The sequence below is a fragment of the Nerophis ophidion genome, linkage group LG03 (genome assembly GCF_033978795.1).
Source record: "Nerophis ophidion isolate RoL-2023_Sa linkage group LG03, RoL_Noph_v1.0, whole genome shotgun sequence".
NCBI classification, from domain to species: Eukaryota; Metazoa; Chordata; class Actinopteri; order Syngnathiformes; family Syngnathidae; genus Nerophis; species Nerophis ophidion.
Window position 1 is genome coordinate 65,551,283 of NC_084613.1, and position 117,500 is coordinate 65,668,782.

The 117,500-nt window shown below is 39.3% G+C and overlaps 3 protein-coding genes across 5 annotated transcripts in view; 1 reads left to right on the top strand and 2 right to left on the bottom strand.

Moving 5' to 3' along the window:
• Nucleotides 1-13,975: 13,975 nt before the first annotated feature.
• Nucleotides 13,976-94,750, bottom strand: rnf144aa (ring finger protein 144aa). Of its 2 annotated transcripts, XM_061895884.1 has the most exons (9): nucleotides 94,381-94,750; nucleotides 94,185-94,241; nucleotides 52,705-52,855; nucleotides 50,545-50,649; nucleotides 46,471-46,531; nucleotides 43,753-43,969; nucleotides 37,318-37,465; nucleotides 36,937-37,026; nucleotides 13,976-19,587 (listed from the first exon to the last, which is right to left on the bottom strand). In XM_061895884.1, exons 3-9 carry the CDS (start codon nucleotides 52,837-52,839, stop codon nucleotides 19,456-19,458), a joined length of 888 nt encoding a protein of 295 aa, XP_061751868.1. In that variant the 5' UTR covers nucleotides 52,840-52,855; nucleotides 94,185-94,241; nucleotides 94,381-94,750; the 3' UTR covers nucleotides 13,976-19,455. The 2 variants fall into 2 exon arrangements, with proteins under 2 accessions (XP_061751868.1, XP_061751867.1); XM_061895883.1 differs by having other exon boundaries at nucleotides 94,185-94,724.
• A 6,823-nt stretch (nucleotides 94,751-101,573) lies between these two features.
• The window catches only part of rsad2 (radical S-adenosyl methionine domain containing 2), a 35,614-nt gene continuing 19,687 nt past the window's right edge, over nucleotides 101,574-117,500 (bottom strand). Inside the window, exons 2-7 of one of the 2 annotated variants that reach the window (XM_061895887.1) lie at nucleotides 110,480-110,700; nucleotides 110,257-110,418; nucleotides 106,540-106,769; nucleotides 106,320-106,469; nucleotides 105,939-105,971; nucleotides 101,574-103,458 (exon numbers count right to left, since the gene is read on the bottom strand). In XM_061895887.1, coding sequence (XP_061751871.1) covers nucleotides 103,294-103,458; nucleotides 105,939-105,971; nucleotides 106,320-106,469; nucleotides 106,540-106,769; nucleotides 110,257-110,418; nucleotides 110,480-110,700 — 961 coding nt within the window. In that variant the 3' untranslated portion in view covers nucleotides 101,574-103,293. Of the gene's footprint in view, nucleotides 103,459-105,938; nucleotides 105,972-106,319; nucleotides 106,470-106,539; nucleotides 106,770-110,256; nucleotides 110,419-110,479; nucleotides 110,853-117,500 lie in introns of those variants that run through there. The other variant, XM_061895886.1, reaches the window with a different exon arrangement.
• cmpk2 (cytidine monophosphate (UMP-CMP) kinase 2, mitochondrial) overlaps nucleotides 112,356-117,500 on the top strand; it is a 15,556-nt gene continuing 10,411 nt past the window's right edge. Inside the window, exon 1 of the mRNA XM_061895885.1 lies at nucleotides 112,356-112,994. Coding sequence (XP_061751869.1) covers nucleotides 112,413-112,994 — 582 coding nt within the window. The 5' untranslated portion in view covers nucleotides 112,356-112,412. The remainder of the gene's footprint in view (nucleotides 112,995-117,500) is intronic.

Here is a 117,500-nt window from a genome sequence, read left to right on the forward strand (position 1 = left end):
TGTAGATCTCTTGCTATATGTTAATGCTAGCGAGTAAACACACCAGATGTTTCGTCCAATCTTGGCAAGGTTCACTTTGACATTCGCTGCGCCAACTAGTGGTCGGGAGGATTGTAACTTGAATTTTTACTCATAACTTAAGAGCCTACTGAAATGAGATTTTCTTATTTAAACGGGGATAGCAGGTCCATTCTATGTGTCATACTTGATCATTTCGCGATATTGCCATATTTTTGCCGAAAGGATTTAGTAGAGAACATCGACGATAAAGTTTGCAACTTTTGGTCGCTAATAGAAAAGCCTTGAAGTCGCAGACGATGACATCACCCGTTGATGGCTTCTCACATCCTCACATAGTTTTTAATGGGAGTCTCCAACAAAAAGTGCTATTCGGACCGAGAAAACGACAATTTCCCCATTAATTTGAGCGAGGATGAAAGATTCGTGTTTGAGGATATTGATAGTGACGGACTAGAAAAAAAAAAAAAAACGCGATTGTATTGGGACAAATTCAGATGTTTTTAGACACATTTACCAGGATAATTCTGGGAAATCCCTTATCTTTCTATTGTGTTGCTAGTGTTTTAGTGAGTTTAATAGTACCTGATAGTCTGAAGGCTGTGTCCACGGGTGTCTTGAGGCCAGTGTCTGATGGAAGTCGACGGCAACTGTATGGACGGCACAAACTCAGCTGATCTCCGGTAAGTGGCGACTTTTTACCACAATTTTATCACCGAAAACTGCTGTTTGACAAGTGGTCGGGATCAATGTTCCCTTGACCGCTCTGATCGTTCATGAACTCTGAACTATAACTATGAACTATAACTATGAACATAGGATAGCTTCACCTCCGGGATTTTTAAACAAGGAATCACCGTGTGTTTGTGTGGCTAAAGGCTCAAGCTTCCCAACTCCATCTTTCTACTTTGACTTCTCCATTATTAATTGAACAAAATGCAAAAGATTCAGCAACACAGATGTTCAAAAAACTGTGTAATTATGCGGTTAAAGCAGACGACTTTTAGCTCTGTGTGTGCGCAGCGCTAATATTTCCTTACAGTCCGTGACGTCATCATTCCGCGACGTTTTCAACAAGAAACTCTCGGGAAGTTTAAAATTGCAATTTAGTAAACCAAAAAGGCCGTATTGGCATGCGTTGCAATGTTAATATTTCATCATTGATATATAAACCACAGCACAACATTTATCCAAGAGACATTGTTTCTCGACTTGTAAGTAAAAAACTTTTTTCTTTAATACATATGTCTTCTTTCTCAAAAAAAGTCAGAATAAATTAAATTGTTAATTAAATGTATTCTTGAAAATATAAATAAACCGTTCAGTTTTTTTTATAAATATACTTAAATTATATTTATTTTTATCAGTGTATGACTATAATTGTGGTGTACTTTTTTTTATAAACTAATTTATTTCTCAACATTTACAGGCCCTTAGATTATTTTTTTTAATAGTTTTATAATCATGATATACATACAGTGCAATATGTTTCCCAGCCCTTGGCTATCAGTGTTATCACATGCTAACTGCAATACAGATCCCGAGGCCTTCCTCAAGTGTGTCATCACCATTATTGGGGAACATAGCGCCCTCCCTCATTTCTCCCCTGTGGCCCTGAGGACATCTCACTTGGCAGCCTGACAGGTGAGTCAGAGGCCAGGTGAGAAGGCTCAGGTAAATTATCACAGGCCAATTGCTCCCACTTAAGAGGTGAGGGAAAGGAAGGAGGTGATAAGGGATGGTTCAAGACTTCTGTTTGGCACAAGTCTGCCAACAAGGTGTACTATATCAAGTAAAAGTGAAGTTGTAGGTCTCCACAAGTTCAAACTTTTACAATTATATTATCAGTAAGTGTTGTTCGTACTTAAGGGTTTCACTCCATGACAGGAACCAGCACAGGGTCCACTTACTTCAATCTCGACTGTTCAAAAAAGTAACTCAAGTGAAAAAAAATAAGTCTTACTATTGTTTATTGTTTGGGTTAAATTTTTGCCCCCCTGTTAAATGAAATAACATACATTTTTTTATATTACAGTAAACCCTATTGTTATGCTCTCACTATACAGGACTGTCTCAGAAAATTAGAATATTGTGATAAAGTCCTTTATTTTCTGTAATGCAACTAAAAACCTGAAAATGTCAAACATTCTGGATTCATTACACATCAACTGAAATATTGCAAGCCTTTTATTATTTAAATATTGCTGATTATGGCATGCAGCTTAAGAAAACTCAAAAATCCTATCTCAAAAAATGTGAATCTTTCCTTAGACTAAGTAAAAAAAATAAAGATCTATAACAGCAAAACAAAATCAAACATTTGAAAATGTCAATTAACGCACTCAGTACTTGGTTGCGGCGTGGCATTGAAGCAATCAGCCTGTGGCATTGCTGAGGTGTTATGGATGCCCAGGTTAGAGTCTGAATATGAGTTGAAAAGGATTTGCTAATCATTGTATTCTGTTTATATTTACATCCAACAAAATTTCCCAACTCATATGGAAACGGGGTTTGTACATGAAAATAAAGAATGTGGGATTTACCATATTAACTATGAACGATGAAACACTGAATATTGACAGCTTACGAACGTCACCTACCCTCTCGATCGACATATTTTACAATCAAGCGAAACGCAACAAAAATGCAGCAAACACAGCAAAATATGAACGCTAGGGGTAAAAATAAACCCCACCTACTAGAGATGCGCGGATAGGCAATAATATCATCCGCCTCCGTATCACCAAAATCGTCATCCACCCGCCGTCCACCCGAACCAACATTTTATCAGGACCGTACCCGCCCGCTGAAGCACATCAGAGGTTGACCACCTTAATCATTCACAGAGCTATTAAAACCTGTTTCACAGATTAATGACATCATTGGGGCCACTAATGTTTTCGCATCTATTCAAAAGCGCTCGTCCTGATAACAAGAATATGGGTATGCTGTGAAACCATTGCCTTTAACACCTTCAACAACATGTACGTACTAATTGTTGGTCCAGCAACATGTTGCGTGCAGCTTCCACAATCACACGTATGAGATTGAAAGGCATACTGGGTGATACAGAGTACACTGATGGTTGTGATATAAACAACTTTAACACTTACTAATATGCGCTACGCTGTGAAGCCACACAATACAAGATTGACAAACACATTTCGGGAGAACATCCTCACAGTAACACAACAACTAATACCCATAATCCTTTGTATTCATGACACTTCCCGAATATATTTTACACCCCCGCGGCCCAACCCCGCCCACCTTACCGACGCACGGGGGGAGGTGGCGGGGTTTGGGGGTATATAAGATAGTCAGGAAGTGTCATGAATACAAAGGATTATGGGTAATTGTTGTGTTGCGTTTATGTTGTGTTACTGTGAGGATGTTCTCCCGAAATGTGTTTGTCGTTCTTAATTGGTGTGGCTTCACAGCGTGGCGCATATTACTAAGAGTGTTAAAATTGTTTATATCACAACCATTAGCGTACTCTGTGTCACCCAGTATGCCTTGCAGTCGTGTGCGTGTTGCCGCGGAAGTCACACACAACATGATGTTGGACTGCCAAGCAGATCGTACACATAGAAGGCGACAAAGCCAATGGCCTCGTAGCACGCCCTAATACTTAATATCTGGGTGATTGCTCACAGTCATTCAAGAGAATGATAGCATCTCCTATGGACTTCTTCGCTTTAAGACACTGGTCTTAAATGGCTCTTTGAAAGGCAAAGGATACCAATCCCAGAACCATGTATATCAAATATTGCCGGATGGTTTAACCGCCACCCGCCCGAATCTAATTAAAATCTATTTTTTCGTCATGTCAACCGCCCGACCAGCGGTTTACCCGCGGATGAGACCGCAAACCGCGCATCTCTACCACCTACTATCTGATACATCTGATACATCACTAAGCTTTTGAACTTTGTTGTAAAAATCTCCTTCCGCGTCTGTCCCTGACACCTGCATTTCAGGCTGACACTCTGTGGAAACGCTCCCCACCCACACTGCTTGGTGCCTTGTCTGAGATGCTGTATCTTAGATGACCATAGTAACTAATTAGATTACCATGGTAACTAGTACATCATGCAAAAGTGCATGTTCCAACCAATGAAATACTTTGTATAGTTCAAGACTTAAGTTCATTTGAAAACATCACTGCACATCATAACGGCAGCTACTGTTTCCATCTTAAAGATCTAAAATACGGGAATGTCCGACTGGCCAGATTGAAAAGCTTAACGGACCGAATGTGGCCCCCGGGCCTTAATTTGCCCAGGTCTGCTCCAGACCTTCGTCCTCACTGGCTGCAAGAGTACCAGACCCCTAATTGGAAATGGCCAACCCACGGTCGTCGTCCTTGTCGGCTTTCCTCTTCGTCACCTGTGGCAATGACGTGTAAACCTCAGGTGACCTCCATCTACAAGCCACCTTCCGCTTTTCATGGCTGGCTAGGGGCACACCGGCAGCCATTTCTCCAGTTCTTAACTGAGGGCACACATTTACTCCTCTGTTTCTCACTTCACCCACCGTAAGGGGTATGGAACCAAGCTGTGGCACACCTGAAATTTTCTTTTAGGGAGGATACTGTCAAGTTCTCACTTGGACTGCTTTGTGCTTGCACTTTTGCTTTGCGTCTTCCATGTTGAGTTTTGTTGTTAGTCTTAGCTAAGCCACCTAGTTTTATTTTTCTACATTTTATTTGTTGTGTCAGACCATTACTATTGAGTTCATTTTTGTTTTGTTTAGTGAAACACTTCATAGTTTAGACCAGCGATCCTGTCCTTGCTTCTCGGGTAATGCTAAACGACATCATAGCAAAACATATAGCAGTACCCTATTAATTGTTTTAAAATGTAATATATTAAGTTGGGGCTTCACGATGGAAGAGGGGTTAGTGCGTCTGCCTCACAATACAAAGGTCCTGAGTAGTCGGGATCATTCTGTGTGGAGTTTGCATGTCCTCCCCGTGAATGCGTGGGTTCCCTCCGGGTACTCCGGCTTCCTCCCACTTCCAAAGACATGCACCTGGGGATAGGTTGATTGGCAACACTAAATTGGCCCGAGTGTGTGAATGTGAGTGTGAATTTTGTCTGTCTATCTGTGTTGGCCCTGCGATGAGGTGGCAACTTGTCCAGGGTGTACACCACCTTCCGCCCGATTGTAGCTGAGATAGGCACCAGCGCCACCCGCGACCCCCAAAGGGAATAAGCGGTAGAAAATGGATGGATGGATATATTAAGTTGCTTTTACAAAAACCTATTTTTGGGTTTCTATCTTTGTCATGCAAGCATATCACTTAGGTTAGATCAGGGCTGTCAAACATACGGCCCTATCTGACCCGCCAACAGGTTTCATGAGTTTGCCAACTATAAAAATTTTGGAATGAAAGAAACAGCGGTTCTGAATTGTGTCCACTGGATGTCGCAAAAGCAATTATTTGTATCTTTGTAGATGATGCCGCATATGTACAAAATAAACCACATGATTTTAGTACATCAGTCAAGGAAAATTATCAAACTACATAAATTGCAATTTAGTAAACTAAAAAGGCCGTATTGGCATGTGTTGCAATGTTAATATTTCATCATTGATATACAAACTATCAGACTGCCTGGTCGGCATTAGTGGGTTTCAGTAGGCCTTTAAGCAGTTTCAAGTCAACTCATCATGCTTAGGGGACGGCGTGGCGCAGTGGGAGAGTGGCCGTGCGCAACCCTAGGGTCACTGGTTCAAATCCCACCGAGAACCAACCTCGTCACGTCCGTTGTGTCCTGAGCAAGACACTTCACCCTTGCTCCTGATGGGTGCTGGTTGGCGCCTTGCATGGCAGCTCCCTCCATCAGTGTGTGAATGTGTGTGTGAATGGGTAAATGTGGAAGTAGTGTCAAAGCGCTTTGAGTACCTTGAAGGTAGAAAAGCGCTATACAAGTACAACCCATTTATCATTTATTTATAAATAACATACTTTTTTATCTTGAGATACACCAATGAGTTGACGGATGAACATTATCACATAACTTATTCAGAAAATATAAACAACGACAAAAATGATTAACCCCAAAATGTAAGTGTAAATAGAAAACCTAACAACATTATGATTTTTACATGTGTGGTTGTTGTAGTTTTTAACAAAGAAAACAATCTGAGTCGTCTTTATTTGTAAGTTATCGTGCCGTGATTGTACCAGACCAGCCAACTTTGTAGTAGATTTTTTTCCATGTGGCCCCCCATTTACAGTGAGTTTGACACCCCTGTGTTAGATCATCTGTGGGGGGGTTTTGCCTATGTGTTAGGCGGGGTAGTAAGTGTGCATTATGTGATTGTTACATGTTGGTCCAGAACATAGTTTTAACTAGGTCTATGTTTTCTAAGTGCATTGTTGAAGAGCGCCACTCGCTCTGAATGCTCTTGTGCATGTCACACAAGGCGCCTCTTCTAATGTGAGAGTGTCAACAAATTACAAAGTACACCCTTTGTTGTTTTGACAGGCCACAGCATTTTTTTTTCTCGGCTTGAGCCACAGGAAGCTAATAAGCTCTAATAGTTGTCACAGGCTTTAGGGACAATGAACGGGGGCTGCAGCACGCTGGGCGTAAAATAGGTCCGAGGTATGTGCTGTCATCTTGTGTCAGTTGGAGGTTGATGTACAATGGCCTCAGGTCACAATTAGCGTCCCGTGTGTCGTATTCATACGTGCACATGCCAATTAAGAACCCTGGCAAAGAGCTTTTAATGGCAATGTGTTGGTTTTCACTGCATCGGTGATCATTCACTTACTCATGTATTAGCTCTCATATTTAAACACAATTTACTGCCATTTTTAATTCAAAAGAGCAGGGAAAAAACAATGATCAAAACTTTAAAGTTTCAACATAGGCTCACTCTTTTGTGTGAAGTTGTATAAAAGAAACAAAAAAGGAAATATAACATCCATCCATCCATTTTCTACCGCTTGTCTCTTTAGGGTCACCGGGGGTGCTGGAGACTATCTCAGCTGCATTGGGGCGGAAGGCGGAGTACACCCTGGACAAGTCGCCACCTAATCGCAGGGCCAACACAGATAGACAGACAACATTCACACACTAGGGCCAATTTTAGTGTTGCCAATCAACCTATCCCCAGGTGCATGTCTTTGGAAGCGTGAGGAAGCCGGAGTACCCGACATGCAAACTCCACACAAAAAGATCCTGAGCTCAGGATCGAACCCAGGACTTTCGCATTGTGAGGCGCACGCACTAACCCCTGACACACCGTGATAAAATAACATAATAAAACAAATATAGCTGAGATAGGCTCCAGCGCACCCCCGCGACACCAAAGGGATAAAGCGGTAGGAAATGGATGGATAGATGGATAATTACAAATGATCAAACATTTCTAGTCAACTAGCTGTATTCAATTGCATTGTAGTACGAAAATATCAATAGTTTTATATTAATATTTGGTAACACTTTAGTATGGGGAACATATTCTAAGTAACAAAGACTTCATTTAGAGTAATTTCAATCCAATCCAATCCACTTTATTTATATAGCACATTTAAACAACAATAACGTTTCCAAAGTGCTGCACAGCCGTGTTAAAAACAGTTGTAAAAAAAATAAATGTAAAACCAATAAAAACAATATAAAAACAGATATGATTAAAAACTATTTTAAAGGGTAAAATCAATTAAAACAGTAAAATAGAAATCAAAGTGTATAAAAAACACAGAGGACAACAGAGAACAGTCATTTGGACACTAAGGGAACATATATAGGGTTAGGGGTACTAATAAGCAAGATTTCTAAGGTTATTGAGGGAAGACTCTTAGTTAATGGCTCACTGGTTGTATAATAAGGCCATGCAGGTTAAGGCATTAATAAGTACTTAATAATGACTAATTAAGAGCAATATGTTACTATTTTGCATGTTATTAAGCAACTAATTAAGGGTGAATATGTCCCCCATACTAAAGTGTTACCTAATATTAATAAAGACCACACAATGTGAGTCGACCTTCACTTTGGTGGTGGTGTTGTTGCAGATGAGGACAAACTGGAACTATTCATATTCTATAAAGTACCAATGTTTTTACGGCGCTCTGGCTCCCTCTTGTGGCGAGCATGAACACCCGCAATAAATAACAGGAGCACTTTTTTTGTTTATGACTCCATATTGTGTGGCTTTTTTTAAGGCATTTCAAACTGTGCTGTTTTAAATAAAAAAAATAAGGTATCAAAATATTGTATTATTCACCTTTGTAGACAATTTCGTCTCCATCTGCCCTCTTCCTCCCTCATGTGTAACCGGTGGTCTTTTCCTCTGCGTTGTGTAGTGTGAAGTGAATTATATTATATAGCGCTCTTCTCTATTGACTCAAAGCGCTTTTACATAGTGAAACCCATTATCTAAGTTACATTCAAACCAGTGTGGGTAGCACTTGGAGCAGGTGGGTAAAGGGTCTTGCCCATGGACACAACGGCAGTGACTTGGATGGCAGAAGCGGGGATCGAAACTGAAACCCTCAAGTTGCTGGCACTACCACTCTACCAACCGAACTATACTACCCTGCAGAATTGAATGAACACACAAGTGTTTTTCGACCACTGTACCCTTATGCAACTTCACCTAATTGGTCCAAAATGTTTTATTTGCAAATCAATAAATATAATCTACAAATAATGTGCCGTTGTCTACTGTCTGTGCTATTTAGAGCTTTATGTAGAGCTCCATATCAGTAGGTGGCAGCAGGTAGTTCCTTGCTTTACAGAAGCCGGAACTCGTCGAGGATGGTTCGTCGTGATCCCAATACGCAGAGCACAGCGGGAGACGGTGTGCAGGTAAAAAGGTATGTAACGCTTTAAAGGGGAACATTATCACAATTAATGAAGGGTTAAAACCAATAAAAATCAGTTCCCAGTGGCTTATTTTTTTTTCAGAGTTTTTTCTCAAAATTTTACCTATCACGCAATATCCCGAAAAACGGCTTCAAAGTCTCTGATTTAACCGTCGTTATATCCACCCGTCCATTATCCTGTGATGTCACTGTGTGACCAGACAGAAACAAACATGGCGGATAGCACAGAAAGTTATAGCGATATTAGCTCGGATTCAGACTCGGATTTCAGCGCCATAAGCGATTCAACAGATTACGCATGTATTGAAACGGATGCTTGGAGTGTGGAAGCAGGTACCGAAAACAAAATTAAAGAAGAAACAGAAGCTTTTGAGCCATGTACGACAGACAGCGGCACAGGAGGAAGCGCGGACGAATTTGGCGATCGCCTTCTAACCAAGGATTGGTATGTGTTTGTTTGGCATTAAATGTGGGTGGAGGGAAAGGCTGGATGCAAATATAGCTACAAATGAGGCATAATGATGCAATATGTACATAAAGCTAGCCTAAATAGCATATTAGCATCGATTAGCTTGCAGTCATGCCGTGACCAAATATGTCATATTAGCACAGGTGTCAATACTCCACATAAGTCAATAACATCAACAAAACTCACCTTTGTGATTTCGTTGACTTTATCGTTGAAAATGCATCTGCTTTGAGTGTTGCAGGATATCCACACATTCTTGCCATCTCTGTCGTAGCATAGCTGTCGTCGGTAAAGTGAAAGGTCATTGCTCCGACAGGCGAACAATTGAAAGGCGTTTAAATCGCCAAATTCACTCTTTTAGAGTTCGGAAATCGGTTAAAAAAACACATGGTCTTTTTCTGCAACATCAAGGTATATATTGACGCTTACATAGGTCTGGTGATAATGTTCCCCTTTAACCAAAAAAATGAACAAAACGGAAAGGGAAACGCGATGAAGCATAGGGATGGCAATGCAGAGAGAAAGTAAAACTGAACTGGCTACAAAGTAAACAAAATCCGAATACTGGACGACAGCAAAGACTTACACTGTGTGGAACAGAGACGGCGTACGTAAAGTACATCCGTACACGACATGACAATCAACACTGTCCCCACAAAGAAGGAAAGCGTCCGCACAACTGAAATAGTCTTGTTTGCCAATAGAAAGCAGGTCAGGCAATAGCCTAGTGTACCTAAATCAATACCATGAATTGATTAACGTGGACCCCCGACTTAAACAAGTTGAAAAACTTATTCGGGTGTTACCATTTAGTGGTCAATTGTACAGAATATGTACTGTACCGTGCAATATACTAATAAAAGTTTAAATCAATCGAAAGCACTAAAAGGAAGGTGTGAAGCTACTACAGGAAAACACCAACAAAACAGGAAAAGCCACCAAAATAACAGCGCAAGACAGGAACTAAAACACTACACAAAGGAAAACATCAACAAACTCAAAATAAAGCACGACAACCTGGTGGATTTTCATTTTTATCATGTTCTGCTTGTGGTGTGCCTGCGGATTTTCTTTGTTAAAAAAACTGTGCTTTGGCTCAAAAAAAAGTAGAAAACACTGTCCTACACAAACATAATAGTACAAAACAAGAAATAGTGAACTTGAAGTTCTTAATGAGACACTTTTCGGTCGTCGCATAGATGCCTATCTTTCCCGTTATGGGGAAAAAAGGGAAGTAGGAAGGCGTGTCCAGTGCATACAACGAGACATGTGTCACAGCAATTATTGCAGTAGGAAGGACAACGAGACAATGGTTCCACGTTGACAAAAACGTCGAACAAGCTTCAGGTATAGACATGTAACTTACACATTTTGTGTAATTATAACAATAATAAAACATTATACATTATTTACATGACATCATTGACCGTCCTTTCTTCCTCAAAAGTCCGTCGCCATGGAGCCCGCAGATGGCAACTTCCTGTGGCCCCAGCCCAGTGATTGGAGGACAGACTTCTCAACAGAAGAACAGCTGGTGAGGGGATGATATATCAGCAGCACGCATTTAGGCCTGTCTTGTTAACGCTGCCGATGAATGCAGCATCTGTCAGGAAGTAAGACACCAAAAAAAAAAGGCGAAAGAGGAGAGAGGCAGAGAACAACCTGTCCTTTGGCACGCCTCGAGAGAAAGGCTGCGGCGCACGCTCAAATGGGAAAAGGGACGCTGTCATAATAATTGTATCGAAGTTATCACAAAACTTTGTGTTGCCATGAGTTCCCCGGCGAGAAGACAAAATCTGTCTTTGATCCTACCAAGCAAAAAAGGCTTGTAAAACTCCACTGTGTAGGATGGGAAGCAACATGAAGGTGTTCTGTTTCATTGATGTGTTGTAATCAACAGAAAGATATTGTCTTGACCCAAGCTCCACAAAGAAAAGAGGAAGCAGAACCTGACTCCCCTCCAGGGACCTTTTCTTTGAACTGTTTGTAATCAAAGGCGATGGCTGTTTACGGCCCGCGTCCCTTAGAAACAGCTGTAAATATGTAAACAGGGAAAGTCCAAATAAAATCTTTTGTCAGGAGCGTGGTGAGACTGTACAAGAGTACAGTCCAGACCAGGGGTCGGGAACCTTTTTGGCTGAGAGAGCCATGAAAGCCAAATATTTCAAAATGTATTTCCCTGAGAGCCATATAATAATTTTTTAACACTTACAACGTGCATTTTTAAGACCAACATTTTTAGAGTATAATAAGTTTCTTATTCTTTTTAATAATATTGTTATTCTAAAGCTAGCCAATAATAAATATAATACTTCTTGAACAGGTGCGATAGAAAATAGATGGTTGAATAAAATGAATGAGAATGTTTTATAATTTGAAGGTTATTTTTAACACTGCGATTACCAGCGGAATTATTCATTACTTATCGTGTTTAGCGATATCAGCTAAGATTTATCCGAGAGTCAGATGCAGTCATTAAAAGAGCCACATCTGGCTCTAGAACCATAAGTTTCCTACCCCTGGCCCAGACGTCGCTCCTCAATTGAGCCAAATTGAATTCTGTCTCTGTTTAATTCCTTCTTCTTGTCTTGTTTAATACATGTCATCAGTGTTTGAACCTGACAGACGCTATCATGTTCTAACAAAGGGCTGATGTGCTAACCCTATTAAAAATGCATTATATAACTCAAGTGATGGAGCTTAGTCACTTTTAAATAGTTAAAATTAGGATATACTTTACATGCATTTAACAGCTATTAACACAATTACATTCAGGTCTGCATTATTATATTTCAGATGGTTTTCCACATCAAGTTAGCACTTAAATTACCTGTCAAGAAGCTTTATTTGTCATCTTTGTAGAAGTTTGCACATATACGGTACGTTAATGTTTATATCTTTATTATTTGGTGGACTGCTCAGGTGGGTTTCAAAGGCAAAGCCCGACAGCAGATAGAATGACAGTTTAATCATGTAAGAATTTATTATGTACTATTATGCAATCTGCTGAAAATAATGGAAAGTGCCACTCTACATAGCAACATATGAAACCCCTTCCTACTGTAGGTCTCAGGAAAGGAGAAAATATTCAAAACAGTCCCATCAATCAATCAATCAAAGTTTATTTATATAGCCCTAAATCACGAGTGTCTCAAAGGCCTGCACAAGACACGACATTCTCGGCTCAGATCCCGCATTAGGGCAAGAAAAAACTCAACCCAGTTGGATACAATGAGAAACCTTGGAGAGGAACGCAGATGTACGTAGGTACGTAGGTAGGTAGGTAGATGACCGGTGCAATGGACGTCATGTGGACCTAGGTAATAATGTGAGAGTCCAGTCCATAGTGGGACAGCAAGGGATCATCTTAAACTGGAGACAAGTCATCAGCGCAGTGACGTCACCGACTCATGCACAGATGAGTGGTCCAACCCGGGGTCATCTGATATCCTTTCCACACAGGAGAGGGGGGCAGAGCAGAAAAGAAACAGCGGATCAACTGTTCTAAAAGGGGGGGGGGGGGGTCTATTTAAAGGCTATACAAATGAGTTTTAAGATGGGACTTAAATACTTCTACTGAGGTAGCATCTCTAACTGTTACCGGGAGGGCATTCCAGAGTACTGGAGCCCAAATAGAAAATATTCTATAGCCCGCAGACTTTTTTTGGGGCCTCTGGGAATCACTAATAAGCCAAAGGTTTTGAACGCAGATTTCTTGCCAGGACTTAGTGTACAATACAATCAGCAAGATAGGATGAAGCTAGACCGTGTAGTATTTTATACGTCAGTAGTAAAACCTTAAAAGTTGCATCTTAAGTGCACAGGAAGCCAGTGTAGGTTTGATAGTAGTTGTAGCGCAGGGGTAGGGAACCTATGGCTCTAGAGCCAGATGTGGCTCTTTTGATGACCGCATCTGGCTCTCAGATAAATCTTAGCTGACATTGCTTAACACAATAAGTAATGAATAATTCCACTGGTAATCGCAGTGTTAAAAATAACGTTCAAAATATGAAACATTCTCATGCATTTTAATCCATCCATCCGTTTCCTACTGCACCTGTTCAAGAAGTCGCATTAATGGTAAGAAGTACTTTAGTTATTATTGGTTAGCTTCAGAATAACAATGTTACTAAAATGAATCAGAGATTTATCATATTGTAAAAATGTTGGTCTTACGTAAATTAATTAACGTGGACCCCGACTTAAACAAGTAGAAAAACTTTTTGGGGTGTTACCATTTAGTGGTCAATTGTACAGAATATGTACTGTACTGTGCAATATAATAATTAAAGTTTCAATCAATCAACCAATCATAAATGCATGCATTCAGTTGTATTCAGTGTTAAAAAATATATATCATATGGCTCTCAAGGATTTTTTTTTTTTTTAATATTTGGCTCTCCGCCAAAAAGGTTCCCGACCCGTTGTACCGCATCAATGACTTGTTGAATTACACTTTTGACCGCCAGAGGCCGCCAAACGTCACTATGGAGACCCTACCTCTTGCAGCGGCTTGAGTTTATTTAGACTGGTTACAATTACGCAGTTGGCCACTAGAGGACGCCAAACCTCGTTTTTGCGACGTCTCATGGTGGCGTCGGTTTATTAGGCTGACTTATATGAAAAAAAGGGAAGCGACGAACACAAAAGACAACATTTAATACCTGGTATCACAGTGTTAGTGGAACTGTAGATATACTGTATATATAGAGAGAGAGATCCCAAGTTGTACAGAACTTATACAAATATGTCATTTTACAACGTCTTTTGTTTGGCTGGAAAAAGAAAGAACAAAACAAATTATTAGTAAAAACAAATGTATGAAATGAAACAAATGTTGTGGCAGGCAGGTTGGTGGAGGTAAGGGCCAACAAAATTGCACAACATAAGGCTGAAAATATTCTTTAAAAAGAAGCACATATATGAGAGAATTTCTCATATAAATCATGCTGCTGAATCTCTTGAGGGGTTATATCATGCACATTTCGAGGGCAAAAGAAAAATCACTTATTTTATGTTTGTTTTGAGAATCAAGCCCTTACTTATCAAACACCTGTGCGGATTTCTGCAAAGTCCTAACCAGCATCTATCTCTCTATGTAGTTTGACTGAAATTCGGCCTTTTTGACTTGTGTTGCATATTAAATAATCTTGTTAAAACCTGTATATGTGGCATTAAAATAACTTGCAACAGGGGGAAAAAAAGGGTTTTATTTGGTGCCTCTTCAAGATATAAATGAGACATTCTTGTTTGTTTGTTTTTTGTTATTCTTCTAAACCCTGATATGTAAAGTTAAAGCAAAACAAAACATGTACAAGTGTATCTTTTGAAATCGCCATGAAACACCAGGCACTACACAAATGACAGCTCAATATTAACAACATAACCAATGAAAACCCAAATACAGTGCAGAGCTCACAATAAAGAAGCATTAGGACATATTCCCCACCCTGTAAAAACTGCTATTACATTACAAATACATGGTCAAAATGCACATACAGTAGACAACACCCGCCCTCTTTCTATAGGAAATTTGCTTGGCACAATTGTCATTAAAAAAATTAAATATAAGGAACTTACTTACCTTTAGGGGAATACAAACACAATTTTAGGGTTGAAAAAATGCGGCAAATTTAGTTTAATCATGCTTATTCATGGGCGAGTAAAAAGAACTATAAGATACTCCAAACTTAAGGCTACTAACATGAAGAAAGAACCGTTTAGTGAGGACAAAAAAGCATCTGCAGATGTTGGAGCTACTTTTAAGCTTAGATATCTACTTTTCGTCATGCTCTTTTTGGTAAATGTATCACTTTAAAAATGCTACAGAAACTCAACCAGAATAGAAATGAACAAGGTAAATAGTGCAATAATGTAACTTGAGTTATGTGTCTGGTCATAAAAGCTGCTGTATCAGCGATGGATCGAATATACAGTCATGGTAAAAAGTTTAAATATACTTGTAAAGAACATAATGTAATTCTGGAGGAAAGTTCGGTGGTCGGATGAAACAAAAATTGAGCTGTTTGGAGGAGAAAAGGTGAGGCCTTTAATCCCAGAAACACCATCCTACCGTAAAGCATGGTGGTGTTATTATACCCTGGGCCTGTTTTACTGCCAATGGAACTGGTGCTTTACAGAGAGTAAATGAGACAATGAAAAAGAAGGATTACCTCCAAATTCCTCAGGACAACCTAAAATTATCAGCCCGGAGGTTGGGTCTTGGCACAGTTGGGTGTTCCAACAGGACAATGACGCCAAGCACACGGCAAAAGTAGTAAAGGAATGGCTAAATCAGGCTAGAATTAAGGTTTTAGAATGGCCTTCCCAAAGTCCTGACTTAAACGTGTGGACAATGCTGAAGAAACAAGTCCATGTCAGAAAACCAATACATTTAGCTGAACTGCACCAATTTTGTCAAGAGGAGTGGTCAAAAATTCAACCAGAAGCTTGTGGATGGCTACCAAAAGCGCCTTATTGCAGTGAAACTTGCCAAGGGACGTGTAAGCAAATATTCACATTGCTGTATGTATACTTTTGACCCCGCAGATTTGGTCACGTTTTCAGTAGACCCATAATAAATGTATAATAGAACCAAACTTCATGAATGTTTTTTGTGACCAACAAGTATGTGCTCCAATCACTCTATCACAAAGAGTCGTAGAAATGATTGGAAACCCAAGACAGCCATGACATTATGTTCTTTACAAGTGTCTGTAATCTTTTGACCACAACTGTAAATAGTCCATCCTGAAACTATATTTTACACAGAATTTGTGAACAGTGTTTAGTCCCAGCAAAGTATTGATTGCTATTTAAAAAAATGTGAGTCATAGTCTGCTCGACATCCATTGCTTTTGGTCCCCTGGGGGGGGTGTTGCCCACATATGCGGTCGTCTCCAAGGTTTCCCATAGTCATCATTGTCACTGTCACCGACGTCCCATTGAGTGTGAGTTTTTCTTTGCACTTATGTGTGCTCTACCGAGGATGTCATGGGGGTTTGTGCAGCCCTTTGAGACACATGTGATTTAGGGCTATATAAATAAACATTGATTGATTGATTGATTGATACTCCAAATCAGGAAAAATAAGTTGAACATTTTTCAGTACGGTTTTAAAGATTTTAAAAACACAAGTGCAGCCACGCACAAAAGTGTTACACTAAAGTTATATTTGAATGTTTTTTAAAAAAAAATGTAAAATGAAAGATTTTGAAAATGTTTATTTACATACCGTGATTGTTTCCAAACGGTGGTTGAAAAATGGCAGTAAAACGGATAATCAAACAAAACAGACGTCAAAGTCATGGACCGACTATAAGCTGAAGCTAGCTCTCCAATCAGCTAAACAAACTCAATAACTCGACGTTGACGTTTTGGTGAATTGAAAGAGGAAATTGTGAAACTTAAACAATACAAAAAGAATGCCGTTGTTAGTTAATAATACTAACACAGACACGTGTACAAGTGTTAGCATATTAGCAAATACTACACTTCTATGGACATCACACATTGGACAGTTTAGTAAATATGAATAGTTTTAGTTTTATTGTAAAACTTACAAACGTTGCTTGGAGTGATGAATGAAGAAGCCATACGAGTAAAAACGCTACGGATGGCTAAAAGACAGAATGGTAAATTTGCTTCTGGTTGAAAGCGGTAATAAAAAAGGGCACTGCAGCACCTGCCGTGAGCGGACTCGTCCGAAAGATTCCTCCATAGCACAAAAAAATAATACACCTTTTCAGTGCTGTTGCTTGTTTTGTTTTTTTTGGGCACTAACTGCAGTTTGGTTGTCTGCAAATAATCTATAAATTAGCTGCACCTTTTTATAAGCCACAGGGCTCAAAGCGTAGGAAAAAATAGTGGCTTGTAGTACAGAATTTAAGGTAGACTCCTTACTTTGGTACTAAAATTACCTTTGTCCTGTACTTAACCAAACATCTCATTGGATTTTATTCAAATTGAATACACTTTTTGATTTGTCCTCCGGTTAAGATGATTTTACATTCAATACAGGTCTTGCTTTAGGTTGGTTGGATCACTTTGCTGGGACTACAACTGCTTATTTCTGGAGACAATGAAAAAAATCTGAGAAAAAACAATATTATAAATTAGGTATTTCCTCATTTAGTGGCCGGGGGAGCTTTCTTTTTTAATCAAATTTAAATACGTGGCATCTTATAGTTAAGGAATCTATTTGTAAAATAAATAAATGAGGTGTACATTTCAACATTGGACTAGATCTGACTAATCTAAGTCTATGAGCACAAACTGATAAAGCCTACTCGGATGAGCGGCGAAACGTCTTCAAAGACAAATCAAACAGTCCAGTTGCGATCTATTGAATGCCCTGAGATGACAATGACCTGGATGAACGACAACATTCATAGACATTAAAAATAAAAAAACACACCCTTTTCTCAATACTTTGTTGATGCACCTTAGGCAGCAATTACAGCCTCAATTCTTTTTGAATACGATGCCACAAGCTTGGCACACTTATCGTTGGGCAGTTTCGCCCATTCCTCTTTGCAGCTCAAGCTCTATCAGGTTGGATGGGAAATGTTGCTTTTCAGGATGTACATCCTACATAGAGACTGTAATTGCTCCCAAAGGTGCATCAGCAAATTATTAAGCAAAGGCTGTGAATACTTATCTATTTTTGATTTTTATTTATTTATTTGTAATCAATTAAAAAAAAAAGCCATTTTGGAATAAGACTGTAAAGTACTTTCCGGATGCAATATTTTATCTTAGCCGCAAGAAAGCACATTTCGGTAGATTTAGATTGCTTTTAAAAAGGCTTTTATGGGTTGAGTTCCAATTGGCATCTTCATTTTATACATTTTTTCCCCTCACATATAATTTCACGTGAAACGTTTAGCAAAACCCCAACGGTAAATGCCATTTTTACAGATGCCACGTCTAATCTGCAGTCATAGGAAAATAAATTTCGACAACCCCTCTCAGGAGGCCACTATTTGAAGAAATACATACATTTGGTTAAATCCCCATGATATGCAATTGTACGATTGACATTCTGCAGCTTTTTTTAGTTGTTATAAGCCAGTTGTTGGCGCACATTGTTTTTTTACACGAGGAGAATGTACAAACTTGCATAGATAAAGTGATATACATATATACTGTATATATATCAGAGCAGCTTTATAGCAACGTGCCCCAAAAACATTCGTTAATATCAACATCTATACAGGCTCTTTTCTGTTGCTCCCGCATTAAGGGAGTAGCTGCTTGTTGCTGGAGGTTGGGTAACGACCAACAAAAAACTAAACACGGACACAACTTTGGACCACTGACATATGCAAGTTTGCAATTTGTTACGTCTTCGAGAGCGATGACGTTAATGTGAGCTAACATCGTTTTCGTTTGGCTATTAGCCGAGTGAAATATGGATGACATCATAGAATCATCAGGGCTTTTTTGTACGTATTTTCCCTGGGATGATTTATTTGGACACTCAGGAGGGAAACGCCTGCTTTTGGCTATTCTCAATTTTTAAGGCTATTTGTTTCTATTTTGGCTACTTTGGAGTAGGCGGTGTATTAAAGGATCTCATTGAGAGACACAACAACAAGAAAGGTCCTCTGATTGGCTTTGCTGTATTTTAAAGGGCAACGCCCTCAAAGCGGGCGTCCTCCCTTTAAATAAATGAAGGTTTCCGAAAAAAGTACAAGACAGACAGTACTTCCATTTAAAAGCGCGAGGTTATAAAACCGTGACATCATCAAGAGAGGGTAGTGTCTATCTCAGTCTGTAGTGTGCACATATCGAGTCACCACCAAACGCGTTGCAGCTGTGATGCTAAAGGACTGATCCTGTAGCGCTACATGGCGGCGGTCGGCGGGAGAGAAAGTATCTCGCAAAAGCAACAGGACGCTCAAAGCAGCGCCGACTTCCTCCCTAAAAACAACGGTCTTTTCGGGCCACACTGCTTATCTACCATGCAGAGCAATGGATCCCAAAGCAGCCGTCGTGCAGGATTGACCCGGAAAAAAAAGCGCTCAAAGCGGGAGGGGTGTAAAAAAAGAGAGAGGAAGGGAACAACAATGTGATGACCACCATCCTTTTCTGAGTGGCTTTCCGTATCGACGGCCTTTTAAGTGGGCAAGGGGTCGTCGTCGCCTTTACTGCACTTGCACTTGCAGCACAGGACGATGGGCGTGGCCAGGAGGAGGAAGGGGGAGGCGACCAGCAGGAGCAGGCCGAACCCTGCAAAGATACCCACAACCTGCGAGAAGATAACAAACAGAAAATATATACTGTTATTTGACAACATCAGTTTTTTCCATCCATTCAGTATTTGGGGCAGAACGGCCACAGATACCGTATTCTTCGGAGTATAAGTCGCTCTGGAGTATAAGTCGCACCGGCCGAAAATGCATAATAAAGAAGGGAAAAAACATATATAAGTCGCACTGGAGTATAAGTTGCATTTTTTGGGGATATTTATTTGATAAAACCCAACACCAAGAATAGACATTTGAAAGGCAATTTAAAATAAAGAATAGTGAACAACAGGCTGAATAAGTGTACGTTATATGACGCATAAATAACCAACTGAGAAGGTGCCTGGTATGTTAACGTAACATATTATGGTAAGACTCATTCAAATAACAATAACATATAGAACGTGCTACACGTTTATCAAACAATCTGTCACTCCTAATCGCTAAATCCCATGAAATCTTAAACGTCTAGTCTCTTACGTGAATGAGCTAAATAATATTATTTGATATTTTACGTTAATGTGTTAATAATTTCACACATAAGTCGCTCCTGAGTATAAGTCGCACCCCCGGCCAAACTATGAAAACAACTTATAGTCCGAAAAATACGGTACGTACATTTGGAGCTACATCGGGTTCCGTGATATAGACTAGGGCTGTAACGATCCGATATTTGGATCAGATCGGCCGCCGATATTTGCCAAAAAATGCGTATCGGCAAGGCATGGGAAAATGCCGTTCCAGATCCAGTTTTTTTTAAAAACAGTCCGTGTTTTCCAACACACGTCTTTAAATAATACAGTCCACTCTTCTGCTGCTCCCTACGCTCCGTTTCGCATTTTCCAGCACACCTTCAGCACATTCACAGGTCTGTGTTCTAACCATTAAGATGGCCATGTGAATTAAAAGTTACAGTAAAAATGTCAGCTGTGTGGGGTTATTTTACCTTACAAAACGAAAAAGATGAAGAGGTGGAGTGTAAAACATGCCACAATAAAGTCAAGAGTGGTGGTAAAGTGGTAAGACATTTTATTGACTCTTGAGAGTGCGAGGCTTTTTAGCACTCATCATTGATGAAAACAGGAGCAGGCTGACACCTGACCATCTTCAAGTGCTCGTCTTTGTTCGAAATAATCTCCCCATTATGCTTGGACTTCAATTGTTTGCCCTCTATGACTGGGGCAAACAATTGAAGAGGGGGCAAACAATTGAAAGGAGTGTGTAGATATTTTTTTTTTTAAGTTTACACTTGTTCAAGAGCAAGTATTGATGTTGAGTTATAGACATTTTATCCCACTCAGGTTATTTGTGTGTTTTGCTTTTTTTAGAATAATGTTTACAGCATTATTTGCAGTTTATACTGTTCACTTTTTTACTGTTTAATGATGCCATTTCTGTTTGTCATGTATAATTTTTTCTATTTTGTGTTTATCCTTGAATACCAACCATTGTGTATTATTCAGACTCACCTAATTCAGCGGGCTAGTTGTTATCAAGAGTACTAAAACCATTTTCAACATGAATCTGACAACTAAGTAGGCTAAATAACTTTAATACATGCTCGGATAGGCCAGTATTGGCATCGGATCGGAAGTGCAAAAACCTGGATCGGGACATCCCTAATATAGACGGTATACATTTGGCCGACGACAGAGCTTTAAATATTATCGTCACATTGTGATAATGCGTGTTCATGACACAGTCTCGATGTGTACCTCAAATTTAACAGCGACAAGCTGACAGACGCATCAACCCAATGTAGCATCTTCACTACTAATAAACTAAGTTCCTTATAAGCAACATTATCACTGGAGGACGAGGACTTGCTAAAAATGCTAGACTACACGCCAAAGCCATGCTAGAAACTAACCTAGACCTCCTGAATGTAAACAAAAGTGGGCGAATCAATAGGTAACGATACCAAGTATAGTATTACTATAGGGTCGTCTACAGTGATCAGACTGATATTTTTTATCATAGCTAAATCTTCTATTTGTTATTTTTTACAATCAGTAAATATTACCAGGACATTCATTTTTGTCTGACTGCTTTTGGATTGTGTTGTGTCATGTTTATGCGTCCTCTCAATTGCTCTGTTTATTGCTATTCTGAATGTTGCTGGGTCGGGTTTGGTTTTGGAATTGGAATTGCACTACTATGGTATTGTTGTGTATTGTATTGTTGGATTGATTAAAAAAAAAATACAAATAAATAAAAAAAGCTAGACCTCCTGAATGTAAACAAAAGTGGGCGAATCAATAGGATATTGACAGTAACAATACCAAGTATAGTATAGAGTAGGGTTGACTCTACAGTGATTAGATAGATTTTTTTTCTTTTAGCTAAATCGTCTATTTGTTATTGATAACAATTTTCAAGAGGAAACGGATTTAAATCAGACCACAATAGTTTTTGCTTATGTCTACTTATTTTGCACTATTCACTTTATTTCTTAATAAAAGTAAATAATTAAAATATGTATATTTTTATTGTTTTTGTCTGATTAAAATGTTGATTTAAAAAATGTTGTCATACAATTATGTTTAAAATTTTAAGTATCAATATATGGACAAACTGCCTATACAGTATGTTGAAATCGAATTGATGGGAGAGATAGTTTGTTATTAAGATTTTTTAGAGGGTTAACCATAACATTTGAGCTAAACGCCAAAATATGTGTAATATACAGTATATAACACATAAAATCAAATTTTAAACTTTTTTAGACGGTTAGTGAGTCAGTGAAGCCCAATATTTTGAGGGTGTGGCAATTGAAACACACAGATTAAACAGCATTTTAGCTTTGTTAGCTGGTTAAAAGCATGTCTTTGGAAGTGGGAGGAAGCCGGAGTACCCTGAAATAATGGATTTATCAGTATCCATTCATCCATTTTCTACCGCTTATTCCTTTTGAAGTCACGGGGGGCGCTGGTGCCTAGCTCAGCTACAATCGGGCAGGAGGCGGTATACACCCGGGACAAGTCGCCACCTCATCGCAGGGCCAACACAGATAGACAGACAACATTCACACTCTCATTCACACACTAGGGCCAATTTAGTGTTACCAATCAACCTATCCGCAGGTGCAGGTCTTTGGAAGTGGGAGGAAGCCGGAGTGCCCGGAGGGAACCCACGCATTCACGAAGAGGACATGCAAACTCCACACAGAAAGATTCCGAGCCCGGGATTGAAGCCTGACTTCTCAGGAACTTCGTATTGTGAGGCAGACACACTAACCCCTCTTCCACCGTGAAGCCCTTTTTATCAGTAGTATTGTGCCAAATTTGCAATTATTTCTTGACAGATTAATTTGAACCCTGATTGTGGAGAAAACTATGGGGGTTCATTTGTGTATTTTACCATGAAACCTTTTTTTAACACTAAACGTTTGTAAGTAAATGTTTTGCATTTGAATTTTGTGAACTGAATTTTCAATCAAACTATGGTGACAATTCAAGTAAAAAAATAACTCGGAAACAAAAGACATGTGTTTTGAAAGTCAGAGCAGAAAAAATTGCTGCTTGGCAAGACCTACTTTTGGTAAATTAAGACTGGAGCAATCGATCCTGTCTCAGAACCAGCGGCTGAGGTCAAGTTTGTAGTCAAGTGACAAGGGTCTTAATAAATGAGGCAGGTTATGCAGAACTACATGTCACAAGGCCAGGTGCTTGGATCACTTTTTTAAGAACACTTCATAAACAGTGGAGGCTGCTTTGCATTAATGAACAAATCCCAAGATTCCGCAACAAAGGAGAAAGCTGATCACATAATGATACATTCACACAATAATGACTGATACTATAAACTTTATACAACAGACCATCTCAAAAAAGGAATGACATTTTAGTTTTTTACTGAATAAGACACTCAGAAAATATAGAATGTGTATTTTACAATAACTGTGGACAACAAAACACTGAATATTGAGAATATATGAACGTTGCTCCTCGACTGCAGACCACCTCGTTGGTCAACATCTTTTATAATCGCGCAAGAATGACTAAGCTGTAACAAACTCAGCAAAACAAATGAAAAGGGTAAAAAAGCCATCCACATATTCAATATATCACTTTTCTGCAGAACTTTGTTGTAAAACTCTGCCTCAGTCTGACACTCAGGTCTAGGCTTGTTGCTGTGTAAACAAGCCCTGCCCACTCTGCTTCATGCCTGGTATGCATGAGAGCTGCTGTGACATAACCTATGGTTACTGTAATAATCTGTTTGTCACTAAAAAGTGCAGATTATAATCATTGGAATCATTTTCTATAGTTTGGACACATCCAGCAGGCTGCATTGAAATGTTTATTATGTTGTATTACACCCAGGTAGCATATGCAGGTAACTGTTTTTTGTATGCTTTTTTTGCAAGACCCGTGTCATATGACTTCAAACTTGACACCTCATTGGCTGGTTCTGAGACAGGATCAGTCTCAATTTACCGATAGTGGATGTTGTGTTTTAAAGCAGAACATTTTTCAGCACTGAAATTTTTAAACACATTTTGCCACTATTTTTTTTTTTTTACTGAAATTGTCAGCATACTTTGATGTAAAAAAAAAAAATCAGTTCATGAAATTCAAAAGCAAAACATTCAGTTACCTAAAATCAGTGTTACAAAATTAGCTTTCATAGCAAAGACACAAATTAACCTGCATAAAAAACAGTTATCTACTAAAAAAATTGTTCTTTAATAATATTTTCTGATATTTGCGAACAAGTAGCCATACTGTTTTTTAGGCTCGTCTTTACAATGTTAAACACATTTCTTCCCCAACACATTTCAAACGCAGACAGATGGTATTAAAGCTGGGGTATTTAAGTTATATTCTTTAACGAAAACAAAAAAAATCATACAGTATATTGCAACCGTAATAATTTCTGTAAAAATCGTACGTCTGCGTGCTGTTTGTTTATTTAATGGATCCCCATTAGCTGATGCCGTGGCGACAGCTAGTCTTCTTGGGGTCCATATAGGAGCATACAAAATTAAAATACAAAGAATACATGCATTACCAAACATTATACAATGGAAAAATACAACATAAGATAAAAAAGCTAGTTAAAACCAGTATCAAAAATAGGTGTCTCTTCATGAATGACAATTTACTTTGTGAGAGATTCATGTGTGATGGCAATATATTCCAGAATGATATAAATCTATACAGGACTGTATGTTTGAGGAGGTTGGTCCTGGGAGGAGGAAGTGCCAAATAATTAGGAATTTTAGTAAATAAAACCCCGGAAGACAAATTATATTGTCAACACCTCTGATCCAACCAAAAGATTTGGACAAAGGAGGGGTGAGTAGATCCCACAAAGTAGCCTAGTCATTGGCTGATGCGATATTTAGTGAAGAGCGTGCACGGTGCAAACTTGTTTGCAGTAAAGCATTGCTGCCGAACATCCACCTGTAAAGATCGCAATACCTGCGCTTGCATTCACAGCATATAACGCTAAAAACCTAAAAAGAGGAATTTAGAGGAAAAAAATAAAGACGCTGTATGCCTAAAAAAAAAACAAAAAAGAGCTAAAACCAAAATAAATATTGGTCCGGAGTATTCAAGATGGAGGGCATTGTGGTCCAGTCTTGAACTAACATTGACTGTGCAAGTAGATGTGTAACTTCTAGACAGGTCATGTAATGTTCCATTTTCCCATATTTTGTGTGTATCCTTTTACGACGTGTGTTACCGATAGTCTGCAACAAAATACAAAAGAGGGGATCGTTCAATGCAACTTCAGACTGTCAACAACCTATACGTGTGCACGTACAGCTCTCGTGCTCGATTTGTGCACTTTCAGAGAGGTGGAGACTGGGAGGGACCGTCAGCGCAGAGTGGGGGGTGGGATTTTTGCAGTTTGAATTGTGTCTGGTAATACAAGATTCAAGCACCCCAGCTTTAACACTAGAACTACCAAGGTGATGCCAAATGGCGGGAGTGAAAAGCCCAGTTTGTCAGCATTGTTATGTAAGTGAGGCCATTACTCTCTACTCAGCTGTGGGATTGGGAGAGGGACACAAAGACCTCAGGCCCCTTCTACACTTTTATACTCAGGGTATCTGCAGGTTTCAGCAAGTCAAATTTAAGACTTTTTAAGACCTTTTTAATGCCGCCTTGAATGAAATTTAAGACCGAAAAAAATAATACAACAAACTCAATGACAATCAGTCAAGTTTACTTTTTGTATGTTTATTAATAAAAAAATCTGGTAAGCACCACTCTGCCAAACAGCTTATCAAAAATCTTGAGATCCAAAAAGTTTGACATCCAAAACAAACAAACAAACCAACACCAACGTCAGTAAAAACATAATAACCGAGGTGAGGGTAAAAATACCGATACCGAGACCCGTTGCCTTGGTCGAAGAGCAGGTTTTGGATGTGAGGTGCTAACCCGTGTCTCGTAATATATGCTGTTTTATCCTTTCCGCAGGAAAATGTATTAGCAACCTGAGAATCAGGAAACATCACACGAAAAAGATAGCCAATCCCGTCATTTGAGGTGTAGGATTGATGTTTCACCACAGTGTGCAAGATCCATAACACCTCGGATTTTAATGTTGCTGTCCCGCCCAAGATTAGTGTCAGGTGAGTGCTGCTAGCGGCAGTTGTTGCTAGCTGGGGGGGCGCTGGACCCACGCAGAACTGAGAGATGCCCGGTGTTTGTTTTTGGCTCTCTCCCGCGATTTTATGCGTACTGCACTGCATGTGCGATTCGACCGCTCTAATTCCCATGGTGCCAAGTTTGAAATCCCTCTTACAAAGTATGCACCTAGCCTCCTCGGGATTGGCAACAGGCTTAAACCAGCTTTTAAACCGGCTGTCCTCCAGCCAACGCTCGCAAAACTTGCATTTCCCCATGCTGACTGAAAGGCGGGACGCGAGGAAGAAAGGAAGGAGTCTGCGCGCGACCCGACTATGTGCACGACTGACACTGAAATCACTCACTTTTACTCAAAGACGCGCCGTAACTTTTACTCAAAGACGTGCCCGCCCCCCAAAAAAAAAAACTGGCCTGACAATTTAAGACCATTGAGTACTGAATTTAAGACCATCTTAGGAATTTTTAACAAATGTAATACTTTTTAAGGCCTTATTTTTAGATACATGAATTTAAGACTTTTTAAGGATACCCTGATACTTATCCAGGATATATCCCACCATCCTCATCCTTGTCCACACACACACACACACACACAATGCCACCATTTAAGACCCCCCCTCCCTCCCCCATTCTTACCCTGTGTTCCAAGGTAGGCTATTGCCACATTTCTTTTAAGAGTAAACTTTGCTTGCCTCACCATCAGCAGCTGTTAGACTATTTTACTAGTGAATCACACCTGAGCCATCATACATGAATCATATATTTAATGGACGTGCGAAAGTAAACAATGTGATGAATATAATTTTACAAGAATCAATCTAGGGATCTAGATATCTGGTCAGTCTCCTGAGGTAGTACAACCTGCTTCGTGTCTTCCCATACAGGAGCTACACAAATAAGTGTATTGGAATGTAACAAGAGTGAGGTTGCTCATGTTGCAATAAACCATATGTATATTTTTTTCTCATGTATATAATGTAAAAAAATATATATTTTTTCACCTCATGCATAAAATGATCACTTCATTATGTGTTTAAAAATTAATAATGGTATTTTTACTTCTGTGATCACTACAAAAAGTAGTAGTTTTTTTTTCTACTATGCTTTTATGTTTATTTTTATTTGTTATAATTTATTTTCCATTTTCTATACATCTTTTTATCATGTTTTTACTTAATTATGTCTGTTCCTGCCGTGAAGCACATTGAGCTGCGATTCTGTATCAAAGGTGCTATATATAAATACAGTTTTGTATTATTATTATTTTATTTTTTTATTATTATTATCATTATAGTAGTTGTATTTAGAGGTTAACACAGTTTATGTTTGCACCTTGGTGCAACTTATTGCTTAGAGATTGTCAGGACATACTTGGCACTGCCACAGCATCTCCGATCTGGTGGCCATGGATGACGTACTGTCTGTCCAGAGTCGGGACCCAGGATGGTCCGCTTGTCCAGAGTCGGGACCCAGGATGGACCACTTGCCTGTGTATCGGCTTGGGACATCCCTGCACTGCTGATCCGCCTCCGCTTGGGATGGTTTCCTGCTGGCTCTGCTGTGAACGGGACTCTCGCTGCTGTGTTGGATCCGCTTTGGACTGGACTCTCGCGGCTGTGTTGGATCCATTATGGATTGAACTTTCACAGTATCATGTTAGACCCGCTCGACATCCATTGCTTTCGTCCTCTCCAAGGTTCTCATAGTCATCATTGTCACCGACATCCCACTGGGTGTGAGTTTTCCTTGCCCTTATGTGGGCCTACCGAGGATGTCATAGTGGTTTGTGTTGTGGTTTTTGCAGCCCTTTGAGACACTAGTGATTTAGGGCTATATAAGTAAACATTGATTGATAGATTGATCTCCTTTCCAGCATCTCCTTTCTGCATTTGCGACATGTAAACTTGTTACAATAAACACAGCGCAGAGCGGCATGTTTTTTTTTTGCAGCAACACGACACCTGGCACAATGCCCTTTTCCCTGTGTCAGGTGTGAGAGTGGTTGTTGCTGAAGGTTTTCCTTATTCTCCTCTTTGGCTGCTATATGAGACTGTGCAAGCTCACTTGCAAGCGCCACCAAGAATTCCACTTATCTCGCTCCTTGAACCCAGTACATGCCTGATTAAGCTCATGTGCATTCAGCGCTGCAATGACAATCATCTTTTCTCTCTGGCACTCATGGAGGGTGGATGCTCCCCTTTCCTCTCCCTTATCGCTCCTGCTTGCTTCTTTGTCTTGTCTTAACTTTCTTGTTGCCTCTTTTTGCACTGCTCTCCAAATCTAAACATTGGAACTATTTAACTGGCCTCAACAAAATTGACAAGATCTTGGGTTTGGGGGAACCTGCTGTCAGGACGAAGCGGTTGTTGCTGGACACACGACGGACTTTTGGTAGAAGAAGGAGGGTCGCGTGCCTGGCGACCCTTTCCTGTCGAAAACGTGAAGATATCCAGCTAATCGGACTTATGACAACAGGACATCTGCTAATGGGAGTAAGCGTTGCTCTGGTTTGTTGACAAATTGGAAGTTGCTGGCAGTCTTCAAAGTACCCCAAAGCAGCCACAAATGATTGGAGGATGCGGGAAGAACAGTGGATTACATCGGACTGTCTACCCCGCAATTTTGAGGACCAGTCATAGACAATTTAGGGTGAAAAGCAAATTTTATTTTCACCCGCATACAAAATCATTTAAACTTGGATTGTTTCCCTGGCTTCGAGACTCTCCCGAAGGACAGCGCAGCGAAGACACAACAAACTCCCTTCTTGTCTCTCATGGACACACACCTGTTGTTGTTGACTTTGGACTAGCGACTGCACAATTCATCAAGGCCACGGAACTGAGACACACTATGGGCTTACACACACACACATCCACAAAAATATACGCCACACATACACCCCCCCCCAAACCAACGACCTCGACGCAAATCCAATAGGGGTGATGAATGGACGGTCAGCCCCTGAGAGCTGCGGCCTACCACCATGACCTTGAACTACCTTCCCTCTGTTGCTAGATATCTCGAGATGTATGTCGTAATATGTATATGTGCTTTGCTATGGAGGTTTTTTTCCTTGGACTCAGTCTGGAACCCTCCTAAATGTCTAGCCTTAGAGAGATTTTTTTTTTTTTACTTCCCCCCCTCTCCCAATGTCACCCTTTCCTCACCTTTTTAAGGAGCGCCGCAAGTGGCTGATCAGTTGGCGGTCTTGTCCTGTGCCCCCCTGTAACGTATGTCTGCTCTTAGCGGGACTTTGCCGAAAATGAAATTCCTTTGTACTTGTGCAATGACAATAAAGATCTGTCTATCTATCCATATTGTACAACACAGCGACTGGCCAACGCCGTGTTCCTGAACACACACGCAAGGTACTTTTGCACAACTTGGTCCAAGACCTCCCTCCTGTATTTCATGCTGTTATGGTCATTGTGGTAGGCTTTTTTTTTCTGGGTATCACCAGTCTCCCGTCCAAAGGCAAAACCCAGTAACTAAATTTTGGTCAAAACTGAGCTGATAATAATTTTGGAGTTCCTAGGTGATATGCTTTACATTAGTGTATGCGATCTTGTAATTTGTTCCGTAAGTAAGTTGTTACGCGCATGGCAGGACCTAGCAACTACCACATAACCGCGTAGATACAACAGAAAAACCTAGTATCTCAAGGGACCAATCGGAGCTTCTTTGTCAGTCGCCTTATAGTCTTTAATGAGACATTTGCACGAATGGGAGCCGACGGTCAACCTGATTATGTGATATTATGGCACGAAGGGATATTTGGAAGATTGGCCCAGGACGTTGCAAGCACTTTCATTAAATGTATTGTTCTTGATTCTTCCCCTTGCATACTCTTTTGGGCAGATAACTGTGGAGGTCAAAATAAAAACTGGACGCTGTACACAGCTCTTGCCCAATGTGCAAACGCAGAATGGGGCCCACCCGAGATGGTGATAAAATATCTGGAGAAAGGGCACACGTTCATGAGAGCAGATTCAATCCATGGCTCAATCGGCAAGAAAATGAAAGCTCAAGAGAACATCTATACGTTTGATGACTTTGTAGATCTTTGTAAGACAGCATCAAGATAGATTGGTTTTCCTTTGTTTTCTCAAAATCAGCTAGAAGTGAGTTCCTAGGTTTTGCCTTTGGACAGGAGCAGTGTCCACCACACTGTGCATGATGCTGAGGATGCAGACTGACTTCCTCCGTTTGGTCGCATAAACAGTCAGTGTGGCACCAGAGGATGAAAACACCTGTGTGCTGAATTCCCCGTGGTCCGAAGTCTTTTTGCAGAATCTGGAAGCTCCCAGCAAATCTAATTGACTGAGAGGGGGGTCTCTAGTCTGAGCAGTTGTTGCGCGAGTGACAATGAAGTAAAACAAACATTCTTCCTTTGTCCATGAACAGGTCGATAAGCTTCATCAGCACATCTTCACATAGTCTTTGCCAAGATAAGGGTTGATGTCGCACACATACTGTACGTGGATTTCAGGTCACCTGCCACCCAGAACTTGATGCCAAACTTGTCAGGTTACGTTGTAATGAAACAGCAGTGAGTCTTAGTCGAAAAAAGTTGCTCATCCATGATGATGTGCCTGCTTGGGTTGTACGAAGTGATTCGGGTGGCAACAAAAGACCCCCAAACGCCAGAGACTGCAGCAAGCAGGTCAGCCGCAAATCGTCATCAAAGCGCGGATGTCGCATGATGAGCAGTTTCGAGTCATAATCTTGTTGATCAAGGCACTTCCTGTTGACCATGTGTTTTTGTTTCTCATGGTCTGAGAGTCTTTCATGAGCATTGTGGAAAACGTTTTATCAAAAAATGGCTTCCATCTGGCCACTACACCATACAGGCCTGATTAGTGGTTTGCTGCAGGTTGTCCTTCTTGAAGGGTCTCCTTTCTCCACAGAGGAATGCTGTAGCTCTGAGTGGCCATCAGGTTTTTGGTCACCACCCTGACTAGACTAAGATGAATGCAGCAACGTACAGAGACATTCTGGATGAAAACCAATGCTTCCCATCCAACCTGATGGAACTTGAGAGGAATGAGAAAAACTGTCCAAAACTGCTGTCTTGGATCCGCTTTGGACTGAACTCTCGGGGCTGTGTTGGAGCCACTATGGATTGAACTTTCGCAGCATCATGTTAGACCCGCTCGACATCCATTGCTTTTGGTCCCCTAGAGGGGGGGGGGGGGGGTTGCCCACATCTGAGGTCCTCTCCAAGGTTTCTCATAGCCAGCCTTCTCACTGGCGTCCCACTGGATGTGAATTCTCCCTCCCCACTGGGTGTGAGTTTTCCTTGCCCTTTTGTGGGTTCTTCCGAGGATGTTGTAGTCGTAATGATTTGTGCAGTCCTTTGAGACATTTGTGATTTGGGGCTATATAAATAAACATTGATTGATTGATTGATAGGTGTGCCAAGCTAGTGGCATCTTTTTCAAAAAGACTTGACGCTGTAACTGCTGCCTAAGGTGCATCAACAAATTATCTGATCTGGTGCACGTGATTTTCGATTTTTTTATTTGCATAAATTTGAAAAAAAATCTACATTTCCATTTATTTTTCTGTGAAGATGGGGTGTGAGGTGTACATTAGCACCTACTCAGTGGCATAACGGTTGGAGTGTCCGCCCTGAAATCGGTAGGTTGTGAGTTCATCCATCCATCCATTTCCTACCGCTCATTCCCTTCGAATCGAAGGGGGCGCTGGAGCCTATCTCAGCTACATTCGGGCGGAGGGTGGGGTACACCCTGGACGGTTGTGAGTTCAAACCGAGTCATACCATAGACTAAAAAAATGGGACCTATTACCTCCCATTACTCAGCATCAAGGGTTGGAATTATTTCCGAGCGCGGCCACCGCTGCTGCCCGCTGCCTTCCCTCACCTCTCAAGGGGTGATCAAGGGTGATGGGTCAAATGCAGAGAATAGTTTCACCACAACTAGTGTGTGCGTGACAATCATTGGCACTTTAACATTAAAGAGAAATAAAATGAACTTTTTGGATTTTAGCAAATGGCTGCAATGAAACAAAGAGTGAAACATTTTAAGGGGTGTAAATACGTTCTGTACCCACTGTATATATTTTTTCTATTTATCTATTTTCTTATTTTGTGGGTTCCCTCCGGGTACTCCGGCTTCCTCCCACCTTCAAAGACATGCCCGTGGGGATAGGTTGATTGGCAACACTAAATTGGCCCAAGTGTGTGACTGTTGTCTGTCTATCTGCGTTGGCCCTGCAATGAGGTGGCAATTTGTCCAGGGTGTACCCCGCCTTCTGCTTGAATGCAGCTGAGATAGGCTCCAGCACCCCCTGCGACCCTGAAAGGTACAAGGGCTAGAAAATGGATGGATGGAGGGATTGTTTTAACCAGGATTTCCTGTGTTTGTTAGCAGTGAAGGTCAAAAATGTGTAGATAAAGGTAGACCCGTGTCAACACTTAAACATTTAAACTTTTAGAGGCTTAAACATTGCAATATAAAAAAACACTGGATTTTTGTCACGTCATTGTTTACGGCCACCCGCAGAGTTTGTCACACAGGTACTCTAGCAGCACATTTTGCTCTAATGGCTGCATTACCCCAGCGGTGCCATTTGGCGTCCCCACGGGCAGGATAGTAAGTCTAAGAAAACGCTGTGTTTTCTGAGGTTGTTTTGACATGATCAGTTCAGATGCATGACCACCAGGGGGAGCCAGACACCAGGGAGTTCAGAACCACAAACCAGCAAAATGCAGTCACGTGTATCAACACACTTAAAATGCAACAATGCCATTGCTCCTCTTTTGAGGTCAGACACATTTCTTTCTTTTCTCAATTTCACCCGCAACCAAATAAGTCATGTTTTCTTAATAAAAACACTAACTCGATTACTATTTTGTAAGTCACACACATAGCTGTTAACACTATCACACCTGAATGCCTTGTGTAAAAGAAGATCCAAATGAATTGAAGTTATCAAATGAAGGCTGTCAGCTTGGCAAGGTTGTTCTGGTGCATCTCTTGAATATATGAGTAAGGGGTGAAATGAGGAGAGCTAACCAAAGACACACACACACGCACAGCATCGCACACCAGTGATGCTGTAGCTCGTTCGCCACCAGCTGAAGTGTAATTGTGTGACTCAGCCTGCCCCACTGGGCAACAGATGCCACTGTGTATGCTAATGTTGACAAAATAAGGCAACAACACTATGCAGACATCTTGCCTAAATAGGAAGGATTGAAATCTTTTTTTTTCCACAACAGAAAAGGTAGTCATAATTCTAGCAATATCTTGGTAACAACTAAATCATCAAGGCCAGAAAGCTTTTCAAGTTAAGTAAAAAATACACAACATTTTGGAGGGATTGGCAAAAAAAAAAAAAAAAACATTTCTACCAAGCTGATTAGTTAGTAGGTAAGTATAAACAAGTCAACTAAATATTTTGGAGGAAGTAGGTAAAACAAAGTATAAAAATGTTAAAAGACAACATACAGTAGCATTTATTTCTCTGCTGGGTTTATTACACAATCAGTCGGTACTTTTTGAGTTAAATGAAAACTGCACTTTTTTGGGGGGTCACAATCCTTATGAGAGACAAGAACACCCCTGTCTCTTTTTTGTGGTGGTTTTGGGGGGGGATTTTAAAGATGATAGACGGTTGGAAGATGCGGCTGATGGGAGTCACCGTTGTAACCTTCAAAGCAGTGTTAATTTTGGCAGCAGTTTTTAATGTAGTTTTATTAAGTCTTTTGACGAAAATGTGTTTTAGTTCGAGTCATATTTTAGTCATCTAAGTTGATTTAGTTTTAGTGTCCCGCCCTCCACCGTTTGACCAAATACAAATTGTGTGAGTGTATCACATCCAGGTTGCCACTTACACACTGCCATCTTTGTCTGGCTACTGCCACTGGTAAAGTTACTAAACATGTCAGACCTTGGTAAATCTAGAAGGCGTCATTACGATTCTCAAATTATTCATGGCAAAGCCAGGAACAAAACAAGGATTTGTATCGGGGATGCGTTTGAAAGATGGAGATGATTGAAGGCGGAGAAGATTTTTTCATCTGAGGCCAAACTTGCTAATTTTATCCTTGATAGGTAAGCAAGGCATTTACATTTTGTTATTACTTGTAATACCGTATTTCCTTGAATAGCCGCCGGGGCGCTAATTCATTTAAAACCTCTTCTCCCTCCTTTGCTTATTCAAAGCATGCGGTAAAAGTAAGCAGGCGCTAATAATTTTGAAATCTCTTCTCACCCCTGCGCATACCAATTGCATGCAGTAAAAAATTGAGTGTGCTAAAAAAAATAAAAAAAATTAAAATATTCTGCGTCCGCAGCCCGTTGGTTGGGGATCACTGCTCTACAGCATTTAATCGCGCCCACTTTTACACCGTGCTGTCTGCGTAACGGCCGGACAAATGCATTTCGCTGCTCCTTGTACGAGATTGCAATGCAACAGCCATACCTTTTACACTGATGGTTGTGATATAAACAACTTTGAAACTCTTAATAATATGCGCCACACTCTGTGAACCCACACCAAGCACATTTCTGGAGAGCATTGGCTCTGTGGCACATTATAAACGCAGCATAGGGATTACCCATAATGCCGTGCATCCGTGACTCTTGGCTGTATTATACACGTGCACCCAACCCCGCCCACCTCAACCAACGCACGGAGAAGGGGGGGTTTAGTGTCGTGGATGCATTGCATTCTGGGTAAGTGTTATGTTGTGTTTATAATGTGTTACAGAGCCAATGTTCTCCAGAAATGTGTTTGGTGTGGGTTCACAGAGTGTGGCGCATATCATTAAGAGTGTTAAAGTTGTTTATATCACAACCATTAGTGTGATCTGTATGGCTGTGGAACAAGACCCCTGGTTTACACACAGTAAAAGCAATAAGAAAACTTGTCAGCCATTTTGAAAATAACGGCCGGGGAAGCGTCACTCGTGACATCATAAATTTGACCCGGCGGTAAAAGTAAGCATGCGCTTATTAATTTGGGGAGCCAATTTTACCCGGCAGTAATTCGAGGCAGGCGCATATTACATGCCCGGCGGCTATTCAAGGAAATACGGTAAATGGAAATTAACATTCCACATGTAAACTATATTGTCCAATACAGTGTATGACCTTGTTTAACAGCTAGTATGTTTGTGCAACGAATGTTTAGCATGCTAGCCTCTTCAATGACACATCGACATAGAGGCTAACGAGGGAATATATGCCCTGCTTCAAAGTCTTTTAAAACTACTTCAAAGGCCTCCATAAACTTTTTTTATACACACTGCAAATCTATATGTAATGTAGTTACAGACATGTTCATAACAATATATAATTATGTTCAATATTTACCCTATTTTAGTCATTTTAATCAATGCCGGAACTAATTCTTATGGCACTTTTATTTTTGTTTCCATAGCAGCGCATTTCCAACTTCTGCCAATAACTGAGTACAACTTCCGGAAAAGAGAGGCGTTTGTCTTCTAATCATGGCAGATTTGAAGATGATGATGAAGATGACTATTTTTGGACAAATGAGGAATTACAACCTTATTTTTTTTATTTCAATATATGGAGGATGAACTAAGAATGAGACGTTGGAGCAGAAGGAAGCAGAGAGAGTGAGGTGAAAGTGACTTGAAACTGCAAAATTTGGAATGTAAAGCCATGCTATTTCGACATAAACTGAGTGCTTACCCAAATAAACCGGAAAACAAGTCCCTGGCCAGCTGGGCCAAAGAGACAAATGTCCAGGGAGTGAGTCACACATTATATTGATCATGATACACACAGCACTGTTTGTCTAGCTGTGTACAAATAAAACATGAAATGTGGGCTAATACTTTACAGATACTGTAATATGATTGTTCATGTACAAATTGGTGTCCTATCGCATTGTTGTGCATTAAGAACTCAAACGCGTTTTGTGTGGACGCAGTTGCTAGCTTATCTCTTTCCGTAGCTAGCTTTTGCGGCTAATACCGTAGCACGCCAATAAGTGACTATGCAAGAAAAATAGTTCCTCAGTGTTTGCTTGCACAATAACAATGTCGCTACAGTTTGGTTACAGGTTACATAACGTAAATTGAGAATTGACGTTTTTTTAATGCATTTTTAAAGTGATTTAGAGGTAGGTTGATTGTTCCCATTAGCTCCATTGCGAGCCACCAAGAACGAGCCAATTTTTACATGTTAGAATGCAAAAAAAAACAAAAAACTTGAGTCTTCTTTTCTCTCATGATGATTGTGAACGACAGGTAAAATTTCCCAAAAAGTGCAGTTCCCCTGTAATGAGGGGGCAGGCAGTGGAAGGACGTAATATATTGGTGAAGAGCCAACACTTGCTATTCAAGTCCTGGAACAGTCCACCCTAAAATCGAAACGTCACTGTCCACTCATTAAAAGGTATTAAATCGTCCTGTGTGAACGAGCAAGTAGGAAGTTAGTAGTGGTCTGGGTTATACTAAAATCAAACTTTATTTTCGCAGATGATGGGTGGCATTCCTTGATTTAGCAAAATGTTTTTGCGATTTCTGCAGTCTTGATGTTGAGAGAGCACAACTTTGATTACGTAAACCTTGCTTATGATGGGGTTGGGGGACAGAGAGCAAGCTGTCCTTTTAGCTATTGTACTGTCAAGATAACAGTGAGTGAATGTGTGTGTGTGCGTGTGTGTGTGTGTTAGGCAGTGCACGTGCTCATCCACGCTGTGGTCTGAAGTATAAGTGCGTGCCAAGGGAGGAGAGTTTCTCACCTGTGTTCTGTGCCAGATAACGGATGCCCTGGAATGGCCCAGTTTGTTCCGACAAGGGCCTTTGTCATAGTGGATAAGGAGGAAATCGTCCTGCCACACACACAATACCGATTACAGTCTAAAAAGGCGTGGGCAGCTGTTGTGCAATACAATTAAAATGGCTACTTTGAAAAAGGACCCAGGCGACCCAGATGGCTGTGCTTGTACAACTGAGATTACATAAGAAGCAGCAGCATCTGTATGAGTCCCGTGATGGATTTAAAAGCGGGGAAAAAAACATGCAATTACATAATTTCTCTCCCTTATTAAGCTATAGCTTCCTAAATAAACAATGCTTGAATATACGGATTATCACAGCATACAAAAGTAGGAGTGACTCACATCCAGGGATTCCAGACAGTACCAGCAGAAGGCGTGCTTGCAATTCTTGCACATCATTTGTGCACAGCCCTCGTCCCTCTCGATGTAAACTTTGCATTTAGGACAGCGCTTGATGGGCGCGTCATCCTCTTCGTTCTTGTAGAAAGGACTGCGACAAACAAGGAGACAAGGTAGGAGGTTATTTTGGGTGATCTAAACTCATTGACAAATTAGCTCTCTACACACAGGGTTCGTACGGTCATGAAAAAACTTGAAAAGTCATGGAAAATATATTTTCTTTCAAAATGTTCGCAAAACTAAAATATATCCTGAGTTTTACCTTACAAATAAAACTGATGTGTTATAAAACATGTACATTGATACAGACCGTCATGATATTTTGGTGGCGTGAAAAATGTATTCACTCTAGTCCAGGCCTATTCAACTGGCAGCCCACCAGGGAATGACACAATTCAAAACATGAGAGACAAACATTTTTTGTGCTAATCTATTTGGACCACTGTAAACTAGAGATGCGCGGTTTGCGGTCTCATCCGCGGAGTCCGCGGATAAACCGCGGGTCGGGCGGTTGACATGACGAAAAAATAGATTTGAATTAGATTCGGACGGGTGGTGGTTGAACCAACCGGAAACATTTGATATGCATGGTTCTGTGATTGGTATCCTTTGCCATTCGAAGTGCCATTTAAGACCAGTGTCATAAAGCGCAGAAGACAATAAAAGACGCTATTATTCTCCTGAATGACTGCCGGTAGTCACCCAGATAATAAGTGTTAGGGCGTGCTATGAAGTCATTGACTTTGTCGCCTACTACAACATATACGATCTGCTTGTCAGTCCAGTACCATGTTGTGTGTGGCTTGCGCAGCAACACGCACACGACTGCAAGACATACTGGGTGACACAGAGTACACTAATGGTTGTGATATAAACAATTTTAACACTCTTAGTAATATGCGCCACCCTGTGAAGCCACACCAATTAAGAACGACAAACACATTTCGGGAGAACATCCTCACAGTAACACAACATAAACGCAACACGAAAAATACCCATAATCCTTTGTATTCGTGACACAACCTGACTATTTTATACACCCCGCTAGCAGCAAACCCCCCCCCCCCCCCCGCGCTTGCGTGCGTCGGTAAGGTGGGCGGGGTTGGGGGCGCGGGGGTGTAAAATATATCCAGGCGATGTCATGAATACAAAGGATTATGGGTATTTGTTGTGTTGCGTTTATATTGTGTTACTGTGAGGATGTTCTCCCGAAAAGTGTTTGTCAATCTTGTTGGGTGTGGCTTCACAGCGTGGCGCATATTAGTAAGTGTTAAAGTTGTTTATATCACAACCATCAGTGTACTCTGTATCACCCAGTATGCCTTTCAATCTTGAACGTGTAATTGCTGAAGCTGCACACAACATGTTGCTGGACCAATAATCGGTTCGTACATGTTGTTGAAGGCGTCTAAGGCAATGGCTTCACAGCACGCCCACATTCTTGTAATCAGGATAAATGATATTGGATGGTTGAGGGAACATTGGCGGCTCAAATTGTAATCGTTATTCTGTGAAACAGGTTTAAATAACTCTGTGAGTGGTATAGGCGGACAACCTCTGATGTATTTCAGCGGGCGATTGGCGGGCGGGTACAGTCCTGATAAAATGTTGGTTCGGATGGACGGCGGGTGGATGACGACTTTGGAGATGCGGATGTGGATGATATAATTTCCTATCCGCGCATCTCTACTGTAAACACATTGGCAGATCCTCAAATTGTTACTTTAACCTTGCTAGCAAACAGAACACTGGGGTCCAAACTTGGGATTACGAATTCCTCAAGGCACCCCTTTAAGTCGTCTCCTTTTTTTTTCATAACATTAAGGCAGTTGTGTTTACTTCAGATGGTGTCAGTAGTTATTTTTTCAACTGTTCCTGATTGGCAAAACTAAATTGGCCCTAGTGTGTGAATGTGAGTGTGAATGTTGTCTGTCTATCTGTGTTGGCCCTGTGATGAGGTGTAATTGTAGCTGAGATAGGCTCCAGCACCCTCCCTGACTCTGGAAGGGATAAGTGGTAGAAAATGGATGGATAAATGGAGGGTTCCTCAAGGTTATATTGTAGGTCCTCTCGTTTTCATCATTTCATCATTTGGGTTGTTCAACTTGTGACCTGCGAAATCAGTTAAGCAAAACTCACAAAGACTCACAGTTTTCCATCCATTTCTACCGCTTATTCCCTTCGGGGTTGCGGGGGCCGCTGGTGCCTATCTCAGCTACAACTGAGCGGAAGGCGGTGTACACCCTGGACAAGTAGACTCATAGTTTTGATTCCCAAAAACAATAGAGTGCTGTCATAGAGATCTTTAGCTAGCCAGCAACAAAACGCCAGTTTCCACAGCAACAAGGCAGACAACTTTGGACATTTCTGCAAAAACAATGTCTTTACAACCGAGAATTTTTGGGCACTAAAGTGCGTGAATTCATACTAACTCATTCAAGTCAACCAAGGACACGAGCCGCTTTTCTCCACATGTTCCCTGGACAGCCAGATTCCAGTGTAATGTAACTGTGGTGAGAACAAGAGTGGGCTTTTGGGGTTTGTTCTGCACTTCAGAAAACTCTTACTGTCATTGGGACGGCGTGGCGCAGTACCCCACCTAGTAACAACCTCGTCAGGTCCGTTGTGTCCTGAGCAAGACACTTCACCCTTGCTCCTGATGGGTGCTGGTTAGCGCCTTGCATGGCAGCTCCCTCCATCAGTGTGTGAATGGGTGTGTGAATGGGTAAATGTGGAAGTAGTGTCAAAGCGCTTTGAGTACGTTGAAGGTAGAAAAGCGCTATACAAGTACAACCCATTTATCATTTATTTATTTGTCATTAGTGTCCCAAAGATGTTGCGCTGTTTAACAAAAGTCTAAACCACCATTTAGATTTGTACGTGAGACCGTGGGATGGACCCGAAGTAAAAACTAAAATTGTTGGATCTAAAATATGAGAAGTGTGTCTGTCCAACGGAGAGCATTTTTTATTTGGCTCATGGAAATTTAGGAAAGGGTTTTATAGAAGTCATGGAAAATCAATTATTAAAAAGCGTACAAACCCTGGACACAACACTTGAACTCTTGTCAGTTATGGAATTATTAGGGATGTTCCAATCAGAGTTTTATGCTACTGATTCTAATCATCCATGAGTTCAGATTGGACCATATTAATACTGACACGGATCACATGTCATTTGTTATTTATGGGGAGTCCTAGTTTAACAATACAGTAGCAACACATTACTTAAAATAGTATCTCATTTTCTTGTATTACATACAAGTTTGATCAAAAAAGTCAATAAACAAAATCAAAAACTACTGTCTGCTATACTCAAGTAAATCCTTTGGTTTTTTGCCTTCATAGTCCTCCTCTGTCTAGGGAATTATTCCCGGAGTTTGTAAACAGTGACAACCCCCAGCAGTAAAAACTAAGAATTGCAGTTTATTTGCCGTAAAATACGAGATTACTATTATTATTAGTGGCTCAACACAATACTAAATGCTAGCTTGTAAGTCGGGAGACTAAAAATAAATCATTTCAGCCATCGGCAATTGTGATCAGCATTAAAAAGGCATTACTCAGCAATGGTGTTGACATACTTTTTCACGGAATCATCCGATATCAATCAATCGGCACGTCCCTAGTAATTAACTGCTAAAATCACAGGCCACTATATTAGGAACCCTTGCATAATCCAATTACATCTGAATTATAATAAAAGCTGTACACAAATACATATTTCCTAACAAAGTGGCCAAGCATGTTTGTTTACTTTACTGCAGAGGAAGATGCATCTATCTGTGATCAACATCCACCATCATCACTGAACAGTAAAACTATGTATGTCTGATTTTTGCTGCGAGTTATTGACGTCTTCTACATTTCTGTGCATGTGACTATTAATGGCGTTTGAATATGTGCATGTGTGTGCGCCTCTTTTTGTGGTTTCTGGAGCAGCGTCTACAAACGTCAGCCAAATAAGTCTACTTTGGCACATCTGATTGACAGCTTTTAACATTCTTTGGTCAACAGGTGTGTGTATGTTTGTGTATGTGTGTGTGTGCGTGTGTGAGTATGATTTCCCCTAAATAAAGCTACATAACAGCCCTCAAGAATTTAAATGATTTAAAGCATGCTTCATGTGGGTTTGTCCTCAGAGTGCACTTGAAGTTAGAGTAAAAGGTCATGTGCAAATCATGAGCATGCAGTCAACAAGTGTGAAGTCTAAGAGTAGAGTTGTTAATCCTCTCTGTGTAGCTTCTGATGGAGGAAGCCTTACGGGCCTAATGACTTTTTCCTCAGTAAGAGGATAGCGCAGAGAAAATAGGTCAGCCTCATGCTGTGTGTCTCGGGGCAGCCCCTTTCCTGAACCCCCCCATGCTCAAAGTGGGCACCGTGCCCGGGTTATACTCACAGCATATTGTTTTATGTATTTTTATTTATTGAAGCTGGGGAGTCAGCCAGTCTACTTACCAGATTAAATCACTCCATGAATACAGAACTTTATTGACATGTGGCACTAAACAGTAGAAAGGTGGGCACAGCACAACATATTGATCACTACTTGTCAACATGTCAAGAGCAAGTAATAGTCCTATTTGAAATGCGATTACTTACATAGTGGATTTTATTGTTCTCATTGCAAGGTAGGAACTCGGGTCATGTTTGTTACTTATAGTGACAAGTGACAACAAAGTGTTTAGTAATCTTTAAAAGGATTTTTTTAGAAACTTCTAGAAATATTACAAATAATTTTGGGAATACAGTTGGACAGTTTCCATGGGAATTACCTGCAAACGTGGTTAAAAAAAAAAAGTGTGAATACAGTATTGTCTTAATAATACAAATTTGTTTGTCATAAGCAAACTTTTCTGCCAATTTTTGTTAGTCATTATTGTTTTTTCCCACCCCCATGATAACATTTAAATCAGGAACATTTGACTAAATTGCTTTAGGGGCCACATTTATAGAAAGCTAAGGATCGGTCTTCTACAGCAGACATCTTGTTAAAGTTATAAATAAGAGCAATCTTCTGTACATGTTTTTAGGAGTCCACTGCAAAAATATGAGTCCAAGTTTTTTGAACATAACTTGCTGGCCACCAGAGGAGAGAACTAAGAACCCATCATTCATTTACTGCACATTCACATATAATGGTGGTAAGCGTGGCTACCAATGTGCACCTACGGCCACTCCATCCACCAAACATTCATTCACATTTATACACCAGTATGAGCGGCACCTGGAGAAAGGTGAGTGAAGTGTTTTGCCCAAGGACACAAACGGACGTAAATAGGAGGGCGGAAGCTGGATTTTAAACCGCTCAACCATCTGAGCCACTTCGCCCATGTAAATCACCCCAGTGTTCTGTCGGCTAGCAAGGTAAAATGCTAACGCAAGGATTTGCCAATGTGTTTAGTGGTCCAAGTTCCTCTGTACAACAGGAGCCCTTTAGTGTTTTAGGATCTTTTTAGCAAAATAGTTTGTCTCCCAAGTTTTGAACTGAACTCAGGGGCCGATATGATGTCATTCCCAGGCCGGATTTGGCCCCCGGGCCGCCAGGTGAATAGCCGAGATTTCGCAGTAAGTATCGAATCATTGTGTTTTGTTTTAATTTTTAAAGTGTTTTCAATGTGAAGTATTTGTTCTATAGCTACATTGTAATGGTGACTATTTTTATTGTATTATTTTATTTATTTTGTTTTTAAACATGTCCAAAATACGCAACTTCTGTGATTAATCAAAATTAAAATGAGCAGTTAAAAAGATTAAAAAATGTTATGGTTTGACAGCAACTAAAATGAATTTTCAATAGTTAACTCCCAATATTAGACACACATTTTGTAAATTTGTAGTTTATTGTTCTCAAATTCCTTTATATTTCTATTTCTTCCCTTGGAACATTTCGAACTCCAAAAACAAAATACTGGAATTGTGCTGTTTATGATACGGTACCAATTTTTTTTTTTTTTTTAGCTAAATATACATTACATATTTCTAAAGAAAACGTATACTATGTTTTTATCTCAATAGTTAATCATTATCGTTGACACATGGAGCTGATGACTGTTTTTATATGTGGTTATTATCCAGGTTGTCAAAGCTATTGTGTTAACTCATGCAATTAATCACAATCAAATTAGCGCATGTAGAAGTAATTAACCACAATCAGATTAATCAAGCACTTTTTTTGGACCACACATGGGTTACCTGAAAGAAGGCGCGGGTTGTTATGCGGTCAGTGATCAGGTCAACGCATGTGTCTCAACATTTACAAAATATGCATCATTTGAAAGCAGGAGTTTTACACTATGTTGTTTAACCTAATCCAACATATGTAAAACCTTCATCACTATCAAATGTGACTTCAGATCACGCAGCTGAGAAAAAGTACCTGTTCTCTCCTGGGAGGAAAGAAGTGATGGGCAGGCTATTCTCCGGGCAGGCCTGACCCGGATGCCAGTTGGCCTTGCAGGCTGAGCAGAACTCCAGAGCGCAAACAGCGCACTGTACCAGCTGGGGCCGCACCGGAGAGTCGGCCTCCTTCAGCTGGCACACAGCCTGGCAGGTCGACGAGGGGCACCACGTCCGGCAAGGATCCAAAAGCACCTCTAAAGATGCAAAATAAACAGGAAGCCATCATTGACACATCCTGTAAAAATAGGGCAAACTGAGCATTAAACTTTTGTGTGCCAAAATGTTGTTAATTGTCAGGTATGGTCAATCAGTAATAGCAACTTCAAATGACAGACGACCACTTATGTGGATAATCAAATACCATATTTTCCAGACTATAAGCTGCTACTTTTTTTCCTACGTTTTGATTCATGCTGCTTATAAAACAGTGCAACTAATTTATGATTTTTTCTTTGCTAACGGCCATTATGTTTATGTTTTTATTAAATCAACATAAACAATACAAGATACACTTACAGTTAGTGCACCAACCCAAAAACCCTTCCTCCCCCATTTACACTCATTGTTTAGATTTTTTTGTTCAAGAAAATATATATATTTTTTATTTTATTTTATTTTTAAATAAAAGCATTATCTTCACTAGACCAGGTTGTCAATAAAATTAGATTGTTTGAAGATTTCTTAAAACCAGGTCCAGTCCAGGTTATGTCCAGGTCGGGCTCAGCAACACACACCTTCATTTATGTACACTCAAATTAGGGAACACAACAAGAGATTTCATATAATCTTTAAATAAAACTACATTTTCAAAATAAGCGTTTATGTACAGTCCAGATTACGTCCAGGTCGGGCTCAGCAACACACACCTTTGTTTATGTACACTTAAATCAGGGAACACAACAACACATTCCAAATAATAATATTATATGTTCAACAAATTATTTTCATAAAACACCAACAGATACATAAAAGGTGTTATTGTTTGAGCTATAGTGCCATCTTTGGATGGGTTTGCTCACTGCAGGTGACGCTGGTTGAAAATGTACTTCCTGTTTCGCGCTTTGAACCGGAAGTAAATCACATTTCGTCGACTATTCATCTATGGCATTTCTGCTCGAAAGAATTGTAATTTAGTTCAGTTTATTTTGAACATGCTAATAATAATACAATTGTTGTTCCAGTTGTTTCATTACAGCATGTCCAAAAAGGAGCAGGAAGAAGCAGAGCTTATTTAATCCTACACCTTTTAATATCATATCAGTTTTATCCCATTTATTTGTTGTTTGAAACAGAACAGTGAATAAATAAAAAAATACACCATAAGTAAACAAAAATTAAAAGCATAAATAATCTTTATCTATTTTTTATAAGGTTCAATATATTTAAGATAATTGTTCTTCTTTGTACCTTGTGAACACTTCAGTCTCTTAAACTTAATCACAAGTCAAGGTTTAAGGAACGTTTGTAAGTTTTACAATATAATTAAAACAACTCATACTTACTAAACCGTCCAATGTGTGAAATTTGTAGGAGTGTTTTCATGCATATTTTTACGAGCTATCGTAATGCGATCAAACTAATGTCGTTAGCACTAACAAATATGCTAGCATGTTTACAAGTGTCTGTGATAGTATTATTAACTTACAACGGCATTATTTTTGTATTGTTCCAGTATCGTAAATTCACCAAAACCTCACCGTGGAGTTCTGTTTAGCTGATTGGAGAGCTAGCTCCCACAGTTTGTGGGTTCATGACGATGACTTCTGTTTTGTTTGAACAGCTGATTTACTGCCGTGTTACAGGCATCATTTGGTGTGTAAATTAAAATTTACAAAATCTTTCGTACCGGTATATATGGCTTATGGTCCCGTGCGGCTAATATACCTGTATGTAAAAATATTAATTTCTTCAAATATTTGGTGGTTCCGGCTTGAATAACTGTGTGCTTTATAGCCCGGAAAATATATTAATAGCTGAAATGCCACTTTACCCTCAGCTCTTCTACAAAAAAAAAAATACTCATTCTCGTGGCATGCCTACTTCAATGTACACTCTGTTCCGGCACGTAGGCGGACATCCTGCAGGGTGAGGGCCATTAAAGCATGATTTCGTCGCTTGGTTACTGTTCTCCACAGCAGCAAAAGTGCTGATTAGCATGAACGCAAGTAAGTCAGTCCCTGGTAGTCTGTGCCTTTCATACACAGGAATCCCGAGTCCTTTGTCAGGTAGGCGTGAGGAGATTTGAAAATAATAGAGGCAGTATTAGTGTGAACATCTTGCATTGTATAAGTCGTATGAAAAAAAGGGTATGTGTTATGTCTGTGCATTTAAACACATGCTTAGATACATAAATGCTGTTTAGATGGATTCTATAGTTTCTGGATTGCATTAGATGTCGCTGCAAGTATAGAGGACGTAAGATAAAGGATGTTGTTGAGATCCTCTGCTGAAGCCCTGACACGTGTGTGACCTTCACCAGAAAACACATCCAAAGTGTGTAAATGATTGACTCAGTGCCGTTACACGTGCCGGAAGCCTCCATTGTTATCATCCTTTTGTGTGTCGCCGTGCAATACACTAGCGGGGACCGCAGGGGTCCACGTGATCGTCTGATTGGCCGTCGCTGAGCACACCATAGTCCTGCTGAAGTCGATACGGACATTACTGCCAGATTTCTTTGTTTGTACTGACTCACCTCTTTCAAACTGGAGCTTCTTGTATCGCTGCATCATCTCTGTGGCCACCATGCACTCAATCTAGAAGAAGCAGAGGAGAGGAGGTTATAAGGTTTTGAGTGATTGAATGATTGAAACTTTTATTAGTAGATTGCACAGTTCAGTACATATTCCGTACAATTGACCACTAAATGGTAAATGGGTTGTACTTGTATAGCGCTTTTCTACCCCTTTTTAAGGAGCCCAAAACGCTTTGACAGTATTTTCCACATTCGCCCATTCACACACACATTCACACACTGACGGTGGGAGCTGCCATGCAAGGCGCTCACCAGGACCCATCAGGAGCAAGGGTGAAGTGTCTTGCCCAAGGACACATGGACGTGACTAGAATGGTAGAAGGTGGGGATTGAACCAGTAACCCTCAGATTGCTGGCACAGCCACTCTACCAACTTCGCCACGCCGTAAATGGTAACACCCGAATAAGTTTTTCAACTTGTTAATCCATTCATTGTCACCCGATATTTACACAGACACATGCTGCAAAAAGCAAAAAAAGACACAAAATGTAAATTTGTTACAGCAAGATCGCAGTAAAAAAACAACATTTTGGATGAATGGATAAGGCATAACATAATATATAACATGAAAAATACAGGGCAGGGAAATTGGACAAGAAGGCGATCTTAAACCATCTTAACAAAAGCCGGGGGCTGTGTCGATCAATTGGCCACCGATCAGTATCGATCGGTTGATTTTCGTGGAGAAAGTAAAACGTGATCCCCTTTGCCGATTATTGCTTATCAAAAGCACCTAACCCGTCTGGCTAATGTTGCATTTATTTGTAGTCCCCCAGCTGACAAGCTGCATGCAGCTAATTGTTTATCTCCATACACAACACATAAACACAACACATCACCTCCATTACAGAGATACTGAATTTCTTTAGTACCATTATCATTTGAGGACAAGGCTAAACATGTTAAACACTAAAACCACCCTTGAGCAGGCATGATAAAAGCTAAGCTAACCGCTAATATAGCTCAAAACAAGAGCAAGAAATTACTGCTTAGTAAAGTTTAAGAAATGTAGATAGAAGCGCATTACAGCAAAACAATTTGGATATTATCTTCGACCAAACACTTTCGTTTGAGTCACACAGGAACTCTCCTGAAGGAATCAATAAAGTACTATCTACATTAAGAGTGTTACTAAAACAGCCTTCTTTAAGCTCCGTAATATCGCTATTGATTGATTGATTGAAACTTTTATTAGTAGAATGCACAGTACAGTACATATTCCGTACAATTGACCACTAAATGGTAACACCTGAATATGTTTTTCAACTTGTTTAAGTCAGGTCCACGTAAATCAATTCATGGAACAAATCCGTTCCATCTTGTCCACCACCGATGCTGAGATAATTATCCATGCGTTTGTTACGTCTCGTCTCGATTACTGTAATGTATTATTTTCGTGTCTCCCCTACAGTATGTCTAGCATTAAAAGATTACAGTTGGTACAAAATGTGGCTGCTAGACTTTTGATAAGAACAAGAAAGTTTGATATTACAACTACACTGGCTCACCTGCACTGGCTTCCTGATTTAAAGTTTTTTTAACCTTCGTGTAAAATACTAAACGGTCTAGCTCCATCCTATCTTATGTCCCTGCCAGAAATCTGTCTTCTAAGAACTCTGGCCTCTTAGTGATTCCCAGGAGCCCAAAAAAAGTCTGCGGGCTAAAGAGCGTTTCCTATTCGGGCTCCAGTACTCTGGAATGCCCTACCGGTCACATTTAGCGATGCTACATCAGTATAAGCTTTTAAGTCCCATCTGAAAACTAATTAATACTTTAAATGGACTCTTTTTAGACAAGTAGATCTGCCATCTTTCTTTTCTGCTCTGCCCTCTCTTCTGCGTAGAGAGGTTGTCAGGTGGTCGCGGATCAGTTTGCACGAAAGACGCGCTAGCTGTTCCAAGTCGGGACCCGGGATGGGTCACTCCTTATGCATCGATATACGCGATATATCGCGGGTTTGTCTCTGTGCGATATAGAAAATGACTATATCCTGATATTCTAATATACGTTCTCACGCAGTTGCTTTTGGCTGCGGGCATTACACTACAGGCTCTTCCCACTTCTCGTTGTATCTCCTTCTCACAGAGTTTAAGCGCACCTTCTTACACACGTCACATATTGTCACGTCATACGTCACATACAACGTCATACGTAACGTTAGCTGTGATGCTAGCGGCAATACGAGAGAGAGAAGGTGCGAATCTGGTAACAAATGAAAGAAGAATTAATTCCCAAGAAAAACAGCAGGGGGTCCATCATCTGGCAGTGATTCGGCTTCAAGCAAGAAAATGTCGAATAGACAATGTTAATTTGTCAAGTGTGGGTCACCAGCGTTGCTACCAACAGTAGCATTACTGCTAATATGTAGCATCATGTGAAAAGTAACCTGCTAATAACTGTTTAATAAATACAGTTTTTGTCAATTGACTTAGTTGTGATTTCCTTCTCTGCATGAAAGTTTAAAATGAGCATATATTAATGCAGTATGAAGAAGAATGTTTTAATGTAGACACATAGAATCATCACACTGCTGGGATTATTTGTATCAAGTTTTAATTCAAGGTTAGGCAAAATATTGAGATATATATCGTGTATCGCGATATGGCCTAAAAATATCGAGATATTAAAAAAAAGGCCATATCGCCCAGCCCTAGTCTCAGCGCTCCGACTTGTCTACATACAAGAGGATCCCCTACTGGCCTCACTATGGATTAGACTCTCACATTATTAACCGTATTCACTCGGCATCCATTTCACTGGGCACCCGGGGGGTGTTGGGGGTCACAACATCTGCGGTCCCTTCCAGGGATGCTCTTGTCCCCTTTGGGTTAAGTTTTTTCTTGCCCTGATCTGTGATCAAAGCCGAGGGTGTTGTTGTGCAGCCATTTGAGACATCTGTGATTCAGGGCTGGATATGTACACTTCGATTGACTGATTGAAAGTAAGCAGATATTAACGAGAAAATAATAGATTAAAAAGAGTCGAGGGAGCGGATAGTATGACATCTGCTATGTCAGTCAATACACGAGGATGGCGGATTGATCCATAAATTGGTGGTGTTGATACCAAAGGGAGTATCCGGTAAGTATATGATCAATAATGTAGTGATTAGGTCAATATCTTTTTTTTCTCAAATTATTATTTTTTTAAATATTTTATAAACTCAGTGAATAATTTCATGGACACAGGAGGACTTTGAGGGCAAACATCAAATGATTTAAACTTGTAGTGGATAATGGTTTTTATATCAAACAATTGTATGCAATAAAAGAGAATAAGGAACTAATTTAAATGTTGTGTTGATATTGTTGAACTATTAACAGAACTCACCATAAATAAATTGGACAACTTACAGTTATTCATGTGATCGGTATCAGGCGATCTCACTTATGAATGATCGGTATTATAATAGACGGCATAAAACCCTAACTGAGACCAATCCTGTGTAAGTCAAACTATTAACAAATAATAAACTTTATTTTTGAATACATCAAAAGCCAATAAAAAAACAAGCCGAAGGCCAAAATCGCCCTCCCCCCATCCGGACTGCACTTTGGACAATCCTGGTTTTGCAGATGTTGCTTTCAAGGTCGACAAGCACGATAAGGTAAAGTTTTAGAAGTTAATAGTCAGGCTGTGATAATTAATTAAAACAGGAGTGAGCCAAACGTCCAGAAGGATAAAGAGAACAAAGTTATCCCGACTAACCTCGGTACAGGAAGGCTCGTTAAAAATGGAATGAAAAAGGACGAAGGGTTTTTTTTTTTATCCACAAGAAAAGCACTAAGTGACGCATGGGAAACAGATAAGAAGCCACTAATTTGCTTAAGTCAGGGAAATTCTATGCGAGTTCATCAGCAAATCTGACGCAGGCTTATTGCTCATTGTTTAAGCCAATGACGTGATTATTTGTTTATGGGAAACACAGCTGGCAAAAAGTAGGGGACATCCTAGATGTACATTTCAGAAGCCTAAAAGCCACCGCATAAGGTTGAATGACGCAGTCCCAGTACCTCATTTTCCTGCAAGTGTCCTCTTTTAGTACAGGCAGAGTCAGGACAGCTAATTGCAGTTTCAAGGCCTTCTTTAATCAGGAGTTCCACATACTGCTTCAGGCACTGCGGGAAACAAACAACAGCATGATGCATAGGGACGATAAAAAAGACATACAGCTCAGTGAATAACAATATTTTTGAAAATCTAGTTTATTTTCATAGTTCAATTCAAAGCATGAGACCCTTGAGTGAAATAATTCTGCTTTTAATTTCGTAATAGTTTTTCATGATTAAAGCTTACAGCTAATACAATACCCTAGTTCAGGGGTAGTGAACCTACGGCTCTAGAGCCAGATGTGGCACTTTTGATGACTGCATCTGGCTCTCAGATACATCTTAGCTGACATTGCTTAATACAGTAAGTAATTAATAATTCCACTGGTAATCACAGTTTTTAAAATAACGTTCAAATTACAAAACATTCTCATGCATTTTAATCCAACCATCCATTTTCTATCGCACCTGTCCAAGATGTCGCATTAATGGTAAGAAGTATTATATTTATTATTGGTTAACTTTAGAATAACAATGTTGTTAAAAACAATTAGAGACTTATTATACTCTCAAAATGTTGGTCTTAAAAATGCACGCATTTAGTCGTATTCAGTGTTAAAAAATGTTTTATGGCTCTCACGGAAATATTTTTGGAAATATTTGGCTTTCATGGCTCCCTCAGCCAAAAAGGTTCCAGACCCCTGCCGTAGTTCATCAATTTGTCTATGTCTTTTACTCGGGTTCGCGGGGGGGCTGGAGCCTATCCCAGCAGCACTCGGGTAAAAGGAAGGGCACACCTGGACAAGTAACCAACACAGATAGAGTAAATTAAATGTGAAAAAATTTGAAAATGTTATATATCGGAATTCTTAAGCCTTTAATTAGTCTCTTATATCTAATTAAAACCATGAAATGAGACTTTTGAACTTGTAACTCATGTTAAATTAAAAACTATCAGTGTTAGGCAAATTACTTTAAAAAAAAGTTATTTGTAACGTTCCCAAAAATGTAATTACTGTAGTAATCAATTACTAGGGAAAGTAAGTAATGCATTAATTAATTTATTGTTATTATTTACCTTCAAAACATCTGGCGTATGCAGAGATATTTTATGAGTGCATGGGTGTGTGCCTTTAGAAAGCGGTGCCTGTTGCCAAGCGATTAAACATGTTTTGGCGGCTATGTCACTCCTTGTCCACAAATGGGATATGGTCGCTTCATTGATTTGTTCATTATTCCCCTGTTGTAACAGTGGTTGTGTATTGTGTGTACTTACATGTGAAGTTTGCTATGCGGTGTTACCTCTTTCGGTATCAAATTCATTTGGAGAGTGGAGGTGGCTGTAGCTTGCACGAGTAAAGAGCTACTTCCTGAAGTAAATTATGACACTGTCCTGTTGACATACAACCACCTCAAAGGTAGCATTCAATGTTACAGCAAACGTATTGGTAATAAAACATTTTTGTAAGTAAAACTCATTAATTAGATTACTCATGACTAGAAAATACAACAGCCTTAACCCTAAAACTCGAAAATAGCAGTGGGAATCTTTGAGCACCCCGATCCAATATTGATGGCTGTTTAAAGATTATTTAAATTATTATGTACAAGGCTCCCATTTTAGCTACTGACATATAGTATCATGATCGAATGTGGACTTAACACACAGACACAGCATAGATAGATATTCAGTAAACCCCCTGTTTATCGCTGTTAATAAGCTGCAGGCCTGACCGTGGTAAATTAGTTTCTGCAAAGTAAGAATGATTATAATATAAATGTAATAGAGTCATAGCTAGAACATTAAAACACTGTTTATGACCTTTTGAATACTTTTTTTTTATATTATGAAAGCCCTCTAGATATGAAATAACACCCACATGGTCACCTTTACACTGGTTAAATCAAACCCTAATGCTGCGTTAGGCTGCATATATTTATTTAACTGTGCACTCCAATTGTTTTGTCTAAATACTGTAATATATATATATTTGTAGTTAATTATTATAATAATATTATTCTATTCTATTATATTAATATTTCTATTTGAAACAATTACTATTTGAGCTTTTGAATTGTTAGTATCTATTATCTCTGGTCCCAAAAAGTTAGTAACTTGCTCACCAGTGTACAGAAGACACATTGGCACTGTGTAATGGTGGTCATCTGCTCCAGCGGGAACTCGCCAAGGCACAGCTTACATGAGACCAGGGGGTCCACGGCCAGCTCCCAAGTGGGACGGTACCGTGCCGTGGTCATTTTCGACGCCACAGAGCTAAGACACAAAGGAAAGACGCAAAGACGTGAGTGTTAGCAAAAAAAACTTTTGCCAGCAAGTGTTTCGTTTTAGTCAAATATGTACTTAATATTTACACCAAGATATAGTCCCATGTTTACACTTTTCCTGCCTTTTTAGCCCCACTCTGTGGTGCAGAGATGCTAGAGAAAACAAAGTGAGAATGACTGGCACATGACAATTTGCGTACAAAGCTTGGGGCACAAAATCCGCCTAGCAACAAGTGGGGAAAAAACTGGCAAATAAACAGGAATAAAATATCTAAGCAATTATGTTGATTTCCAGTGCTGTGTTTTCTAGCATGTTATTTCTTACACATATACACATTATGTATATACATGAATATATGTATGCAGTGGGGCAAAAAAGTATTTAGTCAGCCAGCGACTGTGCAAGTTCTCCCACTTAAAATGATGACAGAGGTCTGTAATTTTCATCATATGTAAACTTCAACTGTGAGAGACAGAATGTGAAAAAAAATCCAGGAATTCACATTGTAGGAATTTTCAAGAATTTATTTGTAAATTATGGTGGAAAATAAGTATTTGGTCAACCATTCAAAGCTCTCATTGATGGAAGTAGGTTTTGGCTCAAAATCTCACAATACATGGCCCCATTCATTCTTTCCTTAACATGGATCAATCGTCCTGTCCCCTTAGCAGAAAAACAGCCCCAAAACATGATGTTTCCACCCCCATGCTTCACAGTAGGTATGGTGTTCTTGATATGCAACTCATTCTTCTTCTTCTTCCAAACACAATAAGTTGAGTTTTTACCAAAAAGTTATATTTTGGTTTCATCTGACCACATGACATTCTCTCAATCCTCTGCTGTATCATCCATCTATCCATTTTGGTATTAACTCAACTCGTCGTGTTTGGAGGAAGAAGAAAACTGAGATGTTGTGCCAAAACCTCCTTCCATCAATGAGAGCTTTGAATGGTTGACCAAATAATTTACCATAATTTACAAATAAATTCTTTAAAATTCCTACAATGTGAATATCTGGATTTTTTCCCCACATTCCGTCTCTCACAGTTGAAGTGTACCTATGATGAAAATTACAGACCTCTGTCATCATTTTAAGTGGGAGAACTTGCACAATCGGTGGCTGACTAAATTATTTTTTGCCCTACTGTATGTATATGTATATATTTAAATTTTCCTCAGGAAACTCTCCTGAAGGAATCAATAAAGTACTATCTATCTATATATGTAAATGTATATATTTGTACATGTATATATATGTACGAATTAGGTTTGTACGTTATACTGGTATTAGTATAGTACTGCAATACTAGTGAATCATATTCGGTACTATACCGCCTCTATAAAGTACCGGTCCCCCACCCGTCGTTGTCACGTCCTGTCATGCTGAGCGCCCTTAGGAAAAGGTGCTTTAAGAATATAGATGGATAGATAGATGGATAGTACTTTATTGATTCCTTCAGGAGAGTTCTTTCAGGAAAATTAAAATTCCAGCAGCAGTGTACAGAGTTGAGATCAATTTAAAAAAAAAAGTAAATAATGGGGGTTTAAATGGAAACAAAATAGAGAAACATTACAATAACAATAAAAAATAAAAAGCAACAATGGGAATAAAAATATAACAGTAAAATAAGAATATAATAAGACAAAGTAGGCAGTAGTGACCATGTTGTGAAAACGTATTGCACTGTTATTGTTTTGCATCCCCTGTCATCCTAGTACCCCCCGCCCCCCGCCCCAGAGAGGAGTTGTACAGTCTAATGGCGTGTGGGACAAAGGAGTTTTTGAGTCTATTAGTCTATTAGGGATGAAGCAGTCTAGCACTGAACAGGCTCCTCTGGCTACTGATAACGCTATGCAGAGGGTGACTGGCATCATCCAGGATGCTCACTAGTTTGTCAACAGTCCTCTTCTCTGCCACCGTCACCAGTGAGTCCAGTTTCATTCCGATTGTAGAACCGGCCCGCCTGATCAGTTTCTCAAGTCTGGAGCTGTCCTTCTTAGATGAAGGCCATGGCTTGCTAGCTAGCGGCTAATGTCTGTCCACAGTCAACAGTGTTGTAACTTCTTCAAAATCACCAATCCTTGTCTCCATTGAGACAAATCAAGTACGATTACTTCAGGTATCAACCCTGTAATACAAGTGATAGCTAGGCATGGTTCACTATACACACCGAAGCCATTATGATGGATGACTAAAATCCTGTCAATAGTTGACAAAGTCAAGACAAGATTCCAATATGTCCGGTAATTAACCATTAAGACAATCATCTTAACTTTGAACAAATTATTTACATGTGAATGAATGCATACTTAGTCAACAGCTATACATGTCACACTAAGGGTGGCCGTATAAACAACGCCAACACTGTCATAAACATATGCCATATAGTGAAACCACAATAAACAACGACACACATTTTGGGAGAATATTTGCACCACAACACAACATAAACACTACATAACAAACTCTCAGAATTCCCTGCAGCACCAACTCTTCTGGGACGCTACAAAATAAACAACGCCATTGGTGGATCTACACCTAACATCCACTGTAATCATACCAAGTACAGGAGTGTATCTAGTCGATACTACTATGATTACATTATATTTTTTAGCATCATAAAATCTTCTTTTGTTTTTAAAAAAATATGTTTATAAACTCAGGAATTATGTCCCTGGTCACATGAGGACTTTGAATATGACCAATCTACGATCCTGTAAGTATTTGGTACCGGATTGATACCCAAATTGGTGGTATCATCCAAAACTAATGTAAAGTATTTAACAATTCTAACAGAAGTGTAGATAGAACATGTTGAAACAAAAAATAACCAGATATTAACAGTAAATGACCAAGTAGATTAATCATACATTGTCTACCACGTGCCCTTCATATTGTTGACAAAATTATAGAATGATAAATAACACAATATGTTACTGGATATGCCAGCAGCTTAATTAGGAGCCTTTGTTTGTTTACTCACTACTAAAAGCAAGTTGTCTTGTATGGTCACTATTTTATTTAAGGACAAACTTGCAATAAGAAACATATGTTTAATCTTTTTTGTTAAAATACAGCAAATAATGTAATTTTTGTGGTCCCCTTTATTTAGAAAAGTACCAAAAAGTATTGGTATCGGGACAACACTAGTACATATGGCATATACTACCCACATGTGTATATATATATATATATATATATATATATATATATATATATATATATATATATATATATTTACTATATGTATATATATATATATATTTACTATATGTATATATATATATACTATACTATAAAGATATACATATTGCTGACTTGTCTCCACCCAAAACGATCTCCAGGTAGCCCCACTATGGACTGGACTCTCACACTATGATCTAGAGCCACTCGACGTCCATTGCACCGGTCACCCAAGAGACGGAGGGGTGTGCGGTCCACTCCAAGATTTCTCATTGTAATCCCATTGAGTTTTTTCTTGCCCTGATGTGGGATCTGAGCTGAGGACGTCTTTGTGGCTTGTGCAGCCCTTTGAGACAATCGTGATTTATCCATCCATCCATCCATCCATTTTCTACCGCTTATTCCCTTTTGGAGTCGCGGGGGGCGCTGGCGCCTATCTCAGCTACAATCGTGATTTAGGGCTATATAAATAATGTAATGTAACATATATAAAAGACGGCACATGATGCCCATAAGACATAAGTGCACTTTTTGTCCATATAAATAAAAAGTGTTTTCATCATATATGAGCTCTAGTCTTACACATAGGGCTGCACAATCAAGGCCAAATTAATAATTAAGATTTTTTTATTATCAATAGTGAAATCACGATTTTTAATCAAGATTATTCATTATGTTAGGTAAAACAATGAGATTTGTGTCAACAGTCTCCAGCTAATTTAATGCTTATGTTTTGGCTTTGTGCAGCCCCGTGCAGCTATTGGACTGATTTTTTTTATACTTTGTCTTTGATAATTGGCAAAAAGATTGATCCAATCCTCTAAACCAGTGGTCCCCAACCACCGGGCCGCGGACCGGTACCAATCGTGGTAGAATTTTTTTTAATTCATTTTTATTAAAAAATAAATAAATAAATAAAAATGTTTAGTTTTTTTTTGTTAAATCAACATAAAAAACACAATATACACTTACAATTAGTGCACCAACCACAAAAACCTCCCTTTTTTCATGACAAAAACATCCCTTTTTCATGACAAAGAAAAAAATTAAAAATAAAAATAAATAAAAAAGGACCCCCCGGGCCTCGGGACAAATTATTACGCGTTGACCGGTTCGTGGATACAAAAAGGTTGGGGACCACTGCTCTAAGCGGACTATTTGGGGTAGTCTCTCTGTCATCTCCTCTGAGCCAATCCCCAAATAATCTTGTAGCGTTCACCACTTTATTGGCTAGAAGACGCCTTGTGTCAAATTGGAAGGCAACAGCGTTTCCTTGCCACACCTGTGTGATAAAAAAGATGTTTTTTTTATTTTCTCAAACTGGAAAAGATTAAGCTGACATTGAATGGTTGTTCTGTGAAGTTTCAGGAATTATGGGGTGGTTTCCTAAAATATGTGAAGGACCCTGATCTCCAACTTGGCACCTATATTGATGTGGAACAATTGTGGTTGATTGATGAGCCTTTTGTTTTCTTCTGTGTATTGCTGCACCATGTTGAGGACATTCGGAAAAACGTCTGTGGCTTTATATCAATATTTGCTTGTACTTATTTAACTGATTTTTTTGTGTTTTTTTTTTTTTTTTGGAGGGGTGGGTGGAGAACATTGAATTTGTATTGTATTTCGGTTAACTGTTTTGTCAAAAAATTTTAATAAACAAATGTTTAAAAAACAACAACTATGTGACTCATTAGTGTGTATGGCCTCCTTGTGGCTGCATGCACCCACTACAGCTGGTATATCTGGGAAAGGACACACAAACAATCCCAGTCTCACCCTAAATGTTAAAGTGGCAGTTTGGTTCATTCATGCTGTCATGCAATGCAGCTCGCGTCCACTCTGTAGTGGAGTAACAGTAACAGTTTATTTATTCTCCGAATGTCACCGTGAGTCAAAAAGGGTTATTTTCGCCAGCATTGCCTCTCTCTCTCTGTCTAACAGCGAGAATCACCCACCCACGATTTATATGATTTTTTTTTTTTTTTTTTTTTTACACAAGACGTCAAAACTATCAAGCTCTCGCTTCGCTGCTTAGCAACTGACTGAAAGGATTATTTGGTAGGTAGAGGGAGCATGTTGAAGAAGATGAGTTGTCCACAGACATCTTGTTCTTCTCCACATTCAACATTGAAGTTATTGTACTGCAATCTACACACATGTCAATGGTGAAGTTGTTAGAAGGAAAACCAAGCGTCATTTCAAAGTGTCTTGACCAAGCGTCTTTTTGTGGCATTCACGCCATTACCGGGTTATTGGCTGTTAAAGTGTACCAACTTGTCGGAACACATCCAGCTGAAATACATGGTTTATGATCTACAATAAACTTCAGGGAGCAACCCTTTTTAAACATATTCTAAAAAAAGCAACAATTCCAAAATCCTTTATAAATATATTTATTGAATAATACTTCAACAAACAACAGTTCATAAACTGTGAAAAGAAATACAACAATGCAATATTCAGTGTTGACAGCTAGATTTTTTTGTGGACATGTTCCATAAATATTGATGTTAAACATTTCTTTTTTTGTGAACAAATGTTTAGAATTAACTTCATGAATCCGGATGGATCTCTATTACAATCCCCAAAGAGGGCACTTTAAGTTGATGATTACTTCTATGTGTAGAAATCTTTATTCATAATTGAATCATTTATTTATTTTTCAACAAGTTTTTAGTTATTTTTATACATTTTTTCCAAATAGTTCAAGAAATACCACTACAAATGAGCAATATTTTGCACTGTTGTACAATTTAATAAATCCCAAACTTTGTGATGAACCCCAAGATGCAGAGATGGAGGCAGGCATTGAATAAGAAAACATGGTTTTAATAAAACACTAAGACAAAAACCGAACAAAAGGGTACAAACAAAAAGGTGCAAAAGATGCGAATAACAAACTAAGGGAGCTAGCATGGGACCTAGAAAATAAAAGGAGCTTAACATGGAAGCTCGCAAAAACAAAAAGGGTCTAGCGTGGAAGCTAGCGGGTAGAGAACAGGAAAACAAAAGTCGTAACGTGTAGTACAAAACAAACTGGAAGCAGAGAACAAAGAACAGTAAGTTACAAACATCTCACGGATATAGCTTACCGCTACGCTGCAAATACAAGACACGACACGATACGACAGGCGCGACATCGACAAGACAATAATCCCGCCCTGACTGGAGGACAAAAGCAGGTACAAATAGAAGCGGGCTGATTGACACCAGGTGCCAATCAGCCGCAGCTGAGGTGAAACAGCGCTCAGGGAGAAAGACAGGAAACAAACAAAATAAGAGCGCTGACAGGAACTAAAAAAAGGAAATACTAAACACACAGAGGAAAAACTAAAACACAAACAAACTGTCAGTGGCAAGCCTGACAGACATAGTGCTGTATTTTACTTATCTCTTTTTTTCAACCAAAAATGCTTTGCTCTGATTAGGGGGTACTTGAATTAAAAAAAAAGTTCACATGGGGTAAATCACTGAAAAAAGGTTGAGAACCACTAGTTGATGATAAAGCTTTTAATACAAACGCCATATTGTGATAATGTATGTTGATGACACATTGTAGCGGTGTGCCACAAATTTGTCAGTGACAAGCTAACACGTCCTCAACGCAATGTAGCATTCTCGCCAGGTAGCAGCTAATGTGCCTCCCCAGTGTAGCTTCTAAATCACCAATTATTGCTTCCATTGTGACAAATCAACTATATGTAAGTAAATGCAGGACTAAAGGACAATGAATAGCTAAACATGCTAGACTGTAGGATACAAAAAAGCCTAACTAACTGCTAAGCTAGAGCTCTTTATGGAAACAAGGGTGGCTGGATAGTTACAAATATGGACAGTAATGATACCAAGTATACTATTATTAATGGTCGATACTACAGTGATTAGATGAATATTGCTCATAATCAGAAAATCATTTTGGTTGTTTTTAGTATTGTTTACAAACTCAGTAAATGGGAGCCAATAATAATGTTTGCTTTCATAAAATTATTGACTGCCTATATCAGGGGTAGGGAACCTATGGCTCTAGAGCCGGATCTGGCTCTTTTGATGACTGCATCTGGCTCTCAGATAAATCTTAGCTGACATTACTTAAAACGATAAGTAATGAATAATTCCGCTGGTAATCACAATGTTAAAAATAACATTCAAAATACAAATTATTCTCATTGATTTTAATCCATCCGTTTTCTACCGCACCTGTTCAACAAGTATTTTATTAAATATTGGTTTGCTTAAAAATAACAATGTTATTAAAAGATGCGAGACTTAATATACTCTAAAAATGTGAGTCTTACTTATAAATGTACGTATTTAGTTGTATTCAGGGTTAAAAAAAAAATTATATGGCTCTCATGGAAATACATTTTAAAATATTTGGCTTTCATGGCTCTCTCAGCCAAAAAGGTTCCCGACCCCTGGCCTATATTATACATTTTGGGCCTAATCTACTAAAGGTTTGCGTGTACTAAAACATGTGCAAACTTGATAGCACACGTAAAATTGATCTACTAAACCTGTGCATTAAGCGCCTCTGTCATTATCGCCTATTCCAATGGTTCTCAACCTTTTTTCAGTGATGTACCCCCTGTGAACATGTTTTTAATTCAAGTGCCCCCTAATCAGAGCAAAGCATTTTTAGTTGGAAAAATTAGATAAAGAAGTAAAATACAGCACTATGTCATCAGTTTCTGATTTATTAAATTGTATAACAGTGCAAAAATATTGCTTTCTTAAACTATGTGGGGAAAAAAATATATAAAAATAACTAAAAACTTGTTGAAAAATAAACAAGTGATTCAATTCTAAATAAAAATTTCTACACATAGAAGTAATCATCAACTTAAAGTGCCCTCTTTGGGGATTGTAATAGAGATCCATCTGGATTCATGAACTTAATTCTAAACATTTCTTCACAAAAAAAGAAATCCTTAACATCAATATTTATGGAACATGTCCACAAAAAAATCTATTTGTCAACATTGAATATTGCATTGTTGTATTTTTTTTCCCACAGTTTATGAACTTACATTCATATTTTCTTGAAGTATTGTTCAATAAATATATTTATAAAGGATTTTTGAATTGTGGCTATTTTTAGAATATTTTTTTAAAATCTCATGTACCCCTTGGCATACCTTCAAGTACCCCGAGGGGTACGCGTACCCCTATTTGACAACCACTGGCCAATTCCAACAAAGCAGCAATGAAACTCAACTTTCTTTAGCAGCAAAGTAGTCGCGACTAAAGCAACTGGTTGTAGCCAAGTAATGCTTTCAAATGCTTTCGGACACCATTATTCAACAATCAATTCCGCTCAACAGGTAGCAATATAAATAGAACTTTTCAAAAACAACGATCGCTGAATTATTTAATCAAAAATTAAACCCATCGCTCATTTTTACAATAAAAATTCCTACAGTGTAATAACATTTGTGGTAATGGGTTTAGTATTTGAATCAATAAACAGCAACATGAAAACACAGCCTCCTTCAAATCATTTAAAAAATAAACTGACAAAATATATATTTATACCAAAATACAACAAATACGTTTAAATTAATGCACAAGCCTACCGAGGATTCAAATGAACACCTGACATTGAGAAAAAAAAAAAAAAAGAAAAAGGAACACATTCAGTACAGTCTAATTCCTTACATTACTCCTCCGGTACAGCTTTTTATTAAACATCACGGTTGAAGAGGGTGGAGGAGGAGAAAAAAAGTGCAAAAAAAGCGAGAGGACAGATATAGGCAAAATGAGAAGCACCTCGTGTCTGACTCACTTAAATCACGGGGCATTCATCCATCTAGTCAGCATCCATCACGCTCACCAGTAAGCAGTCAGCGGAGAAGAATTTCTATTACGTGGGCACGTAACCAGGAAGCAAAGGCTTAAATGGCAATTTATTATCGAGGGCTGAGGTAGAGGCAGAAGATGTTTTTAGAGCGGGTGACTTTTAAACTGAAGTTTAATAACATCATCACACCAAAAGTCGTTATTAAAAAACCTATATTTATGACACCATCATGAAGTAGGGATAGGTATTTGAAGATAATTTAAAAAAAATGCACCTTATTTTCCGAACTACAGGCCGCTACTTTTTTCCATTGTGTTGAACCCTGCTGCTTATAAAACGGTGGAGCTAATTTATGGATTTGGAACGGCCATAATGTTTTGTGTTATGACACCATCTTTGGAGCGACTTCGCTCACTGCAGGTGCTGCAGGTTGAATATGTACTTCATGCTTCATCCCTTAAATCGGAAGTAAAACCGTCCACATTGTTTCTGCTGGAAATGTTTTTTCATTCATCACTACGAACGTTTGTAAGTTTTACAATATAACTAAAACCACGAAAATGGTCCCATGTGTGATGTCTGTAGGAGTATTTTCATGCATATTTGTTCGTGCTATCGTAATGTTATCAAACTAGTGTTGTTAGCATTAGCAAAGATGCTAACACATTTACAAGTGATAACAGGAAGTGAACAAATGTGTTGGAAATTGAGGACTGGGTTTAGATGAACTCTGCTTCTTTTTGGACAAGTTGTAAAAATAAAATGAAATTAAGTGAAGAATCATATTGTGACATGTTTGAAATAAACTTAAACTAACTGAAACCAACCCACTAGTTATGCATTTTTCGGACTATAAGGCGCTACTTTTTTTCAACGCTTTGAGTCCTACGGCTTATGAAACAGTGTGGCTAATTCATGGATTTTTCTTCGCAAACAGTCATAATCTTTTGTATTCGACAAATACTTTTCATAAAACACCAACAGAGACAATGAAATGGTGTATTCTTGTTTGTGCTATGGCGCCATCTTTTGGAGGAGTTGACAATGTACTTCCTGTTTTGTGCCGGAAGTATATCTGTCCATAGCTTTTATGCTCGAAAGGATCCTTCATTCATCACTCCAAACAACATGGGTATGTAAATAAACATTTACAAAATCTTATATCTTATATACGCGGTTTATGGCCCAGTGAGGCTAATATGTGTAAAAATATGTTTTCTTCTAAAATTTGGTGATGATTGATTAGAATTGTGTAGTACTTTTCTAGACACTAAATGGGCTTAACAGTGAACTGAAAACCCATCATTCACACATTGGTGGTGGTAAGTTACATATGTAGCCACAGCTGGCCTGGAGTAGACTGACTATCAGTTTGCGCATTCACCAGTGTGAGCGGTACTGGGAGCAAAATGGGCTAAGTGTCTTGCTCAAAGACACAAGAGTCATGTGCTGGCACGGCCGCTCTACCAATCAAGACAGGACGGTGGCTTCGGCTTAAATACCGATGTGCTCTATAGCCCGGAAAATACGGTGGTATGTAGTCTATGTGAATTAGTATATACATTTTTTTCCAAAGGAAATGTTGTTGTGGTTGTTCAAAATTCTCATCACACTTGGTTTTCATTTAGATTTCATTCTGTTTGTAGTTCTATCACACCCCCTTCATGTCGTAAACTTGATGGGCCTGAATTAATTGCACATTTTCTAGGGGTTGTCGCCATGAAGGAATCAATAAAGTACTATCTATCTATCTATGTGCATAACTTTATTGTGCCTTTATTTTTTTAAGACAGTTTGACTTTTTGAATCTAATTATAAAGGCAACCAGATTGGCAGTTATTTAGTGGTGATTGGATCGCTCCTTTAATGAAGTAACAAAAACATGCTCGAGAACATCACAACATGACCTATCGACATTACTGGTAAAAACCTAGTATCGATCTATTTGTACATGATTGACAAAATTCCGAAAAATCTAGTTTCGTGTTACCTATCTTTCCGTTTTAGCAAGATAGTCAAGGATGAGCAACACAGAGCCTGTCAGTGTCTTAAAGCAGGGGTGTCAAACTCAAATACAGAGTGGGGCAAAATTTAAAACTGAACAAAGCAGCGGGCCGAGGTTGAACAAATTAACCTTTTAATAGGGACCCAAACAAGTTTTGCATTGAATCTTGAACAAGCAAGGCTTACAGTATATACATTTATAGTGACATGCAAAATCGAGTTTCAAATAATAATAATAATTAAAAAATATCAATGGCATATGAAATACAATTTAAATAAAAATGGAATGCCTCTTTTCGGCAGCGGGGTTGAGGTGGACGGGGTTTGGTGATAGCGGAGGGTGTATATTGTAGCGTCCCGGAAGAGTTAGTGCTGCAGGGGTTGTGGGTATTTGTTCTGTTGTGTTTATGTTGTGTTACAGTGCGGGTGTTCTCCCAAAATGTGTCATTCTTGTTTGGTGTGGGTTCACAGTGTGGCGCATATTTGTAACAGTGTTAAAGTTGTTCATCCGGCCACCCTCAGTGTGACCTGTATGGCTGTAGACCAAGTATGCCTTGCATTCACTTGTGTGTCTGTATAAGCCACATAGATTATGTGACTGGGCTGGCACGCTGTTTGTATGGAAGAAAAGCGGTCGTGGCGACAGGTTGTAGAGAACGCCAAAGGCAGTGCCTTTAAGGCCCACCTCTAATATTGTTGCCCGGGATGAAATTCGGGAGGGACACTGAACTTCGGGAGTCTCCTGGGAAAATCGGGAGGGTTGGCAAGTAAGAGTATTAGCTGTGAATGCGGTGTTACAGCAGTGGGCCAGCTCTAATGTTAATTTGATATTGCCTCAAGGCCCAAGTGAAATTACACAGCGGGCCAAATTTGGCCCGCAGGCCAGAGTTTGACACCGATGTCCAAAAGGCTAAAGTATCCATCTTAAAAACCTTAACATGATTTAATGTGCCCACTGAGGTGACAGGGTTAATCGTCAGACAGCACAGACGCTTTTCTTGACAAGCTGCAAAAACCCTAATGACAAAAGACGATTGCCTCCGTTGACGACTTCAACATCCGCAGCCTCAAAATTATTTAAATGTGTATTGCTTTCTTTTCTAAAATGTACATCTAGCACATATAGACAGACAATAGGAACAAATTAAAGTGCGCTGAAAGGAGGCGTGAGACAAACATGAACAAGAGGGAAATGAGCTTTCCTGAGAAAAGGTGGTGCAGAGTCATTCTTCCGCTGCATTATTAATGAGATGGTTCATTATTCTCTGCTTTTTCAAAGCACATGCTGTGTGCACATTTGAAACTGAATTTTATAGTACTCAACAGTCGTGGAAAATGATCGAAATTCATGAAATATTGACGCAAATCATAACTAGTGTGCAAGGAGAAGGGATGCAAAATGTTATTTACATGATTCTTATTCTTTAAGTATATGTTTTAAACGATGGGATACTATCTATATCTGTGATTGTCTTCTATTCAGGGGAAATTGGGGCTCCATGTTCCATCGCAAAAGCGTTTTCTTGCCTTTCGTGGGCTTATTAAGTCAGTAATATTGTTAATATGACATGACTTTGGTCAACTGTGGTTGTAGTAAAGTGTTTTTCAAATAAAGTTGGATTGGATTCTAACTTTAATTTGTCATCAAACTCAACAGGGCTTCAAGAATACCTTGTTTTTTTTGTCTTTTCTCATGTACCACTGATTTATTTTGAGACAAGAGGCCTATTGACTTCCCTACAGTGTTTCTCGTTTCACCCTTCTTCATGAGTTGACGCTACATATCGCAAAAGAACACCATCCAAGAAAAGCTTGGTTTTCGGCCCTCACAAGTTCTTGGAAACATTACATGGACGTTTCTCTCAATAGTTGCGTCCGACTTGGCTTTCTTCCATGGAATGAAGTTTTTTCTAGGAGTCTGACGAATTGCTAATTCCAAGAACTGTATACTGAAGTTATTCACGCATTTTCATAATTTATCCATTACAATGGAAGGGGCCGATCCGAACAGTGATCTGGTTCCGATATAACCGTGATTCCGGATCAAAAATGTCTGAGTCAAATCTGCAAAGACTTCCAATACTATGCACCATGTCTGTGCTTTAACATATTCCGAAATGATTCCACTCATGCTTCCCTGTTGAAATTCGGAATGGAGACTTGCCAAAATGAGACGCTGACTACCAATTACAAACACTCCCATTCTGAAAATCCATTCCACAGTTTGCAGCAAGCCAGCAAGCGAGGATAAAGGAGCATCACTGTAATCAACCAGCTTTTCTTTACCAAATGTTTGCTGTATGGATAATATTTGAACAAACTTTCTAATTTCAAAAACTGTTCAAACAGCATTCCTCCCCACTGTAACATGATTCCAATTTTTCGTAGGTTAGTGTGTGTTCATATGTTAAAGCACCACTTCAGAACTTTCAGTTTTGGCTGATTTTGGTGGTGCTAATGGACGAAAGCGATAGTGTTTTGCCAGAAGAAGACCACATTTCTTATGAGAACTACAGCATTTAGCGTTAAACTGACATGATGTCCGCTGTAGTATTGACATAAATATTACGTCTTTAATGGCCATGCTGATGTTCAATAGCAGACACGATCAAAAATTTCTTGGATTGTGCTACAAACATGACACTACTACCAAGAATGTATCGGGCGAGTGCAGGTCGGAAGCAAAGAAAGACCAGCAGGAGAGTTATTTCAAAGGAAGTAGCATGGAACTGCAAACTATCAAGCTAGTGCCTATTTGTTGCTACCATGCATATTTCCAAAAGCTAACATTAGCATCGTCACTTTGATTTGAGCATCGAAAGGTACTAGTTTAACAGGAACAGAGCCAAGGCAGCATCGGCCGTAATCCCTCTTCTTTGAGCTCATGACAGCGAGTGAAAGCCGGGTCAATGTTGACCCTGACTGTCCTTTTATCCGGGTAAGCTCCCTTTTTCTTTTTTGTCTTCTCAGATAAAACTTTTCATTTCTTTGGTTATTTGGAGCTTCCATAATGATAGCAGTAATTGCACGTTGGCGCTCTTCTTTTTCTTTTTTTCTGGCGGCATGTAGGGGTTCGTATCCACTTCTGTCTTTTTAACGAATGGGGAAGGGGGAGTGATGTATGCCCTGTCGCTAAGTGCCAGTAAAAGTGATACAGACTCCGTCAGGCCATGACATACGTGTCATTCAACTAGTTTGAGGTTGATGTACCATCCAAAAGTTATGAAAATATTTTATGAAGGTTGAACAGTTTCTTACTTACTCTATTCTATTATAATACATGTTAATTGTTTATTTAAAAGAAAACAAAAAAAACAAACATCTAACACTCTGCTGGTTATGATAACTGTCCAGATGTTATATGTTGATTACTTCTACTTCTGAGTCTCATTTGCAAGTATTACGACTAGCGATAGAAAATGGATGGATGAATATAGTCGACTTTGGATGCAGTTGCAATTCCAAGATGGTAAATGGCAAAAGCAGGCTCAGAGGTGTTGCATAGCAAGGAAGTAGTATTTGCCGTTAAGATCAATGTGCCAGTATAGTCTATTATTGTGCCCCACAAAGTGTTTGTACTGTAAATAGTGTACTTGTTAGACACTTGCTGTTTGATTGTAACATGCATATTAGTTGTAATTTTGATCACCAATTTTAGAGGTGTTTAAATTGCCATGTAATATCAATGATGCTAATTCGTAGCATGTATACGGCACAGCCATTGTAAATTAGTATCGAGCCAACGCATTTTAGTAAAGCGTACGTTCGAGCGTTTTTAACCAGCATTGAAAGTTGCATAATTACAGGGAGACTGTCCGCCGGAGTCCATTTTAAGTGTAACATGAGTGTTTGCTTCCCCGCCAAGTGTTTGAGCTGGTGCCGATTCCACAACCAACTTCACGTGCAAAAAGGTATAGGAAAAATGGCACCATTTGATCTTACATTAATAGATACCCGGTAATAAGGATAGGAATTATCAAGATTTTTCTGGTTCGATTCTGCCTAGTGATTCAGTTCCATTCCGGTTCTCTTATCAATTTGGAAAAAAAGAGAACAAAAAGGTGGATTAGCATCCATCGTCTGGTGGTGGTTTGGCTTCAGGTGGAAATATGTCGAACAGACAACCGTAATATGTCAAGTATGCGGCAAAAGCGTTGCTACAAAAAGTAGCAGCTCCACTAATGTAGCATCATTTAAAAAGTCACCCACTAGAGCAGTGGTCCCCAACCTTTTTTTATCCGCGGACCGGTCAACGCTTAATAATTTGTCCCGCGGGGAGGGGGGTCCTTTTTTTTTTTTTTTTAAATTTTTCTTCTTTGTCATGAAAAAGGGACGTTTTTGTAATGAAAAAGGGAGGTTTTTGTGGTTGGTGCACAAATTGTAAGTGTATATTGTGTTTTTTTATGTTGATTTAATAAAAAATACAAAATATTTTTATTTATTTTTTTTAATAAAAAAATATTTTGCGGCCCGGTACCGGCCCGCGGCCCGGTGGTTGGGGACCACTGCACTAGAGAATGAAGAGTGATTGAAACTCCGCATGTCAACATCTCTGCCGGTGCCACGCCCACAAAATGCAGAAGCAACCATTTCCACATCCAAACCGTATGAAAAAATAGTCAAAAACGTCCGCAGTAACCTACCACGTAGCAAAGGACACACACTATTTGATTTCCTATTACGCAGCTCATTTTTATTTGAAAGTTATTGAAATATCTTGAGTGACATCATGCACTTTATTTGTTTTAAACTATTATAGTAGCGTTCTGTACAAAAAGTACACTTTAATTTAGTGTTGTTTTGATATGTCATCTTAGTGACATCATGCACAAAAGTACACTAAAAGCTTGTTTTAAAAGGTCTCTGAAAATCTTTCACATTCTGTTTGGAAATGACATGAATGTTTGTGCCACTGCTTAAAAACTTTTTAATAAATACAGTTTTGGTAAACTGACTTAGTTGTGATTTCCCTCTCTGCATGAAAGTTTAATATGAGAATATATTAATGCAGTATGAACAAGAATGTTTTAATGTAGACATATGGAATCTTCAAACTGGTGTGATTATATGCATCAAGTGTTTATTCAAGGCTAAGGCAAAATATCGAGATACATATCGTGTATCATGACATGGCCTAAAAATATCGACATATTTAATAAAAGGCCATATTGCCCAGCCCTAGTTTGTATCACACAATATTTCCCAACTCTAAATGGGTGAATTTTGGCGAATTAAACGCCTTTCTGTTTATCGGTCTCGTAGCGATGACGTCACCGAGGTAATACACCCGCCATTTTAATTTTCAACACATTACAAACACCGGGACTCAGCTCTGTTATTTTCAAACACTTACCAATCGACATATTTAAGTTGATCCAGTGTCACAAGATGCGAAAGTCCTGATCATTTGGTCCGCACATTTTTCCGGCGATGCTAATAAGGCAGCCATGCTATGGGCCACTTCATTAGGTACACCCATGCCATGACCGAATAGCGTCAATAGCTATTCGCTCAATAGCTTCAGTTTCCTTTTCAATTTCGTTTTCGCTATCTGCCTCCATACTCCGACCATCTGTTTCAATACATGCGTAAATCTGTTGAATCGCTTAAACCGCTGAAATCCGAGTCTGAATCCGAGCTAATGTCGCTATATCTTGCTGTGGTAACCGCCATGTTGTTTGTATTGGCAGCCCTGTATGACGTCACAGGGAAACGGACAGTCGCATCGCAAATAGTGAAAATCAAGAACTTTAAAGCTTTTTTTAGGGATATTCTGGGAGGTATAACATTTTGAAAAAAACTTCGAAAAATAAAACAAGCCACTGGGAACTGATTTTTTATTGTTTTGAACCCTTTGGAAATTGTGATAATGTTCCCCTTTAAAGAACCAAATTCAGTACCCAATCCTAGTTTTTTTACTAAACATATAGGAAAACTTGGCTTTTCGTCTATTGCTCTCTCTAGGTCAGTGTGTACGCATGGTTTAAAACTCCAGGTTTGTAGTGATGAAATGTATTTTATTTGCAGCTATGGAGGCAAGGATTAGTAATTTATACTGAAGTATGTTCGCATTGTGTATGGACATACTTTAGTCAGCTGCACCAGCGAGCCCTCTGCCAACCGGGAGAGCAAAAATAAATAGGCTGTCAAAAGCAGAACGACGCATCGACAACAACAGTCGACTCATTTTCATGGCTGTTTACGTCGAGTACAGATAATCATGACAGCACTATGTAAAATCAACAATAATGATAATACAGTAGAATATAATTTAAAAAAACAGACCTCTGGTATCGGAATAGTATTCGTACCGGCAGATATCAAATTCAGGTATTGGTATCAAATTGAAAAGAAAGATATGTGGATTGGATTTCAATCCGAGGAAGGGTAAGACTGACATTTAAGCACAATTTAGCATTTATTCATGTTAGTGGAAATAATTGAAATTAATTAAAATGTTTCACATAATCGGATCCAATCAGAAATGTTTTCATGTTGCTTAATGCATTCCTAGTATTAAGTTGTAGACCTAGTTATCCTGCTCAGGCGTCCTGATGTCTGGTGTGGTCACATCATTATCGAGAGAGTCAAACACTTATCCTCAGCAAAGGTCACAACGTGAGGGGCGCTGCACTCATTGTTCAGCTGTTTGAGGCAGCATTCATGCCACTCTGACTCCATAGCCATTACACAAAGACGCCCAAACACATAACAACCTATTGCATAACACGAGTCATGATATCTTCTCTTGGGAAAATTGTGTTTATTTGTTCTTGTTGCAATGGGAGCATGTTTACTTTTCAAACATTTCTCGCTGGCCTACATCTACAATATTTCCCTGTTATAAAGTTCAGAGAGGATGTCCTTTAAGTCTAATCACAGTCAATCAGTCTCTGCAGGCTAAAAACAACATGCAATTTAAAAGAAGAAAAAAAATAAACCTCTTCAAATGATGCTAGTGAGTGCAGAGAACATGGTGATCTCCTGCATTCCCTGTTCTTTCCACCGTTTTCTTCTTGAACAGCCCAGACAACGTCTACATAGCTAATTAGTTGGGGGTTTACGCTTCACTTATGTCATAGCTCTATTCTAAGGCGAGGGTTTTATAAAGCGGGCCCAATCTCAGCGAATATAACACAGTTGGAGCCTGTTTCACAAAGCTTTTGATATAAACGCCAGTCTCCAGGTGAAACAGACGGACACGTTCTCCATTCAACAGTAAGTGAACTTGTGTGACGTCACATAAACTGATCACGCAATTTACATTTGAAAACACTGTCTAAATCGTTTACAAATCAAAATGTACGACAATAAACATTTAAAAACACACAAATAAAAATAATATGGCTCTTATGAAGCTAGACCCCAATTTAATGTTTACTCTGCCGAGAAAGTACAGTATACGTTATTGTGTGGCAATCTATTTCAGTTATTAAAACACAACATAGTTAAAAGTGTTAGCCTGCGTATCAATATTTTGTGAGCACATTAAACAATATCACAATAATATTGACAACTGGCAACTTTATTTTGCCATTTTATTTATGTTTGTGGGTGTGCATATTGGAGGGTCCCCCACAACAGAGACAGAAACTATTTTTTGCTTTTGGTTGGGATTTTTATTCATGTACAAAAATATTATTTTTAGTATTTGTTAGTTTGATTTAAGGTGGTATTTAAAATGTTACATATCAATTACAATGTTAAAATATATGACAAATACATGTTTATTGAATTTGAAAGGGTATACTTGCATTTGTATGTGTTATTAGATCAGTGGTTATTTGGTCCTAAAAAAAATAATGGCAATAATATTGTTTGTTGACAGTAATTTGTAGGTCAGTATATCATTGAGCGTTTGTTATCGGCCCAGGCCTACCTGTGTAAATATTTATTGTTTCAATATGTACACTTGCAGCCAATATATGTACAAAATATAAATTTATGTGTGCTCCATAGCCCGCACGGTAATCAACAATAAACATTAACTTAGACAGTTTTGGTGTTAATAGTAGTATATAAACAAAATGGGATTGTATAGGATTTGACAAGTCAGTTATTCGGAAGTACATGCAGGACCAACTGCTTGCCGTTCGAGGTCTTATCCAAAAGTGTATTTTCAATTAATTTGGTCATTATATTTGTGGATTCAAATCATAATAGTTCTATTACAACATTAACTGTAAACAGTTTGCAGTTTAAACCTGCAGCAATTCCGTGAAAGGTCAACTTGGAGATCTGTTTTCATGAAGTTGCCAAGCAAAAACATTGTTTAAACAGTGTAAAAAAACATGTTTTGAATTGAATCCTGCCTCATAATATCATAGCAAAGGATAACAAAATTGCTCAAACGTGCCAGCCTATATTTAAGGTAGGTGGAACGTTGAGTCTGTGAATATATGATACGGATCATGCAAATATGACCTCCTACATATTCTGAGCACTACAGCACAGCCTTTATTTTTGGAGGGGGAAAATGACTTTGTCTTTATGCAAGCGACAGTGGAAGTGGACAGTCGGTGTCTGTCCTTGACATGGAGGGGAGAGACCCGAGTGGTTTGCCAAAAGTGGTGATAGCCCTTGTTTGTATGTGCCCCCGCAGTGTTACATAACCACGCTTGGTGGATTTTGGCATCCTCAGTGGCGAGACAGACACTAATAATGTCACGCCTCTGCATGTAGCAACCTAAATTGTTGAACTGCTGTTTTTTGCAGTTTTTTTTACTGCTACAGTGCACACTAAATATCCTGTGGGAATAGAGTAGCAATAAAGTACATAACAGGACCTCCAAGTTCACTGTGCCTCTGATTTACACTTTGCCTCACACATTGTGCAAGCCATAATGTTTACTGCCTGCTTCATAGCTACTAAGTCAACTGTATACACTGGTGGAATGTGGCATTTGAGGTGTAAAATACTGGGTTAAGTACTATTGAATGACTGGTTAAAAAAAAAAAAAAAAAAAAAAAAAAAACAGTCCTGGTATTTTAGGAGGTGTTATTCCTTTTCAAATGCAAGATCTGAAAATAAACTCAATAAAATATTATGTAAAGCTCTCGATTTAAGAGGTTAATATCTGTTAAGCTAACCCTTACCAGGAATTAGGGGACATCATGCAAACACCTAGTAGGTTGTGGCCTTCCCACATCCCTTAATTCATGACAGGTATCACATTGGGCGTAATCTCTTATAATACAAGGATTTCAGCCACAGTAAGAGCTGCATTATGGTTTATCCTAATGATGTGAATGTTCTGCAAAGCCATTGCTGCAGGTAGAACGGCACATTGGAAGCATATTTTCTGTTTTTTGGCCTAAATTAAGTGTTAAATTAATTACATTGCATTTTGTATTATATGTATTACAATGCAATATTTGTCTTATTTTCTATTATTAGTAAGTATGTTGTGGCGATTGAGAAATATTCACCACACGGCACGGCTTCGATTCCTTGGTTAAGGCTGAACCGTACTTAACAACACAGCGTTAATCCTGGCACTACTCTGTCTTCATTACGACAATTTCCAGTTGACCACCTTTTGGTAGTACACATTTTCGATGGACAACTTCTTTGATTTTAAAGACGGTTGGCATCAATCACCGCCCTTTGAAGGACTTCATCTTCAACCCCTGTCTCATCAATTACACAGCTTCACATATGTGAAACTTTGACACACACAGCTGTTGTCATATCATAATCACTAACATACACCAACTATCTCTGTTGTTGGCCAACCTATTCAAACTTTTTTCCAGCTGTTTTTATGTTTTTTTTGCGTCTGCAGGTCAATGGTGTGTGTGAGTGACAGGTAGAAAAGCTCTCTGACTCACTTGGAGGAAAAGTGTTTAATTTTAAACTTTTTTCTTCATCAGTCTGGTTAAGACACTAAAACATTAAAGGGGTACTGCACTTTTTTTTTTTTTTTTTGCCTAATGTTTACAATCATTATGAAAGACAAGATGACTGATGTATATTTTTTAACACATACTAACTCGTAAAAAAAACTTAAATAAAATGAGGTTACAATGGAATCAATAAGAAGTCCTCTATTCCGCCTACGAAACCAATTAATACCACCATCCAAAACCGCCAACAATACAATTTACATTTTGCGACTTGAATACTAACCAAGTATTAGTGATATTGTAAATATAAGTGCTAACGTAAGCTATGTATAGCAGCGCCGTGATCACTAGCTAGTAGGAGTGTAACGGTACACAAAAATTTCGGTTCGGTACATACCTCGGTTTAGAGGTCACGGTTCTGTTCCTTTTCGGTACAGTAAGAAAACAACGAAATATATTTTTTTTTTGTTTATTTATTTACCAAATTTGTAAAAAATGGCTATATTCTTTTAACATTGGGGATACTATAATAATTCTGCCCACGTTAATCAACCTTAAACTGCCTCAAGTTGTGGCTCAGATTAAATAAAATGACAAAACTTCTCTTTCTTTTACATATACAAAGTGCAACATTTAACAGTTTCAAGTCAACTCATCATGCTTAATTTATTACAGCATTTGGGAAGCCTGTAGTTGACTTTTATTATGTAAATGTTATATTTTTGTCAACATGTGATAGCAGGGACTCTGCCATTCAAAACTAGGCTGTTACATTACTAATGATTAATGTAACTATAGCTGAAAAATTAGTACAATAGCAATAGGAGAGACTATTCATCTCTGAACACCATGGAGTTCATGTGAAATAACAGACAGACAGGGCTTTGCTGCCCCTAACACACACACACACACACACACACACACAGCAAAATGAGCTAACGTTACGCTAAAAGCTAATTGGCCTTCACCTAAGCCATAACTGCAAGCGAGCTGAGCTGCAGTTTAAGTTTCAAGAAGGTCAACAGGCTCATAGAGATGTTAGTAGTAGATGTGACTGGGAGGTGTTTTTTATAATTTGGGGAGAGTAAGCTGTCCGCTGCTCACCTGCTAAACACATATCTGCTCGACGTAGAAACACTGACCACATGCGCTCTGAATCGAACTGCTGATTGGCTGTTACATCGCTCTGAATACGCACTGCTGATTGGCTTTGTATGTAAACAATCAGATGGTTGTGTGGGTGGGACAATGCTAGGTGCTGAGACAGAGGCAGAAGAGGCAAAGCAGCTTGTTTAGACTTTAGCTTACAAACTTGTTCGGTACACCTCTCTACCGAACCGAAACCCCCGTACCGAAACGGTTCAATACCGTTACACCCCTACTAGCTAGTGTGGCTATGTTGACATCATCGGTTGGTGAGCTGCTTTTTCGGGTCAGCAATCGTGGAAGTGTATTCTTGATCAGAAATAATGTCTCGCACCTAGATAGTAGAAGGATGAGGACGTAACCTGACAAGTTGGAACATTTTGACAGCCAGTTCAGACCCGCGGATGGCGAGAAAGACTCTTGGTTCCTCCCCCTTTTCTTTGAAAGGATTATGCGTCATTATTCATTTAAACGGGAATATAAAAACATTCTAGCAGTCGGTATCCTAGGGATAGCAGACTTTGTACAGTAAATAATGTTTTATGTTTGCTGGCTCTCATGTTGTCTGCAGTGAGTAGTAATCAGTGATGTTGTTGAAGAAAAAAAACTAATAGTGTGATGTGTTTTTGAAATGAATGTGCCGCATATGCTTAAAATGAGCAAAATACTTAACATATTACACGTTATTATGGACATGCCTGTTACTACATTACATATATACTTACAGCCTGTATATAAAACCTTCATGGAGGTGTTTAGATGTTTTAAGGACTTTATAGGCGGAAAAGAGCGACCCCCATATGATTCATTGTAAGCAAACATTTGCTCGCATTTATTTAAAATTTAAAACGCGTTTTAAAAAAAGAAAAACCTATCTGTTTGTGTTTTACATAAGGATTGTCAATGACAGGCAAAATACAAAAAAAAAGGGTCAATTCCCCTTTAAATTCCTTGCAGTGATGACGGTAAAAAAATTTGATTTGCATTTCTAGTGTAAGATTTGCTTTTTTAACATCACAATTAAACAAAAATTAACATATTCAATAATGTTCTTGAAAATTATATGGAAGACATTTAAAAAGTTTTCCCTGTTACGATTATAGATATTGAGATGAATAGCATTGATTATAAGGCAAATACTGCGTAGTGACATTTTTGGTATAATTGGTACCCAAAGCTATGTAACCAAGATAAATTTTACTTAGCTTACGTAGTTGAGGTATTGCTTATGTACTTATCACAGTTGTGTTGCCAGCCAGTTTTTTTGACGAAGCCCTAATTAGAATTCATCAGGAACTTTCATACAAAACAAAAGTGCAATAAAGATAACCAGAAGGGAGGAATCAGGAAAATAACAAAGCCTTTTTTGCCTCTTAAGTGTTCATTATCATCACACCGATTAGAAAAAAAAAAACAAGGTCAAGTCGGCGAGTGTTGGAGACGGAAAATCAATATGGCCGCATTCAGACCCTTCAAGACTGGGGAAAAAAATGCCTTCTGGCTTACTGAATTTTTAATGACTTCAAACAATTTTTTATGTTTGCTTACGATAGCAATTCTATTTTCAACTTCCACCACAGGCAGACATACCGAGGTATTTGTGTTCGAGTTAAGCTTGTTAAATTGTCACGAACATGGTTAAAATGTACAATTATTTAAAAACATAGTAGTTATGTCCAAAACATTTAAATGGTACACTGGCCTATTCAAAGCAGAATAGCATTCAAAACTAGACTTAAGGGAATAAATAGAAAGCCTTTTCCTAAATGTTATGAGTGGCTATAACACCCCTTAAATATCAGGGCAGATGCTGACATTTTTATGAATTATTAACGACATACAACATGTGCCGCGCCTTGCCAAATGAACTGGCTCTGCCTTTGAGAGAACTGCTGTCACTTCAGTGTGGAACAATGGCGTTTTTATGGACGCGTGTGGGAGCGAGACGCCTCAACAAAGACGCAAGCAGACACAAATGAATGCAGCATCTCATCTAAACAACAGCAAAATGAACAATTCACAATTATATTTTTCTTACATTATTTTATTAGTAACAAGAAAAAGGTACTATAGACAAATAAAAAAAGATTAACATGTTAATTGTCATTCAAGGACGTCATGCACACAATACAGGCACATGAACAATAACAGCAGACACTTCAACAGACTGTGACCAACGCTTTTAAAGTTTTTCACTTATTTTACTGAAACAAACAAAATGGGAAATATATTAAATAAAATAGAAACATTTCAGAAAATTGCAAATAATAAATACACTGTTCTCATTCAGTTACACTGTACTTCTAATAAATATGGCCAAATAGATCAATCTGTGTCTTATCGGACATCACACTGGGGATAGGTGATGTATATGATCATGATCGATGATCGTGATAAATTTCAGTTCAATTACAGTGATCAGCTGTGAGCATATTAACTCAATCAGACATGGAGGAAATGTTTGCGTCAACAGCCAAATCAGAGTTGACCTCTTTCGAGCTCCACTTCCGGTTGTAAGGGATCACTTTATAGGCGGTTTAGCTCGGTTGGTACAGCGGCCGTGCCAGCAACTTGAGGGTTGCAGGTTCGATTCCCGCTTCTGCCAACTTAGTCACTGCCGTTGTGTCCTTGGGGTAGACACTTTACCCACCTGCTCCCAGTGCCACCCACACTGGTTTAAATGTAACTTAGATATTGGGTTTCACTATGTAAAGCGCTTTGAGTCACTTGAGAAAAAGCGCTATATAAATATAATTCACTTCACTTCACTTATAGGAAACTGCACATTTTTGTAATTCTGAGAAAAAATTTTCTGAGAGACAAAAACACGTTCTAACTCGTAATTAAACGTAAATATAAAATCCGCTTAAAATGAAGCCAGTGGGAGCCATGATGTCAGTGCATCTATTGTGTTTATTCCAGTCATAAAACCCAATAAATAACCATCCAGAAAGCGCAAACCATTCTCCATTTACATTTTGTGACCTAAATATTAACAAAGTATTAGTGGTTAATATTCAGCAGCACGTTGATCAGAGAGAGGCAACTTCCTTTGCTGCTGTATGGACATCATAGTGAGCTGCTTTCTCGCCTCGAAATTTGCGACAGTAATTCTAGTATACAAATCATGTCTCTCACCTGGATGGTAAAACTATGTGGACAGTAAACTGAAAAGTTGGTAAACTTTGACAACCAACTTAGATCCGGTGATCTAAGTTTTAACCCTTTGTGAGAATTAGGATTAATTTTTCATCTAAAAGTTAAAGTACCACTGATGGTCACACACACGCTAGGTGTGGTGAAATTATCCCCTTGCTCCACCCCCTGGGAGGTGAGAGGAACAGTGAGGAGCAGTGAGCAGCAACGGTGGCCGCGCCCGGGAATCATTTTGATGCTGAGTGCCAAGCAGGAATGTTAATGAGTCCCATTTCTATCATATTTGGTACAAACCCCGTTTCCATATGGGTTGGGAAATTGCGTTAGATGTAAATATAAACGGAATACAATGATTTGCAAATCCATTTCAACCCATATTCAATTGAATGCGCTACAAAGACAAGATATACACACACACATACATACATATTATATATACATACATATTATATATATATATATACACACATATATATATATATATATATATATATATATATATATATATATATATATACACATACACACAGTGGGGCAAAAAAGTATTTAGTCAGCCACCGATTGTGCAAGTTCTCCCACTTAAAATGATGACAGAGGTCTGTAATTTTCATCATAGGTAGACTTCAACTGTGAGGGACAGAATGTGAAAAAAAAATCCAGGAATTCACATTGTAGGAATTTTAAATAATTTATTTGTAAATTATGGTGGAAATTAAGTATTTGGTCACTTCAAACAAGGAAGATCTGTGGCTCTCACAGACCCGTAACTTCTTCTTTAAGAAGCTCTTCTGTCCTCCACTCGTTACTTGTATTAATGGCACGTGTTTGAACTCGTCATCTGTATAAAAGACACCTGTCCACACCTTCAAACAGTCAAACTCCAAACTCCACTATGGCCAAGACCAAAGAGCTGTCGAAGGACACCAGGAAAATAATTGTAGACCTGCACCAGACTGGGAAGAGTGAATCTACAATAGGCAAGCAGCTTTGTGTGAAAAAATCAACTGTGGGAGCAATTATCAGAAAATGGAAGACATACAAGACCACTGATAATCTCCCTCGATCTGGGGCTCCACGCAAGATCTCATCCCGTGGGGTCAAAATGATCATGAGAACAGTGAGCAAAAATCCCAGAAACACACGGGGGGACCTGGTGAATGACCTGCAGAGAGCTGGGGCCAAAGTAACAAAGGTTACCATCAGTAACACACTATGCCGACAGGGAATCAAATCCTGCAGTGCCAGACGTGTACCCCTGCTTAAGCCAGTGCATGTCCAGGCCCGTCTGAAGTTTGCCAGGGAGCACATGGATGATACAGCAGAGGATTGTGAGAATGTCATGTGGTCAGATGAAACCAACATAGAACCTTTTGGTATAAACTCAACTCGTTGTGTTTGGAGGAAGAAGAATACTGAGTTGCATCCCAAGAACACCATACCTACTGTGAAGCACAGGGGTGGAAACATCATGCTTTGGGGGTGTGTTTCTGCTTAGGGGACAGGACAATTGATCCATGTAATGGAAAGAATGAATGGGGCCCATGTATTGTGAGATTTTGAGCCAAAACCTCCTTCCATCAGGGAGAGCTTTGAATGGTTGACCAAATACTTATTTTCCACCATAATTTACAAATAAATTCTTTAAATTTCCTACAATGTGAAATCCTGGATTTCTTTTTTTCACAATCTGTCTCTCACAGTTGAAGTGTACCTATGATGAAAATTACAGACCTCTGTCATTTTAAGTGGAAGAATTTGCACAATCGGTGGCTGACTGAATACTTTTTTGCCACACTGTATATATATACATATATATAATGTATGTTCTGAATGTTGGTTCAACTTCTATGCTCGTGTTTGTCATATTTCCAAATTTTATTATTCTGGGCTGCACTTCCGAGCTGTGTAAGGAGAAGAGGCACACCATAGATTGAACATTAAATACTTTGTGAGCCTGATTTTCGTGCGGTGGAACAGGAGGTCGCACACACACACGGACACAAACACTCTAACAAAAACATACGAAAACGTACACGCATTCACAAACACACACAGGATCACAGTCAATAAAGGTGCATTGTTCTGTGCAGGATTATACCGAGCATTGTTTGTTTCCCTAACATTTACTTCTGCGGTAACTTCTAACAGACAGTTCCGCCATGTTAGATCGAGGAAATATACTGACAGCTTATAACCGTGATCGAACTCAAATTAATCGCGATCAACGATCACGATCATAAAACCACCAAGCCCTACCCTGTCCTCAACCCAACCAGCTTGCAAAGTAACATTTTTCGAATAGCCGGCACTTCACCAAAATCTACATTTCTCTTAATCCTTAACCAAGCGGTTGGTCATTACTTGATTGTGTGGTAAAGCCATGCATGTTCTTACAGCAGGGGGGAGGAGGAGAAGGAAGTCCACAACCTTCAACTGGAAATGTGCTCACATCCTGCTTCTGGCTTTGTTTTGTTCCGCACACAAAAGGATAGAAATGGGGAGAGTAAACGCGTCTTTGTGTGACTAAGAAAAAAGTGAAACCCATTGTACACTTCCTCAAAAATGTAGCGTTTACAGTCTTTATTACCTCCACTGAGGAGGTTATTTGTGGAGTTTAAGGGAGCAAAGATATTTATTTCAATGACAAAATAAACATGACTACAAAGTACTGGATCCAGTGACAAAAACAAGCGTAAAATAATGTACATCCCTTAAAATATATTATTTTGGTATAAATTTAGAAGACAAACCAAGTTACAGGTAAAGTTCGATATAACGCAGTTCAATATAAAGCAATGTTCTATAAAATGCGTTCGTGCCATGTATCCTACATTTTTATCCGCGTTGTTTTTCAGCAAATTATTGACTATCAACAGTGTATCGGCATACTGCTGGATAGTGCCCGCACGCACCATTCTGTGTCGAGGGAGCACAATCCACCATCACGTCACGTAGGGGGCTATCCACCAAACATCATCTTTCTCTTCATCAACCCTCACCGTTTGACGGCAGTGACGTAAAGCAGATACAACAAATGTTTGTATGCTTTCAAAATGCTGTCCGTGTTCTGCTTAGCTGGGACCTTTTTTTGATCGCCTGTCTCCGTACATCAAAAAGTAAACAGACCTTTTTTGTACTCGTTTCTGAAGCGTATCATTGACGCTTGTCCCTTTCGAAAAAACGGCATCCGTACAACTGCGACGAGACACTCAGACAACAACGAAGCACAACGCAGAGAAAGATGCAAGCAATTTAAAGACAGTGTCACGCGACTTGTTCACTGTCAACAAGATACAGTAGAAACTCACAAACTTAAAGTCTGCAAACCCCCCTTTGTTTTCACCACATAAATCATGATCATGTTATTGTATTATTTTGAAAAAATAAGGAACAAAAAACATTCTATAGAACGCTCGCTCGGGAATAACGCGATTGGGATCTTATAGACGCCAACGAATGTGTTAAATCGGATTTTGAGTGTATCTCATGTTTGAGTGTCAACCAGGCTGAGAAAAAACTGTGTTTGTTATCAGAGCGGCCCAACGTTCTGATAACCGCCCACCCCCACCTGATAAACTGCTATCATTATCATACTTAAGGTCTCCAATGCCCCTTTTTCTAAGGAATTTCTGAGATTAGCAGCAAACACTCCCTAAACTTAAAAAAGAAAGTGAATGGAACTAAAACGAATGCGTTTGACATTTGTGCTCAGATTGTATTAATTATAGTTTAATAGTAAGACATAAATCAACACAACTATCATAACTATTTGCGTCAACGCGTGACGCAACACCAAAGCATGGGTAGCAAAACATCAGGTCAGTGAGGATCAAAAGCATTCATTCCACAAGAAAACGTAGCTTTTTTTGTGGCCACTGAACTGAAAATAACACTTGACTGTTGTCTGTTGGATCGTACAAAAATCTGTATCGTGTTATAGATTGCAGCCTCCTGTGATACCGATATATAGCGAAATATTAAGTTAAAGTACCAATGATTGTCACACACACACTAGGTGTGGTGAAATTTGTCGTATTTAAATTTATTAAATAGGCTCCTAATTTGGCTCCTGACGTACGCGGTAACACATTGCATTCTCAAAACTCTTTTTTAATCTACTTGCTAATTTACTGTTAATAACTTGTTACTTTCTGTTGTAACATTGTTTTATCAACACTTCTGTTAAAATGTAATGAACACTAAATCCTTTGTTTTTTGGATAGTTTATATTATTTAAGACTACAAATTTGGGTATTGATCCCATACCATGTAGTTTCAGTGGCAGTATTACCAATACTGATACTTCGAGTTTTTTTTAAATGACTTCATGATTAAATTTTTAATCACAACTATAATTAGACAAAACACAGTATGGAGGTGTAAATATATTGATAAATATTAATGTAACCACTGCAATATCCACCATATAGTGATACTTTAATTGGTATTCTTACTGTTGATGCTGTCTGTTTACATTTAAGAGCTTGACCTTAGCGGTTAGCATATCCTCCTACAGTCACTACGTTTCCATCCACTAAATTAGTCTGATTTCTCAAATAGTTTTTTTTTTTTTTGTAATTTCACACCTACGTGTGAAGTCCAAGTGTCCAGACGGAGTTTTTTCAAAGGAATTTTTGGACGAAAATCATGATAAAACTTTTGAATGTCTGAAAGTTCATCCAAAAGTCTCTGTGGATTGATGGAAGGAGTCCTACTGTTTATTCCCCGACTGATATCCAGGTGAAAGTTGCTATTGTTTTGGACTATCTTGCCCATTCTGCGGAAAGTTAATCAGTTGGCTTGCAGAAATGCAGCATAAAGAGGTTTGTGTACGCTTTATTATTAGTTTCAATATACCTGCTTCATTATCTTTCATCTCATTCTTATTTTGCTCCGGAGACTGAACCAATTAATTTTTTTACATTTCATTAGCTACCTTCTTAAATAAATCTCTGTTTCCTTTTTACTACCATCGATGCACTTCAAAAAGTTATGTTTTTTTAATTTGTGAAGCACATAACTGGTCTCCTCTTCATTGCAATTGTTACTGTGTTTTTATAAAATAGTATTTGCTTCCGGGTTGCATCACGCGCAATGTGACTGGCGCATGCGCGATACGAAGGGTCCTCTCCGGCCGCACACAACCACTTGAGAGATCTGGTTTCCAATCGCATAACTGAAGGTTTCTAGTCAGACTATTCAAAAACCGAACACAATCAGATTAAGGTTTTTCCATGGGTTTAAAGCCAAACTATTTAAGAAATCTGACTAATTTGGTGTATGCACATGTACTGATTTTGTAGTGTAGCATGTTAGCTATTCCACAAATTCCATTGATAATGTCAATTGTTAAAAATTGTTTATTTTTCACCATTGAAGAGAGAATCACTGACTTAGAAGCTGGAGGGAAGTTAGTAGCTGCAAGCTCGCTAGCTAAGAAACTCCATTGTGTTGAGGATGCGTCTGTTCGCTTATTGCTGTCCAATTTGAGAGACACAGCTAGAATGTGTCATCAACATGCGCTATCACCTTTGCCTTAAAAGCTCTACCGTCGGCCAAATGTATATCATCTATACTATATCATATATCATCAGTATCGCGCAACTCCACAACAATAACAGAAGAATGGAAAGTGAGCTGTCTTTATGTGAAGCAACACACCAAAGCACAAGTGGTCATTAAAAATCTTTTTTATTTTACGATATATTGTAAACTTATTGTACCAATGTTATAGATACTGTGATGTTACTTAAAACATTTCCAGAAGATTAAACTTTTAAACTGGCTAAAGGTAGTTTCCAGGAATGAACGATTTTTTATTTACTGTACCGGTACATTATTTCTTATAGGAAAAATAAACCCAAAAAAGTTGACTATAGTGTTTGACTTCAGAGGTTGTAATGTACAGTAAAAAAGTGTCACAAATGGTATGAACGGCGTTTAAACACTCCCTAACTTGTGATGGGTTAGCACCTCCTACCTCCTGGTACTCGCAACTTTCAGTCTACCACTCCTCTTGACTCATCTCGTTCTATTGTGGTTGGTTACTCACTGCCAAATAAAAGGGAGTCCAAGTCTGGACGCCCTCTGTTCTGTTCTAACATGTAGGCGGAAGGAGTGCAGTGATAGACGGACACTTCGCTAGCGCCATGGGCTGGCGTGATTCCCTGGCAAGATGAAGTGTGAGAACACGAAACACGGTTTGTTATTGAACTGAGCTGAACTCTGCTGAGGCGTAATGTTTATATTTATCTCCCTATATAACATCTCTCTTTCTGTCTTTCCATTCCAAATGAGTTGAGAAAGAATTGCTGGCACAGTGAGTGGAAGTGGAAAGCAAAACATGTTTAGAAAGCTTTCTTTTAAAAAGTCAGTTTTAACCGTGTTGGAAATAGCTCGGCTTCATGCATACCATGGTGCTGAATAATGTATGAGTTTGGCATGCAAGTAGATTCCAAACAAAACCTGGGGCCAAAATAGTATTTACATCTATTATTAAAGTAAGTCAATATGTGCTGCATGTGCAATTAATAGTATTAGGTCATCCGCCTATGACAATAAAGAGCAGTAGAATTTAATATAATATGTAGTTGGTCTCTTTTATATGAAGCTTTCACTATTCTGGGAAAACGTTCTACAAGATTTCGGAACAGGTCAGGGATTTTTCCCCTCTATTTACCCAAAAACACAATTGTTAGGTCAGAAGTCACTGATGTTGGAACTGAGAAATCTCTGTTTTGGTGGTGTAGTACATTAACAGGTAAATTTTTACTTAAAACGTTAGAACTGTTAAAATACATGAACGTGTATAATATAAGCATAGGATTGACCAAAATATATTGGTAAGATGAAGAGTTAAGTTTTGAGTAAGGTTTTTCAATAGTTTTGGCCAAACAGTATATGGGCTTATGTGCAAAAAATAATTATGACCTATGGGTATAAACTGGAATAAATGAAAATATATAGGAAACAGAGATGGATAGATGGAAGTACTATCTATCTATCTATCTATCTATCTATCTATCTATCTATCTATCTAACATACATAATGTGAACCCACTTTTACTTTAAAACCAGATTGTGGAAAAACTATTTTAAGACAAACAAAAAAAAACAAAAGTTCTGTTTCCAATACTGTATCAGTGAAATAACAACTGATTGGTAACAACATGGGTGTCAAACTCTGGCCCGCGGGCCAAATTTGGCCCGCCATGTAATTTCATTTGGCCCTTGAGGTAATATCAAATTAAGATTAGAGCTGGCCCGCCGGTATTATACAGCAGCGATGCCTCTCTAACACTGCATTCACCGCTGATACTGATACTTGCCAACCCTCACGATTTTCCCGGGAGACTCCCAAAGTTCAGTGCCCCTCCCGAAAATCTCCCTGGGTAACCATTCTTCCGAATTTCTCCCGATTTCCACCCGGACAACAATATTGGGGGCGTGCCTTGAGGCACTGCCTTTAGCGTCCTCTACAGCCTGTCGTCACGTCCGCTTTTTCGTGCCGGTCCAGTCGCATAATATATGCTGCTTTAACACAAGTGTAAGGAGGAAGTGAATGCAAGGCATACTCGATCAACAGCCATAAGGGTCACACTGAAGGTGGCTGTATAAACAACTTTAACACTTTTACAAATATGCGCCACACTGTGAAGCCACACCAAACAAGAATGACAAACAGATTTCGGGAGAACATCCGCACCGTAGCACAACATAAACTCAACAGAAGAAATACTCAGAACCCTTTGCAGCACTAACTCTTCCGGGACGCTACAATATACACCCCCGCTACCACCAAACCCCGCTCCCCCAATTTTTATTTACATTTTATTTGATATGCCATTGATATTTTTTACTCATTATTATAATTTGAAACTCGATTTTGTATGTGACTATAAAGCTACATAAGCCTTGCTTGTTTAATATTCAATGCAAAACTTGTTAGGGTCCCTATTAAAAGGTTAATTTGTTCAACCTTGGCCCGCGGCTTTGTTCAGTTTCAAATTTTGGCTCGCTCTGTATTTGAGTTTGACACCGCCGGGTAACAATTTAAAAAGGATATTGTACATCTTAGCTGCTTGGCATTGCTTTAATAATCATCATCATTTTTTAATTTGTATCATAACCATGCATTGGTATCGCTTAAATTTTAACTATAGATGATAGAGACTAGAGACAATAAATGCTTTAAATTGTAATATCGCAAATAATTAGAATTGGTTTCAAAGGTATCGGTATCGGTTTCAAAAAGTAAAATTCATGACTTTTTAATACGCCGCTGTGTACACGGACTTGGGAGAAATACAGGGCTCCATTAAACCTTAAAAGGCACTGTGCCACACACACACACAAACACACACAAGCGAATGCAACGCATACTTGGTCAACAGCCATACAGGTCACACTGAGGGTGGCTGTATAAACAAATTTAACACTGTAACAAATATGTGCCACACTGTGAACCCACACCAAACAAGAATGACAAACACATTTCAGGAGAACAGCCGCACCATAACACAAAATAAACACATCAGAACAAATACCCAGAACCCCTTGCAGCACAAACTCTTCCGGGAGGCTACTATATACACCCCCGCTACCCCCTATCCCCCCCAACCCAACCCCACCCAACTCAACCTCCTCATGCTCTCTAAAGGAGAGCATGTCCGAAATTCCAAGATGCTGTTTTGAGGCATGTTGAAAAAATAAAGCACTTTGTGACTTCCATAATAAATATGGCGCTGCCATGTTGGCATTTTTTTCCATAAATTTCATCCATTTTCTACCGCAATTGAGTTATTTATTTTGGAAAGCCTTCTTACATTGTTTAAGGCATCCAGCGGAGCATCACAACAAAATTAGGCATACGAATGTGTTAATTCCACAAATGTATATATCGGTATCGGTTGATATCGGAATTGGTAATTAAGAGTTTGACAATATTGAAATATCGGATATCGCCAAAAAAGCCATTAACGGACACCTCTAATTTTAACCAATCACCTGTGCCAATTGATATTTAAACGATGCCTGAACTGGTGCAAACGTTTTGTTTAAAAACAAAATTTACAACAAATAGTTATCGCAGCGATAAAAAACTAAATAATTTGCAAAAAAAACATGTCCTGCTTGTGAATGCCTGTGACTGTGATTGCTACATAATGAGCAAGTGTTGCGCTGCTGCGGTGTTGGACCAGAGTACTTGAGTGTGTTTGATTGTTAAAGGTCTGCAATAAAGTTTTTATAGGGCATCAGGCTGTACGTGTTTTTGTGAGGACTGTACCTTACTTACAAGACGTTACTTGCACAATATCACCATGATCAAGGGTGATGGGTCAAATGCAGAGAATAATTTCGCCACACCTCGTGTGTGTGTGACAATCATTGGTACTTTAACTTTTAACTTTAGTCAAGCACTTGTTGAAGGTGGCGGTGTCTGCATCCATGTAGCACTGAACTGAGCCATTGGTAGCTACTTTTTGTCGGTCTGTTTACTACACTAGTGCTAATATGGAACCGACAACCTAATCATTACTTTACTAACATGCTTAAAGCCCTTTAGACACGTTCTTCAAGATCTCTGTCATGGTGACCAAACCGCTGGTGTAGGTGTGTGACAGGAAGAAAAGCTCTGACAGATTTTCTTGGGGAGAAGTTGTTAGGTGCTTGTTACCTGTCAAGTTGTCATGGATACATCTCAACACAGTATAAACTGTATCTTCTTTTCAGAATGCTTTCTATGGATAAAGTAGCATCTTAGTTTTGGCTCAATACAGTTTAAATTAAATGAGTATCACACTTCAACCCTCTCTTTAGCAGAAAGCAACTAATTTTCTCAGTTTGGTTTCTAGATTATAGCATGAAAAACATAGAAAAAAATCTAATTTTCAACTATATTTCCACAAAGCTGATGTTTTAATTCATCTATTTGGAAACTATTTACATGGTTGGCCTTATGACAGTGGTGTTAGTGGGCGGTAGTTATTTTAGTACCGCATACAGGACATGCTGGTCACGCTAATGATGTCCACATCAGACCGTGAACTTATAAAAATCTTGACAATGTTAGGCCTCCACACTGGGGCAACACTCATTTTGATTTGTGTTGTTCTAATAGACCATCATTTAGCACTTCAGTACATCTGTCAGATAATCAGTTACAAAAGACTTAAAACATGCATAAACTGCATCCAAAATCTTACAAAATACAAAAAACGTTTCAAACTATTTGCCTTTACAAAGATTTAAAAAATGGTCAGCTTTAACTGGAAATGCCAAGGAGGTATTGATTACCTATTCCCAGCAATACAGAGTTATTGATGTACTAAATCTGCATGCACATGGGGAATGTCACTCAATTCACCAGTCTGTTTTCTGAATAGGAATGAGGTATTACCATCACAACCATTATTTTTCCATACCGTTTGTCTTCAATAGGGTCACTGGTGAGCTGGAGCCTTTACCACCTAATTTCAGGGAACACACTTGAATGGTCTTTCACCAATCACAGGGAAGCATTCAGAACTGTCTCCAATTAACTTTACATTCACATTATTGGAGTGTGAAGGTTAAAAGGGAAGAACATGCAATCTCCCCACAGAGATACCTGTGAGGAAATGCTAAAGTCGTCTTATATACAGAGGTTAGAAATTTACACATTTCTTCTTTAACCAACCATCTTCCCAAGAAAGATAGGAGATTTTTTTCATCTCACTCATTGATCTAGGGGTCTGTACAATACAGAATGATGAGTGTCTTTTTATTCAAACCTACAAAGGACAAATTTTGGGCACGGGTAAGCTACATTGGAGGTTTATTAAAGTTTTTGAAGAAATCGCAAAGTTGTCCGTGTTAATATATACCTGCAAAAAATGACAACAGTTGGAAATGTCACTTTGTAAAGAAAAAGGCTGTTATACAAAATTTAAATGTCCTTATTTCGTCTCTTGAATCGGAAGTATTTGTCTACATCGTCTCTGCTTGAAAAGATTCTTCATTTATAACTCCAAGCAACGTTTATAAGTTTTACAACATCCATCCATCCATTCATTTTCTACAGCTTGTCCCTTTTGGGGTCACGGGGGTTGCTGGAACCTACCTCAGCTGCAGGGCCAATTCAGATAAGACAGACAACATTCACACTCACATTCACACACTAGGGCCAACATAACTAAACCAATTCATACTTACTAAATATGCCATGTTTGTAGGAATCCTTTCATGCATAACTGTGCGTGCTATCATTATGTAATCAAGCTAGCGTCGTTACCATTACACGAGTGTCTGTGTTAGTATTATTAACTTAAACTGCCATTTTTATTGCATTGTTTCAGTATCGTAAATTCACCAAAACGTTATTGTGGAGTTATCGAGTCTGTTTGGAGAGTTAGTTTCCGCAGCCGGTGGGTCCATGATGATGACTTCTGTTTTGTCTGGTAAGCTGTTTTACTGCCGTGTTACAGGCATCGTTTAGAAATAAACTAAATATTTTGTACCGGCAATTTTCCCTCCAATTTTTCTTATGTGTGAGCAAACACCAAAACTCCTTGAGCATTCAGTGGCGACGGCAGATGTGCACACTGTTATGCGCTTATCTTTTTAATCAATTTTGTGCGTGGCCTATAGTGGGTCAAAAAAGTATTTAGTCAGCCACCGATTGTGCAAGTTCTCCCACTTAAAATGATGACAGAGGTCTGTAATTTTCATCGTAGGTACACTTCAATTGTGAGAGACAGAATGTGAAAAAAAATCCAGGAATTCACATTGTAGGAGTTTTAAAGAATTTATTTGTAAATTACGGTGGAAAATAAGTATGTGGTCACTTCGAACAAGGAAGATCTCTGGCTCTCAGACCTGTAACTTCTTCTTTAAGAAGCTCTTCTGTCCTGCACTCGTTACCTGTATTAATGGCACTTGTTTGAACTCGTTATCTGTATAAAAGACACCTGTCCACAGCCTCAAACAGCCAGACTCCAAACTCCACTATGGCCAACAAAGAGCTGTCGAAGGGCACCAAGAAAATAATTGTAGACCTGCACCAGACTGGGAAGAGTGAATCTACAATAGGCAAGCAGCTTGGTGTGAAATAATCAACAGTGGGAGCATCCATCCATCCATCCATCCATTTTCTACCGCTTATTCCCTTTTGGGGTCGCGGGAGGCGCTGGCGCCTATCTCAGCTACAATTGGGCGGAAGGCGGGGTACACCCTGGACAAGTCGCCACCTCATCGCAGGGCCAACACAGATAGACAGACAACATTAGCACTCACATTCACACACTAGGGCCAATTTAGTGTTGCCAATCAACCTATCCCCAGGTGCATGTCTTTGGAAGTGGGAGGAAGCCGGAGTACCCGGAGGGAACCCACGCATTCACGGGGAGAACATGCAAACTCCACACAGGAAGATCCCAGGCCCGGGATTGAACCCTGACTACTCAGGACCTTCGTATCGTGAGGCAGACGCACTAACCCCTCTGCCACCGCGAAGCCACTGGAGCAATTATCACAAAATGGAAGACATACAAGACCACTGATAATCTCCCTCGATCTGGGACTCCACGCAAGATCTTATCCAGTGGGGTCAAAATGATCATGAGAACGGTGAGCAAAAATCACAGAACCACACGGGGGGGCCTGGTGAATTACCTGCAGAGAGCTGGGACCAAAGTAACAAAGGTTACCATCAGTAACACTACGCCGACAGGGAATCAAATCCTGCAGTGACAGATGTGTCCCCCTGCTTAAGCCAGTGCATGTCCAGGCCTGTCTGAAGTTTGCCAGAGAGCACATGGATGATACAGCAGAGGATTGTGAGAATGTCATGTGGTCAGATGAAACCAAGATAGAACTTTTTGGTATAAACTCAACTCGTCGTGTAAGGAGGAAGAAGAATACTGTGTTGCATCCAAAGAACACCATAACTACTGCGAAGCATATGGGTGGAAACATCATGCTTTGGGGCTGTTTTTCTGCTAAGGGGACAGGACGATTGATCTTTGTTAAGGAAAGAATGAATGGGGCCATGTATCGTGAGATTTTGAGCCAAAACCTCCTTCCATCAGTGAGCGCTTTGAATGGTTGACCAAATACTTATTTTCCACCATAATTTACAAATAAATTCTTAAAAATTCCTACAATGTGAATTCCTGGATTTTTTTTTCACATTATGTCTCTCACAGTTGAAGTGTACCTATGATGAAAATTACAGACCTCTGTCATCATTTTAAGTGGGAGAACTTGCACATACGGTGGCTGACTAAATACTTTTTTGCCCCACTGTATATTTGCCGTGCGCAGAGGACGCGTGAGCATTGTGGGATTGCACAGGCGAGTACCTTAGAGGGCAAGTTGTGTACCGGTATATACTGTATCTGCGGCTTATAGTCCGGCGCGGCCAATATTTATTTAAACATATTTATTCCTTCTAAAATTTGGCGGGTGTGTCTTAAAACACCTGTGCGTTCGATAGCACGGAAAACACGGTAGGTTTTTAATGTTCTTAATACTCAATACAGTACTTAAATCAGTGGTTCTTAACCTGGGTTCGATCGAACCCTAGGGGTTCGGAGAGTCGGCCTCAGGGGTTCGGCGGAGCCTCCGCCACGGAAGTATAGACACATCGGAATTATCGTGTAAATAAAAACTTCTCCCTGTCGGCGTATTATGGATACCCCCAAACAATGTTCCCTCAAATTTTTCATCTGATTTGCACGTTTTTTGATTGATTGATTGAAACTTTTACTAGCAGATTGCAAAGGAAGATAATACATTATATGAAACAGTACAGTTTACACAGTACTGTACATATCATGTGCAATTGACCACTAAATGGTAACACCCGAATAGGTTTTTCAACTTGTTTAAGTCGGTGTCCACGTTAATCAATTCATGGTGATGTGTGTAAGGTGTGTAATTTGTTGTGAAATCATGCACTGTGTTGGTTTTGTTCTGTGAACAAGATGATGTTCATGCACAGTTCATTTTGTGCACCAATAAAAAAAAAACATAAGTTTTTCTTGAATTTGAAAAAAAACAACATTTTGTTTTTCACTAACGAAGGGTTCGGTGAATGCTCATATGAAACTGGTGGGGTTCGGTACCTCCAACAAGGTTGAGAACCACTGACTTAAATCATGCATCTCTCTTTGGTCTGGCATGCATTCATCCAGCTTTTTTTTTCCCTGAGCATCAACACAATCTTCCTCCTCCTCAGTCTTTTAAATAAACTCATCTTTCCTGTGGGAGCTTGGCTGATGGCCGCTGGGCCTGATAGGGAGGGTGTTTCTGTTTAGTGTGGGCCATCTTTGTACTTGTTCTCAACAAAACACAGTATTAGGTGATTTAAAAGCAGAACATTACAAGAGGAAATGAAATAAGACAATCATGGGAGATTAGTTAACATACATCTCAGGAATATATTGTTTAAAGGCCTACTGAAACCCACTACTATCGACCACGTAGTCTGATAGTTTATGTATCAATGATGAAATATTAATATTGCAACACATGCCAATACGGCCTTTTTAGTTCACTAAATTGCAATTTTGAATTTCCCGCAAGTGTCCTGTTGAAAACGTCGCGGTATGATGACTCGTATGATGACGCGTGCGTTTGACATCTCGGGTTGCAGCGGACATTATTTTCCAGCCCGATCCAAGCTATAAGTAGTCTGCTTTAATCGCATAATTACACATTATTCTGGACATCTGTGTTGCTGAATCTTTTGCAATTTGTTCAATTAATAATGGAGAAGTCAAAGTAGAAAGATGGAGGTGGGAAGCTTTTAGCCTTTAGCCACACAAACACAGCCGGTGTTTCCTTGTTTAAAATTCCCGAAGGTGAAGCTTTACTATGGAACAGAGCGGTCAAGCGAACATGGATCCCGACCACATGTCAACCGGCAGGTTTCGGTGAGAAAATTGTGGTAATAAGTTGGCTCTTACCGTAGTTATGAGCGGAGCTTGCGTCCTCCTGCAGCAGCTGCGGACTGTTACCTCCTCCCACTGGAGACAGTGACGGTCACCACACCCGTGGCCACACCCCTCCAACTTTCAGGTACTATATAATCTCACTAAAACACTAGTAACACAATAGGCAGATGAGGGATTTTCCAGAATTATCCTAGTAAATGTGTCTAATAAAATCTGAATCGCTCTCACTGCCCTCGCCTTTTTTTCCCCTCATACTTCACTCTCAATATCCTCATCCACAAATCTTTCATCCATCCATACATTTTCTACCGCTTATTCCTTTTTGGGTTGCGGGGGGCGCTGGCGCCTATCTCAGCTACAATTGGGTGGAAGGCGGGGTACACCCTGGACAAGTCGCCACCTCATCGCAGGTCTAACACAGATAGACAGACAACATTCACACTCACATTCACACACTAGGGCCAATTTAGTGTTGCCAATCAACCTATCCCCAGGTGCATGTCTTTAGAAGTGGGAGGAAGCCGGAGTAATAATAATAATAATAATGATGGATTAGATTTATATCGCGCTTTTCTATTGTTAGATACTCAAAGCGCTCACAGAGAAGTGGGAACCCATCATTCATACACACCTGGAGTACCCGGGGAGGGAACCCACGCATTCACGGGGAGAACATGCAAACTCTACACAGAAAGATCCTGAGCCTGGGATTGAACCCAAGACTGCAGGACCTTCGTATTGTGAGGCAGACGCACTAACCCTTCTTCCACCGTGAAACCCCTTTAATCCCCACTCAAATTAATGGGGAAATTGTCGCTTTCTCTGTCCGTATCGCTCTAGCTGCTGGTGGCCATGATTGTAAACAATGTGAGGAACCCTACAACCAGTGACATCACGCGCACATCGTCTGCTACTTCCGGTAAGGGCAAGGCTTTTTTATTAGCGACCAAAAGTTGCGAATTTAATCGTCGATGTTCTCTACTAAATCATTTCAGCAAAAATATGGCAATATTGCGAAATGATCAGGTATGACACATGGAATGGACCTGCTATCCCCGTTTAAATACGAAAATCTCATTTCAGTAGGCCTTTAAGGGGCATCTTATTTAGATTAAAAACAACAATTTACTGTACACCCCAATGGAATGTTGTGTTGCCCAGCCTACTATTAAATTGAAATGGCATGTCTGATTTGAACAATTCCCTGTCACGGTGAGAACAAAAAGTCTAAAAGGAAACAAGTCTTACCTGTCTCTAAAGCAGTCTTGATGTTTGGGGGAGGACGGGAGTGGTGAAGATGAGCTCCTGAATTGGATTTAGCAACAAACAAACAAAAAAAAGGGCGTCCAGCCAGCCCAGTGAGATGGGGGGGGGGGGGGGGGGGGGGGTTATTTCAGGAGGGCTGGTCCCCATCCATGGTCCTTGTAGACATCAGCACCATTACCTTCGCCTTGTGACAAACTAGCAATTCTTCCCGGATGGTGGTCTTGATGCGTGCCAGCCCAGGCTTGCTGGTGCATCACCACAACAACAACAGCAGCAGCGGCTATCTCTTCCCGTGAAGAGTGCGCAATGTCCGCCAGTGTCTGCGACACACAAATGTCCTCCTTTATGGAAATAAAAATAATAGAGAGAGGCAAGGTTGGAGAAAAGAGAGGTGCCGTCCGGTTACCACCTAGTTGCCGTCAATTGTAGTGCCAAACTCGGCGGGGAATGAAGCCACTGCAAGGACGCCATATCTAAAGACCAGAGAGAGAGAGAGAACGAGAACGAGAGAGAGAGAGAGGGAGGCTTACAGGAAAACACCAGCCACTTTTAACCGCCAACAGCGCCCCTTGTTGGACAAACTATGCTATCGCACCATACCGCACTCCTTCCACAGCGCCTAATTCACTGGAAACAGCATCCATACCACATACTTGCCAACCTTGAGACCTCCGATTTCGGAGGTGGGGGGCGTGGTCGGGGGTGGGGTGGAGGCGCGGTTGAGGCGTGGTTGGGGTGGGAGGCGTGGTTAAGATGGGAGGAATATATTTACATCTACAATTCGCCAGAGTATTTCATATATACCGTATTTCCTTGAATTGCCGCCCGGGCGCTAATTAATTTAAAACCTCTTCTCACTCCTGCGCTTACCAAAGGCATGCGGTAAAAGTAAGCATGCGCTAATCATTTTAAAACTTTTTCTCACTCCGGCACTTACCAAAGCCATGCAGTAAAAATTTGAGTCTGATGTAAGCTTGGACCTTAAATCCTACTGAATAGATCTTAATCTTTTTCCCTTTATGCGATTTCAAATTACCGGTATTGAAATCCGCCTCCTCCATTTTGAAAATGATGACAGGGGAAGTGTCACTTGTGACGTCACAAATTTGACCAGGCGGTAATACTAAGCATGCGCTAATTATTTTGCGAAGCGAGTTTGACCTGGCAGTAATTCAAGGCAGGCGCATACTATATGCCCTGCGGCAATTCAAGGGAATACGGTATTTCATGTATATATATATATATATATATATATATATATATATTATATATATATATATATATATATATATATATCCATCCATCCATCCATCCATTTCCTACCGCTTATTCCCTTTTTTGGGGTCGCGGGGGGCGCTGGCGCCTATCTCAGCTACGATCGGGCGGAAGGCGGGGTACACCCTGGACAAGTCGCCATCTCATCGCAGGGCCAACACAGATAGACAGACAACATTCACACTCACATTCACACACTAGGGCCAATTTTTTTTTTTTTGTGTTGCCAATCAACCTATTCCCATGTGCATGTCTTTGGAAGTGGGAGGAAGCCGGAGTACCCGGAGGGAACCCACGCATTCACGGGGAGAACATGCAAACTCCACACAGAAAGTTCCCGAGCCTGGATTTGAACCCAGGACTGCAGGACCTTCGTATTGTGAGGCAGACGCACTAACCCCTCTGCCACCGTGAAGCCATATATATATATATATATATATATATATATATATATATATATATACACATATGTATATATGTATGAAATACTTGACTTTCAGTGAATTCTAGCTATATATATTTATTTTATTATATATATGAATAAAATAGATGAATTTCAGACGGCACCTATTAAATACACAGTGATAAAAACACAGTTGTACTACTAACTGTACTGTGCTTGCTGGTTACTAAAAAAAACACAACACTTACCTTTCACTATTTGAGTAACCTTTGTTCTGCCATTTATTTCTTCATTTTGTTTGTCGACGGTGTAATATATTGGGTTGGAGTCAATAACCAGGCGAGGTAATGAAGTTATGTCTCTTTACTGTGGGCTTCAGAACAGAGTCCCTCACTTGCTGTCAGGTGCCTAACACCACGTAAATCGTTGGCCAATCAAAAAGCAACCACATAACGGTATAGCCAACATTCATCAGGAGATGGCAACAGACAACATAAAATCACTCTATTACAGACCGCGTCGCCATGGCTGTAACTTCCTCCTTCTTCTGCTTCGTCTCCTTGTGTGTGCAGTTTTTTATTCAAATCCGTAGATGTTGTAACGTGATTGGGCAGGCAAGCTGTTTATATAGTGGGAAAGCGGACGTGAAAACAGGCTGTCCCCACTCAGGTCCACAAGGAGTTGAAGGGGACGTGGCCTGCAGCTCCGGCTGAATTCCGGGAGAAAATTTCTTCCGGGAGGTTTTCGGGAGAGGCGCTGAATTTCGTCAGTCTCCCGGAAAATCCGGGAGAGTTGGCAAGTATGCCGTATCACAAAATAGAAAAGTACTTTATTGATCCCTGCGGGAAATTCAGGACCACAGTTCGCTCACAATAGACAATAATAATATATAAATGGGTTGTACTTGTATAGCGCTTTTCTACCTTCAAGGTACTCAAAGCGCTTTGACACTACTTCCACATTTACCCATTCACACACACATTCACACACTGATGGAGGGAGCTGCCATGCAAGGCGCTAACCATCAGGAGCAAGGGTGAAGTGTCTTGCTCAGGACACAACGGACGTGACGAGGTTGGTTCCAGGTGGGATTTGAACCAGTGACCATATGATATAATATAATGTATTATGGGGCTTCACGGTGGAAGAGGGGTTAGTGCGTCTGCCTCACAATACGAAGGTCCTGAGTAGTCAGGGTTCAATTCCAGCCAATCTTTCTGTGTGGGGTTTACATGTCCTCCCCGTGAATGCGTGGGTTCCCTCCGGGTACTCCGGCTTACTCCCACTTCCTAAGACATGCACCTGGGGATAGGTTGATTGGCAACACTAAATTGGCCCTAGTGTGTGAATGTGAGTGTGAATGTTGTCTGTCTATCTGTGTTGGCCCTGCGATGAGGTGGCGACTTGTCCGTGGTGTACCCCGCCTTCCGCCCGATTGTTGCTGAGATAGGCACCAGCACCCCCCGCAACCCCAAAGGGAATAAGTGGCAGAAAATGGATGGATGGATATATATATTATATATAATTTATGAATAATATAAATATATTCTACATATATTCTACATATAACTACAGTCAAGAAGGAACATATGCATTATGCAGTCTGATGGCTGTCGGTATGAAGGACCCCCTGTGTCGTTCTGTGTTGCATTTTGGGAGTCTGAGCCTTCCACTGAACGTGCTCATTCTCTCTGCAAGGTCCGTGTGTAGTGGGTGGGAGGTGTTGTCCATAATGGCTAGGAGTTTTGCTAGACTTCTTCTCTCTGACACCACCGCCAGAGAGTCTAGCTCCACTCCCACCACATTACTGGAACTTCTTTACCAGCTAGTCCAGTCTGTATATGTTCCTCACTTTCAGCCCACTGCCCTAGCAGGCCACGACGTACAAGAAGGCGCCCGCCACCACCGACTCCTAGAACATCTTCAACATCTTTGTACAGACGTTGAAGGATCCTAACCTCCTGAGGAAGTAGAGGCGGCTCTGTCCCTTCTTGTAGAGGGCCTCAGCTTGTTGTCGATGTGTACACCGAGGTATTTATAGTCCTCAACCATGTCCACATCCACCCCCCTGATGGAAACAGGGGTCGCCAAAGTACTCCTCCTCCTTCCCAGGTCCACAACCAGCTCCTTGGTCTTTGTCGCATTGAGCTGGAAGGTGGTTCTTTCCACACCATGTGACAAAGTCCTCCAACAGTGCCCTGTATTCCTCATCATCACCATCCTCAATACACCCCACTATCGCAGAGTCATCAAAGAATTTCTGAAGGTGGCAGGACTCTGACTGAGTGTAGATGGTGAAGAGGAAGAGGGAGAGGACTGTGCCCTGCGGGGCCCCGGTGTTGCTGACCAGTCTGTCAGACACATAGTCCTGCAGTCGAACGTACTGTGGTCTGTCAGTCAGGTAATCCACAACCCAGGACGCCAAGGGGGCCCCCACCTGCATCTTCTCCAACTTCACACCCAGTAGCCCAGGACGTATGGTATCGAAAGCACTGGAGAAGTAAAAAAACATGACCCTCACACTGCTCGTAGGCTTGACAAGGTGGGTATGGGCTCGGTTCAGCAGGTAGATGACTGCGTCCTCCACTCCCAGTCGGGTCTGGTAGGCGAATTGGAGTGGGTCCAGGTGGGCGGAGTTGTTCCAGGACCAACCAAAGCACCTTTAAAAATATTCGCTGACTCAAGATGGTGTGTTTCCCACCTAGGCCTTCAGTGATCTCCGGCGTCAACGATTACCTCTCAAAATACCATAAATTATGTAACTCATTCTCCTTCTATGCCCCAACAATGTGAATTGTTCCTGTTTGCGGATGACTCGGCCTTGTCACAGGTGGAAAAAAATCTTAAGTGCTTAACTCTGTAGAATTTGCACCTGGCTCGCTGACAATAAGCTATCCATACACTTAGGTAAAACTGAATCCATCCTATTTAGGTCCCAAATCAACCTTAAGAACGTCAGTGAATTCACTATTAAAGTGGGTGACTTTGTTATCACCAGGAAAGATGAGGTCACCTACCTAGGTTCCATGCTAGAGGCTAATCTTTCCTGTGATAAAATGGCAACCAAAGTAATCAAAAAGGTCAACCAACGAATGAGAGTTCTCTACAGAATCTCCTCTCTGGTCAACAAAAGCACCGTGAAGATTCTAGCGGGAACTCTCATTCAACCATTTTTCAATTACGCATGCACCTCCTGGTACCCCAGCACCTCAAATCTAGACTCCAAACATCCCGAAACAAGCTTGTCAGGTTACTCCTAGACCTCCACCCCAGATCAAACCTCACTCTTACCCACTTCTCCAAAGTGTGCTGGCTCAGGGTGGAGGATAGAGTAAAACAACTTGCACTGAGCCTAGTTTATAAAATCTGCTACACCTGCCTGGTACCGAAGTACATGTACAACTACTTCCATTACGTATATGACCGCCATAACCACAACACCAGGGGGGAGCTCCACAAACCACGTTAAACACAGATTCTGCTCTAACAAAGGTTAGACATAGACAACTCATTCTCCTTCTATGCCACATCATATGGAATGCACTCCCAACAGACATAAAAGAAAGTGCATCTCTATCCTTCTTCAAAACCGCACTAAAAGAACACCTCCAGGCAACTACAACCCTAGTCTAATACCCTCCTGCCTCCACATTCTACCGCCCTGGATTGTAAATAATCAAATGTAAATAATCAAATGTATATATTTGTTCTTATGCTTTCTGAATTCACTATGTTCACTGCTCGCTGTACAAATTCTACGAAGTGAGACCTACACTGTTACAATGTCCATTTCTCAGATGATATTATTGTTGATGACTGAAGTGTTGATTTAAACCAAACCTAAAACTCCCGCCCCAACCCCCTCCACATCTCACCCCCCTGATTGTAAATAATATAAATAATTCAATGTATATACTCAGATGATTAACCTGTGTGATGACTGTATTATGCTGATAGTATATATTTGTACCATGAATTGATTAACGGGGACCCCGACTTAAACAAGTTGAAAAACGTATTTGGGTGTTACCATTTAGTGGTCAATTGTACGGAATATGTACTGTACTGTGCATTCTACTAATAAATGTTACAATCAATCAATCACCACATGACCATAGCTGGATGAATACTGTACAGGAACACATTTAGACTAAGGCTTAGACTTTACTCACTGGTTTAAAAATGTAACTTTGATATTGGGTTTCACAATGTAAAGCGCTTTGAGTCACTAGAGAAAAGTGCTACATAAATATAATTCACAATTCACACTTCTCTAGACTTCTTGTTATTGTCATTCAAATTTGAACTTTACATTTCAGATAAGAACAACATTTGGTTGCATTAGCTTGTTGTAGTGCAGGATAAAAGAGCAATCAGGTGCAAATATAAATAAATAAATTACTGTACAGATAAATGTATTTCACTTTTGCATATGCATCCATGTTTATTGATTTATGTTATATTGTCTTCATATTCCAGCGAGTTAATCCATTGTGGGTGGTAATTTTTCGTCATTAAAAAATTAGTCCCTTCTCATGCAGTATATTTGGTTGGTACTTATGTTTCTAATCAGCCTGACCTAAGGCTAAGGTTTATGTGTTAAATAAATAATATTTGGTAATTAACACATGGTTTCATATCAATAGACAAACTGTAAGTAGGTTACTAATTAAGTGTTAATATTTGAGTGGTTCCTCTGTAGTGGAAAAGGTGAACCCTGGTATCAAAAAGGATAAGAACCCATGCCTTAAAATGTTGTCTTCCTTGAATAAATAAAAGGTGTTCTAGATAAGCCCCGCTTTTTTATATCTACAATTATATTGTCTGTTTTTTTATTTTCTTTGTATGAGGATTGTATTTATTTGATGTATTTCAAATTACTTTGTAAATTGCTCAAACTGTTGTAAAATGCAGAAAAATATAGCATTGTATTGGAAATGCCTTAATTTTGTTTGTACCCTGTATAAATACACCGTTTGTGTGTTCAATTGTTAAACCCCCCCCAAAAAATAGGTTCACTCCCCGCTTGTCCCTTCCTGTCAACTTACTTTACGGCAGTCATACGCCAGTTGCATTCGTGCACGCTGTCACTGATACCATGGGTTGAATTTTTTGAATAATCTTTATTTAAATGGCAATGTAATAGAAACACCACATACAAAACACACATTACATATTAAGATTACAGTCTTTCTAGATGGTCACTGTCCTAATGTTTTTTATTGACTGTCACTACCCGATCCATACAGAAACTCAAACGATTTGCCAGGCAGCCGAAAATTCTACGAAAAACAAAAATGTCTTGAAATAGCATCTTTAAGTCCTCCTTTCTTCATAAAAAAAAAAACAAAAACGGATAAGATATCTTAATAGTTGTTTTTTTCCTTTTTCCTGTCTTCTAGGAAAAATATGTGCTGTTCAGTGCGATCAATAACATTTGGAAATTTCACAATACAGTATGAGCTTCTCATAGGACTGGGCGATATGACCTTTTTTTAATATCTCTATATTTTTAGGCCATGTCACGATACACGATATATATCTCGATATTTTGCCTTAACCATGAATGAACACTTAATGCATGTAATCACAGCAGTATTATGATTCTGTGTCTACATTAAAACATTCTTGTTCATACTGCATTAATATATGCTATTTTTTTTACTTTCATGCAGAGGGAAATCACAACTAAGTCAATTTACCAAAACTGTATTTATTAAACAGTTATTAATCAGTGGTACAGACATTCATGTCATTTCCATAACAGAAAGTGCAAGATGGTCAGACATTTTAAAACAAGCTATATGTACACTTTTGTGAATGATGTCACCAAGATGAGATATCAAAACAACACTAAATTAAAGTGTACTTTTTGTACAGAACACCACTACAATAGCTAAAAACAAATAAAGTGCACTTTAGTGCATGATGTTACACAAGATATTTCAATAACTGTCAAATAAAAACGAGCTGCATAATAGGTTCCTGCGGACGTTATCTCCTTCTGTTGACTTTTTTTTAAATATGGTGTTGATCTGGAAAAAGCTGCTTCGGCATTTTGTTGGTGTGGCACTGAAAAGAGATGTTGACGTGCAGAGTTTCAAACACTATTCGTTCTCTAGCGGGTGACTTTTCAAATGGTGCTACATTAGCACTGCTGCTACTTTTTGTAGCAACGCTTTTGCCGCATAAATAAACATATTCCCGCTTGAAGCCAAACCACCGCCGGACGATGGATCACGTGCTGTTTTTCTTGGGAATTAATTATTCCTCAATGTGTTACCAAATTTGCACCTTCTCTCTCTCGTATTACCACTTGCACCTCACCGTTAGCATCACAGCTAACGTTACCTTGTCGCTACCTCTCTGCTCCGTAGGAGCGTGTGACGTTGCACACGTTACGTGTGTAAGAAGGTGCGCTTGGTTTACGTCTCTGTGAGAGAGACAAGAGAGAGTGGGAAACGCATGCAGTGTAATACCCGCAGCTAATAGCAACTGGGTGAGAATGTATACTCGAATATCAAGATATAGTCATTTTCTCTATCGCACATAGACAAAGCCCTAAATTCTTAGCACTATGTGCAATGGTTCTGAATTTTGATGTCGACATAACGAATACAACAACTAAAGGTGTTCCAAACTTTTTCACTTCTGATACAAATTGAGTTTTGAGTACTGACAGATACCAATATTGATTGGATCAGACCATAACAAATCATCCATACTTTTACTATTTTGTAGTTTGGAATGTTAGAAAATGCTTAATCAAGTGAAATTACTCAGAGAACAATGGTAGATATGAAAAACACTAACCTATTTTTATTAACTCACTGGAATGGATTTATGATGTCTTTAAATTGAAGTGGAGTGGTCATTGTTTTGTTTAGCAACACCTACTGGCCACAATAAATCATGACATAAAGCCTGGAAAGCAGTAAGTCGAATGATGCGGACAAGTTTGTTACTGGATGCCTTGTCACAAGTTTCCGCCTTGGAGACTCTGTATCTATAATTAATATGCAGGTATAATTATTGCTTATAATTATTAGGACACTTATTACTTATGTTTAGATTATTGCTATTGTGTGCTTGGCTGTCGGGTAGTTGCTAGCTCCATGTAGCCCATTTCCTACCATTTTTTTTTTTACATTTTATAAATGACTTCACCAAAATATAAGAAAAGACCAACCTTGTGGCGATCTTTTAGCTTTTAGCTGGCTCTTTAGCTCTGCACTGCAAAACTACTTAATGCTTTAACCCCTTTTTTTTTTTTGCTGATGTCCGATATTAATAATGAATCGGGACACCCTGTAATAACAACCACCTGGCATATTAACAGCAAAAAAACAACTTTTTGTCAAAAACAACAGAACGTTTGTATGACAGTGTTTCAACTTCGGGAATCGTACAATGTTACCACTCCAACTTCATGTCTGCTTTGCTCCACACATACTTTCCTCCCCTTTTTAGAAACATTTTCTCATCAAAGCCACTGAAAGTGATGGCCTCTTCCACGCCAACATCGAGGATGGACTTAGATGGGTCTTTTCGACCCTCTCTACAATCCAGGAAACGCATCTGAGGGGGGAAAAGGACGATAACGAGTGCATAAGACAATTATAGACAATGTAACTGATCCAAAAATGTTTCAAGTCGGCAGGTGCGTGGTCTACAAAGGCAAAAGACAGCTGGAGTTCCTAACAAGCACAGATCGAAAAAACATTGCCATTTACAGCTGTGGCTGTAGTCAACCTCCTGATGTAGTTTTTATCAACTCTACAAGAAGGCAGTAGCTGCATTTGAAGCAACATGAGTGGTCAGCGTCGATCTTTCTTCCCTCCCTTTGTATGCACTTTAAAATGGTGCTAAGGAGCATATTTCTCCTATTTCCCCATAAGGTTTGTAATAAACGGTATAGTTTATTGCACATTAAGTATGTGTGTATATATATATATATATATATATATATATATATATATATATATATATATATATATATATATATATATATATATATATATATATACACACACAACCCTGTTTCCATATGAGTTGGGAAATTGTGTAAGATGTAAATATAAAAGGAATACTATGATTTGCAAATCATTTTCAACCCATATTCAGTTGAATATGCTACAAAGACAACATATTTGATGTTCAAACTGATAAACATTTTTTTTTGCAAATAATCATTAACTTTAGAATTTGATGCCAGCAACACGTGACAAAGAAGTTGGGAAAGGTGGCAAAAAATACTGATAAAGTTGAGAAATGCTAATCAAACACTTATTTGGAACATCCCACAGGTGTGCAGGCTAATTGGGAACAGGTTGGTGCCATGATTGGGTATAAAAGCAGCTTCCAGGAAATGCTAAGTAATTCACAAACAAAGATGGGGCGAGGGTCACCAATTTGTAAGAAAATTGTCGAACAGTTTAAGAACAACATTTCTCAACGAGCTATTGCAAAGAATTTAGGAATTTTACCATCTACGGTCCGTAAAATCATCAAAAGGTTCAGAGAATCTGGAGAAATCACTGCACGTAAGCGATGATATTACGGACCTTTGATCTCTCAGGCGGTACTGCATCAAAAACCGACATCAGTGTGTGAAGGATATCACCACATGGGCTCAGGAATACTTCATAAAACCACTGTCAGTAACTACAGTTGGTTGCTACATCTGTAAGTGCAAGTTAAAACTCTTCTAAGCAAAGCAAAACCCATTTATCAACAACACCAAGGAACGCCTCTGGCTTTGCTGGGCTAGAGCTCATCTAAGATGGACTGATGCAAAGTGGAAAAGTGTTCTGTGGTCTGACAAATCCACATTTCAAATTATATTTGGAAACTGTGGATGTGGTGTCCTCCGGAACAAAGAGGAAAATAACCATCCGGATTGTTATCGACGCAAAGTTCAAAAGCCAGCATCTGTGATGGTATGGGGGTGTATTAGTGCCCAAACGCATGGGTAACTTACACATCTGTGGAGGCACCATATATACAAGTACAACCCATTTATTATTGCTGAATGGTCCATACAGGTTTTTGAGCAACATATGTTGTCATCCAAGCAACGTTATCATTGACGCCCCTGCTTATCTCAGCAAGAAAATGCCAAGCCACGTGTTACAACAGCGTGGTTTTGTTGTAAAAGAGTGCAGGTACTTACCTGGCCCGCCTGCAGTCCAGACCTGTCTCCCATCGAAAATGTGTGGCGCATTATGAAGTGTAAAATACGACAGCGGAGACCCTGGACTGTTGAACGACTAAAGCTCTACATAAAACAAGAATGAGAAAGAATTCCACTTACAAAGCTTCAACAATTAGTTTCCTCAGTTCCCAAACGTTTATTGAGTGTTGTTAAAAGAAAAGGTGATGTAACACAGTGGTGAACATGCCCTTTCCCAACTACTTTGGCACGTGTTGCAGCCATGAAATTATAAGTTAATAATTATTTGCAAAAAATAAAAAATAAAGTTTTTGAGTTTGTACATCAAATATATTGTCTTTGTAGTGAGTTCAACTGAATATGGGTTGAAAAGGATTTGAAAATCATTGTATTCTGTTTATATTTACATCTAACACAATTTCCCAACTCATAAGGAAACGGGGTTTGTATATATATATATATATATATATATATATATATATATATATATCAATCAATCAATGTTTACTTATATAGCCCTAAATCACTAGTGTCTCAAAGGGCTGCACAAACCACCACGACATCCTCGGTAGGCCCACATAAGGGCAAGGAAAACGCACACCCAGTGAGACATCGGTGACAAAAATGACCCAGCGGGACCTCGGTGACTATGTGTGTGTGTAGACAAAATTGTTAATAAACTACCATGTGGTGAAATAGTTAAGCTTTCAATTCCACATTCTTATGCATTCCGAAATTATGATTGAGGTTAAAACATGTACTTGCTTAATTTCATGAAGAGGTTACATCTTTTCTCAAAGTATTGTCTACTTCCAATTTACATCCCGTCATTTTTGCCACCTACAATTACAGCGTTTATGACAGATATGAGATAGAATATACTTACATATTCATCCAAGATCAAGTAAGAATTCCTCATCTGTGAAGATAAAATTTACAAAAAATGTTTTGGGTCTCAACAACTTAAGAGTTTCCATTTTGTATACTCCATCCATTGTGACTATGTTCATATGAGTAAAAGCATAGACCTGTTAATTTATCACATGTTTTTAGCAAACATTAACAATATCTTATTACATATTCATTAATTTAAAAATGTGTGAGACTATTTCTCTAAATGTTGTAAATTCTAGCTTCCATGCCAATCAAATGTTGTGTTCCTTTTAACTAGACAAATAAGTCTGGCCTCCAGTATGCTGGTTGTAGCAGAGTAGTGCACTCTATTTTGCACACACTTAATCAACAGTGAATAGAATGGAAAATTAACCTTCTCATTGGACTCAGGAACTAAGCAGGACACACTGCTGTGTCTGTCCAGGAACTCATGAAACTGTTGGTCACTGATGGTGAACCTCTCGGCCTCTCTCAGGGCTTTCTCGCCCACATTTTCACCATCAATAAGCAGACATTGGAAGACCTGAAACAAACAAAAGACAAGTTACACAGCAGGTAATTATTATATACACCAAACAATGTCAATTGCTTACCTTCCATCGGACCGGGGTGAGCTGAACAATGGCCTCTGCCATGTTCTCGTCCACGTTGAAAGTGTTGATGACTGAGTTGATCTTGAAGGCCACTTTATGCTTCTGGCACCAGTTCCGGATGTTGTACAGACAGTTCAGGTGGCTCTTCTTGCCTTGAGCTCGGCCAATCAGCTGGTTGGTCGCTTCATCAAAACTGTCACAGGATATGGCCAGGATGTCAAGATGGCTGCCTAACAGTGAGGTAGGAGGGAAGATCATTAACCATGAACACTTTTTTCATAAATAATCCCCTCAAAATACTTCATGACTATAAAGTAGAATTTTATCAAGCTAGGAACCAAATGTGTATGTATATACACACACACACATATAAACATATACATATGTATATACACATACATTATACGTATATAACAGAGGCGTGGACTCGAGTCACATGACTTGGACTCTAGTCATGAATTTGATGACTTTAAACTCGACTTGACAAAATGTAAAGAGACTTGCAACTTGACTTGGACTTTAACATCAATGACTTGGGACTTCACTTGGACTTGAGCCTTTTTGACTTGACAAGACTTGATACTTTCCCCAAAACCCAAAGATTAAAAAGTTATTCAGGAGTGCTCTGTATCTTTCATTGTGTACGTGTGTCTGTCTGCGTGTGTGCTCTTAGTACAATAACCAATCAAATTAGATCTACGTTGTTTTCATCCCACAGCATTCACCCAATCAATTTGCAGGACAACCGACGAAGAATAATTGTCAACGCGCCAGTGAGAAAAACATGATGCCAAAGTTGGTTTCGTTAAAGCATAAAAACTACGACATGGTCAACAAAAAACTAATTGCAGTATGCAAAACATGCAGTTCGAATATTACAGACAAAGACGGGACAATTTCTAACTTTGTTCGACATTTGAAGATGCACAAAGAAGGGCAAGTTAAAGTTTATTGGCTAAGTAACGTGACTTTTATTTGCTGTGTAGTTAAATCACTTAGGCTGTAGACTCACTGCTAACGCTATAATCATAGACGTCTTCCAAGGGTACGTGGTATCGAGCGCTACTGCCGACTAGCGCTGACGAGACGTGGGGCTGCCATCTTGGAGTGGTGATCCGCTCCACTCAGTGCAATTCATTTGGCAGGAGCAATGAAATGTCAGTGTATTTAATTCATCTTACCTCACTGAATACCACTGATTTTCACGTGTTTTTTTGTCATACGTGTAGCTATGATAAAGGACAAATGTTTTGCATGTTTTATTGTCCATAGTTTGCTTAACAGTAATAGAATATTATTGTTCGACATAAGTGACCAGACGTCCGAGATCAAAACTCAGAATATAATCCCAGAGAAGGGGAGAAAAAAACAGTCAGTTATTTTTAAGTTCAAGAAACAACGTGATTAGGTTATATATACATGTGTACATCCTACATAAACAATGTATGAATACATTAGATATCTATATACCTTAGAGACCTATAGACTGTATCACTGTTGCTGCAGCAGCAGAAAGTTTATTCTGTCTTGACACTTTGTATTGATATATTGTATTACAGTCTTTCCTTAAATGATAATGTTTACAGTGATTGTTTTATATGTATATTTTATTTCGTTTTGGATAAAAGCGTCTGCCAAATACTTAAACAGTAACATATATAAACACCTGAAAGTCTTTATATCAGCTAAAACCCCCAATGTGTTTCACTGGATTCAGAATAAAACCACATTCTGTCTTACTGAACAAAGTTAGTATTTGGATATTGCTACTTGAAGACTTATTCCTGGTGACAATTATACTGTTAAGAAAGTAGTGTCTTATATTTTGCCTAAAATGAGAATGCATCATAATCAGTGGCGGCTGTTGAATTTTGTTTTAGGTGGGGCTGAAAGTTTGTAAACCAAAACCCAGTAAGGGGGTCAACCTGATTTCATAGTGATTTTCACATAAAAATATTGAAGATCTTTGCTACTTCTCAACTCTGTGGTAATATTATTTTCACAAAATACAACCAATATTACGTTAATGTTAAATCTTACTTGTGAAAAGTAATCCCCAGATTCTTATTTTCAACAGTCCGCTCATTTGAGCAGGAAAACGCTGAACACCAGCCCAGCATCTTTATTTTCTACCTGTCAACTGTCAGTTTAGGCTGCTCACCGGCTCCTCATCACCACTTCAAGATGGCGCCCAAATTGCTCACGTCAGAGCAGACAATGCTGTGTCTACTTATGAAATGTCTATGGTTAAAACGTTATTGCAAACACGGCAATCTGTTGCGTCCACTGCAGTTCGCAACCTTAGTCACACTTTTTGTCAAGTGATTTTTTTAAGCAGGGTTGCATGAGGTACCTACACATAACGTTACGTTAGTGAATGTATCACACACAGTAAAGTAACGTTAGACGGTGGTCAGCAGCACCGCGTATTTTAGCCACCTACAAAAAGACAAAGATAGTCGAATAAAGGTCAGTTAAAATGTATATTACATTAAGAATATTTGTACATATTGCATAGGGCCCGACATCTAAAAAGTACAACTCTGATCATTGTTATGTTAATGTATTTGTTATGTTTTTCATGTGTACACACACATAAGATCAATGTGAGATCAATGACAACAGGCAAGAAACTGCTGTGGAACTAGTTGCAATGCAATATGCCATGGAAACACAATGTAAACGCTTTTGTGCAAAAAAGTACAGTTGCACTTGTTTTTTCAAATGTGTGTATTCTGCAAAGGAATGACTTAAATGTTTAAAATTACTGGTTAATAGTGCTATTATGAAGTGCAATGTTGGCAATATTTTTTGGGCTGCAATTTCAAATGCACTTGCTTTAATAAATAAATACAATGCTTTAAAAGCATACACAATCTGGGTAAATATATTAGTCTGTGGTTAAAAGGACTTGAAAGGACACGAAACTCAAAATGCAGGACTTGGGACTTGACTTGAGACTTTTGAGTCTTGACTTTGGACTTGACTCGAGACTGGAGGGCAAAGACTTGAGACTTACTTGTGACTTGCAGAACAATGACTTGGTCCCACCTCTGGTATATAGATATACATTATATCCATATACAGTATACATATACACAAATACATTATATGTATATAGACACACATATATATACACAATATGTATATATATATATATATATATATAAAAATGTGTATATATATATATATATATATAAACACACCCACACACATATACATACAGTATATGTATAATATATATTAAACACATACATATATATATATATATATATTGTATATACATATATTGTATATATACACATATACATATACATGTATATATATATATATATATATATATATATATATATATATATATATATATATATACACACACAGACATATATATATACATATATATGTATTTATATATGCATACTGTATACACATACATATACATTATATATGTTCACAAATAATATAGGATAGATATAATCATTGAATAAGAGGAAAATCAAAAGTAAGATTACTAATTCAGGGTTCATTTTGAGTGTTCCGGGGCCCTTCTGTGGTGAAAAGTTGAATTTGAGGTCAAAAGGGTTAAAAACCCCTGATCTACCCAACAAAGATTTCTCGGGTTGAATTAAAAATACAATCCAACTAAAAGTTATTTTGATTAACAATTTACAAACATATTATACACATAACACCTCTTAGCAAAAAATAGATATTTACCATATTTTTGGAACCACGTTTCTTTGATCATGCTACCATTACTGACAATGCTGACACTTGGAAGTTGTAGCTCTTGTTTACAGTATTGGACCAATTTTCCAAGATAGTCGCCCTTTTCATGCAAGAATGGTTCTCCACCAGAGAAGTTGATCTTTTCCATTCCTGCGAGGGATATAAATGTTTAAATAAAGGATAAGAGACAAGCCAGTGTCATGTAATTTACCTGAATCCCTCAGGAGCTTAAGACCCCTCTTTGCTTCCTCCAGAGGCAGTACAAAGGATGTCTTTGCAGTGTGGAAACAAAAGCCACACTTGTAGTTACACTTGCGTGTATAATGGTAGTTGACGCTGGTCGGAGTAACTGCATTTGGACTTCTTTTGCTGACTCCTGTTTCAGTGCCAGGTCCTGTGCACGCTCTCCAGGAGTAAAGTTTGTCCAAGAGTCTGTTGAAAAAGGAGAGGACGGTCATGATGCAGAGCTGCACAGGCAGCAGATGATCAACAACTACGGAGGACAGGTTCATTTCCACGCACAGCTTTTAATCCCAGTCATCAAATGTGGTGATGTTGTGATCAAGGCTGCTTATATAGAAGCAGCAGGGTGGTGACCTGACAGGCTCATAGTTTCTGTTTACAAACATCAAAATAGAAACTTACTTATGGGTGTGTTACTATGTAGTCATGTGCTGCAGTGCAAAAGTAGTCATCCAGCACTGTACAAGATACCATTATAATTACCTTACTCAAAGTTGACAGCATGAGAGGCGTTAGTAACTGCAATTTGAGAAAGTGGTAACTAAGCAAATACAAATAGGTACATAATGCGGCCTTAATATGCCCACGTCTGGTATAGATAAAAGTTGACTGGTTTTATGACCCCGAAAGGGACAAGCGGTAGGAAATGGATAGATTTATGTAACACTTGCCGGAATGTAAAAAAAAAAAAAAAAATAACAATAAATATTTCATATTGCGCACAGACGATTGCAGTAAGCATAGAAAACAACCTTTGAGGGTTTCTCCGACCTACAATGTTCACAATAGGTTTTACCTCTTTGTGTTTTTTAGCCATTACGGTACTCAATGTCAAAGGTTAATTGTGCGACTTCTTAAATTTAAATTAATATTGCATATTGCAGGTGTGCCTAATATACAACGATGTTCTAATGCAGTGATTCTCAACCTTTTTTCAGTGATGTACACCCTGTGAACATTTTTTAATTCAAGTACCCCCTAATTAGAGCAAAGCATTTTTGGTTGAAAAAAAGAGATAAAGAAGTAAAATACAGCACTATGTCATCAGTATCTGATTTATCAAATTGTAAAACAGTGCAAAAAAGATAAAAATAACTAAAAACCTGTTGAAAAATAAACAAGTGATTCAATTATAAATAAAGATTTCTACACATAGAAGTAATCATCAACTTAAAGTGCCCTCTTTGGGGATTGTAATAGAGATCCATCTGGATTAATGAACTTAATTCTAAATGATTCTAAATAAATAATAAATAATTCTAAATTATCATACTAGACTCGCTCGACATCCATTGCTTTCGGTCCCCTAGAGGAAGGGTCGCCAACATATGCGGTCCTCTTCAAGGTTTCTCATAGTCATCATTGTCACCGATGTCCCACTGGGTGTGAGTTTTCCTTGCCCTTATGTGGGCTCTACCGAGAATGTCTTTGTGTTTTGTGTTGTGGTTTGTGCAGCCCTTTGAGACACTAGTGATTTACGGCTATATAAATAATCATTGATTGATTGATTGAATGAAACATTTCTTCACAAAAAAGAAATCTTTAACATCAATATTTATAGAACATGTCCACAAAAAATCTAGTTGTCAACACTGAATATTGCATTGTTGCATTTCTTTTCACAGTTTATGAACTTACATTCATTTTGTTGAAGTATTATTTATGAAGGACTTTTGAATTGTTTCTATTTTTAGAATATTAAAAAAAAAAAAATCTCACTTACCCCTTGGCATACCTTCAAGTACCCCCATTTGAGAACCACAGTTCTAATGTTGTAAACACGACTGGGGATTGCATTCAAGGCAGTTACGTAATTCACTAGGTTGCGTTTTCCAAAGCAGTGTTAACTTTCGTTTTCCTTACACAGAGCACAGCCCGGGAACAGAAACCCAGCCGGGCAGATGTCACGACGCAGCATGGCTTTGGCTCCCCTGTGGTCCTCTCGTGTTTTCTCCGTGGATGTGGACGGAGGGCCGGTCTACTTTCGACTCCAAAACGAACACCACCGCGGAAAAGGCGGCAAGGTAGTCAAGCGGTTGTTTGAAACTGGCATGCTAAAAGACGACGGGTGTTACTCTATCCTCGTCTCCAGCGGGGACAAACTCCGCAACGCCAAGTTTTACTGGGAACTGAAAGACAAACTTTTAGGAGGACTCAGTCAAGGGTGTCGTTTATCTCCAATGTGCGCGTTCCTGCCCGGCGTCCAGGACTCGCTCATAAGAGGCTTTTTGGTGAAGGACTCCTCCATTGCGACAGAGAGACTTTTACGACAGTTTGTGCAGCGTGACGACCCTGCGTTGGTATGCTCGTACACGCCGGGGGACACAGAAGATGACCCACTGTGGACTCAGCATCTGTGGACCCACGTACAGAACCACTACATTGTGCCCTCGGAGCCTCCTGGTTACCACCCTGCCACCCTCAACATGGTCAACTCTGATGTTTTCTACAGTTTCCAGGAGGCCCGTGACGTTTTGAAGAAGGTAACTTGATGTGACGTCACATAAACGCTCAGGTGACACTTGATTAGGTACACCTCTTTGGATCCACACTGTATGAAAAAAAAATTAAAAAAAGGTATTTTACCTTTGCAAGCTCATTATAGTATTGGCTAAGTTTTATAATCATAAATGTACGTTTCTCAATACCCGACCAGTGGTTCTCAACCTTTTTTCAGTGATGCAACCCCTGGTAACATTTTTTTAATTCAAATACCCCCTAATCCAGGGGTCTCAAACTCAATATGCCAGGGGGCCACTGGATGCAGAAACTGGGTGAGGCTGGGCCGCAAAAAAATATTTATTAAAAAAATATAACATGCACTTTTTAATGAATTCACCTTCTTTGAATGTCTTAACCGCCCTAGCAACATACTCGCCAACTCTCGTGATATTTCCGGGAAACACCCAAATATCAGTGCATCTCCCTACAATTTCCCGAGGGAATCATTCTCCCGATTTTTACCCGGACAACAATATTAAGGGCGTGCAGTGATGGTACTGCCTTTAGCGTCCTGTACAACCCGCCATGTCGTCTGCTTTTCCACCATACAAACAGTGTGCTGGCCCAGTTCAATATTGTATGAGGCTTCTGCAGACCAACGGAAGTGACTGCAAGACATACTTGATCAACAGCCATACAGGTCACACTGAGGGTGGCCGTATAAACAACTTTATCACTGTTACAAAAATGTGCCACACTGTGAACCCACACCAAATTGACAAACACATTTCGGGAGAACATCCGCACCGTAACACAACATAAACACAACAGAACAAATTCCCAAAATCCAATGCAGCCCTAACTCTTCCGGGCTACAATAGGAGCCAAGATTGGGGGGGCGGGGGTATATATTGTAGCCCGGAAGAGTTAGAGCTGCATGGGATTCTGGGTATTTGTTCTGTTGTGTTTATTTTGTGTTACGGTGCGGATGTTCTCCCAAAATGTGTTTGTCATTCGTGTTTGGTGTGGGTTCACAGTATGGGGCATATTTTTAACAGCTTACTGCGCCCACAGAAGCCTTATTCAAAATGTGGCTGGGCTAGCACGCTGCTCGTACAGGTTGTAGAGGACATTAAAGGCAGTGCTACCTAAATATTGTTGATTGGACGAAATTCAGGAGAATGATTACCCCTTTACCCCTGGAGGGGCACTGAAAAGTGAAAGTCTCCCAGAAAAATCGAGGGCATACAAGTATGACGCTGTAAAGCGCCATTCATATAAAATTTGCGGGCCGCACCAACATAACATTTTCATATTAAGGTGCGGGCTGCACAACAACGTCTCGGCCCGCGGGCCGAGTTTTTGAGACCCCTGTCTTAATCAGAGCAAAGCATTTTTGGTTGAAAAAAAAAAGATAAAGAAGTAAAATACAGCAATATGCCATCGGTTTCTGAATTATTAAATTGTATAGCGGTGCAAAATATTGCTCATTTGTAGTGGTCTTTCTTGAACTATTTGGAAAAAAAGATATAAAAAATAACAAAAAACTTGTTGAAAAATAAACAAGTGATTCAATTATAAATAAAGATAAAGATGCACTCTCACTGAGGCCACAGGGGCAATTATTTGGCAAGCCTATGCCGCGACACGCTTGGGCACTTATTTTGCAGCGAGCACTTATTTAGCTTGACGCCGGGGGATCCCGCGGGGTTTCTGGGCCAGTCAGGAGACATGGTCTTCCCAACATCTCCTGGGTCTTCCCCGTGGCCTCCTACCGGTTGGACGTGCCCTAAACACTTCCCTAGGGAGGCGTTCGGGTGGCATCCTGACCAGATGCCCGAACCACCTCATCTGGCTCCTCTCGATGTGGAGGAGCAGAGGCTTTACTTTGAGCTCACCCTGGATGGCACATTTTCTCACCCTATCTCTAAGGGAGAGCCCTGCCAACCGGCGGAGGAAACTCATTTCGGCCGCTTGTACCCGTGATCTTATCCTTTCGGTCATGACCCAAAGCTCATGACCATAAGTGAGGATGAGAACGTAGATCGACCGGTAAATTGAGAGCCTTGCCTTCCAGCTCAGCTCCTTCTTCACCACGACAGATCGGTACAACTTTCGCATTACTGAAGACGCCGCACCGATCTGCCTGTCAATCTCACAATTCACTCTTTCCCCACTCGTGAACAAGATTCCTCCACTTGGGGCAGGGTCTCCTCCCCACTGGCACTCCACCCTTTTCCGGGACAGAACCATGGACTCGGACTTGGAGGTGCTGATTCTCATTCTGGTCGCTTCACACTCGGCTGCGAACTGATCCAGTGAGAGCTGAAGATCCCGGACAGCTGAAGCCATCAGGACCACATCATCTGCAAAAAGCAGAGACCTAATCCCGCGGCCACCAAACTGGAACCCCTCAACGCCTTAACTGCGCCTAGAAATTCTGTCCATAAAAGTTATGAACAGAATCGGTGACAAAGGGCAGCCTTGGCAGAGTCCAACCCTCACTGGAAAATGTATTATTATTATTATATCGTAACGTTTTTGGAGCCAAAGCACATTTTTTGCGTTGAAAAAAATCCAGAGGCACACTCAGTTGACAGTGAATTATATTTATATAGCGCTTTTTCTATAGTGACTCAAAGTGCTTTACATAGTGAAAACCAATATCTAAGGTACATTTAAACCAGTGTGGGTGGCACTGGGTAAAGTGTCTTGCCCAAGGACACAACGGCAGTGACTAGGATGGCGGAAGTGGGGATAGAACCTGGAACCCTCAAGTTGCTGGCACGGCCACTCGACCAACCGAGCTATACCACCCTCGACAGTAAAAAGTAATTGTCGCAATTGTTGGATATGACTTTAAACCATAACCAACCTAATATCGATATCGCTCTAGTCTCAAAGTAGGTGTACTGTCACGACCTGTCACATCATTTTGGGTTTTTTGTTGTTTTCTTGTGTGTAGTGTTTTAGTTCTTGTCTTGCGCTCCTATTTTGGTGTCTTTTTCTTTTTTGGGGGTATTTTCCTGTAGCAGTTTCATGTCTTCCTCTGAGCAATATTTCCCGCATCTACTTAGTTTTAGCATTTAAAAATATAGATTGTCATGTCATGTTCGGATGTACATTGTGGACGAAGTCTTTGCTCCACTGTAAGTCTTTGCTGTCGTCCAGCATTCTGTTTTTGTTTACATTGTAGCCAGTTCAGTTTTAGTCCATTCTGCTTAGCCTTCCCTAAGTTTCAATGCTTTTTCTTAGGGGCACTCACCTTTTGTTTATTTTTTGTTTAAGCATTAGACACCTTTTTACCTGCATGCTGCCTGTCGTTGTCTAGACATCTATAAAGCAATTAGCTACCGGCTGCCACCTACTGATATGAAAGAGTATTACACGGTTACTCTGCCAAGCTCTAGGCAGCACTGACACTCAACAACAAAACATCATTTGCAGATTATAATTACTGGCTTGCAAAAAATATTTTTAACCCAAATAGGTGAAATTAGATATTCTCCCACGGCACACCAGAGTGTATCTCACAGCACACTAATGTGCCGCGGCACAGTGGTTAAAAAACACTGATTTATGGAACTTGTGTGAACTTATGGCTTTACACTTTGTTATATATATATATATATATATATATATATATATATATATATATATATATATATATATATATATTGCATTCTATTTTAGTTACTTATTGGTGCTGTTGTGTACTGTTTTTGTAATTGTTTTGATTATTATTATGTATTTGCTTGTATGTAAATGTTGCATATCATAAAGGTTTTAAAAAAAAAAAAAAATTGGTAAACTTGTAAAAGCTAGCATGATCCCTGCAATAATGCTGCCATGAAACCCTATTTTTTCACGTTTTTATTATAGTTTTTATAATATTACATATCGCTTTAAATATGCCAGACATTTTTTTTATTATTAAATGAAGCAATTACTAATTGTTCATTCGATTTTGAAGGCAACTGTGTAAGTAACCGTGCTTATATGGCAGCTGACGTGGACAGTGCTGTGAAATCAAAATATGCAGGTTCTGGAGAATGCCGTCATCTTGTGGTCATATGTGGTGTTACACTTCTATGGCTTACAATGTAAACTCACACATTCCAAGAACCTGTGTGAAGTTTTGATGCAAATATTTTTGGTGTGACTATTTTAGTTTTTAAACTAAAATAGTCACACCGAATTATGATTAATAAAACGCTAATAACATAAAAACAATAATAGGAAGACCAAAATTAGACATACATTATACGCATGTATCCCAAAATTAATATTTTTTTGTTTTTCAATTCGCGTTATTTTTTTGTGAGCACAGCAACAATACCATTTTAATCAGGATAAACTCTTAAAAAAAATATCAGTCACTGAGAAAAATCTTGAAAATTCTAGTGATGGTAAGTAAAAGTGTAAAACCAAATTGTATGTATTAGAATTGTATTCCTTTGTGTCATTTTCTTTTACGTTTTCAGTTACGACTGCTAATTGTATACAGGCATCCCTCATTTATCACTGTTAATTGGTTCCGGGGCTTA

Bases quoted from the DNA above. Each gene is read 5' to 3' on its own strand.
- rnf144aa (XM_061895884.1), bottom strand. From the start codon at position 52,839: ATGACCACGGCACGGTACCGTCCCACTTGGGAGCTGGCCGTGGACCCC. The intron at 43,970-46,470 runs GTGAGTCAGTAC...TTGCATCTTTAG, and splicing joins GAAGCTCCAGTTTGAAAGAG to AGGTGCTTTTGGATCCTTGC. The intron at 37,466-43,752 runs GTACTTTTTCTC...TGTTTGTCGCAG, and splicing joins TTCCTCCCAGGAGAGAACAG to TCCTTTCTACAAGAACGAAG.